This window comes from Candoia aspera, chromosome 5 (assembly GCF_035149785.1).
Source record: "Candoia aspera isolate rCanAsp1 chromosome 5, rCanAsp1.hap2, whole genome shotgun sequence".
Taxonomy (NCBI): domain Eukaryota; kingdom Metazoa; phylum Chordata; class Lepidosauria; order Squamata; family Boidae; genus Candoia; species Candoia aspera.
Window position 1 is genome coordinate 67635490 of NC_086157.1, and position 144179 is coordinate 67779668.

The following is a 144179-nucleotide window of genomic DNA, read 5'->3' on the forward strand; positions in this document are numbered from 1 at the left end:
GATAGAAGTCAATCAGAGAGGGATGTTTCTCTGCAAGAAGGGTAAGGGGCAGGAAAACAGCCAATAGGATTTGTGGACTCATCCAGACTCATCACCAGCATGGCCATTACAATCTGGCTTGAAATTTCTGAAGTTGGCTTGAAAAAGAAACAGGCAGCTTAGTGTCCAATTGTCTTTTGAAACTTTTGGAAAGGAAAGATATTTAACTGAGAAAACAACAGAAATAAAATGAAAAGTTTTCAACGATGTTTCAACAGTCAGTTAGTGGTCTTTAGGTATTTAAATTGTTTTAGCTTTGTTGTACACTCCCCAGAGTTGCTTGCTTTGTGAGATGGGCAGCTATATAATTAGAAAAATAAATAAATAAATCAACAAACTTCACACAACTTGGAAATTACATCAGTGTGCACATAAATCAAAGCCAAAGAAAAATATTTGTTTAAATTATCTTCCTTTTGGCATATTTACTTAGCTAAGCAAAAAACCTAGCAGTACGTGTTTGATATTTAGGTTAATCAGATTTAAGATACTTATCTTCCTATAGCAGAAAGTCAATTAACACACAGAATAGATATATATTGTGTATGTGTGTGTGTATGTGTGTGTGTATATATATATATATATATATATATATATTACAATTAAGAGTTAATTTGTTTAAGTAATTGGACAAAGAGAATCTGTCTGATGTGAGTACAGCTCTGTTGAGCATTTGCTTTTAAAATCACAGCAACAATATATTATTATAGAACAACTGAAGTGCAAAAGAGTATTCTGAATGTTGTATATTCTTCAGGCAAGAATGAAATGATATTACGTTTTTGATCAACAACGATCTGCCAAACATATTATTTTTTCTTTATTTCCAGGAAATGTTTGGAATGTTTGTCATTTCCTCCTTCAGATTTCTGGTGATTTTGAATACATTTTGTTGGAAATCATCTTAACTTGTGGTTCTGGAGATGCATTTTGCTTCTACACATGGAAAAACATGAAGCAACACAAAGTAACTGCTCAAACTTTAATAAGTTACCATCAGAGTAGAGTTGCCATTATATTTTTTCTCTTCTGTTGTTAAATAATTGTTTACACTAATCTTTATCATGTTTTATAGTCAGTACCATTAATAAAGTACACAATATGATACTTTATAGAGTGATTATGATATATGATATATACTTTAGATACAGTACATATAGTACATATAGATATACATGTATAGATGTACACACTGAAGCTTCAGATGGGGCAGATAATTTGTAGAAACATTTCATCAGGTTATATATTTGCCCATGTATCTTCTCTAAAGCTCATCTTTGGGAATTTGGTGAGTGAATGCAGAATATTCTAGGTTATAAAACAGATTCAAAATCCTCCTTAGGGCTGTACCTCAGATAGCCTGAGAGCAAACTGCATTGAGAAAAGAAATGTACTATATTTTCATTTACACTTTCATTGCTTCTTGTAATGGTTTGGCAGAGAGATCATGGAGCAACACAAAGTAACTGCTCAAACTTTAATAAGTTACCATCAGAGTAGAGACTAACATTAGATCCAGAGACTGACAAGTCTGTCCTCTAATCAGAGTCATCCTGCAATTGCAGCACTTTGGATATGTGAGGAGATCATGGGGTAAAATAATAGAGAGACGTGTGTTCATTTAGTACTACAATCATACCTCCATGTTACCAAGATCTTTTTGTGCAGCTGTATGGTAGTATTCTCTCCTGCAAGCAAGCAACCTATTTATTTTTCCCCATCATCCCCATTTTCATCTTCAGTTAGTTCATTTTCCCAAGTTTCACTTTTCCTCTGATGTCCCTCATTTCCTTTCACAGTATATTCTAATTTTTAATTTTATTTTGTTCTTCAATTATACAGCTTTCTTTTAGTTATTCCTCTTTCCTCCTATAAATTGTTCATTCATAATAACACCTCCAATGTCATTACAGGTACTGAGGATGGGGACAGTCTCCATTATACTGTCCGAAAAATGACTACTTGGATTGCTGAAGAAGTGTTCTGACAAGTAGTTGTTATAATCTAAAGCAGTGTTTCTCAACCTTGGCAGCTTTAAAATGTGTGGCCTTCAACTCCCAGAATTCCTCAGCCAACACTGGTCTGAAGAGTGTTAACTTCAATGTCTCTGCATTAATTTCTGTGAAATTTGCCGTGCCTACTGATGCTTCAAATGGGTCAAAATATCCATTCTGAATATACACCTACATGGACACATAGAAATAATATCAGATAATAATGCAAAAAAGTAATAGAAGTATAAATAAAAATAGAACTTTATGAATATTCCTTTCAGAGATTTAATTTGAAGGAGGTTTGATCCTTGGACACTAATACTTATAGGTCAAGTTTATGAATCAAAATGACAATTCAATTTGAATCATAACATTGAATCAGGCAGTTCCAAATGATTGGATTTGATCTGAACAAAATCTTTGTTCAGTCATGTACACTTGCACTTCTAGTTTCCAAATTGGCTTGAATATAACAATCAGTATGATATTGGTAGTTCAGTTTTGCTGTCTGAATCAAATTAAATTGTTTCTCCAAGACAAATCGGATCAGTGTAATGCTCTGGATCAAACTGAGAATTTAAAATGGAGAAGATCAGACCTAATTCATGCAGGCTGAATAATGACACTATTAAAAAAAAAAGCCTTCAGAAACATGTTCCATGTACATGTAGGCTACATTTGAGAAACAAGACACTACTTTTCATATAATTATTAGAGCAATAAAGTTGCTGTATTACAGTGTTTGAGAAGAATGCAAAAACATACTATTTTCAGCTTGTTCCCTGGAATAATGTCCACCAGGAAAGTTTTAGTATCCCATTCTGCTCTTTTTAAAGAAGTAAGCAGGAAATATCTTATGAGTTTGACCTTGGCAACTGATATGATACACTTTATTTTCACTGCTACACAGAATAAACTGTTTTGTGATATACTGCCCAGAAAAGTTATTCTGAATCCATTTGAGGCTCCAATTTATGATGTTTATACGCATGGCCTGCCCATATCTAAAGTTTCAGCCATTGCTATGGTTTCAGCCAACCACAGCAGGCCTACCTTAAAACATTTACTTGATCTGGAGAGGATTTTAGGACAGGAAGATGATAACTGCAGGGCACACGGTCCCACTTGCATGAAGGATACAAGCTGTAGCAGCAAAGGTTCTGCACACTATAATACACATGACACTAAGCCAGAGAGTGCCTATGTATACTTTACATCTGATGGTGACTCTTTTTCTTCTGTTGCTTTGCTTTTTCATCATCTAAGAATGGCTGCCAAATTGGAAAATGAAATTCCATTAGAATTTTAGCCACTGGCAAATCAAACCTGCCCATTCTTGTTACCAGTACCATGCTTTGCAAAGTGAATTTACAGAAAAATGCTAATTTGAACTCTGGCAATCAGTTATGCTTTGGCAAGAAATACTGGCATTTAGAACTGCTAAGCTATCTATTACTTCTACATTGAAGTGGTGATTGTATAATGAGGCATTAACAGTCTAACTTTTCTACTTGTGAAACTGATTTGTTTTGACAATAAAGTCTCTGTTTTAAAATAAAACAAAGTAAAATATGCAATTTATGAATGACTAGAAAAAATGATAATATGCAACATTCTTTCAGTAAGAAATGCTTTTTGAACTTTTAAATTTGTATATTAGCATTGTTTAGAGATGATAATCATAATAAACCATTTCACATATTATATGTGTTCATTTAGGAGTTGTGACAGCCTAATAGTGCGCTATGTTTACAGGGCTCTAATTTTGTTTCCAGAATGTTCCTCTTCCATTGTCAAAGGTAACAGATGTCATGGATGGACATCTTGCCCCTTTCTGGTCTCAGTATAAACACTGTGGATGTTTTCTGGAATGAAAAATGGAATCAATAATATTTCCTAATAATATAAGTATTGCATGTATGGAATAAGATGACCCATGCTGCCATGCATTTTTCTTCTCAGTTGTAATTTGCCAAGTGAAGTTCATGTGCTCAGTGTCACTATGTCCATTAACATATCTCCATTCAAATATAAAAACTGTCCATGACAGGTCTAGAAGAATTCAGATATATCCATTAAATTCTGATTAGCAGTGTGATAGATTCAGGCTTCTCTTCTTCAATAGCTAAACAATTTCTCTAAACAAGGGACATGTGCAGACATACCTAGACTGCATGGGTTGGTCTCATCCTTTCTATTGAAATTACCTTACCTTACCTTTCCTTACCTTCCCTTCCCTTCCCTTTTTTACTTTCTTAGTTCCTCCACCATTTGCATGTATATACAATCTCATATAGTTCAAACTTCAGATAAAAGGTAATAAAAAACAAGATAAAAATCTGTTGCTGTAAGTTGTTTTTAAAATAATTGGGGAGGTAATTACATTGCAAGAAAGTGTCTTAGATACAAGTTTTTTTTTTTTTTCTATTGACCAAACTCTCAGAAGATTCAAGCTTTCAGCACTCATTTTCACCTTTAGACCCTGAGAACTTTGCTGAGAACCAGGAACAAAAAAGGTCAAACAGTCACAGCCCACTTTCTTCCCCAGCTCCACAGAACAGAAAATAAATTGGAAGCATTTACTCATCCACACACTTTCTACATGTTGTATCCATAAGAATCAGAGCAGTTGTGCTGTAAACCTGTCAAAGCCACCATTTCCTGTGATGGAATTTCTAGGCTGGCCAAAGATGCTTGGGTATTTTTTTCAGTGGAGAAGTGGCTCTGTCATAACTTGTGCAGATTCATGGTAATTTAACACACTGCAAGAAAAAAAAAAAGCAGTTTCACTGCAGTTTCAGATATATTCCAGCTAAGCTAGAAATAAATCACTTATCTCTCCACCCTGCTGCTGTGAGATCAGAGAAACAGAACTGTTTTCAAAGTGGTAGAGAATCCTCTGGTGGAGAGGCCCTAAGAGAAATTATATGCTGTTTCTCTCTGAATGAATTCAACAAGACAGCTAAATCTACTCAAGACTCTAAGATCAGATTTTTTTTTTTTTTCAGATATGGTCATCCTTATTTTATTTCTCTGTGTTAATCTTCCATGGGCAGTGTAAACATTAGCATGGTGATGATGTTCCGATGTTTTCTTACTTTCTTTGACACAGAAAAAGTAGAAGGGAGAAACAACTAATAAGCATTCAACTACAATCTAAGTCCTCCTCCTCTTCCTTCTTTCTTAAGATTGGAAACAGTCTCAGGAAGAACAAATGCATTATTCTGGTAAGAGCAATGTTCATTTTGGAATGAATATTGATGACCTTTTAGTTCTGAAAGTATTAGCTCTTAAAAAAAAGATCAGATCAAATTACAGGACTGAAGATACTGTTTTGGAAATTCCAGAGAATGACTTGCTATCCAATCAAACATATCTTTAGAACAGGTAGTCTTTGCTTAATGACTGTTCATCTAGCAACCATTCAGAGTTACAATGGCACTGAAAAAGATGACTTATGACCATTGCAGCATCCCTACAGTGATTGTGATTTGGGCACTTGGCAACTATCACTCATTTACGATGGTTGCAGTGTTCTGTGGTCACATGATTGCCATTTTCAACCTTCCCAGCTGGCTTCCAATAAGCAAAATCAGTAGGGAACCAATGGATTCATTTAACAACAATGTGCTTAATGACCATGTGATTTGCTTGTGGCCACCAAAAAAATGGTCATAAAATTGGGTCCAGATTCACTTAATGACTGCATCACTTGGCAACCTGAATTCCAGTCACAATTGTCGCTGTTAAGCAAGGACTACCTGCATATGAACAGTTGAGAAAACGGTAATATGAGGAAAACATGAAAGAAATATGTTAAGTGCAAACAAAAATGAATCTATCTGTTGCAATAAATATAATACAAATATATACTTATTAACAGAAGACTTTTCATCATGTCACTTCATTTGGCAGAGGAAAGTTGAATACGGAATATAAGAATATCCTTAGATTATAACCAAGCATTCACTGGAATGAATGGAGGCCTTCAAATTGAAAAACCAAGAAGTAGATAGCCCCCTATACTCCATGTCCTTCATATATTCAAATGGAGATTTGAAGTTCTACCAGAATTGCTTGAATTCTCTGCACAATCCAGGTGCTTAAGAAAACTTACTAGGTGGAAGTAAAGAAAAAGAAACATTCTCTACATTGTTTAAAGCCTTTTTGTGTTCAGCTACAAATGGGAAAGGATTGAAAAAGAAATAATTTTGATCCAATTGTTTATTATAAAGAATTTAGAGAGGAAGGATACAAGTGATGAGAGGTGGGGAATGTGAGACAGGCTGTATTTTGATGGTATCATGGTGATTCTTTGGGAAAATATCAGCATACAAGAAAAGAAGTGAAAGAAACTAGTGTAACTAGAGAACAACTGAAGGAAGAGAAACATGAAACATAACATGAAAAAGTATTAGAAGAAGAATATTACTCCAACAGAACAAATGGGAAGTTGACATAATTAAAGATGATATGGAAGCTGCTTGGAATAGAATGAAAAGAGATTTGTTACAGAGCACCAGAGAAAAGTGAAGAATTGCACTAGATAATATGAAAGGTAGTGGTAAATAAAACAGTGATAAAAAGAAAATAATACATACTATGAGAACATTGGAAAATAATAAGCTTACATGTATAAGTTATGTGACTTAACAAATATTAACATATGGATAGGTTTGTTTCTGGAATGGGTATGTGACTTTACACGTCTGTGAAGATTGAATCATGCCTGATGATTAGAACAATGTCCTGATTTGTTTCTGTTAGACAAATGGAAAGGGAATAAGAATGAATGCAAAGGTTACAGGGAAATTAATTTGTTAAGTTTGTCAGGGAAGTTATTTTGTGCAATTTGAACTGAAAGAGTTTAAGAGGTACAGTAACAGTATGTAAAATCTGGGAAGTTATGGCTTCATTTCAGGGACACTTTTGTTTCTCATTGACAATGGTAAACTGCCCAGAGTCGCCCTTTGGGGGAGATGGGTGGTGACAGAAATTTGAAATATAAATCAATCCATCAATCGATCAATCAATCAATCAACATCTCCTTCTGAATGGAAGGAGATGTTGTATGCTTGGTGATTTAGAGAAAACTCAAGAAAAGCAAATAGACTTCAAATACAGAATTTTTGTATTTAGGGTTTTGAAGATTGATTGCTGAATGCAATTAAAATGGTATCTGATGAAAATAAAACCTGAAAGAGTAAACAGAAAATTTAATGAATGATTCCACAGAAGGGTAAGCAAGTTAAAGATGGTTATGTCTCCTTGAGTTTCATATTTAATATATCAATAAATGTAAATATATTAATAAATGTATATTGACCTCTTGAGGATGTTAGAAGTGTATTCATTGACCTTGTGAGTATCTGCACACTTTTGTATGCAGGCAATATCATATTATTGGTTGAAAACACAAATGTTTTGCAGAGAATGCTAGAAAGATTGTAATTGATAAATTAGAGATGTGCAATAAGAAGTATGAAACTGAAAAATCAATGACTAAATATTTTTGTATGGTAGGGAAAATGAAGTGAAATATTGTAATTTGCACATAAATGGCAAAAACTAGAGCAAGTGGATGAATTTCTGTACCTTAGCAGAATATTCACTAAAATTCAGAAAACGAATATATAGATTTTAAGAAGTACAGATGCTGCTGTAAACATAGAGGGCTGTATATGGTCTGTAACAATAAATTAATGTTTGTTGAAATAAATTAAAATAATTATGTTATCATATTATTACATGGGAGTGTGAATTGAATATGTTAGTAGAAACATAAAGGTACAAAGAATTAAGTGTGCGTTACATAAGAAGCATGTATTACAAAACCAGGTCAGATAGGATCAAGAACGAAAGGGTGCTGAATGGATGGGGACTGAATAAAAATACAAATGTGACTACTGTTGAAGAAGTGTATTAAATTGGTTTGTCATGCATAGCAAATAAATGAATATCAATGTTCAAAATAAATGCATGAAGGAAGAGTGAGCGAAATGGAAAGGAAGGGAAAAGTTAAGAACAGCATAGTTTGATAGAGATTGTGACATTCTGGAAAAGTGTTTAAGGAACAAAAGGCTATATACTGTGTGAGTCAATATAGGGACACAGTGGAAGTAAGAATGGTATAATAGAATAGAAAAATATGGTGAAGCATAATCGCTGATTTGGTATAAATTAAATTTAGCTTTATTTCATTTTGTTGTTCACAAAAGATAGCCTAATTCCTTCAGCTCACTTTTTTATTATTATCCTTCACTGTGTTTTGCACAATAATTACCCTAAAAGAGAGAAGCATGATTGGTATGTGGGCATTTATGTATGCAGCCTTCAGTGACATGTAAGGTTAAAGTTTAATCTCCTTCATGGCAAAAGGGATCACAAAATTGTGTTGATCATGAAACAAAGGTAGTGCTTCAGTTGAATTAACTTATACAGTAAGAGTAATCTTACAAAGTAATAATATCCATCCAAAGAATAATATAAAAGTTGCTTACAGTAAAAAATCACTGTACACCAGTATACACCAAAGGAAAAAAAAAACTAGAATGAGAGGGAATATTTCAAAATATAGCAGTAAGCTTTAGGGAGCTTTGCATTTTTATTTCTTCAAGTCATTGTACTATGCTCAAGTTCTGTTTGGCCTCATTTCCTAATCAGGTGATATATTTGGTGGGGAAAAATCTGCTTAAATATTTCGATGTGCTTTTATGAGCCTGTCTCCCATTATATGCATCTTTCTATTCATTTTCTTCGTGTGTGCATTTCCAAGCAGTTTCTCCATAATATATTTTTATGCATATTTTGCAGTAATATATGGATTCTGCACACATATTTGTCTAATATATGTCCTTTTGCTTATAGTTTGAACTGGAAATTTCTTCACAAAATTCTCTTTGTGTCTGTGCATATATATATATATTTGCACCCCTATACATTTAAGGCTTTCTTGTATATTCAGGGAATCTGAAATTAGCATATTCTGACGATGCATTTCTAATTATTTTCCCCCCATGCTGTCTGAAAGCACTAGGACATGAAACCAATAGACAGCAAGAGTTAGTAGTTAGACTAAGCTACTGTGGCCTCTCTTCTGCCTTATACGAAGAGATGAATAGGTTCTGGAAAAATGCAGCTCACAGAAATGTGAGTTTTCAGCTGATACAAGAGATTCAATAGTTTTGGTAGGGATGCTTCTATTTCTATTCCAGTTTTCTATTAGCCACCTTTCTAGATGAAATGTAATGATTGTTGTGTAATTTACAAAATGAAGAAAGGAGTGCTTTTAAGTGGAAATATAATGATAACACGGCTTCAAACTTGGGTGCATTGAGTTGAGGTAAAAAAAAAATTCAGTGTTCCAGCTCAGAAAAAGAATAAACATACTTCTTCAAAAATATTGAGGCATCTAGGAGAAAAAGAAGTTTTAAAAGAATAAGACAGGAATTGGTGTTGTTTTTGCCACATATTTTCCAAGGTGTCTGAAAAAACCTGACTCCATTTAATAACTCCATTTCCCTATCTGAAGATATACTAATATTTCCTTCCTTCCTTCCTTCCTTCCTTCCTTCCTTCCTTCCTTCCTTCCTTCCTTCCTTCCTTTTGCCATGTTACTGAAAAACTTTGATATAGCAATGTTGCCATACAAACAGAATGGTAGTCATAAGTAATATGCAATAATTAAATAAATAAGACTGCTGATGAGGATATGTCCCTTATTTAAATGTTTAAAACAAAGCAGTTTGTAAATTACACATAACTGACAGAAGAGTTGTTAATAAATACTTGAAAAAAAGAAAAGAAAAGAAAAGAAAAGAGAAAAGTGCTGTCTAAATTTTGAACAGGTCACAGTGATCTTTTCTGGAATGCCTTTAGCTGCACCACAGCAATTTTACTCTGCCAGGGCTAGGCAGCAATTTTCTGCAGTTTATGTCTCACAAGTCTAATGGAAGCATTTAGAGAGCAACAAAGGCCTTGATCTCCCAGTACACTGAATGTCTTCTGTGCCCTCCGCAATAGTTGAGAATTGAAAATCTCAGGAGTGTCTTGCAAGAGATCTTCAGTAGCTACTGAGCCTGTGCCTTAAATGTATAAACTATTTTGGGAAAAAGAAATGAGTTTTGTAAAAACATACCTATTTCAATAAAAGGAGTTTTTACTACCATTTGCAAGATACTTAAGCAACCATAAAACTGTAAGTGTAACCTGGTACCATAGAAATCTGCAGCAATTATATTACTGAAAGGACTTTCAGCATAATTTTAATTCTGCAAAAGGGAAATATGACAAATTCAAGATTTCCAACCTGTTGTGTCATTTTGTAGCATGCAAAAAAAAAAAAAAAAGCAAAGCCACTCACTGTCAAAGCTGTCAGTAAAAAACAGTGAAAGATTTTTAAAAAGGCCAAGAGTTGCTGTTACAGAAATAAAAGATAGCTTTCTGCATCTACAAACTAGGAACAGTTTTGGATTCAAGGTTAAGGACAGTGTGCCAGTCAAACATTAAGGGTGTCAGTTCTGGATCCACATTTCCATCTGGAACTGACTTGCAATGTAATAAGTAACCTCTCAATGCAGAAGAAGGAGAAGAAGGAGAAGAGGAGGAGGAGGAGGAGGAGGAATCTATTGTGATATAAAGATTTATACTTAAATGTATGTATTGGATTAAGCTTCTAGTATCTACTACATAAATTCTATGTAGGTTTCCCTGTCATAAGAATCCTAATAGTATATTCAGTTAAATGAAATCACAGAAACCATTTCGTATGTTCAGGCTGTGCATGTGAACATCTTTTAGGAATCCAGGCATGGCTCTTTCATCCATTCTCATGTTCTCCAGTTTAGTTTTCTATATCCTTAGGCAGCCAAATACCCCCATAAGAATTCACAACTTACTGAATTTATTGGCAGTTATTTAATTACTTGCCTATTTATTCATTTATTAACATTATGTGTTTTGATATCTTTAAATATGAAACTCAGACATCATGCTGAGATCATCTCCTTTCTACTTTGTCAGATTAATAGGGCATCTAATTTAGCATTCTTTTTGAACACTTGCAACAATTATCCAAAATTTGAGGCAAGGGTTTTTTCCAGTGTTACTTCAGGTTGCCAAACATTAAACCTAGAATCACCTTTGAACAAAACATGGCCTTAATCACTGAGCTACTTCCCTTTGAATTGTACAGCCTCTTCTTCCTATTCATGTTGGTACACCCAAGAGTCAAGGTGAGCTCTAACACTTTAATTATACTGTTAATTCATTTTCTGCATGAATCTATGTATCCTTTCTTAAATCAGCACATATTTAATAGTTTTCAATACCATATGCCTTGTTATATATTGATATGTTATATTTGTTTTGTATTCACATTGTCTTGTAATCAGTTTTATGTTCAGATAGAGAAACATAATAGAATAAAAATACTAGATTAAAACATGTTTTTAAAGCACATACAGAGAACATATTATGATATTAAGAAACATTGGGTGGTATTTATATTATGTCATATCTGATGTTTATTTCTATTATGTCATATCTGTGATGTTTATGATGTTTGTATCTGTGATGTTTTTGTGAAATGGAACCTACCCTTAAAAAACCCCTCAGAGACTTCTAATAAGTGAGTATCTCTGAATATGCATTAAAATTAACCAGATCATTACATTAGTGCTAAAGTGTCTGCAATGCCTTCTTACAGTGGGGTTTATTTTATTTTATTGGAATTATACGTCTGGCCTTAACATATATGTCTTTAAAAAGCTGGTACGTAGAATATTTAACACTATGTTAATCCCATAACCGCTGCCCTCTCCCAAGAATACTATTTCAACTACCTCTTTGCAAATAGTTTATGGGAAAATAGATAAATACAGTATAAATTATCCTGAAATTTTGGTGACAATGAAGCAGAGAAAGAATTCACCTACTTAACCTACTTCAGAAGCATTAAAATACTTCATTTTTAGAATAGTTAAATTTGATCTAAATAACAATGATTATCAGAATACCCTTGAACATTTGACAAATCCTTATTATTTTGTTTGTTTATTGTCTGTTATTTTATTGTTCCTTTGAGAACTCTTTTTCTTTGATGAGTCCATTTTTCTTTCTCTCCTAATCTCTTTCCATCATTCTCTTCTATCAAAAATACACAGACTCTTTTCAACAGTTAATTGTTTGGTGTTCTGCTTTGGTCTTTGCCAAAGTATTGAGCTAATGTGATTATCTGTGTTCTTGATTATTTGTTTTATTGACTTATCTATATTCTTGTTTAGATATTATGGAAGCTATCATGCTGTTCTGCAGAAGAATAACAGTATAGATCACTTTCTACATTCTTCCACATATGAGAAGTAAGAACTGGATTTTGCCTTAAAACAAATTGGGCAGGTTTTCCAATCAATATGAAAAAAAATATTGTCTATTTTCCAAATAACTGAGCCAAGTCTGATTGAGAGGGTCAGTACAAATACCAATCAAAGTGAATATTTGTAGCTCAGGGTTGAACTGTGGAGTCCTTGGTGTTCTCTAAGCCTTGTTGTTTTCTTGAAGATGTTTCATTGCCAGACTAGGCAATATCTTCAGTTGGCACTGAAGATGTTGCCTAGTCTGGCAATGAAACACCTGCAAGAAAACAAGGCTCAGCCAATACAAATAGCCATGTATCTATTCCAACTTAGTGACAATGGTATCCAATTATAAGTCAATTCTATCCAATTTCTGTATTACTCTGCAAACGAAAAATGTATCATAATTTTTGTTTCTCTGTAAATACAACTCTTCTTACCATTCAAATGGTACATTTTGAATAATTTTTCCATGTTTTTTCCATTTAAATTTAAAAAAAACAACCTGCTTTTCTACATTCAGAATAACTTTATATATGATTTTTTTAATTAATTGTCCCTGAATGTGTCAAGAACATTTTTGTATTTAACTATTGAGCTGAGAATGCCATCACAAATCTGGGTAACTTATACATATAAAGAATAAGAATACCCTAATTAAAATTTTAAATTAATTTAGTTTACTTTAAAAAGTAGAACAAAAACCTTCAACATCACAAGTCTGTGCATACCTCTAAAGAAATGTGCCATTAAGAACTATAAAACTATGAAAGGCTTAGAGGATATAATTTTATTTTATTCATCTTTATATCTTAGGCATCCTTTATCCAATAAGCCTTATATGTTGCGCATCTGAAAAATTAGATTAGTAAACATTTCACACCTACTGGACGGAGGCTGTAAAGCAAAAGAAGATATGCTGGATCCTTGTTGTAACCAATTTTAAAACAAAAGAAATAAGAAACCAAAAATGAATGAATCAGTAATAAAGGAGAAATGAAAACAAACAAAATAATTATAAATGGAAATGAAACTGTTAGAAATGAAGTGTAAAATAAAATATGTTTTTCTTTATTGGAAGAGAAAGAAGAGCCCATACAAATGTAATAAATAACTATGGCTGTATTTGCATCTTTCATTACAGAGAGAAGAAGCAACCTCAGAAATACTGTGGTGAATTCACTCTGTCAGACTGTGTATACATCTGTCCAGGTTACTGCCTACTATGTATAACAGCAGATTATATGCAAAACATCTTCATCAAAATCTCACTTATTACCTTAATCAATAAAATAGCTTAGCTGAAGAACAAGTTGGGTTTAGACCAGACTTTTTCAATAATAGAGAATATACCACCCACCACCTATATGTGAAATATGCTAGACTGCCCAGTCTCTCCCCTGCCCCCACCGTTTTTCTATTTTTCTCTGTTTCTCTCTCTCTCTTCCACCTTTGAGAATTTGAAGGCAGTATCAGATTCAAGAAATTATGGCAAAAATTTTCAGCCTCTTTCATTGCTTATTATTTTCCACAACTAAAAATGAGGGTACACAGTAACCCCACAATGGAGATTAGATGTACTAAATGCTGAGAACTGCTTATACAGAATCCCAAATCCCAGAGTCAAATAGTGATGGACATTGGTCCTCTTACTGTTTCTTTTCTATATTAATGATATTGTACAAATCATTACCAAAGCTGGATTTCACCTTCAGTTTCTGGCTCATAATCCAATTTCCATATAGTGAAAATGTCACTGTATTTTTCTGTATCTCATGTGGGGCTGAAACAAAGCTGACATGTGCTAACACTAGTCTGTCAGACTGCAGTGTTGGAAACCAACCATGCAAAAACTAAGGTGATTGTATTTACTAGTTTGTATGCCAATCACCATAATATCTGGAAAATTAACAATATGTAAATTGGGCAGGTAAAGGCATTCTAATATCTAAGTTATCTACTTCTTGGAAATGTCAAACTTCAAATCTCACACTGTGGGCAAAAAAATCTTGTAATTCAATACCAGCCTCACAAACTATGAAGGGTTAACTATATCCCTGCAGCAATTGAACTCTTCAAAGTTAAAGCACTAAGTCTTTTTCTATATGGCACACAGTGTTGTCCATATAACAAGTCCCACCTTGGGCATGAAAGCCGGCTGGGTGACCTTGGGCCAGTCACTCTCTCTCAGCTCAACTCACCTCACAGGGTTGTTGTTGTGAGGAAAATAGGAGGAAAAAGGAGTAATAGGGATGTTCTCCGCCTTGAGTTATTTATAAAAATAATAAAGGTGTGATAGAAAATAAATAAATAAACAAACAAATTTCATGGGCTAGAAGCAGTTCAGTCTAAATTCCTGAGATCCATACTTCAAGGTCCTCTTTCAGTCGTAAATACTGTACATTTTTCCAGTTAGACCTTGGATGTCTCTCTGTTGAGGCCTATTGGAGGCTCTGCCAGTTAAAATAGTGGCTTGTACAAATATATGAGGGCAAGACTTTAGTCCAGCTTGTATTGATACACAGATATATTTCTCTGTGGCTGACCCCCTCTCCCCAATTTTTGTCTACACTGGGCCTAGGTAAACTCAGTGAACTCAAGAAGAAAATTTCAGATCCTGATTTACAAATGGAACAGTTAATACCTCATGCCACTATTATAATGAACTTATGTAACTGATTTCTACCATCTTCAATGACACATATTACAACAAATATACAACTTTATGTAACTAAATGTTTGCTTGTTCCTGCCCCAATCATAATTGGTGGTCTTTGTTGTGCTCATAGATTCTTGCTTATGAACAGAAGCAGAAATGTGTTTTAGGTAGGGAGACAAAGTACTGTAGTAAAAGTGCATTAAAATAATATGCATAGTAGGAGACTGCATAACAAAATGTGAATATATTTTCATATAGACTGCTTTTTGTTGAAACTACAAAAGAGGTCAAAATGAATTTAAGGAAAATAGAAACTAAGCAAAACCAACCGGGTAGGTTTACCCATACATTACTGTCATATTTTTGAAGCTGAAAAGCAATTTGTCATTTTATTAGGACATTGTGATTTGACAATTAACACTATGATAGTTCTGGTTTTTGATAATCTACTGTACATCAACACTTTCTTCCCTTGGGATAAACAAACCATTAAAACTGTACTGTTAAAGCAGAGATTCTGAACTCTGCTACAACTATTTTATAAATATTCTACCTTCTAATTCACAAGGACACATCCAGCTGATGCATGCAGAAGGGACAGCTATGCAAAATGGTTTTCTCTGAATCATATCTGAGCTACAAAGAGCATCCTCAATGAGTACAAAGTGATACATATCCCTTGAAACTGGTAGATATCATCATTTGGATTTCTTCAGTGCAAGATTTCTTTCATCTATATTTTAAAAAATTCTGCTCTTAGAAGTGTAAATATTTGTTTTTGTTTTCATCCTGGAATGCAGATGTATTGATTTCCTTGCACCTGAAATTTCTTTGTGAAGACCATAACAAATTCAGAGATATCCTGTAGTTACATCTGAAGAGAAATTCATCTTGGAAGTGATAGTGGAGATGTTCCTGGTGCTTCATTATATGGAGCCAAGGCAGAAATGTGAATGTTTTCCCCTCAGGGCTATATGACTTGTCAGATGTACTAAAACAGCAAACTAAAATTTCATTTGGTAACTAAACATTTTGTGTTAATCTCTGGAGGATTAAAAAAAATCCAAAATCTGACATTTTGGCAGTTTATCTTTTCAGCTGTCTCTTTTGTTCTGGAAAAAGTCTGAATTCTGTCAATATTTGCAAGTCTTTTCTATTGCATTCATATTTTTATATTGCCACATTGTGCTTTTCTTTCCTATGTCAGTCTTCCATGTTAGATACATACTTCTAAAGTAACCTACAGCATCTTTTTTTTTTTTTTTTCACTTAGACTTGCTCATTATCCCTCAAGAAAGAGCAGCAACAGGATTCACAGGCAGCTTTGGGACCAATTTAATTCTGAGGAGCTAAGCTCATATTACTTGTGAGTTAAATTTATTTTTCTTCCCAAATTTAATCAACAGTGCCACCAGGTGGTTAGATCAAACCCAGCTACTTCAAATGCTTTAATGGATTAATTTTGAGATGTTGCTATTATACAGGAACAAATGTAATGTTTACTCACTAATGTGGGAGCCACATTTCCCAAATTATTCTGACACTGAGGTAAGGGATGGAAATGTGGGAAAAGGACTTATACTTATACTTATACTCAGTCCTTGCTTCTGTTATTGCCAGCCATGGTATGTTTTAGAACGCATTTGAGAGGAAATTTTCTAAGGAACGAATTGTGGAACTGATGTGGCATGTAGGTTCCACTCAACCTTATTAAAATAAATATAAGCATGCTGACATGAAACATATTTTAAACATAGCACCAATAGATTTATTTTATTTCTCACCCCTAAAGATCCAATCAACATAAGAAGAATCAAGCTTTGTTAAAACCATGGCTAGTGAGTGAAGGAACGTATTTTCCTAACCTTTGGAATCACACACCACCAGTGTGTCTTAATGTGGGCAAATACACATGAATACAAAGTGTCTGGTGTTAATCCCTGCTTATCTGGGTGTTGGCTGTTGGAGGGGTTGTGTTCTGGTCTTTTCGTTTCCTTCTTAGCTTTTGTTGTCTCTTTTGAATAGTCGGTAAATATGGTTTATTTCTATGTGTCTATTGATGGCTGATTTGTCTGAATGGCAAGCTTCCAAGGATTCCCTAACATTTTTTTTAATTATTATTATTATTATTTGGCTTGGTCTAGAATGCTAACAGTTTCCCAGCTGAAATTGTGGTTGAGTGGACTACACCCAGATAAGCAGGGATTAACACCAGAGAAACAGTCAAGCAGAAAACAATGCCCTAATCAAGGAACTACCAAGGATAAAACCACACCCCCACCAATACCGGCAGGGTAAGCTACTGTATATAAACAGGGAGCAAACCCCACCCTCACTAACTCTGATGATGTTATCTAGTTGGGTAATGAAATGTCTGTAAGCAAACAACCAAGCTCAGAGAGTACCAAGGACTCCACCATTCAACCCTGAGCTACCTACATTCTCTTCTACTGGAATTCATGTTTGGTGTGCAGAAGATGGAATAGAGTTATTCTTTGCTGCCCCAAAGTACAGCCAATTTTAGGAAAGAACTTTTGCTGATATTTAAAAGCAGACAGTAAAAGAGCTATATGGCAGTGGAACACCCTAGAAAGTTAGTGGGCTTTTAGGCTAAGCCTTGCTTCTGTTATTGCCAACCATGGAGAGGTGTCTGTTGAAGAGGATGGGACTTCGATTAGATGATCTCCAGAATCCATTCCAACCATATGATTTTGCTAAAATGAAAACCAGAAGAGCTTAGTCCAGTTTCCCTGCCAGAGCTGTAAATTATGACTAAGTGAAAGAGAAAATCTTATAGAGTTATAACGTAACTAAATACAGTACATATATCAGCAGAGGTTTAGGAAATATTTATATGCAGCTCAGGAAGGAGTAAAAAATTTGGACTAGCTGATTTAGGAAGTAAATGGCTATAGCCATAGAAAAAGAGTACAGAAGACATAGTAGAACAAGTGTTAGTACAGTGGCAGATTGGAACATGTTTAACCTTTGAGTTTTTCAAATTTTGTGTGCACATAATAGTATGAGTTAAGAACATTCCATGGAAAACAAATGTGAATAGGACAAAGGGACTTGATATTTACTTATATGTAGGGATGCCATCAAAAATAGATTGATTTATTCATCCCTTATGTTACTATAATTTTTTTTTTTTTAAAGTGTGGCATCATTTGATAATAAGACTGAATGAAAATGTGTAAGGATTGCAATATGAACATCAGTAGAAGTAATAATAGCAAAAAGTTGAGATGGTTTTCCAGGTTTGAATCATTATCAGAAGCAACTATATATGAAATCATGTATTTATGTGTCATATCTGATGGCTGCAATGTGCATTAATGACTGCTTTGTTTCTAAGAAACATAATATAATTTCAAATAATAATGTCAATAGAGCCATTAAGATATTGGCATCTATATACGGTAGGGAGCATCTCTGTCCTATAGCCAGTTAAATTATGCATTTTGATCGGCTATGCTAATAAAATATAGTGCACCATATTACCTCCAAATTCTTTTTCTTACTCAGTACAGTGTATAATATTTCCAGGGAAAAAGATACATGTTCAATAGTCTCTCTCTCTCTCTCTTTATAAGTATAACTGTAGCAGTCACCCAGTTACCTTGGGGATAAATGCTGAAGTAATGGTAAGTGTATAAATGTAACACAGAACCAGCAGTTTGACCTATGCTGAGATAATGAATTAGAACTAGTATATAAACAGGTAGATTTAAAAAAAACACCTATCCTCCACTTCTGGTGGGCACATGGTGGACTGAACAGCTGTGCCCACAGGCTCAGCTAGCAGAACTGACAGCACAGCAGTATTTTTAGGCTTTTCCTGAATCCCAGGAGTATTTTTCCAGAAAAAGAAAAACACCTGGAATCACCCTATCTGTGTTCCGGATGGCTGCTTGCAGCCAGAAGATCTCAAATGGTGTTCAGATTCGACTGGTAAGAACTAGCCAGGAGGATGGGACATCACCATTTCCAAGCCATGCTGTGGCCTTAAAGGGACACTAAGACCTTTAAATATTTCTTTTAAGTATGCGTACCATAAGAAAGGTTTTCTACAGCAAGGAGAAGTGGATTCTCTTGGTGCTTATTGTTATTTTTGGGATCAGTTTTTAATTTTTTTAAAAAGTTTTGGACTATGTTTTCCCTCCAATTATTAAGGAGGATCGAGAGTAAATAATTGTCTCCCTGTTATTCTTTTTGTACTAAATTTGAAGATAGTAGCATTTTCCTACACATTGAATTGGCTGTTTTGAACTTTCAGTTTTCTGCTTCTACTTTCCCTGGGGAACTTTCTTCATATCTCACTTTCACTTATGTAAACATATTTTGGAATTCTTTCGTATCTTTGACTTTCACTGGTTAAGTTCTTAGTGGGTGCCATAAACTACTGCATGAGACATGGAAGATTTTAAACAGATTTTCTCTGACTTCCACCAAGATTTTAAACAGATTCTTTCTGATTACTGCCAAGTTCTTATGCAAGGCATTCAGGACATTGTGGAAAATATGAGGTCTAAAATGGGTCATCCGGTTGGGAATGTCGTGAATGAAACTGAGGAATCTAACAGCAAAAGTCTCTTCCAGGAGTGAGATTGGGACTTCTGTTGAAATGCTGGACAAAGATCAGATAGTCAAGTTGGAAAAATTAAAGGGAGAGATCGAGTTGCCAGCCACAAGTGAAGTTGATCTTCTGATGGAAGGCCATGGAAAGGAAGGGGTTATTGTGCATGGGAGGTCTCCTAAAGAGGTCAGACTTTTTGAGGGGGGTAGTTGGGCTGTTTGATTTTTTTAAGAAAAAAGCTCTGTGCGCATTTTGGGGATGTAAACGCTCTGGTTTATTTTGAAGTGGGATAAGGGGTTAAGAATATTTATCTGTATTGCTTTTAGGGTTTGGCTGATTTCATTTATCTTTAACAATTTGGATTAAGATTATTAATAAATAATAAATGTCTATCTGGATGGTTTGGGGTTTAATATAAGATCATCAAAATTGTTATATTATCAAATACAATGGCAGACAATTTATATGTTTTTAGATTGATCTTTATTATACTGGACAGGAATGTATAGAATAGTAGTAGGAAGGAAATAATTAAATAAATGTTATATTTAGGGGGGAAGTTGATTAGGAGGTTTATATTTTTTCTTCTAATATAAGGGGAGGGAGCAACTGTATTTAGTGATTTTTATAATGTGCCAATGGAATGATTGATAGAAATAATGTGATTTTGGTTTAATATAGAGTAAGGGATTGACTATGTATATACATATACATATACATTTATATATCCTTGCTGTTAAAAGCCAAAAGTCACCACTTTTTGTAATTTTGAAAAAAAAAAAAATTATCTTGTGTTTCTACACTTCTTTAGTTTTTTCTCTTTTTTCTTTGTAGGTTTTTTTTTGTTTTTCTGTAGCTTTTATCTTTGCTTGAAACTTAATAAAATTCTTATATAAAAAAACCTTATCCTTCCAAACTAAATAGATGTATAAAGCAAACACACATTACAGAAACAGATTAATACAATATTTTCATTGTGAAAAGGCTGGAATCCTTTCCCCACTCCTTCCCTGTCCCCCACCCCCCACCCCATTCCCTTCACTTCCCAGTGATACTGGGACAATTCTCCTGTCTAAGGACTGAAAATGAATTTGGGAGAAAGGTAATTAAAAAAAAAAAAACCCTACTGAAACAGAAGTGAGTATTTGACTGTTGCATGAAAACTCTTATCTTCAGCTGTCAGTCTCCAAAATACATTTCCCTTCCGTTCTAATTAGCCATTGATATGGCATGCTTCCCTTCATGTGGCTTGTTGGTTATACCAATTTATATGAATTCAGGTTTACCAAGGCTATGTTAAAACCATTATATACTTTGTACTGAACTCTACAGTTTCCAGAATGTTGTGACCTTGTTTCTCTCTTTTTTTAAAAAAATGTTCATAGAAACATTTGCATAAATTCATACGTACAATATGGGAAGGTATAGATAAAAATGCAATTATCGTATGAAAAATTAGTAGCATAGAATGCATTCACTAGAAAAGTAGGCACAAAAATACAGTATGTACTGTATATTAGAAATACATATACAGCACTTGTAATGTACAGTACAGACATACTGGGAAAAAGGAGAAACTAAGCAGAAGCAGTTCATAGATTCATGCATTCCTCCCTAGTGGGGTATGGTGCAGCAGTGATAGTGGAGGGTTGGGGCAGGAAGAAGTAGGATTTTCTTCTCCTCATTCACCTGAATGTGCTATTCCACTTGGTGTACAACCTGGGTTGGCATGGGATATTTAGTTATCCTGAAAGATACTGTAACCATTTCATATATTTCAGGTTTTTATTAAAAACAACTCTGCACACATCCACATCTCTGTATTTCTAAATTGGATCATAAGCAGTTAATTAATATCATAGTACAGATTGTTTATCATATGCATTTGCTCGTGTGATAACCATACAGTGAGTACTTTAAAATAACCTTTGCAGTGAATTCCAGCAATATGGCTTTGTTGTTGTTTATCATCATCATTTGTTAATGTACCCCCCACCTTTCTGTTTATATAAACACTGAAGGCAGTTTACAACAATAAAACAAAATATAAGGAACAACAATATTTATTTGTTATATTTCTGTTCTACTTTTTTCTCCAAGACTTCAAGGTGACATAAATAGTATTTCCTCTTTTATTAACTTCTCATAACAACAGCCAAGGTAGGTTTTGTTGAGGGGGAAGAACTGGTCCAAAGTCACCCATGAATTTTCATCACTGTGGTGGACATGAACCTATATGTCCCCAAATCCTAGCTCAGCATCTTAATCACTATCTACTACTCCACAAATATAAATCATTTAAAATGAAAGTAAAGACAAAATTAGTCATGGTTACTTTTTACTAATTTGGGAACTTTTTGCTTTGTTTTTTACTCTGAATGAAAGTTCTCACAGTAGTTTACTTTAAAGGGTTATTGCAACTATTAAACTCAACCAAATAAAAACAGACAAAACAAAACTACAACTAGAACAGCAGGCTTAAAATCCAGAAAACCCAAACAGTGTGGTAAAATATTTTTTTTCAGTGACATTAGTGAAAGGAGCATGAGTTAGCATCCACTCGTATTGCCACATGTTATATTTTGAACAGCCAGAGAAGTCAGAGAACACTGCTGGTAGATGACCTTCATATATGGAAAGATACAGGAGCTACTAGAGAGTTCAGAACTAGCAAGTTATAATCTTTGCAAATTGTTCAATCAAAAGTATGAAAAGTCTTTCTGCCAGAGCTGTAGTTATGAACATCTTCAAGACCACCTACACAGAGAGAGAGAGATATACATAAATGAATTAAGTAGTGTTGGAATTTAAGAGAATGTGGAAATTTTACCAAATTATTAAAACCAAGCTCAACTCCTGGTAACTTACTTGATATGTCCATGTTGCTTTCCTGACAGAACTGCTGCAGTTAAAAAAATAAAATATAAAACATAATTCCAGGGGAGTTTATAGCCCTTGAATTTCCGTGTGTGTGTGTGTGTGTGTGTGTGCACGCGCATGTGCACCTTTGAGTCAGTCTTGACTCCTGGCAAATGCCTGAACCAATCCCTGCAGATTTCTTGGCAAGAATTTCAGAAGTTGTTTGCCTTTGCCTTCTCCTTAGGTCTGAGAGAGTGACTGGCCTAAAGATACCGAGCTGGCTTTGTGCCTAAGATGGGTTAAGAGCCTAGTGCCTCAACCATTACACCAAACTGGCTCTCCAAATTTCGTAGTGCTATCCAAGTACTTTGAAGACCAGCCTTGATTACCTTTTTGGAGATCAGCCAAGTTCAGCTGTGATATCCATGTTATTACTACTGTATATTGTTGAATGCACTCATACTGGCAATTGCATCATTCAGGTGATAACTTTGGTGAATGAAGCATGTACAGTAGTTTCCATCAAGTACTGACAGGATCACATATCCATAAACACACCATATGCACATATTCAGCTCTAAGTTTTCAAACAATCATGAATCATAGCTAGGACAGATTTCACAATCAACATTGAGAGCTTTAAGTTCTCAGTTCAGCTACCTCTATTACTTTAGCTATTATAACAACTTGTCAAAATAAGCCTACCTAGAGAATAGCCTTGATCTATAGTCAGAATCTATTTCATAATTCTCTGTCCTGCTGAGCAGAGTGCACCAACTGGAACAATCCCATTAAGAAAGAGAAGAATAACTATAAAACAGTGCACTCCCAACTCTCAGAGGCAGTCAGAAAGATATTGGATACTGCTGCCAAAGGTCATCCCTTGCAAAGAGTAAGGAAGATGCCCTTGACAGAGCTATGCAATCTCCATTACCAAAGTGACAAAGAGTGAAACATATCTTAAGTCTACAACAGACAGAAAATATGTGGAAAAGGCTTATACAGACAACCTCCCTAATTCACCGGAGTATAAGAAGGGGGAGGACAAACCACACAAAGAGCCATGCAAGATTCTGTTATTATAGCCACTTTAAATAAAAAGTAGTTTTAGTCTTCCTGTGGAGTTACTTTCACCCTTAGCCAGCCTCCTGTCATGTCCCTGGAGGTTTTCTCTGACCAGAAAGGGCAGGGATCTAAACTGGGAATGCTGATATCACAAAAAACATCATCAGTTGCTCAAGAGCAGCAAGCTCAAACTCATCCCAGATAATGTCACAAAACAGTCTCAGTAATCTTCATACAAATCAGCCCAAATGGCATTTGACTCAGAGTGGATCCAAGAGATTTCATCTACCACATGCTCTAAAAATACTTCAGAATGGCCCAACAAATATTCTTCCAGCTGATTTGTCCTTAAACACATGCATGTCACTTTAAAATGAGCCCCTGGATGGCATTCTGAAGATATAATAACAGAAGATAAATATTGGGGCTTTGCTGCCTTTTCACCATGGTGTGGCTAAGACATGAGCTCTTAACACGTATTCAGTCAGATTTGTTCTTTGTCTTACCCCACTGAGACTCAAAGTCTCTTATGCTGCTTCATTTCCCAGAACTCAGTAAACCAAGGAACTCCTCTAGATCAGCAAGCAAGGAGATGAGCAAGGAATTGGTATAATCCAATTCAAGGCAGCTGCTGCCTGTATGTTCCAAAAAGCAACCAGGACCTTGGTGGAACTGCCTATCAATCCCTGGGAAATAAGCAGTTATTTTCCTCATGTACGTTATCAGTGTCCAAATTCTAATAAAGTAGCTAGATAAAATAGTCAGAAAGTAACTATGAAATAAGCATATAGCACAAATATAGTTTTGTTTATTTTTTTTTTATTTCATGTAGATGATATGAGTACTTTTTTTTTACTTTCTTGAAATATGTGGTCATTTGGCTGAATGACCACCCATCAGCTTGGATGGAAGTATCAAGGGAAATGCTGCACAGCTCTTTCCTGGTCAACATTTTTTTCAATGCCTTCAATGGCAAAGTTGAGGGGATCCCTGTGAAGTTTGCAGAGGACACAAAGCTGGAAACAGTGGCTAATACAATAAAAAAGAAAGAAAAAAGTTTAAAAGATAGAAGAAGGCTTAAGCAGTAAATTGAAATTCATAGGATAGAATCTAAGAGGAGTACTATGTCCAGTTCTGAGCATCACAGTTCAAAAAAGGACAGTGACATATTGAAGAGAGTTTAATGGAGGGCTATGAAGATGATAAAGGCCTTAGGAGAAATTGTTAAAAGATTTGAGTAGAGTTAGCCTACAAAAAACAACAACAACTAAGGGGAGATATGGCAGCAATCTTCAAATATTTGAAGGATTGTCACATAGAAAGGAGAGTGGACTTACTCTCTGTTGTTCCTGAGAACAGTATCAGAATCAATAATTTAAACATATAAGAAAAGAGGTTCAGACTAAATATCAGGAAGAACTCCCTGACTATATGAATTTCCATTTACCAATAAAACAGGCTGACACATAAAGTTATGAGTTCCCCTTCACTAAATCTATTCAAAGAGAGACTAGAATGATCTGCTTTAGTAGATCCTGCAGCTAGTATGTATTTAAAAAAGAGGAAACTAGATGTTGCATACTTAGAACACTAAAAGAACATGGTAATTTTATCATTCAGAAGAAGATGGAGAAGGAGGGGTGGAGAAGGAGGGGTGGTGGTGATGTTACTGTAACTTAACCACATGTTATGTAAAGACCTGCCATTTGTTTTTGTCCTGAGCCCCTCACATTTAAAATCAGTTAATGATCTGAGTGCAAATATTGTGATAGAGAAAGCAAAACCTATATTTCTTCAAATTTTTCATGCCATGTACAGTTTTATATGTATATGTATTACTATTATTGTTGGTCTCTCAGTCAGCCAGATGTTTAGATTGGTTTTGGCCTTTTTATCCACCTTCTGAAGGACCTGGGATAGGCAGATGTTGTTGTTTGATGGTGTTAAAGACATTACTGTTCCAAGTAAAGTTGCCTTTTGCAATTGACTGATGGTGACTTTGTCAATGCCGATGGTGTTCAAGTGATGCTCCAGCTGTTTTGCAATCATACCCAAGGTGCCTATTACTATTGGTACTATCTTTGCTTTCTTTTCCACAGTCCCTCTATTTGCAGGTTTTTCTATTTTGTCATACATCTGTGAGATCTTCTTGCAGCTGCTGCTGCTATCATCATCATCATCATCATCATCATCATCATCATCATCATCATCATCATCATCATCTTATCCCACCTTTTTATATGTAACTCAAAGTGGCAAACATACCTAATATCCTTGCCTCCTATTTTTCCCACAACAGTAACTCTATTAGGTGGGTTGGGCTGAGAGACAGTGACTGGCCCAAAGTCACCAGCTGGCTTTCATGCCTAAGGGAGGCTTAGAACTCACAGCCTCTTAGTTTCTAAGCCAGCACCTTAACCACTACACCCTATCTTTTCTTTTATATTCCCATAGCCACCATTTTCCCAAGCAAAAATGTCCAATATAGCAAATATTTGTTGGGGAGTTCTTCTGAGCCTCTAATCATTTTATGCTGCTTATTCTGCACCTTTTCCTGGTGTTCTAAGAGCAGTTGCACTATAGATTTCTGTAAAGACATTACTATATTGGTAGTTTTATCTTCAGTTCCAGTCCTAATGACTCTTAGCATTCTTGTTTATAGCAGCCCATTAGTGTGTATGTGAAGTCTGGGTAAGTTTCATACTTTATGTATCACTTTGTATTTGCTTAGATTTTATTGGTGTTTTTTAAATTCTTCTGGCAGAGTTTAGAAAAGTCCTTCACACCAAATTTAATTACTCTCTTTAATGTTTTATACTAAGCAAACTTGGTTATCTCAGTATTCACACATATAAGTGACCAGGCTATTTATGAGCACATTGAAAAGCACTGGTCCCAATAAAGATGCTGTATACAATATGTGGAAAACTGCTTTGCACATTTTCCTTATGAAAATGAACTCTTTATTGCTACTTTTGCTTCCTGTTTTTAAAATAGTTACCAATTCATGATAACATTTGTCTTTGGAGAAAGACTTTAAAATATTGTTTTGTTATTTTAAATCTTGATATATAATACTTTTATTTACATGCTCATACTGTAGACTTCAAAAAGTAAGACAAGATTACTCTTGCAGAGCCTTATTAGTTCTTCAGCACAACTTCTACATCTTTCTTTTCCTCAGTACTACATTCTACAAATTAATATGAAATAGATATGAAATTAACTGGTCTATGTTTCCTATATCTATGTATCTCTCAATCTCTCTTTAAAGCTTTAGTTCAGAACTCAGTGAGGACAATGTTCTAGTCTGAAAATACATTCAGAGTGTCACTAAAGCTTTGTAGGTTTGTGTGACATGATCCAACTCATTGGGTATCAACTTGCTTAGGTACAGTGTGTTATGATTTCTTTCTTTATGCTATGCTTTATATGCTTTTGTATGATCTGCCTAAACTGTGTTTCTTTGTGAACTGTATTTCTGTTTAAATCTGTTTGCTTAAGTTGATTATAAAGCTTAAAGTTTATTTATCCACTGGCATACTTTGTCTCTGGATCTAAAAGAACCAATTGCCTGAGCACCTGATCACTGCTTGGACACTTGGAAGACCCCTCCATGCTAAAGACTTCTTCTCAGGCACGTTGGTGAATTAAACATGAGCTGGGAAGGAATGGTAGGCAGTCTTGCTAATTAAAACACAAAAGAAGCATACCTTCAAGTTGGGAATGAAGTGACAGGGGAAATACAGCAGGTTTTAAAAGGGTACTTAGAAAGTAGGATTTCTGACAGTGGGCCAGACTGCTTTGCAGCCGGAGTTGTGTGATGTAGAGTAGGCTATAATCCTTGGGTATAAAAGCTTTATGTACAGTTACCTTGTTTCTAAATATCATCCTCTGGATACTTGATAGAGACACCATGGAACTGCAGGCTGTTATTTATCTTGTCTGAATCTCATGCTCTTCTGTTAGTGAACAAGAGATATTTTTTATAAAAAGCATAGTGATAAATTAAATTATTCTCAACAAAATGCCTTGCTGTTAGCCTGACCAAAAAAAGAAAGAAAGAAAGAAAGAAATAAAGAAAGAAAGAAGAAGAAGAAGAAGAAGAAGCTAGGCATACAAATCTTGTTTTCTCATATCATGTAATTTATTATTACTGTGAAACTATCCTGGATTTTGAAAATATATGGAATACAACTGGCTTCATCATTAGTTCTATACAAAAATAAAAGTCCCTTCCTTCCTTCCTTCCTTCCTTCCTTGATTCCTTCCTTCCTTCCTTCCTTCCTTCCTTCCTTCCTTCCTTCCTTCCTTCCTTCCTTCCTTCCTTCCTTCCTTTCTTCCATCCTTCCTTGTTTTTCTTACTGTCTCTGTAATATAAATCACCCCATCTTACTAAAATACTAAGGAAAACATAGCAAAATATATTGGTGCCAGGTTTCCTATATGAATAGTAATATGATATATACTGTAGGCATAGAGAAATTTAGCTAGATTAACACTTAGATATTCTGGACATGGAAACTCCAGATATTAGCCATCATAATTAATACTTATTTATAGGCCTGCATATCTTTTATTAATTTCTCTAATGCCTTTTAAGTCATGTTAGCAAGAGATGGTCAGTAAACATCAAGAATACTTTTATTTTAGGTAAAAACATAGTACCTTTTGCTGATTCTGAGTTATGAAGGGGAAATAGTTACAAAGGGGAAATTGTCATATCTCCATTCTCCCCAATGGACTTATATAATGAAAACAACAAACAAAACCCTTCACATTCTTCTACCTGAGTCAACTTTCCCCCTTAAATAATGACTTATACCTTCAAATTTACCATATATAAGTTAAAGGATTGCATACTGAAAAAATATGGACTCAAATGAAATATATTTTTAAAAAATGAAATCAAATGAAATAATGGGTACTTTCCTTACTCCCCAGAGGGAAAACATGCTGAATAGTGGATTTTTAAACATAGCTCCACTTCTACTGCACATTAAGAATTAAGTTCCACTGAACATGGAAGTATATACTGTATTTCTAAGAAAATGATGAGATCTTGAAGGTAGAGAAAGCGACTTGCCCTCATTCTAAAATTAGCATTGTTTATTTATTGTGGCATTGTTACAGAGCCAAATGTCATTTGTTACATGGCAGTTTCTCTATTTCAGGTATGACACAACCAGTTTTGAATTAAGAAAAGGTGCCAGTGCAGCAGTGAATAGGGGAGTGAATGCAGCAAAAACTGATTTGGAAGAGTGAAAACTTTCAGTAATCTGAAAGTACCAGAATACTACTATTAAACAATAGTAAAGGTTGCATTTACAACTATTTTTAGAAGATCATGATAGTGGAGAGTCATGATAGGAGAATGTATGTGAGAGCTTTTTTTTTTTGTCCATTCAGTTGTGTCCAATTCTCAGAGACTATCTGGACAAGTCCCTGCATTTTTCTAGGCAAGGTTTTTCAAAAGTGGTTTGCCATTGCCTCATTTCTAGGGCTGAAAGAAACTGACTGGCCCAAGGTCACCCAGCTGGCTTTGTGCCTAAGGCATGACTAGAACTCACAGTCTCCCAGTTTCCAGCCTGGTGCCTTAACCACTATACCAAACTGGCTCTCGTGAGGGCTTTTACATGCACTATTTTTGAACACTGTCAATGACAGTAGATGCACATATTCTGTATTTTCCAGCAGGTTCTATGACCTCATTACTGCAAACCCTCAAACAGACCTTAAATATATATGTTGTTCTGAGTTTTATTTCACTACAATTAATTGATTGGTGCTGACTTATACATTTTAATGATAATGCTCTGGGTTGTTGGTATTGTATTGCTGCTTTCTTGCTAATTTGTCCTTTGTGTTGTTCTATTGTTTGTTGTTCCATGATGGATTTATTTTTCTTCTGTTTCTACATTTATGTGATGGAAACTGTCTTGTGAGAGTTTGGCCCTAAAGGGTTGTTTAATGTTCTTTTTTTATAAAATAGATCCAACTGCCATGGAATCCTTCTCTCTGTTTACACTTACATTCAATCTGTTACTCTGGTTTGTGATTAGCATACCACACCATTCAGTTCTGTATTTTACATTACTGCTCTTTATGCTTCAAGCCCATGTGTTGCCTTTGATTGAACTTTATACAACTTTAATTTTGAATGTTAATGATGCTTAAATTATTGGTGCAAAGCATGTATTCTGAATGAATTACCACTAGAACATAAATAGAGACAGAGAGGGGGAAAAAAAACTTCCTGAATAGAGCACTGGTGTCCATTTGAAGGTGAATCTTCTAAGAACAGAAACTATTTTATTTCCTGATCTGCAGTTTTATCAGAATGAGTTAGAACAGACATAGGGTTAACCATTTTTATTTTGTCAAATAATGTATTTGTAACTTGTTTTTTTCCTTTGTAGCCATTTAGTTCCATCTTAGATTTTTAATCATTTACAAAGTTTCATTTTATGGCATGTTGTTGTGATCATAAATTTAAGAAAACCCATCCTTTCTTTCAAACAATACAGTATTATCTGTTTAATTCTAGCCCTGGCCTCTTTCCAAGTAAATCTGGTGGTGTGATTTTCAATCTGTTCAGTTCTGTACTTTGAGATTTGTAAGGACAGAGATGGAAATTAAAAATGCATTGCTTGACATAGCAATGATTTCATCTTCCTACCTCTTTTCAATTCATCAAAGCAAAGTTTTATCATGGGAATATTTCCAGCATTGTTGCTAGTCTGCATGTAGACTACAGTACATGCAAGTGTAGATATATTTGTTTCCTGTAGCAATGATACTATTCCCAGCCATGCTATTATTCCCAGCCTTCTTAGCAGAGGGACTTTTTCTGTCCCTTTCCTTAAAAGGAGGATGCGGGGATCATAGGGACAGCCAAGTGAATTGGCTAGATGAAGGGTGGAGATGACTGCCTTAAAAGCAGCCCAAACAACTTCTTTGGGGACAAGTTTTCTTCTCTAGCTAATGGCTTGGGGTTTAGCCAGTCCTTTATAGAATGGAGATAGATACTCTTCTTGGTTTTGAGGTTGTTATTATTCTTATCTTACTCTTTCCTGTTTGATACTCAAACTATGAAACAGGAAGGAGTAACCTGTTTTGTTGGCTTTGTTTGATTTGGCCATGATTTGGCCAGTGGTATGGATGATCAGTTAACTTATTGCATTTATTTATTTATTTATTTGTTTGTTTGTTATTAAATTTCTCTGCCACCCATCTCATACAGAATAACTCTGAGTGGCTTACAAAGAATAAAAATATTATAAAAAGCATGCTAAAAGTCATGGTGGATGCAACAAAACTTACCCATACTTACTTTTATTGTGAGCTGGTTTGAGAGGATTCAAAGGGTTGTGAAGGAGCTGTTTATACTAAAGCTCTTTTAGATCCTCATGTGGTGGTGGGTGGCGCAAACATTGACCCTCAGTTTACTTGCATGGTGAACAGACTAGGAAAATCCCAGGTGTACAGTCATGACTAAGGGCCTCAAAAAAAGGCCTTTTCCCATTATGTTGGGAAAGAAAATAGTCTACCCTGACCATACAATGGCTGCATGCGAAGGTATCTGTCGCAGGGGTACTTTTGTCACAATATAACATGAAAATATGTAAGAAGTGAAGATTGCATTGTGATACCATGACTCCTATTTTGTGATTTTGGTAAAATCTTGATTTGCTGTAGATGCTTCTAAGTTCATGCATTTTGTTTGTAGTTGCACATTGAAGTTATTTACAGTATATTTGATAAAGTTATGACTCTTACAACTATTATCAGTGGTCTCATGTTTTCCATAGTGAGATAAAGTGCAAACATGTTTACAGGAATATGCAATTATAATCCTATCCATTTTTATTCTGAATTAGATGGATGTATACTTGTAGATGTTTAAGATAATCCACTTACTTTTTTCCTCCAAACCTTTTCCTTGGCTAAAATTGCATGTTAAAGGATGCTATAGGACAAATTATTTCAAGGCCTGAATTCCAAAATATGTTATTATTACTCCGTCTATGTCTGTATTATCAAATCCAATTCTAAAGGCTGCAACATCTATTTTCCAGGTTATTTATTTATTTATTGTATGGCAGCACATCATATAAATACATTATATTAAAAAAATGGGAATATAAAAAGGTATATAGAAAATATACATTGGTCATAGGGCTATTATAACTAAAAACAAACATTAAGATTACAAATATAGTCTTTTGCAGCAGCAGTTGCCATCAGGAAATCAGCAAAGTTCCCGTCGTAGGCTCTTGTCTTACATTCTTGTATTATGTGTTTAACAGTTTGCCTGTCAGCTCCTCAGTTGTACCAATAGGAGGAGGTGGAAGTATTTGGTATGATTGCTGCCTTGCATTATTTATAAAGAAAAATAAAGGTGATGTAGAAAATAAATAAATACATACATACTTATATACAACTATGGACAGTAATGTGAAGAGGGAGGGAGAGACTCACCACAATTGCTCTTGTGCTGCTAGTCAAGTTTGAAACTCCCAGCAGATGTCTCAGCTGCCTTTTGGAAAACATGGTCTGTCTTTGGAAATGTTTGTTGGAGTTCTTTGGGAGCAGGCAGGAAGTCCAGTTTTGTACATGTACATGTGGGAAGACAAATGACTTGAGTGATGGTCAGAGAAAGGCAGCCAGCCACCACCTGCATAGACCATTGCAAATGCTGGTGATGACAAACACTGGTGAATACAGGCAGTAAGAGGGGAAGTGCACCATCAAGGAAGAAGCAGAGGGAATGGGTAATTGTGCATTCAAGACCAGTGCATTTGAGAGTTTTCCCCCCCTTAGTCCCTTGTGGAACCCATTCAAATTCTCGCAGAGTCCTAGGATTCCATGGAAACCATCCTGAAAAACCACTGTCTAAACAGTGGAAGACCATGAGTAAATGATAACTTATGTGACCTATTTAAACAGTTAACAGGAGTATGTCACTTTATACATGCTACAATATATTCATATACTTTACACTTAATTATTTCTGTAATTAGTTTTTGCTTTGCTATGGCACCTGTTTTGTCATAGCCCCTCTACTTTTAAAATGCTCCCCCATGTGCCAATGAAATCTAAATCTAGCCTGGAAATGTGTTCATTCCTACTCCAACATTTCCTTTTCGTCCTAATGCTCTGTTGTGTTCAAATCTTAATTTGACATGAATTTGAATCAAAGTGATTCAGTGTTATTTTTTAAAATATATTTTATTTAAATATCACAAAACAAGTTTGAAGATTGCTGAGAGAAAGAGTTGGGTGATATAATGAATGCTGAAGGAGAGAAAATCCTTGAAAAAGGGACCAGAGATCATTAGTTAGTAGAGAAAAGGGAGAAATAACAGCACAGAGGGAAAACAAAACAGACCTACGGAATATCTTACCTGCTGTGCAGGTACAGACCAATCTGCTCACTAAGGAGAATGTTAAATGATGGTGTGCTGAAAGACAGTATGGATGGTGGTAGATGAGAAGCTTTGCTGGTAGTTCTTATATCCGATATAAGCAAAAGATTTATGACATGATTCAGGTAGCTCTTCATTTTGAAAGAATTCTGAAAAGTAGTTGACTTTTAGGCATGAAATAAACATGTATAAGACCTGGAATGGTATAATGTCAGGGAAAAGTTGCAGATTTAAGTTAGGGGGAAAAAAAAACTTGATGAAGTTCACCCAAGAACAATTCTACCAAAGGCTTTTTTTCCCCCCTTAAACCTGCAAACTTGCATCTTGTAGTAGTTTGAATTGTAGCTAGCTGCACCAGCTAGATTATCATGTCTTTTGTAAGTAGCTCTCAAAATCCTCTTCAATCATCTGGTATTCGCTATTGCAGAATGCAAGGAACTTTCTCTGTTCCCTGATTTCTCGAAAACAAAACAACAACAACAACAACAACAACATGGGATTAGGGGTCAGAAAGCTTCCATTGATCTTGTTACCCTGTTCCTTTGATACAGATAAATAGGATCAATTCATTTTGGCTTCCTAGATTTAAGATCAAAAGACTTTAAGACAGACAGGAAAAAATTCCATAGACTGCCCCCCCCACACACACAAAAAGAAGCTTCATTTTGACTTCGCATGTTGTGTTTTTCTTAACCATCATTTATTTTTTGATATAGCATATGCACCCATATGTTGTGTGAAATTATTTTCTTTCTTTTCTGCCTCTTCTCCTACAAAGGCTACACTTGCTTAAAATCTGCTTTTAAAATTCTTACAGATTTGTAGAGTTTCTCTCCTTCAAATTCAGTTTATTCAGTAAGATCCTTATAATGAATTGATTTCAGCTTCCATGGCTTGGTGATACTCTCAGCTGTCCTATCTATTGATTGGTGAAGATACCAATTCCCATTTATTCATTTCGTAGTTTTGAAGTGACCTCAATCTGCAGACCTTGAGCAGTGTACAACACAGTAAAAATACAGAATAAAAACAAAAAGAAAGACATAATTTATAGAAATTCCCTAGATGGCCACCAGAAATATTAAATCCTAGTTAAAACTTGATGGAATTATATTGTTTTAACAGCTTTTTGAAATGCTATCTCTGGGAGCAAGGAGTTCATAGTACAAGAGCCATAGCACGTAAGGTCTGACACCTTTGAATGTGGTTTCATCTCTGTGTTTACTTTGCCTTCACCACATATACCCGTATCCCAAGGAACATGTAAATTTAGGCATTGTGATTTTTTTTTTTTTGATAAATCTGAATATCAGATATGACAGAAAGCAGAATTTAATTCTGGTCCTGGTCATATGAATTATTGCCTATTATTCAGTGTCATTTGAGAGGTCACTTGAAATGTTATCAATGCACCAAAGAAATAACAGTTGAAAACATTTTACTAGGGGAAAAATATTAAATTCATTAATAATGATGAACATCCCCACTCCCAATCCCACAATCCCCCCTTTATGTTGGTATATTTAGCAAGGAAAGAAAGTGACAGTATTTGATAAAGCAATGGTATGGTAAAGTGACACTAATGAAATTTAACTTTTGAAAGCATAGCATTAATTATACTAATTTTAACTTCTGAAATTTGAGGCATGTAAAATAAGAATCTGAAAGACACTTATTTTAAATGAGGGTGTACATGCATGGATTTGTATTACAATCAGGAAGGAAACTATACATAATATATATTTAATAGTACTTTAAAAAGAAAGTACTGTCAGTACTTGAGAAAGTACTGTCTGTCAGTAATTCAAGTTGTATTATGGACTGTCGCTAGACTATGGAGCACTAAATAAAACATTATTAGAATTTTGCTTTTAGTTAACATATCAGTTTGGATTTATTTATATATGTGTGATACCTGAAATATTATCCTCATTCATAAAATAATTTGTGGTTATGTGGTCTGATAGTACTGCAGTTTAGTGTACCTTTCCTATAATATTGACATACAATAGTACTGATGCATAGTTTTATGGAATGATAATGGGGTAGATGATAGGGAAAAAAAAAAGACCCTTTAGATATGGATCTAACCTATAATTGAAAGCAACCAGTTAACACAATGAAATCAATGATACTTAGCTCGTTTCTCACCAGACCACTATTTTGTCTCTTAACAAACATTTTCTATCGCTTGTCATAAATGGCCAATGAAATGGTGTTGCTGAAGACAGTGAGAATTTCTGTTTTGATTTTAGTGGAAAACTTGTCCATGTTGTCGATAAAGATACTTAAGATATGAATATAAAGAAAGAGGATGTAGGAGCTGCTTGGAACAGAGTGAAAAATATTATGTGACAGAGTGTCACAGAACTATGTGCAGTTACACTAATGGGAAGGTTGAAAAATAATGCTTTTTGGATTGAAGTAAAAGACAGAGTGGATAAGAAAAAATCCACATACAGGAAGAATAGACAACAGTGATGAATCTGAAAGATCCAGCTAAGAAGAATCCAGAGAGTCGGCTCAAGGGACAACAGCAGAGAGACAGTGGAAGCAGAGAAGCAGCAGCACTCTCCCTGCAAGCAAGCTAGCTGGGCACAGTGCAAGGAAGAAGAAAGGAGACATGCTGTCAAAGCAAGGATAAAAATTAAGCCACCGCTCTAAAGGTCTTTCTCACACAGGAGAAAGAAAAAAAGTAAACAAAGCTCCTAGTTAGACACTAATTGGGAGAGAATAAAGAAGTGGGAATGGGTGGGAGGTAGGAATGACACAAGACAGCTAAAAGCAATAACAACTTTAACTAAAACATGTAAATATCAAAAAACTGCAACTTTAACTGTAACTATTACTAAAAACACAAGATCAGTTTGGGAAATAAAATATATAATCACTGTAAAAAGAATCTATTATATCAGTCAAGGACTATCATTTATTTTGTAAGGAGTCTTTTGTGATCTAATTATTTTCCATACAAAAATGGACTTTACATTGCCTATGGATGCAGTTCCACACCAAAGAACCCTGCAACAGGGTAGTGCTTTATTTTGCAGTCTGTAATTTTCTTTTTTATTTCTGTTTAATTTAATAATAATAATAATAATAATAATAATAATAATAATAATAATAATACCTAGGCAGGAATCCTGAAGGATACCAAGGGATGTGTCTGCAGGCATATTAATGCCAATAAGGACCCAATTGCTTATTTCTCCCTTAGTCTAGCAATCTAACTTCATGTTATGTTAAATATGTAGCAGGCAACTCTCTCTCTCTCTCTCTCTCTCTCTCTCTCTCTCTCTTATCTCTCTTCAAGTATGTGCATAGAGCCAGTATGAAGATAGGAGATTTAAACCTCTCTCATCCACTCATCCTTATCTGGAAGAGAATAAAAGATATCTATTAGGACTAGTAATGGCTTTTAAAAGCATTATATGGGTCAGTTTATATATCTGGACTGAAATAATTTTTCGGTAAAAATGGATTTTGGCCTTCTTTATGAATTAGTGCTTTATTTGCACATATTCAAAATGGAATTTATCATTTTTTGGAAAGGTTGGAAACTCATCTTCAAAATATTTGTAATAAGAGGTCAGTAATCCATCTAGTCCAGGAGCTTTCCCTATTTTAGTCTTTTTATAGCCTCACAGACTTCCCTTATTGTTATAGGTCCATTCACCAACTTTTGTTTGTCCATTATTTTTGGTAAATTTTGGTTCTTTAAATATTCATCTACTTTTACTGTGGAAATGTTTTCTCTCTTGTAGAATTGTGTATGGTACTGATGAAATATTCTTTACATGTTTCAATTATCTATTGTCTTAAAAATTCCCATTTTATAATTTTAATAACATTTTCTTCTCACTTTTCAGTTTTCATAGTTTTCTCACTTTTCATAGTTTATATGATAGCCATTTCCCAGGCGTATTTGCTAACTCAAAATTCTTCTGTTTAGCGAAATACATTTTTGTTTCCATTTCTTTAATCATTAGTACAGAGAGCTTTATTGTGAAAGTTTAATTTGCTCTGAGATATTTTTCCTTCCTGGTGATCTTTTTAATTCATCTTTTATTTTTATCTTCATTAGAATTGTTTGCATCTTTTCTTCTTTTCAGTTTGCCATTCTGTTGTATAAATTGTCCTCTCATAAAGGTTTTACTTGCATCCTATACTGTCCATATGTCTGTATCTTTATTTAAATTAATCTTGAAAATTCTTTCAACTTCTTTTTACAGTCCTCAATCATTGAGTCCTTTTGTAACATGGCCTCATTTAGACTCCACCTTTCTTCCATATGTCAAAATAACTCAGATTATGATCTGAGAGAGTTTTTGGTAATATCTCTACTTTGTTAATACATGTGGCTAGTTTATTATACATCCAAAACATATCTATTCTTGAAAAAGGATAGGTAGGTAAATTACTTTTACCTGTAGGTAAATTACATCTTGTTTTAGTTTTTTCAGATAATGAAATACCCTTTTTTTCTCTTTTGAGGGAGTTACCTCATACATCCATGATCACGTGATCTTTTGCAACTTCCTGTTTCCATTCTCAGCTTATCTCTTCGTTTAACAAAGTCAGCCAATTGTCTTCCTTTGCAAATCTTTTTTGCCATGGTGGTAAGTTTTATTTAATTATTTATTTCAAAAGTATGTTGTTAATACAGCAATGTTCCAAATTAAACTGCCCCCTTAGTCTGTTTTTAACTTTCACAGTCCAAATTCCTGGCAAGCTTTTGGTTTTAAATCCTTAAGATTATTTTTCTTTCTCTTTACTATAATCCTTCCCACAGGTTGAAGTTATGCTCACGATGTGGCTTTTGGTTCTCTGTTGTATTGAAGGTCTCTTTTCACTTTAAATTCCTTTTCCCCAAATGTGCATTAGAAAGTGGATTGGGTAAACCCAGTGTCCTTTAAGCAGGCTTTGCCTGAGGCTTTGAGTTTGCTATATCCTTCCATGGCTCCAGGTGCTCTACTCGGAAGTCACTGACAGGTTCGCTCTGGATCCTGCAGGTTACCCCCTGAGGAGCCACCCTCCAGAGCTTGAGTGGTCAATTTCACATCTTCTTCCTTGTCCAGGGAAACTTCATTAGTTTGGGCACAATGCCAGACTGCCAGTATTTGCCTCAGTGTCATTCTGTTTTCTTAGCGGCTGCATCACATTACTCAGTCATGTTCAACTAGTGATCCACTAGTATTTCTAGAGCCTTCTCTCATGCCCTTTCTCCAAGCCAATTCTTCCCAATCCTATATTTATGCATTTGATTTATCTTATGCAGATGAGGAGGTTTTCCTTATCAGAGCTGAATTTCATTCTGTTAGATTTGGTTCAGTACGCAAGATTTATCAATATAATTTAAAGTTGTGATTTTGTACTTAACGATACTTACTAACTTATCTATGTTAGTGTCATCTGAAAATGTGTGTCTTCCATTCATATTGGCAAATGTTTCACTCAGGTATGGAAGATGGAAGAATTCTGTAACATACTGTACTGAAACCTGTCTAGCAAGAAACCTGTCTACTTGTTTCTCAAAAGTCACTTCTCTTTGTGAAAGAAATTCCTGTTTTCCTAGCTCAAGGCCAGCATACTTGTTTGTTGTTGTTGTTTAATTTATTTTGATTATGTTTTTAGTTTAGTTTACCATTGGTGATAGTAAAGAAGTTATTGCTGGTATTGTTTTCCAATAAAAATTTCCCTACCATTTTGCAACCTCCATAATTGACCACACATCTAAATATGAAAAATATAATGAGAGGAGTCCCCTCACAATGTCCTCCTCTAGGACTTAATGGAGGCATGAGACAATGCAGACCACAGCAGAGAGGATTGTCCAATGAAAGTCACAGTATTTACATACAGTGCTTGACTCTTTTGTAACTAAATAACTGACACTAAACCTATAACTAAATAAGTGAAAAATATCATCTGCTCATTTAATAATTTTTTCTAATGCAATAATTTTAAATCAATTTATATTTTATCAAATAGATTAAAAGTATGATTTTCTGCACTAATAACGTGTTCATATAAAAATCACATACATCTGAAAACAGCCATAATGAATAAGGATTAATTTAAACAATCTGAAACAAAGTCAGGAATAAAGTTAGTTTCTGGAAGAACTTTGTCAAGCTAGGGTATATTTGGCCAATGTGATCTCAATTTGCTGAAACAATAAATGTATATTTGATTTATTGGGGTTAAGCTATGCTAGCCATGTTTGTACTCAGATCATTTATACTGCAAATAGTCTAAAAATGCCAAAGTAATTTACAATTTACAATCAGTGGATCTGTGTTTAATCTCAACAACTGTACACTATGTCAACACCTAAGGAAAATAGCAGTCTTTGTGCAGTACTTGTCTGTCCCAATAAATGTGTTCATTTGAAACTGTCATTGGTAGATGTCATGATTTATTACAGCTTGTGCTTCCCAAAAATAGCATTTCTACAACTCTACAACTGAACACTTAGACAAAGGCAATGACACTTTCTCTGGCATATTTGTCAGAGATCTGCGCCCCCCACCATCTCCCCCAGAATAAGTCATCACTTAGTGGTAATAGGAATGTATTTGTAATCACACCATGCTTAATTCCCTGATCTTCTGTATTTCCTTAATGTAGTCAACATGATTGTACAATGAACAACAAAAGGAAAAAGAAATGGGGTAATGCTTGTCTGGTTTGCTTCCTTTCCCCAGTGCTTTTGTTATATATTGTTTTGCACTGAAGAAAATATGTATGTATTGTCTGTGTGACAGTGTATGTGTATATGTCAAGTTAATTTGTTAATATTATTTGTTATTAAAACAAAACCAAAACACAATTTGCTTTCAAATCCATTTTATTGCTACTTTTAGACACATGATCCAGATAAAGAAAGGAAGAAATGGAATAAAGTGATGTATAAGAACAGGAAAAAAATAGCAGAAAATTAAGAAAATAAGATTCTCAGAAATCAGAAAAGGATTATGCTGACTATTGTAACTCTAATGAACTGCTGGTATCAATTGGCGCTAAATGGAGATTATATAAGAATAATAATGATTGATCTGTATATTTGGTGTGCGTGTGTGTATGTAGCTGTGTGTATGTATGTGTGTGTGTATATGTGTATGTGTGTGTGTATGTGTGTATGTGTTTGTGTGTGTGTGTGTGTGTGTGTGTGTGTGTGTATAACATTTAGTCTGGCCCAGTCAAGAAGGAATCTGGAAAAGGTACAATAAAGTTATACATGAAAAAAAATAAAATAAAACATCTACTTTAAAACAAAACCCCATAAACAAGCAATTGCTTAATAGATGCCCAATAGCATAAAATACCCTATGTGATAAATGTTTACTAAAACAGCACAGCTTTAATTTACAAAACTCCTGTGCCTCCAGAGGAAGAGTAAATAATAGAATGGAGGATGCCTGCCTGAATCATACCCTATCTAACTATCTTGGAGAGGAGAACCCTCACAACAGTCCCTGTCTTGATGACTGGACTAGGCAGGCGGATTTAATTCTGGCAAGTTGTTGCCTGGTATATCATAAAATGCACCATAAAAGCTTAAAGGTAATAACCAGCAGTTGGACTTGGGCCTGGAAGCCTACTGGCAAGCAAAACAGCAACTTCAGGATTGGTGTTACTCTAAACAGATGGGTTTGTCCATTCAAGAGTTGGACTGCTGCATTTTTCCAGCTATTTTGTCTGGGTTATCTCAGAAGATCAAGATGCAGTTGATCACCAAACATCTTGATCTAGGTAGGGTCTTAAGTAGGGTACAAGCTAATCTGGCAAGGACTTCTACCTGGTCTTTAAGCAGAAACTCAGAGTCTAAAAAAGTAAAAACATCAATGTTTTGAGATTGTCCTCATGTCTATTGAAACTAGCAGTTCCATCTCAGAAGATTTAATCTGAGCTTGTTTTCCCCTGTTCATATCATCAGAATCTTCAGGTACCAGTTCAGGACTCTGATAGCATCCCCACCTTAGATCAAAGTGTTGATGTTTCACTGAATGTCATGAATATATTGGTAACACCTTACCCCATATGACCTTCCCCAGTAGTTTTATTTAGATATTAGATATAAAATAGAGAACTTAATCTATTTCCAGCCAAACACTGTGATTCCTTATAGCCAAAAACCATTACAATCACATAAAATAAAAAGCCACAGATTAAGACAGTAAAACAGCCTTATATAATCTAGACCTGTGTAAAATAATGAAGGTTGACTTTGACAAATCTAATCAGGTCATGAAGGAAATATTCATATTGCTGAAGTGAAGTAAACACTCTTTTCACCTCAGTGAAGCAAACTGTACAGCCTCAAACCTCTTTGGGCCATTACTGTGGGAGATTACTCTTCTTAGCCTTCTCACCATGGACTGGCTGCAAAGCTTTCCAGATGGGCAGCTTCAGTATTGCTGCTAGTGTTCATTACTGGAAGACTTTAATGGGTACAGAGAAAACTGTGGGTTGACTTTCTCCAGTATGCACTGAGAATTACCCACAGAGTTCAATAGAGTCCTTTTATTGAGTATTACAAAATGACAAGTGATTGCAAGTAGGTTAGCAGTGATTCTGAAGTGCTGGCCAAAGCTTTTGTTCTGAGCTTACCCAAATCAATAGAGGAGTAAGGAGAAAATTTATTTCCTGCAGCAACATGAATAGACTGATATTGGTTTTACACAAAAAAGAAAAATGTGTACATGCTTAAACTATTCTATCTTCATTAGCATAAATTAACTATATTTCTTAGAAGTAAAAAGTAAAAAAAATATTAACCCAACATTTTCAAACTAGAATTCAAAAAGTTGAAATAGCAGTGATAATAAACAATTAAGAATATTTTTATGCTGGTGAGATCTCATACTAACAGTGGACACATGTATGACAGAATTGCTATTGTACTCTATAACAGAATTTGAAGAGTTGCTGCTCAGAAGCTTCTGTTAAGAAAACTGTTTTAATTCTTGACCCATGTCACTTATAATTTCATGGTGGATTGATTTAGGGAACTTTATCATCTCATTTAACTTATTCTCACATTGGCTGATACTTTCTGTGACTGTCTGAATATTGTTACAATATATTTCCAGATATCTCTATGAAATAAGTGGTTTTATTCCAGTGTCAACAAATATGGTATAATCTAATTATTTCTTGTTTGTTTGTTTGTTTACAGAAAACTGCTTCCAAGTTTGCACTACAGCAGTTAATGAAGTCTCTGAATGAATGAATAAACTCATTCTGATAGTGTGATATTTTAAAAGAGCATTTAAAGGACTTAAGACTTCTTCATTAAATATTGTCATAAATATATGTGGGAAAGACTGGAATTTGGTCAACTAATACTGAAAGTAATATGGGAGTCAAAGGTCTCTAGTCGCTGAAAGCAAGATAGATAGATAGAAAGATAAAGATGATAGATAGATGATAGATATACAGTAGATAGTTATATAGATATGGATGATATAGATATAGATATTTATATCCCTTTAATAATCCCCAAATGATAAAAAGCATCAATCCATTTGCCTGAAAAGGATTTGAATTGGAGTCATCACTCACTTGGTGCTGCAATGGCTGATACTTTTCAATGGCATTGCAATGTAAGATCAAAAAAATCAGAACAGACTTTTTTTCTGATATACCTAGTCATATGAGAGAGAGAGAGAGACAGACAGACAGACAGACAGAGAGGGGAGGGGAGAGAGAGAGTTCTACACATATAGCTGTCTTATCCAGTGTTTTTGCAATATGGCATAATTGGAATAAAGCAGTAAACGTAGTTTGGTTCAACCAGTTACTTTTTTGAAGCTACAGGAACTGTGTCAAGACTAATTTGGCTTACTGCTTTTTTAGGAGTTAAGTTCAAGTAATTAGGGATACAGTTCTATAACATTAGGCTCAGAAAAAAAGCCTAACTAAGCATATAGTTTTTGCTCTTTCTTAAAACATTTTTGGAATTAATGTGTTTCAATATATAAACATATGAATTTCAAAACAATTTAAGAATTCATGCATTTCTGAATCTTATAGCAAACATGAATAGCAATATTGGAATTATACCAGTGCTCCCAGTTCATGGTAATGTGATTATCAAAGGCCAAATAAGACAATTTGACCATTGCACACAACATGTACAGGGATCTACTGTATACCACCATACTATAAGAAGATGCTGTGATGTTTGCCAACATGGTTGGCCACCAGTCTGAATGGCTTTAAAATGTATTAGGCAAATGTATGAAAGATAAGTTATGCTGGTTCGATATTTAATCCATTATTAGGAGGAATATGCTTACTGATACTGGAAAACACTTGTGCTGCTAGGAGAGTCTTCAAAAACAAAACAAGATTGTTAAGATCCCAATTATTTGACAATGGTACCTAGCAGACTTTGCAGCTATACTAACATAACTGACAGTTTTATTTCATACATTTGAATTTATTATGTATAAAAATAAATAATCTTTTCTAAGCTTGAAGATAATGACACTACAGTTCTGCATAGATGTGATGTAACAAAGTCAAGGCATCTTACAGAGTACAGTTTGTGATTTGTATAGCATTTTCTAAGAATCAGTAGCTACAATGGATAATAGATATATCAAAAATACTTTCCTTTTGCTGCAGTAGTCAAGTGACCACTACTCTGTATTATGGCAATTCAAATATTCTTATATTCTTATATCTCTAACAAGCAACCTTATAGGAATTGCCTGTCTAATATCTTTGCTGTTGTGGTGATTAATTGGATCTTAGGTGTGTGTGCGTGTGTGTGTGTGTGTGCATACATGTGTGTATGTGTGTCTATGAAGTTATTTTTAGCATATATACACTGTATGTGTGTGTGTGTGTGTGTGTGTGTGCATGTATGTGTACACACACACACACACACACATGCTAAAAATTCCACATACAGTATATGGAATTGGTGTATATACTACATAAGCAAAATGACTATTGTTTCTTTGTTATTAATAACTTTGGACAGCAAGGAAAAAATAATACAGTAGTTTTTGGTTGTTTTCTCTAAAGTCTGGCTGAAAAATGCAATGAAACATTAATCACATAGTTTAAAATGTTGTTCTAAGTACCTTTTGAATCTGAAAGCTACCCCCTACCAGAAGGCATGTGCCAGACTATTACTTAGAAATAATGGATAGGTTCATACATCACATTAAGCTGTAATTTGGGCTTCTTTTTTCTAGCTTTCTGTATTGTATTACCTCAGCAATTGTATAAGCCATGGTTAATGGCTTAGTATTATGTATGAGTTAGGGCAATTTTGGTATATGTAAGAAACACTAGCCAAACCAAATCTGCAATAGATGCATATATATGTGTTTGTATGAGTGTACATAAATGATTTGTCTTTCTTTAAATTTTGACAAACATATACCAACCTATTCAGACCAGCAAACACATTTTTTAGGGAATATTCCAATAAGGATAAAAAGTTCTGAATAAATGAAAGAAACTTGATCCAAGTCTATATTCAACAAAGGAAATAGAAGCTAAATTATGATGATAAACCATGTGATAATAATACATTTTCTTTGAAATGTACAAATAGGACCTTTGTTACTTGGTTTTTAATGCTGCCATTTTTGTTTGCTAGAAATATGTGAGGGTAATAATGCATACGTTCAACAGAGAGACATTTGAAAAGTGACATGCTCTTTATGTTAAAGGTAAGTTTCATTTATAGAAATAAATCATAGGTAAGGCCAGATAAATGACTATAATTCATGGTATATCCAGAATTTAAAAAAAAATAAAAATGAACAGGGCCAATGTGATGCTTTCCCCTTCAAGAAAGAAAGAAAGTTAGTTTTCTGAGTCACCTTACTCTTGAAATCAAACCATTTCAAAAGGAATCAATCAAAGACTCACATTTCCAACCTTCTGGGATCCATCCCCCCTTCCTCCACACAAGATGTTACACTTATGAGTAATTTAGCACTTTCCTACTCTGCTCAAGTTTCTCCATGCAATGTTTAAATGCTAAACTTTACATATTTTTCACATTAAAATTTTATAAATCAAATATGGGGAGCATCAGCATGAATATTAGTGGTAACCCCTGAAATGCAGTATTATTTATTACAGTCCTCTCTATTAAAGCTGAACAATAGTTGCAAGCATTTTTGCTCAGTCTCATGCCGTATGCTGCATTTTATAACAGTTTTAATTAGTTTAATGAATCATGTTGGGCTTTATTGTGGAACTGTTATCCTTCCCTTGGTGAAAGCAAGCTTGGGAAATAAGTCTCCTTGTCCTTAATTGGAAGAGAAACCTTGCTAAGTACAGGTGAGGTGTGCAGTCAGCCCCATTATTTTCAACAAGAGATGCATTTTTCCTTATAGTCACATTCTGTCTACACATCTTACATGTCCCTCATGATTAAGTTACCATATAAATCATGAAACTTCCTCAATGTTCATTCTGATATATCTATATCTATGTCAGCTTTGTCGGATATTCAGAGGAAACTCTACCAAAGAATAAGGAAGAACCTTGAAAGGAAATCAGTAGAATATATTAGATCGGGGTTTTTCAACTAGGGTTCTGCAGGAGGTCACCAGGGGTTCCCTGGGAGATCATGGTTTATTTTAAAAAAATATTTCAAATTCGGGCAACTTCACATTAAAGAGGTAAGCTTCATTCTTTACTTTTAGCTTAAGAACACTGTTAGTGCATATATACAGGCCTACACATGGCATGAATATAATCATTTTGTAACTTATGGCCCATATTTGAGCCTGAATGTGCAGGGGTTCCTCAAGGCCTGAAAAATATTTCAAGGGTTCCTTCAGGTCAAAAGATTGAGAAAGGCTGTATTAGATAGAGCCTTTACAGTATATATGAGCATCTTCAACTACTATTAGCAAAGATATAGCTGAAACCCTCTGAACACTATGATTCAAGTGATACCCCACTTTAAGAAAGTATAATCATTGTGAACAGTTGACAAATTGCATCAGCGTGCTTCAACATGCCATAACCATTTCCTCATTTACTTCTTTAGCACTTTTCTCTCATTAGATTTAACTTACTGCTGAGAATGTAATGATACTGCAGTGGCATATGGCAAGCAATAGATGTAGATTCTCTTCTGCTTTCCCATGCCTGTGGGAATGACATGTGCACTGCAATTCATTTGCTTAGGTCCAAGCCCCTCTTTCCCTTAATATTAGGGCACGTGACCTGTTTTGTGACAATTCATTGCTGCTGCTGCTTCTCCAAAGTAACAAGTAACACAGATTTTTTTTTCCTTTTTCTTTTTAATAGTCTGCTTTATTGTAAGGCTCATACAAACAAGCCATATTGCTTATAAGCACAAAGGTTCAGGAAATCTATCTGCATTCATACACTGCAGGGAATTCAGTTCACCAAGTTTTAGAAATGAGTAAGAAACACAATAAAGTAGAAAATGCTTATCATGGTAAGTTATAAACTCTTGAATTCCTTTGAACACAAATTGAAACATTCTAAAGAGGGAAGCAGAGTAACTATTACTTTCTTCAGAGATCTTGCTTTGAAAAGCCATTTCCCAAACAAGAGCTCAATATGATGCTTATGATATATAACTTTAAATATTATTTGAGTGATATGGAAAGTAGCGCAATGGCTCAAACCACTTAACCATTCAAGAAATAAACAAAGTGATCCATGTAGCAGTTTGTTAAAAAGAGATAAACCCTGTTCAGTTGAGAAGTTCCTATGTACTATCAAATTTCAATGCATGTGGAAGACTTTACATATAAATCTGAGGGTCCCATGCTTTTATGCATAGTACCATTTTTTGTTCCTTTATTCTATGCTTAAAAGCATTATTGAGTACTATGTATTTATTGTTGCTTTGCTCTAAAGAAGGAAAATGTAGAATTTGAACATTGATTTAGGCTTTAGTTAAGACATACTGTAGATTTGTACACCACAGCTGTGTAACTTGTTTACTTATCTAGCTTGTGGGATAATTCAATTTATTCAAATAAAGAAGGTGTGGTATAACATCCTTGTGCAGTTAATAGCATGATTTAAATCAACCAAATGTAGAAGCTGGGTCTAAAGCAACTTCAATATCTGAATCTAGCACATGGTATAGAGGAAATGAACCAGACTGATAAGGATGAGGAATAGCATTGTGACCCTCTTGGATTCAGAACCAAGGGATCATCAGCATGGACAAGGAGCAGCCATGGAAAATTCCAAGATACCCACAAGTGGGCTGAAGAGAATTGACAGTCACCAAGCTTGATCTTGAATGATGGGTTGTGTAACTTAGCCATCAGACCAATCAAAACCACCAAAGTCCTGAAGAAGTATTAAAAAACCACCCATGATGCAGTTAAAAACTCAGAAGGACCACTACCACCAGCAAACTATAGAACCCAGATTTCTCCTTCCTCATTGCTTTATCTATTTATGCAATCTTCAAGTGTGATTATTTATTTATACAATTTAAAGACCAGCCAACTCCACATGACTTTAGGTGGCTTACAGTATTAAAAGCAGGAAAGAATAAAATAGGAGAACAGTCCATATTCATCTAGAAGGAAAACACATATGGGCTTGGCAACCTACTTATCCCAAGACCTGGGAGAATAGCCAAGTTTTCAATGACTTTTAGAACATTATCAGGGTGGGAGCCAAATGAATCTCTACGGGAATATTATTCTAGACAGCAGTCACTGCAACAGAGAGGGCACACTTTGTAGGTACCAATATATAACATTGTTTAATTGAGAGGGCCAGGAGCACACCCAGATCTTATGGGATGGGCAGAAACTATCAGAGACAGGCATTTCTTCAAATAACCAGGTCTCAGGCTGTGAAGGGCTTTATATGTGATAACCAGAATCTTGAATTGCATCTGGAAGACAAGTGGCAGCCAGTGCAGCTTGAAGAACAGTGGTTTCTCATGGACATGCTGTAGCATGCTCATTATTGCTCACACCACCATCAGTAATGGTCATGGACCAGCTGTAGTTGCTGAATGGTGTTCAAGGGCAGCACCATGTAGAGCACATTGCAATTGTGACCAGGGTTTGACTGTCTGAAGGACCTACTGATCTAGGAATAGATGCAAAGGCCATCTTTCCACCTTCTCTTTAAGCAGAGCTGCAAGTCCAAGTAGACCCCTAGATTGTACACTAGTCTTGAATGGGGAAGTACTACCCTCAACTAAGACTAGAGCTGAAGTGTTCCCACAACCAGGGGGCCCAAATATCCACAGCCACTCAGTCTTATCAAGATTGATCCAGAATCTACTCTTTCAGTGAGCATGTTTCTCACTGAAATAAAGATATTGGAAATTATTTTGGGTTTTGAATTCTTTCCTTCTGCAGAACATCAAACGCTAAAAAGAATGGGCCAAGAGAAGCAGCTGCAAAATTAGGGAAGTATCAACAATGTTTTCCCCTGTAAGACTGTCACTTAGCATATTTTTGTAGACTGAAAGAAAAACTCTAGCTTTGCATAAAAGCATTCCATATAAGTTCTATGATCAAGAGCAAGGGATTTCCATTTCTAGGGAAAGGTATAATTCTCATGATGCTTTTATTCAGCATGATTCAGTCCTTTGAATAAGATACAGTTCTGGTTGCAAAGTGTCATATGTCAGCTTGCACATCCTAAATTACCAAATCCAGGAATGATGGCTGAAAGCCAAACGTATTTGCAAATACATACCTATTTGCCAGGCCTCCCATTAAAAATGACACTTTAAAAAGATATAGCAGACTTACCTTCAACACAAAGCAGAAAAATGTTCTGACTAGAGTTTGATCAATTTCTATTCTGGTTCCATTCTTTCACAATTTAAGAGATCCATCTGACTCCTCAGAAAGTTGAACTATAGCAATGGGACTGCCAACAAAAGGAAGTGGTGATCAATGCATCCACATGGAGAGTCTGGCAGAGAAGCTTTTGAAGCAGCTGTATGAGCCTTACAGAGAACCCTTCAAAAAGATGTGCTACATTTACCTGAAACTTTCTTGAACTGAGAAGTTTCATCCTTCCTGCTGGCTACTCTTTAGCTTTGGTATTCTTTGGGAATTGTTTCAGCAGTAGTTTTATATAAAGAGACAATATAAATCTAATTTATAATATAATATAATAATATAATATATAATATAACAGTAAGACTTTTGTAGAGCTTTCTACATTATTTCCATCCTCAGAGTATTATGACCCCTCTCTTTACTCAGAGAACAAAACTTTGATTCATTGCTGGCTTCCAATCCACAGCCTGGGAGTTCAGAAGAAATTCATATAAATTTCCTAGATCTCCTCCTGACTGTTCTGCCTTTCTTCTCCAGTGGTTTAAATTACTGTCTTTCCCTCACAACTGATACTTGTTTCTAACCTTATGTCTCTTTCTTACCCCTTTCCAGCATCCTTGGCTGTCTATGTACCTGAGGTTTTTCATTAGCCTCGTGATGTATCTTATCCCACCCTGATCTCCACTTGTGCTTAATTCTTCACAATTGTCTGGATTATTATTCTCTCACTCTGATTCATTATACCTGCTTAATTAAGAGGTTCAGTAAAACTGAAAAAGTAATCTGAAAGGTTACTGTGATCAGCAAATTTCAAAGAATTTAACTGTGGATTGTTCAACATCTAAATGAAGGCACTGAATGAGGTCATCCATCAGTATGGGGTCAAGTATAATCTGTGTGCTAATAATACCCAGTTATACATCTCTGCCTTGATGACCAGTGTGGTGGTAAAAGTTACCCCTCCATACACATGTCAGCTGCATTCACTATCAACCCTATAAAATGCCTTCCCCCCAATACATGTGAACTGCTTAAATAAAACATTCACAGAAAGCTGAATTAATCCTGAGTGGCAAGAGAAATCAGAGAGGAACCAGTGGCCCAAGAAACCACATTGTTTATATTCACTGGCCATATCTCAAAGATAGTATAGATAGTATGCTGACCTAGTAGGAAGGGATAAATAATGAGAAGGTCACCCAGATGGGTTTATCAAAAACATCCTAATGTCATGCTGTAATTTACACTGTGTCTGCCTTTGTCTTGTCTGTGAATTGCAGTATAGATATACTAAAGGTATATGAGCTGTGGTTCTGCTTTTGCTGAGGATTGCTCAGCAAGCTGCCATACTTTGTTGGGAGCTCGGTGTACACTCTAGTTGTTTGCATGCTTAATAAATTTATGTTTTATCTTTAAAGTGATTTGGTTGTTTTAGGTGAACCAGATTTTGGCCACAACACCAGTAAGACTGTCTCACTTCTATCCCAGTGCCTGGAGTCTATGGGAGTCTGGAAGGATAAGGTTTCAATTCAACTCTAGCAAACTGAGTGGCTGTGGATTTTTGGTCCTCTGGCATTTGTCTGGAGGTTTTCAACTCCTGACTTGGATGGGATTGCACTTCCTCACTTACAGCTGGTACACAATTTAAGGATCCTCCTGGACTCACAATTCCTGCTTGACGAGCAGATGACAGCTATGGCTAGGAGGTCATTGTACAACTTTTTGTCATGTGCTAATTGTGCCTGTTTCTGGACTGGGAAACCCTGTTTACAATTGTTCATGCCTTAGTCACCACTTGATTGGATTTCTTCAATTCACTCTAAATGGGGCTGCCTTTGAACACCACCTGGAAGCTGCAGTTGGTGCAGAATGCAGCAGTTCAGGAGTAATGGGTGCTTCTTGGCATACACATGTAATTTACAAGCTACACTGGCTCCCAGTAGGCTTTCAGGTACAGTTCAAGGAGCTGGTTCTCACCTATAAAGCTCTACAAGACTGGGCTTCTTGCAATATTACCTCATTCCGGTTGTTTCTATCAATTCCATAAGGTCACAGAGGACTGGAATTGTCTAGGTCCCTTTGCTGAAGCAATGTCACCTAATGGAGCCTAGGAATAGCCTTCTCTGTTGCTATATCTGTCCTTTGGAATGAGCTGCTCCCTGAGTTTCAAATGGCATTGAACCCATTGGACTTCCATGCGGCCATAAGGATCTGGCTTTTCTCCCACATTCTGTACTGGGATGATACATAAATGTTGTGTGCTGACAGTATGTTATTCCCAGCCTTGATTTTGTCTTGATTATATGTTGTTTCTACCTGCTTTGTATAGTATTTAATTTATTTTTTCAATTTTGATTTTCTTTTCTGATTTTTATTGTTGTGTGCCACCCAGAGTAATAAACTCAGAGGCATGACTTTAAAACCTCCCCCCCCCCAAAAAAAAAGTGCCCTTGAGCTTGACACCAACTGTGGGCATGGATATATCAAAGCAGTTTACTTGCCAACATTATTTATCTGTTTGCCTGTTAATTTTTTTTTTAATCTGATTTTTTTCTAGTGATTTGTTATTGGCTTCTTCCAGGATATTTTTTTCAGCTTCCTGGAATTTGCACTTTCTATATCTCCTGTTTATTGGATGCTGTGATTCTGAATGACAAACCTTTTTAAAAAACCCTCTTTTTTTAGTCAAGTATATATCTTCCTGTACAATATAGACTACTTATCATGTATTAGTGTTATGTTGCTTGGAGTTATCAATCTTATTCAAATTCTTATAAATCAAGATGGTGACCAAAAGACCCTTGTTAATGGGGGCTCAGTATGACTGTGATTTTTTTTTGTTTGGTTGGTTCATTGATTGGTGTGCTTTTTGTTTTTTGTTTATTTTGATTTGGTTTTGGCTTTTTTGTCAGGTGGGAACCCCACAACCACCATGGTTGGGTTAATTACCCCTCTGACGTTGGAAGGGGGGGGGACATTTAGGATTGCTTCTGTGTACCTCCCTTCCTGCTGCCTAGTGGCATCCCAGCCTGAGCTGCTGGATTCTTTCACAGGGCTGGCCGTAGAGTCCTCAAGGCTATTAGTGCTGGGGATTTCAATTTGATGTCTAGTGGCATTCAGTGTGACTCAAGAGTTTGTGGCCTCCATGGCAACTATGGATCTCTCCCAAGTCATTGATGACTTGACACATACTGGTGGCCAGATAATTATATCTGGGTTATTTTTTGTATTGGGACTGTTGAGATGTGATCTGGTACTGGAGGACGTTACCATTAGTCTATTACCATGGATAGATACTTTTTGCTTGCCTTTCAGCTTGATGTGGTTACACACTGCTGGAAGAAAGGACCCATTTGATCAGCCTGATCTAGGCAACTGATGGACCCAGTGGAATTCCAGAGGAAGCTTGGTCCTCCCCCCCCACCCCCGAGGATCTGATAGATAGCTTTAGACATTGCCTGGAATGGGTGGGTGGCAGGAGCCTTGGACTCTATTGTTCTATGAGGCCTCTCCCTGTGCATCAGTTCTGGGATTCACCTTGGTTCATTCAGGAACTTCAGGAAATGAAATGCCAGAAGAGACACCTGGAATGTCACTGGAGGAAGACCCAGAGTGAGCCTGACTGAACATGGGTAAGTGCCCATATTTGGAATTAATTCATGGCAATAAGGGCAGTGAGCATCAGTATTTTTCTGTCCATCACATCTACTGATAGCCATCCAGTGTCCCTTTATATGGTAACCCAGTACCTGGTGGCCACCATGAGGAATATTCAGTCTATTTGGTGGATAAAGTGGCTCAGATCCATTCCAAATAGGACCCAACTAGACAGATCCAGCTGAGGTACCTGGAGTTCAGTCTTATTGTGTGATCTGGGATGAGCTTGAGTCAGTGACACTTGAGGAAGTTCTCTGCTGTGTTAGTTCAGTGACCTATTTATTGAATTCAGATTCCACTTGGGTTGTTGAAGTGGTTGCGACCTGTAGTTGGTCCATGGTATGGGGTCAGCCTCATTGAGAGAAGGGTTGCCTTTGGTCTTGAAGGAGGCAGTTGTATGCTCCCTGCTTAAGAGGTCTGCCTTGGACTCAATGATTTTTGACAAATACCATCCTGTCTCCAACCTCCCATTTTGGGGAGAAGGTTATTCAGAAAGTGATTGGCCTGTGGTTGCCGTAAACCCTAAAGAAATCAGATTATCTAGATGTGTTTCACTCAGGTTTCATGTGGCAATTCAGTACTGAGACCACCTTGATTGCACTTATTGATAACCTGTGGCAGAGCTGGGATGGAGGTGGTGTGTAGATCCTAGTGCTCCTTGATCTCTCATTGGCCTTCAATACTGTCAATCATGCTATCCTTCTGAAATGGCTGTAGGGGTTGGAAATTGGGGGTACCATTCTATGGTGGTTCTCTTCCTACGTTCATGGCCAGTTGCAGTTTGTGTTGGTGGGAAGTGGGGAGTGGAGATGGGGAGAGGTCATCCCCCAGGCACCTAATGTAGGGTGCCAGAAGGTTTCCCTCTTACTTAATATCTACATGAAGTTTTTTGGGGGGAATATGTGTTGGTTTGAGCTGATGATCATCACTATGCTGATGATACCCAATTATATCTTTCAACCCCAGGCTGACCAAGTGAGGCTGTCAAGGTACTGTCCCAGTGTCTGGAGGCTCTGCAGACTGGGATGGGGAAGAGCCAATTCTGACATAATTCTAACAATTGGTTGTGGATATTAGGGCCCCCTGGATCTGAAGATTTTTGATCCATACTCTTGGTCAGGGTAGCACTTCCCCACTCAAAAGTTGTGCACAATCTGGGGAGTCCTCTTGGACTCACAGCTGCTACTGAAAGAGCCTTTGCTCAGCTTCATCTGGTGCACCAGTTGTGCCCTTTCCTATATTGGTAAGCCCTTCAGATGGTCGCTCATGCCCTAGTCACATAAAGGCTTGACTACTGCAATGCACTCTACATGCATCTGCCCTTGAAAAGCACCCAGAAGCTTCATCTGGTTCAGAATGCAGTGGTGTGGGCAGTGATGGCCATGCCTCAGTATGCCAACATGACACTTCTGCTCTGTGATCTGCACTGGTTGCCAATCTGCTTCTGTGTGCAATTCAAGGTGCTGGTTATTACTTATAAAGCCCTACATGACATAGGGTCAAGTAATTTGAGTGACCACCTATCTCCCATGTTTTCTGCCTAGCTAATACATGCCAGCAGGGTTTGTATGCTCCAGGTCCCTTCAACTGAACATCATCTTTCAGGAACCAGGAAGTGTGCCTTCTCTGTTGTGTCTCCTGCCCTTTGGAATGAGATCCCACCTGAAATCCATGTGAATCTCATCCTGTTTGCATTCTGTAAAACCTTGAAAACCTTGTTGTTCTCCCAGGCCTTGGGGTGAGATGAATGGGGCTCCAGTTGGGTGTGTCTGTTATTTTTGTTTTCATCTCTATATTGTGCCCAGATCCTATCTTGCTTTTGGATTGTATTGCTTTGTTTGTTATTGTTTGTGAACTGCCCAGAGTCAGTAAGTGTAGGACATTGTCTAAACTGTAATACATTAATTAATTAAATAAGCAAACTTTTATCATGTGGCTAACCCATCCTAAAATTTCAAATTATTTTAATTAATATAAGGCACAAATAAGAACATATATTTATCATGAACTATAGCACATTTTTATTTGATAGAGTGTATGAAATGTTTGCCTGACCAAGTAAAACAAGTACAAAACGAGCTCTGAGTTCAGTTGAGTAATTAACTTTTGTTTTCAAACTGACTCACTGGATTGGTTTAGGTAAAATTCTGTTATCAGTGAAACCCACCTTTAGATATACTATTTATTCAATAAAAGAACATTTCAAATGGCTGTCCTTCAGGAAAAAAAATGCTATTTTACTAAAATTAATAATACAGATTTTTTAAGGAATGTATTTAGTCCTATCCCCGATACAAAATGCTATTCCACTCCAGCATGTTTCGTTTTATTTGCTTTTAATAAGAGCCATGGTTTGAATACTGAAGGCATAAGTGCAAAACTGAACAGACAAAAATGTGTCTAAAGAATCCTAGCTCAGTGTTCAAGTAGTTGAATAACAAATGTTGCTAAAAGCTCCCTGCTGCAGCATGAGTTTCTGCCAACTTTGCTCCTAGAGCTTTCCATTTAACTTTCATCATTTGCACATAAACATGTTGCCTGTGATAAAACCAGAGAATATTAAAGAAGAATCTTTATATATGCAATAGCATGGGCAGACATTTGCTTTCACATAAGGCCGAAGGCAAGGAGAATGTCTTTCTTACAGAATACTGCTGTATATAATAGGCTGGCAGGCTGGCTCACTAGCTTTTTCCTTTTTTATTCATCTTTTAAAATATGTTACTGGCCAAATTATAATATTGTGTTTTAAGCCTCTTGATATTTCTTTAAGTCCAATTATAGAACTACATACAAAATCCCTGTTTTCTGGGATCTGGTGCAAGCTGAAAATGTTGTCAAGCTAAATTGCAATATATAAGACATAAGTTAGAATCAGGGTTGGGTTGCCCTTGTTGTCAGCATCCTAGCATCCAGTTATATTTTAAATGTATCTCTAAAAGTCAGGTGGTGGGATGGGATAGAATGGAGAAGGAAGGAATGAAGAGAAAAAACTTGAGTTGGTATAAAACACAGAATAACCTGAAAGTTTTGAAAAGGTTTGGGTTTGGCAAGGCAGGATGGTAGAAGAAAAGAAAGGAATTGGAGCAAGTAAGGGCTTACTGACCTCCCCACCCCTGCTCCCACCCTACAGCGAAAAGACTGAGCAGAACAAGTGGAACAGTTCAGCTTAGCAGAGATTTCCACCCTACAGTGACTGAAAAAAGGGGGAAAGAGAAGCAATGATGCCAGGTACATAATCTTTTATTATGGAGGAAGATTACACATAGCTATCCAGTGCAGAGGTGGACTGGAGAAGATCTGCAGAGAAAGAGAGGGGTGGGGGCTTTATTTTGGTCAATGACCTGAATATATTATGATACCAGATAGTAAAATACAACATAGCATCTGTACACATCTGAATAAAGTGAAGAAAATATAACATAAAATAATGAAGTTTAAATCTACCTAATCTATAAATTAATGTAAACAAGTCAACTTATAAAACTTATTAACCCATAAAAGTAAACAAACTAACTGAAATAGAATCAGTTATATTGGGAGATTTACAATGATGGACAACTTTGAACCAATCTTGGAGGCTGGCAAGAAGAGTGGAGGAATGGAGAAGCAGGAAGAGGGAGAGAGAATCTGAGAGAAGAAACTAGGAAAGAACATGTCCTCAGAAGGATGGGAGAAAGCCATGTGAACAAGAGGAAGCTGAAATCAGGAAATAACTTTGGGAAAGGGAGGGTTTTCTCAGACGTTTGCTGACTTTTCCTATGTGCACTTTTCCCTTTATCACAACATTTAGAATTTGAGTGAAGGAGATGCAACTGATTGTTGATATGTTTTGTCTTATTGATGTGGACTATTATATGTGTGTTGGGGGGAAATTAGTTTATTTACACTGCTTTAAGAAATATGTTTAGTCTGCCCAGAATTATTTACAGTTATTTGCACTGTGCAATACTGCCTGTATATCTGTATAGTTGATTTTCTGTAGCAAGCAGTAAATTTATCCTTGTCTGTTCAAAATTAGAGGTTGTATGTTTTTCTTATTAGACAGCCCCGCCGCCCCCAAGGAGGTAGGGATAACTCTACTTAAAGCTCGCTGCTGAATGGAAGATTGGAATGAACTTTCTTGAAATAAATTGCAAAGGAGTTGAAGGATGGGGGGCATCTTTACTTGAATCTCTGTGAGGGAAGCAATTCCTCAAACTCAGGCCAGATTTGGTGTTATAGTGGTTACTACATATATGCCAGGTGAGCTCTCCAATAAAATTATGCAGCATGGAATTTTATGTTTCAGGGTGTTACCAAACTACTTATGTGTTCTTGTTGAATATATTTCATGCCTTACACCTAGTATTCTAAATCCACCATACCTGCTTAATCTTCACTGAACTTTCTAAAATTCCCCTCTTTAAAAATATTGTTTGAACTTTTTTTGTTTCCCTAAAGTTGTTGATACATTCTTTCTATGTGTAAATGGTAAGATTCTTGCATAAATAAGATAATATTAGTTTGAAATAAGTGTCTTGGTTCCATGACACCTTCCAATGAAAAGATGATTCCTCTACACACAGAGGGACATCTACATACACACATGTCCCATAATAAAATAATGCACCTACAGTATTTCATGGTTGTAGATATTTTATAGAAATTACCTTCAAGCAATAAATAAGAAATACAGTATAGTAATATGATAGCCCAGTTATTATCCAGTATACCTTAATGGTTATAGTGTATAGATCAGTGAATTTGGACTAGTCATTCTCAGCCTAACTTAATCACAGGGTTCTTTAGGGATAATGGAGATCCCACGTAAACTGCCTTAAGCTCAGGGAAACAAGGTGCAATATAATTGAGAGAGAGAGAGGGAGAGAGAGATTGCAGCAAGTTATCTTCCAAAGTCCTACCATAACCTTTTGGTTATTTTATCCATTGTAACTGAGTTTCAACATCCCATTTCTGTTCTGCTTTCTATTCAGTTCTACAGAATGGAATGTCTAATGCTTATTCTGGAACAGATAGTAAGACATACACAGCAGTTGGGTACTTTTTTGTTGGAATATGTATAACTCAGAGCATTCTGTTCATATACCAAGCATACTAGGCATTACTGAATCGGTTAAAGTTATCTTGCCCTGTTACAACTCAGTTATAAATAAATTTGACTTCATAACTTCAGGAAAATACATATTTGTTTAAGATAAAAACAAAGGATCACCACTATGACAAGACCGTCATTGCAATTACAGATGCTAAAAGAACCCAATATTTATAATAGGATTCTTAAATCATCAGTTTTATTGCCAGTCTATCAAAGTCAATGATCCATTTCTTGACAAATTAAGTCTGAATGTCTAAAATCATATTTCTATGACTGAGGGTTTTTTTTTTTTTTTTAATAAAATACAATTGTTGATTTCTTCTAACAAGTTGGTCAGTCAGAAATGGAATGAGTTTGCCTTTCTAATGTGGAATTATATTCCTTTAATTTTCTTAAAACTCTTTTCTTTACACTAAGGATAATTACAAGTTTAATTTGAGCAAAGTCTCACTGAGGATTATAAGAACAGCCTGTTTTCAATTCATAGGCAGAACTGAATCATCTAAAGTAATATATAATAATAAACAAGAATGTAATTGTCACAACCAACTCTTAGTCTTGAGTAGAAAACAAAGCTTATGAAAGTATGATTGTATTCCCAGATTAAGTCAATGAACTAGAGAACAAAAACAGACAGTTGTGAGAAACAAATAAAATAAGAATGGGTAGCTCACACCATAATAGAAACAAGAACTGAATCAAACTGTTTCTGAATTAAGAGCTGAAATAAAACAGTAAGAGCCAATGTTTAGGAGTGTTGAAATGTATATTGTTTTAACCTCTTTAATGGTTACGTAAGTCTGTAAGCCACTCAGAGCAGGCTACAATCAAAGTATCGTATTAGTCCAGTAAAATAATAATAATAATATTGCACGAACTGATTATATACAATGACATAACACAATCACCAAAATGATTCACTGGAACATCTGTAAAACTTATCATGTGCTAGTAATGAAAAATTGGTGGGAACATATAGTTGAAAAAGTAGACTAAAATGAGCAGGTTAAAATATTTTGTGATTTCTGAATACAAACTGATAAAGTCTTGGTGCACAACACACCAGATTTAACTGTAGTTGAAAAGGAGAAAGTGTAGATAATTTATGTGGCAATACCAGGGGATAATAAAATACAAGACAAAAAATTGCAGAAAATCACAAAGGAACGATATCTGAAAATCAAAGCTGAAAGATTATGGAATAAACCCGCTATGGTGGTCCCCGTGGTTATTGGCACACTGGGTGCCATACCAAAAAGTCTTGGATGGCACTTAGAAAATCTGTGCATTGATGAAATTTCCCTCTGTCAATTACAAAAGGCCACACTGCTTGGATCCGTACACATACTATGCTGATACATTATGACATCCCAGGTTCTTTGGGAGAACTCAGTGTGAATGAAGGCCAACACCAGCTACAGAACTGTCAGCTATGATTTCACATTGTTGTATACATAATAATAAAGTTAACAGAATATTATATTTCTTCCATCCAAAGGAACCGTATACCATCATGGTGTAGGGACCTGTGTGATCTAGTGATGCTAAGGGCTATGCTGAACAGATGTAACTATATCAGACAGATCTTAGCTGAAGAGTTGGACTAAATGTGTTCCAAAAAGCCCATCAATATGACAAGAATATGCAGTTCAAATTTCATACTAGATCAACTGTTGCCTGGATTAACAGAGTCATGTTGGATGCTATGGCTCCTGGGCATTCATCAAAAAATGTGCTACAGAGCTCAGCTCCCTCTGCTAGGAAACCAGGGCATGGAGCTGAAAGGCTACTGGAAGGCAATCAAAAGCAAAGAATTTGGTCAAAGGTAAAAAACTATTCAATTATGGAATGTTTCTACCAATTAGAACCATTGAAATGCAGTTTACAAAAGCAAACATACCAGCTTTGGAAAGAAAGACATCCAGATTTAGAGGTTAATGAGCCAAGACTTATGGACCAAAGGCACACAAGTTCTTTACCAATGCTGAATTGGGAGCAACTGAAAAACAAGCAGCTCGAAATCTACATGCATTTCATGTACATGGGTCATTTTTATGCTTTATAAGTCTTATTTTTTTTTTTAAAAAAGATAATTTTGGGGTTCAAATAACATGGTGAAAATGTACAATTCTTATTACTGTATAGGACCCACCAAAATATTCATGGGTTAAATCCTATTTTGAATACTTATATGGGGATTACATGAGAAATGGAATAAACCTTCATTGTTATAGTTCTTCTGAATTTTCAGCCTTACTCTACCTAATTTTATTTGCAGAAATTCATTAATTTTTTCGATATGAGGTGAAACACTTCTTTAAAAATGGACTTTTGAAAATTAAGGATGGTTTCTTTTCTCACTTGGTATATATTTGCATAAATGTTTTAAATAGTTTTTATCTTTTGGCATTTTATGTCCTTTTCAGCATTGATCCAGTTAGGAACATTCAGTCAGGCCCTATAATGGGGATCAGAGTGTGCAACACTGAGTAACTGCATCTGGAATTAGGTGAATGGTTTTCAAAGCTGAACAAATTAAACATGCAGCCATGATAAGAAATTGGGGGTTCAAGGAACAATGCAGTCATGGAGAAGGACAGCTTGTTGTGTTTTGTTGCCCAAGAATGAAACAAAATGTGAATGATGTGAATAAAGTGGTTTTGAGAGGGCTGAAAGTAATCTCCATGCAGATGTCTGTACTTGTTAATTCTAACAACCTTTGAACACAAGATGCTACGTGAACAGACATTAGAATGACTTTCTCCAATAGGAAGAATTGAACTGCATATTTATTTGCTGTATGCTTTTCACTCTTAGTAAAACTCAAATATACTAGTAGAAGTGCAATAAAAATATACTATTACCAAGTGTTATCATATCTGGTTGGTGCCATGGATATATTAATTCTAGTCCAAGGATTGAACCTGATAGGTGCAAAACTATCAATGTCCTAGGTTGGACCTTGTTGAAATTCCTCTGATGGATCCAAAACTTTCCTATGTTTGCTTATATTGTTATAAAGAATGAGGGGAAAACATGTGTGAGAGATCCATCACCGTTTTTAAAAAAAAAAAAATAAATAAACTTTCAGGCATATCTGCTTTTCTTCCTGGTGAGATGGGCACAATGGTAAACAAAATACTGAGCTTCAGCCACTTATCTTTATTCTTATCTTCTTTGATAACACACTGCTTGATACTGCAGAAAAGCCTAGCAGCGTATGCTATTAAATAGCTAATAAGTTTTAATCAGAAAATTGAAAGTGACACACAATTACACTAAATTAAAAGCTCCAAAGTTACACTGTTTAATTATTGTTGCTTTTATTCTGCTATAGGCCTACTGAAAGTGCAAGGTGCAAGAGATGATAATTAATATAAACATAAGGCAAATGATAATTTAAAATAGAAATCACAACTCTGAAGCAATGATAAGTATATTACTATCAGATGCCATTTTTCTTCTACAGTGAAAAGGTTTTGTTTAACCTATTGCTAACATAGCAAAATGTGCTACATTCTATGTTGTTCAGATAAAACTACTGGTGGATAATGAGCTTAATGTTTAGATTTTGAATAAGTGTGTTTAAGCCACCAGATATGCAGTAGAAACTTTTAACCAATGTCTTCAATAGTAAGAGTATTTTATCAACTGGCTTCTACTATATATTCTCTACAGAAAGGATACTAGATACTATAGCAAAAATCAATCAGGGTGCATCGTGGCATGAAGCACTGTAATAGCACCTGTTTCTGGTGGTGCTAGGCTACTTGAAGGTAGAAGCTAGTGTCTGAATGATCAGCCACAGTATCAAATAATTGACTTAAAAAAAAGCTAACTAAAAGTTTTCCTCAAAGGAATTTAAGAAGCTAATGTGAATATACACACTGTACATGAAAATATTTGTATTTAACATGAAGACAGACAGACACATTCACGTGACAGCATCTGGCTGACCTTTTCTGGACTCAGAAGCTGAGCAGGATGGGTTTCATTAGTACCTCAATAGCTACTTATTGCTAAAGACTATGGCTGAAGCTAGACTGAAAAGTCTAAAAACAACCTGGAAGACAACAATGGCATATCACTTCCATATTTTTGCCAATAAAACTGCATGGATGTGTCTGTGGATAACCAAGAATTGAGATCAATATAAGTTAAGTTTTACCACTGGTAATTAGCAATGCACACAGGAATTCTTTCCCACAAGAGCTTTTAAATTAGTGCTGAACCAATAACCAGGCTCATACCCAGAAAGAGGGTAGAGCTTTACTAGTCCTGGAGGTTGCATAGCCCATGTTTGTCTCTATTAGCATAAATGGAGGATATCTTAGTGTGTGGGGGGAGACTCTGGGAGTGGTTCTTCTGGGACATATGCTCCATTGACTTCAATGAAACTCATTACCAAGTGTGAATACTTAGGAGTTGAAACTTTCTTTTCATCTGCATTTCTTTTTGTCTTCCATGTAGTCAAGCAACTACATCATATTTAAGGATTTTTCACTTGCTTGTCTTCAGGCTACATAAACATTTCACTAGCCTATTTGTCATGAGTAAGGATGGCAAGCAGGGGGCTCCCATCCAGACTGTCAAGCACATGCATAGCACTGAGGAATTGGTCAGCCATTCAAAGAGACACAGATCGGAACCACCTTAACCTTTGGGGTTTATATGTCTGGGTTTTCCCACGCTTCTTCAGTTTGTTAGGATTCCTGTTAAGTACTAGCAATAAATATTAGAGACCAGTTCCTTGTCTCAGCGTGTTTCCTGGCTGTTAGGACACTATTTGAGTCATGGATAGTGAGGTTGGGTCATGCAGTATTTGAACACAGAGGTCTACTAAAAGGTAGACTGCTGTTTTATTCTTATGGCTTTGTTAAAATCAAATAAGAAAAGATACTGTGAGATTAGAATTTGCAAGAACAACAAAGCATGATTCTCAAGGTGAATGTTGATATATAATGATTTACAACTTAAATTTGCTGATGGCTATGCATTTAAAGAAGCAGGCTTCTGTATTTATACATGGAAATTAGCACAGTTCCTTAACAATAGATTGGCTCATTCCAGAAATGGGTTGGGAATAACAATTTTATCACAAAGTAATAGATTTAAATTATTTGCATGCTTATGATTCTAACTGTACTCCCGAAGGCAAATTACTTCTTTTTTTTTTTATCTTTTTGTTTCACAGTAACACTTGCCCTTCAAAAATACATTTGATCAACTGTACAGTGATTGGTGAACTATACCAGAGTTAAAAGAGAATAAATGGTATATTGATACACACAGATTAAGAAATCATGGATTTCCATTTGCAAACACTTTAGGGTTTTTCCAGTAAGAACAGGTTGGAGTAAAAGAAAATAAATTGCATTATGCTTTAACAATACAATTGGCTGATTAATTATATATCATAAAGTTGTTGTTACTCTTTTTTAAAAAAAGAAATATTTTTTTTATTAAAAAGTTTTTACATATATAATAAATACACTCAAAAATATATTAAGAGAAAGCAAAAAGGAATATAAAGGAAAAGAAGAGACAAAGAAAAAAAGAGATAGAAAAAAAGAAAAAGAACAGAAAAGAACACATGAAATATATACTGCATACACACACACACACTATATATATTCTAAAGAAACTCCAGTTCTCACCTTTCACTTTCACATCCCTTTCTACTCCCATTCCTCTTCCCTGCAATAAGTCTGCACATGCTACTTAGTTATTACTTGCATATATTTGCCAATTCTCCATCAGCCCTAGGAAGAAGGCAACAGCAATCCATTTCTGAAAATGTTGTCAGAAAAACATGTCTATTTTGTGAACGCACAAAATAAATAGATAGCAACAAAATAGAAATTAACATTTATTTTCCTTGCCGTATTTGCAAATTCCTAGAAACCCTTAAAAATGCTGGTCTAGCATTCTGCTGAATGGAGTTGGTGGTGGCACAAATGGGCTGAGAGGGAAAAGCAAGATCAGGGAAAGAGGGCAACTAATCCTCTTGTACTCCTTCCTGAAGATGCTTTCAAACAATTTTCTATTATATGTTTTTCCCTTAGATATCCTTTTAACTACAGTCTGCCCCACTAAAGATTTTCTCTTGAAGATTGAGAGAGATTTGGAGAATCTCTGTTGGTTGACAAATAGAAAAGTGAAAAACTCACTTTCTGGGCACATATTTGGATCCAGCCTCACATTCAACTGAAGTAGAATTTACTTTACTTTTCATTCCTTCCTTTTCTTCTGTTTTATCATTCTCTTTCCTCATTGTTTAAAGTATGAATGCAAAGGAATCTAATGTTATTTTTCTTTTCCAGCTGTTAGCAAAAAAGAGAAAGGTAAATCTTTAAGATGCCACAAGAATTTTTGTTATTTTACCTTTGTTATATGGAATAACCTAAAATAATGCTATGTAAGCCTTAGTATTTAAAATTTCAAAATATTAAACTTTATTACTCAAACACTCAATTCTTGTAAAGATAAGTGAACCTACCACATCAAATAATTTCCTAACACCTGACATGCTCTTTTAAAGAGCATAACAGGGCATTTTCTTTAGACTTCACACACAGTATTTGAAATTGTCAGATGGATCAATATTTTTCATTCAAGGCATCAAAACTATTTAGTTAAGAGTTTTTTTCAGTATTTCAAGTTTCCCCACACCTCCCCTAATTACTGAGCTATTGACTTGAATAGAAAAATAAAATGGAGAAAAATACTTGCACTGTAAAAGGGTCCCGTAAGAAGAGAGTGTGTATCAAGGAATATTCAGTGAACATTATGCCCTTGGACTTTTCAAGGAGGTAGATGATGTTTCCTTATAAATATAAAGTTTGTTTATATATATATATATATAGGCTTTAAGTATTTTAGTAATATTACTTTGTAACAAAATGAGGAGGTAGAATTAATTGGAATACCTCTAATTCAAAACTTGACTTACTTTTTATTTCATAAACATAGACTCACCACTGAAACTCCTGCACTGAATAGAACAACATTGACAAAATATAAATTTTAAAGCTTAATAAATATTTTGTTTGAAAGGAAAGGTATGGACTCTTAGAACACTGATAAAATGAAAAAAAAAATAAATAAACTGAAAGATACTAGAAAGCTCATACTTTAGGGTTAATCAAGCTGGTACTGATAAATCTTTCAAACTGTAAGTTAAAAATACAAGAACTTAATTATTCAACTTCCATTAAAATCAGTAAAAACTTAGTAGAAATTTAGCAGTTTAATTTCTGTTATAGTTTAGATCTGCTAATTACACTTGGGATATCCTGTATCCTATAAGAAAATAAAATAACTTGTATATATTAATTGTAATGAGTGTTCTCTTTCTCCTTGCCAATCTCTCCATTTTGAATGAAGCTGGCTAAATCTTTGCATCAGAATTTAATCTCTGAAATTTTGATCCATTTCTGCTATAAGATAGAACAGTTTTATTTTCTAAAGTAGAATGATTAGCTGGACCTCTGCAATGAACTTTATCCTGAGTCAGAGTAAGCTCTTAATCAGATCTTAAAAACTACAATATATTAAAATTCACATTCAAAACCTACCTGCTTATGGGGTGGCATTGCTCAGTTGTCCATTTTCATGGCCATCAATGAGACCCTCGTAGGCTGAGAAGGCTGACAAAAGTGGATTTAAGCAAGTGGATGCAATATGCTATCTGTCTTTTGTATTTTGCAATTGTTGATAAATTCACACATCTATTTTCAGTTTCTAAAAACTTTTAGTTATTTTGCTAAAGTGAAGACCTCTTGCCTGAGTTGTTGAGAGAAGTTCTCTTCTTTAGCCAGATAACCTGCTCCAATGTGCCCAGGCAGCATATTTTAGACTTGATAGAATGTCTGCCATGTCCAAATGTTTTTTTTTTTTTGTAATATTGTGATGAAATTTTTAATTATCCTGCTATCATAAAGAGTGCAGGACAGAATCTTCATGGTCATATTAAGCATATTTATAACTTACTCCATGAATCTGCCATTTCTGATGAGTGATAACTGAGTATAGGAGTTGTGGGTTAAGCAGTACACTCTTTATTGCTGTAAATATTTAATCTTTACAGAGTTACTGTAGGAGAAAAGCTATTAGTATTTGCTGAGCAGCTCTAGGTTGTGCTTTAAACAAAAAATGTTATAAATAGCCTTTAAAAAAAACATAGTATGTTCTAATGATGTTAAACAAATTATGTATGAACTGAATTAAATAGTAAAGCCTATAAATGTGGAGAAAGTAATTAAGTGCCATACAGATATTTTGGCTTAGCTTCCCTCAGACTCACACAGCATGACTAAAGATGAAGGATTATAGGAATCGTGGTCCAAAATAGATAGCAGACATTAGGTTTCTTATCTGTGCTGTGATTATAAACATTGCTCGTTTCTTGCTCAGCTATTATCCTTTTTTTTAAGTAGATAGGTGCTTGTATTCAAAAGGACAATCAAAGCAGTACTGTCTACTTGTAGGGTGACTGTGCTTGTAGAGTCTCTGTAAGCATTCCTTATTGAGATCAATCCTTTGCAACCTGCCTTTAAAACAATGTGAGAAGGGCCTCAAGCCTATTTGTGTAGTCCCTATAATCCACTTTCAATCTCATTCTAGTATGTAAACCAGAAGGTACAAAATGTATACACATACCTATCATGTAGAAAGCTTTTTCAAGCTAATGCTGAACAACTATTAGTGATAATATTGATAAGGCACCATCATAACAACAACCTGGTGAGGTGGGTTGGGCTGAGAGAGTGACTGGCCCATGGTCACCCAGCCAGCTTTCATGCCTAAGGTGGATATTTATATTACAAATGTAATGCAAATGAGTATTTATTGAATAGCTGTTACTCTGTCATATGGTTCACTTTACTCCAATACCTTTATTCCATATGAATCATTGAACATGTGTAGAATCCTGCTCCTATAAACCTTTGTACACAACAGTTTGGCTAGTTCATTGGATTTTGTCAAGGTCATTTATGAATCATTAAAAGGTGAGCTCCAAGTCTCAACACATACCCTTGAAGCTCTACTTTGTACATCCCTCCATTGATAAAAGGGTCCAGTTTTTCTGTTTTATGCTTTCTGTTTTTTAACCAGGTATCAATCCCTAAAAGGAAAAGTATTTTATCTCAAGTCTGCTAAGTTTAAGTAGGACTTTTCAGCTGAAGCCTTTTTGAAATCCTAATCCAAGTAGACCTTGCCAACAGTGCTACCTCCAACTATTTCTCTTGACACTCTCAATATTGGTGAAGCAATATTTGCAAATTTTCCTTCAGCAAGCTTTTATTTTGTAAAACCACTTTTTAAAAAATATTTCTATTGCCATTTCTACCAATTTGTTCAGAACAGACTATAAACTATGCAGTTTATAATTTCCCAAGTTTTCCCAGGTTCCTTTTAAAAAGATGTTACTTTGGCTACTTTCCAGTCCCGGGCAACTGAGCCTAATTCTACATATTTTTGCAAAGAGATAAGCAATTTCACATTTGAGTTCTTTAAGAACTCATGGGGAAAAGACATCAGGACATAATTATTTGCTGTGGTTTAATCTCTCAAGAGGTCTTTCTGTTGCTACCTCAATTTACTTTACTTGTTTTGATTTCCTCTCTCGTAAATTCAATACAAGTTCATTCTATATCTCTTTTGAAAAGACAGATGCAAAGAATTCAGTCCATTTCTCTGCAATCTTCACATCCTCACTGAGGATCCTTTTTATTACTTTATTACCTAATGGTCCAACAGCTTCCCTGGTTAGTTTTCTGCTTCAAATATATCTAAGTAATATATTTATTTTATTATAAATATATTTTATTATAACTGTTTTATGAGATTTTAATGTTTATATTTGCGCTTGATTTTACTGTAAACCTCCCAGAGTCCGTCTTTTGGGGGAGATGGGCAGTGGCTATATTTGATCAATAAATAAATAAAATAAAATAAATATATATATATATTTTCATATATAGATGGATTATGGATTACAGTCCTACAGAATTGGGTAAAATGTTTTAACCACTAGGCCTTATTTAGACATAATGTTATCAGGTCATTGCTAGCAAGTGATTGGGGAAGTAACACATATCTATCTGGATACATTCCTCTCTAGTCCAAGGCAGATCTGAAATACAACCTATGGTAGCAGGTATCTTGTTTTGTTCACTGAGCTTTAATAGTTTCCTGTAATATGGAACATAAAATCTTTAACTTATTTTCCAATTTAATGAATTTTTGAGGCATAACTGGATATCTGAATTATATTCTGATATTAAACAGAGGATGCACACACACACACAGAGACACACAAGCATGGGAGACAGGTAGCTTTCACACTACATTATAGATGCTAATTTCTTTAAAGCTAAAGGGCAGCTTTTTAGCCATGTAGGGAATAGTTTCAGAAATGGGGAAATGTCTACTAAAGACATTGAGTTCATTTTCAGCTATTTGAATTGGGGCCATGCCCTTTATATAATATGGATGGGAGAGCTGTAACATTAATTTTCATGCTTAATAAAAATGATATTGCAGGGGCAACCTGTACTGACCCATTCCTGGAATGAGCAATCAAAATCACATGTGGTAAGTGGCTTGTAGAATGTGATCCTAACCACTTTCTTTATACTTGATGAACATACAAAATGCAAGTGAAACTCTTTGTGCAAGTGGTGACTCAAAACAACCCATAAATTCAGCTCAACTTTTTGTTCCTTTGGAGCCATTAACTACAAAATGTTGTATATTAGCATCTGTTATATAAGTATGAATAATGATATGTGCATTCTATTAAAGGTTTACTTGATACCTAATAAGAAACAAACTGTGAATATGAAATATTTTAGTAGATCATTTTTTACAATTACTGTCATTTTATTAATGGTATAAAATAATTATTATTACTAATTATAGTAACGGTAAAACAGCATAAAGCTGTTTTAAATCCTGAAAATAATGAACATAAGCCTACAGTACTTGTAATATAGCGCTTATAAATAACAAATAGTTTCTTGTATCCTGAGTGGCTTTTCATAACTAGGAAGCATGACCATTCACAGAGTATTGGATATATGATTTGCCATTATTTTTAATCTCCCTATCCAAAATATTTTAATAAGCATGTGGATTCAAGAGGCATTCATAGAAAATAGCAGTGAAAGATAGAAAGATAGGAAAGCCATTCTGTTTTAAAGTATGTTCAAACAGTACTGTAGGGAGTGAGTGTCAGGGCTACAGGAGAGAAAGCCATAAGAACAGTGTGCTGTGTTTGCTTCTGTTTGGTGTGTGGCTTTGTCTGGGTACAGTATTATGCTTTCAGAGTGAAGAAAATTGTCCCTGTATTACCTGTATTATTTTTATGCATGAGCATACATGATATATACTGCCTGGGGTTTTGTTTTGTCTTGTTTTTGGTGGAAGAATTGTACTCATTTTCTATTCTTCAGCAAAGGATCGTTACCTTGTCGTGGTGCTGGAGCTTGAGCACCTCAATGATGCCATGAGCTAAACCGTGAAGGGCCACCCAAGACGGGAAGGTCATGACAGAGAGGTCAGACTAAATGCAATCCCTGGGGAAGGTAATGGCAACCCACCCCAGTATTCTTGCTGTGAAAACTAAATGGATCAGTACAACCAGAGATATGTTGGTATACCATCGGAAGATGAGACCCCCAGGTCGGAAGATGGTCAAAATGCTACTGGGGAGGAACAGAGGATGAGTTCAACTAGCCCCAGACGTGATGACGCAGCTAGCTAAAAGCCGAAAGGATGGCTAGCAGCTGAAGGCGCTGGTGGTGAATGGCTAATCCGATGTTCTAAGGATCAACACACCATTGGAACCTGGAATGTAAGATCTATGAGCCAGGGCAAATTGGATGTGGTTATTGGTGAGATGTCAAGATTAAAGATAGACATTCTGGGTGTCACTGAACTGAAATGGACTGGAATGGGCCACTTCACATCAAATGACCACCAGATCTACTACTGTGGACAAGAGGACCACAGAAGAAATGGAGTAGCCTTCATAATTAATAGTAAAGTGGTGAAAGCAGTGCTTGGATACAATCCAAAAAACAACAGAATGATCTCAATTCGAATTCAGGGCAAGCCATCTAACATCACAGTGATCCAAATATACGCCCCAACCACAAATGCTGAAGAAGCTGAAGTAGAGCAGTTCTATGAGGATCTGCAGCACCTACTGGATGACAAGCCTAAAAGAGATGTTATTTTCATCACAGGAGACTGGAATGCTAAGGTGGGCAGTCAAATGACACCTGGAATTACAGGTAAGTATGGCCCGGGAGAACAAAACGAAACAGGACATAGGCTGATAGAATTTTGCCAAGACAATTTACTCTGCATAACAAACAATCTCTTCCAACAACCTAAGAGACGGCTTTATACATGGACTTCACCAGATGGACAACACCAAAATCAGATTGACTACATTCTTTGCAGCCAAAGGTGGCGGACATCTGTACAGTCGGTAAAAACAAGACCTGGAGCTGACTGTAGTTCCGATCACAAACTTCTTCTTGCACAATTTAGGATCAGACTAAAGAGATTAGGGAAGACCCACAGATCAGCTAGATATGAGCTCACTAATATTCCTAAGGAATATGCAGTGGAGGTGAAGAATACATTTAAGGGACTGGAATTAGTAGATAGGGTCCCGGAAGAACTCTGGACAGAATTTGGCAGCATTGTTCAGGAGGCGGCAACAAAATACATCCCAAAGAAAGAGAAAACCAAGAAGGCAAAATGGCTGTCTCCTGAGACACTAGAAGTAGCCCAAGAAAGAAGGAAAGCAAAAGGCAACAGTGATAGGGGGAGATATGCCCAATTAAATGCAAAATTCCAGAGGTTAGACAGAAGAGATAAGGGATTATTTTTAAACAAGCAATGTGCGGAAGTGGAAGAAGACAATAGAATAGGAAGGACAAGAGACCTCTTCCAGAAAATTAGAAACATCGGAGGTAAATTCCAGGCAAAAATGGGTATGATCAAAAACAAAGATGGCAAGGACCTAACAGAAGAAGAACACATCAAGAAAAGGTGGCAAGAATATACAGAAGACCTGTATAGGAAGGATAACAATATCGGGGATAGCTTTGATGGTGTGGTCAGTGAGCTAGAGCCAGACATCCTGAAGAGTGAGGTTGAGTGGGCCTTAAGAAGCATTGCTAATAACAAGGCAGCAGGACACGATGGCATCCCAGCTGAACTGTTCAAAATCTTACAAGATGATGCTGTCAAGGTAATGCATGCTATATGCCAGCAAATTTGGAAAACACAAGAATGGCCATCAGATTGGAAAAAATCAACGTATATCCCCATACCAAAAAAGGGGAACACTAAAGAATGTTCAAACTATCGAACAGTGGCACTCATTTCACATGCCAGTAAGGTAATGTTCAAGATCCTGCAAGGTAGACTTCAGCAGTTCGTGGAGCGAGAATTGCCAGATGTACAAGCTGGGTTTAGAAAAGGCAGAGGAACTAGAGACCAAATTGCCAATATCCGCTGGATAATGGAAAAAGCCAGGGAGTTTCAGAAAAACATCTATTTCTGTTTTATTGACTATTCTAAAGCTTTTGACTGTGTGGACCATAACAAATTGTGGCAAGTTCTTAGTGGTATGGGGATACCAAGTCATCTTGTCTGCCTCCTGAAGAATCTGTATAACGACCAAGCAGCAACAGTAAGAACACACCACGGAACAACGGACTGGTTTAAGATTGGGAAAGGAGTACGGCAGGGCTGTATACTCTCACCCTACCTATTCAACTTGTATGCAGAACACATCATGCGACATGCTGGGCTTGAGGAATCCAAGGCTGGAGTTAAAATCTCTGGAAGAAACATTAACAATCTCAGATATGCAGATGATACCACTTTGATGGCTGAAAGCGAAGAGGAACTGAGGAGCCTTATGATGAAGGTGAAAGAAGAAAGTGCAAAAGCTGGCTTGCAGCTAAACCTCAAAAAAACCAAGATTATGGCAACCAGCTTGATTGATAACTGGCAAATAGAGGGAGAAAATGTAGAAGCAGTTAAAAACTTTGTATTCCTAGGTGCAAAGATTACTGCAGATGCTGACTGCAGTCAGGAAATCAGAAGACGCTTAATCCTTGGGAGAAGAGCAATGACAAATCTCGATAAAATAGTTAAGAGCAGAGACATCACACTGACAACAAAGGCCCGCATAGTTAAAGCAATGGTGTTCCCTGTAGTAACATATGGCTGCGAGAGCTGGACCATAAGGAAGGTTGAGAGAAGGAAGATCGATGCTTTTGAACTGTGGTGTTGGAGGAAAATTCTGAGAGTGCCTTGGACTGCCAGAAGATCAAACCAGTCCATCCTCCAGGAAATTAAGCCAGACTGCTCACTTGAGGGAACGATATTAAAGGCCAAACTGAAATACTTTGGCCACATAATGAGAAGACAGGACACCCTGGAGAAGATGCTGATGCTAGGGAGAGTGGAAGGCAAAAGGAAGAGGGGCCGACCAAGGGCAAGGTGGATGGATGATATTCTAGAGGTGATGGACTTGTCCCTGGGTGAGCTGGGGGTGTTGACAACCGACAGGAAGCTCTGGCGTGGGCTGGTCCATGAAGTCACGAAGAGTCGGAAGCGACTAAACGAATAAGCAACAACAACAACTCATTTTCTATTAGTATAGTTGTTTATGGTATGTGTAGGGGTGTGCACATGTGCACTCACATGGGTGTATTTCCTAAGCATCAACTTTTTATTTCCTGTGAAGGAGCCATTTTTTTTAAAAAAAAAATGGGTGTTGGTTGTTTTGAAGTTCAGATATTCTTGATTTCTTAATATTTTGTTTCTAAAATGAGTTCCCAGAAAACTAAGACTGATCTCTGTGCCAACAAATTATTTCTCATCAAAATGTTTTCTTTCTATTTCAGTTATTCTGCAACATTCCTTGATGACCATACTTCACATACTGAAATTGTCCAATGGGAAGAGTTCCCTTAGTAGATGGACAGGGAGCTAAGACAGAAAAGAGGATTGTACAGTGAAAGGCAGATTTTCATGTATAACTTAATCCAAGTTTTAACTAAATAAGTACATCTGATAATGTGCACTTCATTCCATCCATGAGAATTTCACTGAAAAAAAACTTTAAAATAAACTTGCTTATTTATTAACACTTCTCAACTGTTCAGATGTCAAGAAAGCAAGAAATTTCAAAAGTAAACTCTTTGCATTAAATTGAATGTGAACTAAAAAAATGCATATCAGTATAAAATATGAATGAAACATGTTTATCCATAAATCCCAGTCATCTTCATTTTCTTCTGTATATCTTGCAACTGAGATATAAATATAAGCCCTTTTGATTCTTGATATTATCTTTGGATGGAGAAAAATTCTACCAGCTAATCCTTCTCCATTTTTTCTATCCTTTCTATCCACTCTACCTTTCCAAATATCTTTTAAAGGTCTCTATTACATAGGTAATACATTATTACATAGGAAATAGAAAGCCAGTTTGGTATAATGTTTAAGGCATCAGGCTAGGAGACTCTGGGTTGTGGACTTACCTTAGGCCCAAAGCCAGCTGGGTGACCTTGGACCAGTCACTTTCTCTCAGCCCTAGGAAGCAGGCAATGGCAAACTAGTTCCAAAAATGTTGCCAAGTAAACTGCAGGGAGTTGTCCAGGCAATCACCAGGAGACAAGACTGACTCAAAGGACTAACAACAACAACAACAGATTGCTGCAACAATCTGACTGTTTGTACTTTTACCCATATCTATCCTTAACTTATGAAAAACCTTAGACTCAGATTTTACCACATATTTACAGAACACCATATACTAATAATATTGCATGGTTACTTTCTATGTTGCAAACCAGTTGTTAAATATTACCAATGAAGTTAATGTTTTTTTCCTTCTTTTTCTCCTCAATGAGAACAAATGAAACACATAAAAATTCAGCTGAAATAGAGCTGATAAGCTGTGAAAAGTAGTGCCCTGAAATTTTGGCACATCATAATATAATTTTCCGCAACTACTTTACAAGTGATATATCTATTGTATAGTTACAGTTATTTTATTTATAGATTTAATAGAGTTTATTAAAGCTGGATTTTAGGGTCATAATACTTGTTAATTTTCAGTGCTGCAGTCTATATGTAACTGAATACATAGAATTATCCAGTTCTTATGAAATATTCATATCAACATAAATCCATTTTGAAATATTTTACAATGAAATATGTCAATTTGTACAATATACAAAAATACACTTCCATAAGTTTTGTTTTATTTTAATTTACAACAGTTGAAATGATACATGTTCAAAAATATGCTCACATTTCTTTTAAATAATGATTTCCATTCTCATTATAAGAACATTCTTGTCTTGGTTTTCTACAAAAATATTGAAAAAGTTGTTTTTGACAAATAATCTCTCTGAGTACTTGTATCAGGCTATTCTTAGACTTTTACTGAATATATATAAGGAGAATTGCCCTTTTAATCAATATTATAATTTACATATATTGCAAGTCATTTTAATTTTGTGTGTTTGTCATTTTTGTTTGTACAGTGTCCTTGAAAAAAAAGAACATTTTATAAAATGCATTGGGCCACATAAATACTTTTTTAACTTGGCACTTGGGATTGCTCCATATTCCCACATTTATTTCAGTGCCTTTTTTCCTCCTTCATAACAAAAATCATAATAAATAGAGAGGTTTATGGTAAATTAATCAAAATAACAACATTGTCATATGAATCAGTAGTATAAAATATTTATTCTAAGGCAAACTAATATAGTCTTTGTTGAATTTAGATCCACCAACCTGGAAACAATATCTTTAATATGCAGAACAGGATTCTACAAATAAGCAATAAGTCCACATTGGGTTTTAATATACTCTATGTGTCAATTTACAGTATGCAAATGCTAGAGCACAGTATTCCCTTTTTTGTATAGGATTCTTTATTAGAATTTGCATTACAAGCTTCCTTAATGTTCCTCTAATGTATTATTTGACCAGGACAGGACCCAAATAAACTCAAGATAATTCCATGAGTTTGGGAAGAATCAGGAGATAGCAAAGATGCCCAATAACAGAACAACAGTTTATTTATTAGATTTGTTTATTTATTACAGTGGTATCCTGCCTTTTTTGTCTTCAGTAGCTCAAGGCAGCATATGTAGCATTCCCTCCTCCTATATTCCACCCATAAAAACAATCTCAGGAGGTAAAATGGGCTGAGAGAGAGTGACCAGCCCAAAGGTACCAAATGGGTTTCCATAGGAGTGGGTAGACTGAGTCTCCTCAGCCCTAGTTCAGCACCTTCACCATAATAACACAGTGGCTTTAATTTAGTATTCAATACAATTGTATGCAAAAGACTAGGCAGACTTGGTCAAACTGAATATTTCAATGAATCCCTAAGCAAACCAAAGCTGACATAATCCCTGCATAGAACAGAATTAAACACAATTTAATTGTGTTAGTATGCATTCACACCTGGACAATCTGCAGGTGTGAGTGCATACTATCTACTTATCCATGTGCAGTTGTTTACAGATTCAGAATAAACCAGTCAATATGGTAGATGCAGAAGTTTGGACACCTTTCAATCAGTGTTTTATAACACCAGTGATGTAATCTAATATGATACTGAGCAGACATAAGCTGCATTCCAAATTATATTACTTTGAGTCACTACTACCATTTCATAATGTACATTCCATTAGTACTAATGATGGGTTGCAATAACATAAACCAAGTGGTGATTTCCTATACTACAGTAAATAATTATTTCCAAAACTATGGAGTTTTGCAAATACATATATTTTACTAAGCATCTTTTGTCATTATGATAAAATTATTTTTTATTAGATTTCAAAAATGGTAATTACACATAAACTATTCCATAAGTATCTAAAGATGGGTTGCAATAATAGATTTTGATTGTATGATCCATGCATTGCTAAGCATCTATTAGCCTAGTAATGTTAATTTTTATCAGATTGCAAAAAATGCTAATTACACAGAAAGTTAGCACTGAAGTTAATATATTTGGCCTCTCACACACACATGTGTAAGATTGTTACTATTATATAACTTTATTGTATCTGGCCTTATTAGGCTGTAATAAATATGTTGTTGTTGCCTCATAAAAACTAGATGGCAGGAAAAAAAACCTATCGATTTCAAACTTCATAAATTAAGTTTATCTGCCAAGTTATATTTTCAGTTATTAGATTCAAAATAGCTAGTCTTTTTGATTTACAGTGAGTATCTGCAGGACTGAAAATCTAACCAAAGATCACCAGACCATGCTGACGTATTAAATAAATAAATAAAGGGATGAAAAAACATACCAAAATGGTATGTTCACAAGACCAATCTTTATAGAGAAGCATTGTTTACAGAAAACAAATAAAATAAAGTTAACAAAGATAATAGAGCAGTCTCTGAAGTAGATGTCAACTGAAAAATACAGTAAATAAAATAAAAAAAACTAGTCTGAATTACCTTACTTAGTGTTGGATGTGTCATCCCCATCCATCATTTTTTTTTCTTTAATGGTGGAAAACAGAAGAGTATCACTTGTGTCCTAGATTCATCCTATGCTGCTGCTAGGTATATCAAAGGAATAACCAAGGCCAGTTCCTTTGGAACTATGTACAGTACACTATTATCCAAAATATTATTTCCAGTGGCTCTCGAAAGTTTTATGCCTTTTTATACATAGCATATGTATACATACATCTAGAAATATAGATATTGTGAATTCTTGCCAATGTTTCAAATCTTTCTTCCTGCATTTGGCTTTTTTTCCAGTTAACATTTTAAAATCTTTGCTGATGTTTAATAAATGCACACACACATACAGACCACACTGTGTGTGTGTGTGTGTGTGTGTGTGTGTACTGTTGAGTCAGTTTTTTGACTCCTGGCAACTGCCTGGACAAATCCCTGCAGTTTTCTTGGCAAGATTTCAGAAGTGGTTTGCCATTGCCTGCTTTCTACGGCTAGGAGGGAGAGACTGGCCAATGTCTCCCAGCTGACTTTGTGCATAAGGCAAGACTACAACTCACAAACACCCAGTTTCTAGCCTGGTGCCTTTAACCACTACACCAATCTAAATCTAAATCTAAATCTAAATCTAAATCTAAATCTAAATCTAAATCTAAATCTAAATCTAAATCTAAATCTAAATCTAAATCTAAATCTAAATCTAAATCTAAATCTAAATCTAAATCTAAATCTAAATCTAAATCTAAATCATCTCAATATGCCTGTGTGCTTGCTCTTTGGCCAGTGTGCTTGCTCTGATATGGACATACAGATTGAGTGTGAGTGTGCCAGCAGAAAACTAAACTAGAAATAACCTGCAGTAATTGTCAAATGTTTGTATATAAAATTAACTATTGAAAGGTAGTTGTAATACCGTGACTAAATCATAGATTGCCAATGAAAAATCTTCCTAGTCTTACATTTATCATTTAAAAGCACCAACACGTCAGTCAGTGCTTAATATATGGGGGAGGGGGACATGAATCAATTTTATGTGCTGCTGTTTTTGTTAGGATCTAACATTTCAGACTGGGTGTGACAGATTGTTGGTTTCAGGGTTATTCCTTCAAAAGCAAATAATGTGTCTTAAGATTGTCATATCTGATTTAGCTAAGCAAATAGCAGACTCAATTATTCAGTGTATTCAAATCAAAGTAAACTAAAGAATCATAGAAACTCTATTAAACTCAAAGAATGAGAAAATATGAGCATGTAGCATCACATAAAATCAAAGTAAAGCTCATGTTTATTAAATAAAGTAACTGATAAAGTTAAAACTGAAGAATACTTAGGGAAGCATAAAATTTAATTTGGGAAACAGAATTAGTACCTTTGATGGCTTCTTGGAAACTAATACACAACTTGGCCTTGATAATATGAAACAAAGTGCATTTTTTAATATTGTCAGAATGTTCTGAAAAATGAAACAGGCTATTTTATTCTTATGAAATATAACTACTCCCAGCAGATGCAAATCGTTATCATTTGAAAAACCTATAAAATACAAAATTATTATGTCTGGCCTCTTGAAAATTTCAATTCATTTCTGTTTGTTGTTGTTTGTTTGTTTGTTTTTAATACTGCTGAAGTTGCTATTATTTCCTATTCCGTGGGTCTTGGTGCACTTCTAATCTGATGACAAGTAAATGCTGTGTTATGCTGACTTATTATTGCCTCACATGAAAGTAAAAGAAATACATGTAATAAAGTTAGTAAAATAATAAGTTTTGAAATAAGATTTCAGTGTTCACAATCCCATGGCTGGGTCTCCATAATATTCTAGACAGGACTGAAATGGATGTTATGGAAATCTAGATATTTTCTTTGCAGGTTAGGGTGATATACTGTACATTTTTGGGCAAATACAAAAAATGTATAGGATTTAGGATTTAACATGAGAAATTAGCAGATGAGATACTGTTTGTATCATCTGAAATCCAACATGACCAGATAAATGTTGTGTCTGCCTGTTACCTAATTTAAAAGAGTTATGTTGAAAGACATTCTTTAACAAAATCCTGCAGGTCAGAAGATGAACATTATTCTGGAGCAATTCATATTGATGAACAAGGAAGCCTTATGTAGGCTTCTTTTAGAGATCAGTGTTAATGGACTTCTAAATACTAAAATACCAGCTGGTTAGAAGATAATCAATGCCTGGGAACAGAGGAATGAATGTTGACCATTACAGTATATTCTGCCATATTCATTCTTCCCTCTCAATGGATTTTCCACAAGGAATATCTGGGCAAAAGCAATGTGGTTGCTTCTTCCCACCTTCAAAATTCTAGAGGTTCCTGAAAATAATTCACTAATTCTAAGAAGTTGATCCTAATAAAGAACTAACCAGTTTTATTATATGTGCTACCAAAGTTTACACCCAATAAACCAGTCATTCAACAAATATTTCAGAGCTACCTTTGAAATAAGTGTTGTTATTTTTTGCTCAAAAATCTATAATCCCTTATTGGTATAGTATTATATTAATTTGATTTCATGACTTTAAAACCATATGTATGTGTATGTGTGTATAGGTATAGGTATAGGTATATATATAGAGAGAGAGAGAGAGAGAAAGAGAGAAGAAAATGACACATTGCAGCTATATTTTATCTTTGCTTTAATAGTTTGCTTATACTATGCAATATTGCAAAGGTCAGTTGCAAATGCAAGTAAGTGAACTAGAATTTTGAGTAAATGAACTAGAATCCACTAGTAAGTGTGAAAGTTTGTTTTAATGCCAAGTACAGTGTCTGACAACATATCAAACTAATGAAATTACTGTATGTTTGTAAAATAACTGGAATTTGGAGATAAACATATTTCTGTTTGAAGTTAAGTGATAATGGTAAACCTACTTCATTAATTAAGAATCCATATGCTATGACTTTTTAGAAAAACTGCAAAAGCTGACACTTCTTTTGGTTTATCAAGGGATAAATATTTTCATAATGTTTAACTTTGCAGGCATCTATAGATGTGTCTTGCTGTTGCAGCCAATCAGTATTTGAGAAGTGTAGTTTGTACTCTATGGTTTGGCAATGCCTTTTTCAATGGAAATATTTGCTTCTTCAGAAGCTGTTTATCACCAGCAGTTTTTACTGGATGGCTCACTGGGTAAACCCTGCAATGTCAGGACTCCCTCCTTGTCTTGAGCTGTATCTCATCAGCTGAGTAATCAAGCATATGGGCTGCCCCTGAGTTGGCATGGCCCTTAAGAATCCATACTTCAGGATCCCTTGTGGTACTACAAGGAAAGATTGAGGGAACTGGATACCCTTTAGCCATGAGCAGAATATAAATCTTAAAATACCTGAGGTGATTTTGCAATAAAGAAAGGCCATGTTCTGTTCTCTCTGTTTCTTAAAGTGTCAGAGAAGTATAAGCCTAAAGTTACAGGATAGCAGATTCTGGATGGGAAAAAACCCACTACTAATAAAATCACTTTGACAATGGAACCAAGTCACTAGTTCAGATCTTTTTAAAAGTGAGAAAAGGGCTATCTATGAGCATTGCTTTAATTTGGTTTCCTGCACTAAGTTGAATTTGATGGCCCAAATGACTCCTTGAAACATGCTGAAGTAGAGGACAACAATATTATTCCCCCTTAAATGGAACTAGCTTATTTAGGACAAGATAAAATATGCATGTTATATGGCAAAACAACAGCAACAAACAGGAGAAAACATATCTGGGTGGCCAAATTGGGTTAAAGCAAGTTTCTCATTTTTGCAAGTTTGATTCAATATAGCATTTTAAAAATATGCTAAAATGCATATTATTTTGGCAAACTGTTTTTCCCAAAATATATAAATTCTGAATGCAATTTTCACTATTCTGATCTTGATATAATATTTCCTGCTTTGTTTTTATGAAATATTAATTTTCACATACAGTAGATCAATATATAGATAGAAAAGATATTGCATTAGAGTTCCACAATCTGATGACTAAAATTTCAGTTCATGTAGTGGTTTAAAAAGTAAAATTAGATAGCTTATTATTCATATGTGAACTAAATTAATCCTTCCCTCATGCCTACTATGAAGTTGAAAATCCACCCAGTAGAAAATAGATCAATAAATAAAATAGACCAATAAATAAAATTATTTCTCAGACTATGAAATAGCAGGTTCTCTATAGCCCCTATTTGTAATATGGCAACCAAGAGCAAACACTGGATGCTTTAGATTAACAGCTTTTTGGTGTCTGATCCCCCACCCCCCCACCCCGTTCTGGTCCCCCCGCACCAACCTTGGATGGACTGGGGGGTGTAGAACCCCCGGAGTGGAGCGGATGGGAGCGGTAGCAGTGGACTGGGTGGTTAGGTGTGGTGAGCTCGGTTGGGCCCTAACAAAAAGGCGGGCCCCAAAGGACTGTGCCGGTGGCATGTCAGCAGACCAAGCCGGCACTGTGATGGGAAGGGTGGTAGCGGACTGGGCCAGTGGCGCGGCAGCAGACCAGGCCGGCAGCATGGCAGTGGACCGGGCTGGGCAGCAGCAGACTGGGCCAGCGATGCGGCAGAAGACTGGGCTGGCACTGCAACGCTGCAGCAGTGGACTGGGCCGGTGGCGGAGTGGCAGACTGGGTCAGCGATGCAGTGGCAGACCAGGCCAGCAGCGAACTGGGCCAATGGTGCAGTAGTGGGTTCTGGGCTGCACCAGAGAAGAAGTGACTGGTTGTTGGCCTTGGGGTAGCAGACCGTGTGGGTAAGGAGTGGGGAGTTTAAAAAAAAAAAAAGTTACCCATCCCCCCCAACCACCCCTGAGGCAGCTGGAAGCTGTGAGGGCCCTCCAGAGTGAATGAGAGACTCTCCCCCAGGGTGAGAGACGAGAGGGGGAGTCTGGGAGTGTGTTTGTGTGAAAGGCCAATCACCCCCTGAGTGAGAGATGGGGGGGGTGAAGAATGAATGAGTGCCCCCTGTTGAGCAGTGAGAGAATTCAAGGGGGGTCATAGTGAATGGAGGGGTGAGGGTTGGGCTCTGACGGCACCGAAAGCGGAAGCTGTTGTGCTGGAGGACCTACCATCACCCTGTGGGAGATTGATTGTAAATAATGATGTATGAATGGATGGATGGAAGGAGCCCTACTTAGAGCCAGAGACTCCCGAGGTCCAGGAATGGGGGCTAATGGATCAGGAGTCCCTGGGGGCTACATGGTGGGGCTCATTATTGAGGTGGTGACGGGTAGGAGATGTTATGGTGGGAGCTGGAGGGTGGATCATCTTAGGGGAAGACGCCCCCGGTGTTGTTACCGGTGGCGTGTTCTGGCCCTCTGCGCTCAGACCCAGGCCCTGGCCAGCAGATCATAGGGGCCCTGGTTTCTGGCTGTTTCTTCTTAATGCCAGGTCAGTTAATAACAAGACCCCCCTCATATGTGACTTCATCACTGAGGAGGGGGCAGACCTGGCATGTATTACCGAGACCTGGCTGGGCGTGGAAGGGGGGGTGCCCCTTTCGGAAATGTGCCCAGCTGGGTTTACGGTATGGCACTAGCCAAGATCCCAGGACAGGGGAGGAGGGGTGGCTGTTGTCATCCGAGAGTCTCTTGTGGCCTTCAGGGGCCCTGCTCCACAACTGGCTGGTTGTGAGACCCTGTTCTTCAAGTTGGGTTCCCGAGAACAGTTGGGAATGTTGCTGCTGTACCAACCTCCCTGCTGCATGGCAACCTCCCTGCCTGAGCTCCTTGAGGCCATCTTGGGGCTGGCGGTGGAGTTCCCCAGGCTTATGATTCTGGGGGACTTCAACCTGCCACCCCTGGGGCTTGCCTCAGAGGCAGCTCGGGAGTTCATGGCTACCATGGCAGCCACGGGCCTGTCCCAGATAATTCGGAACCCAACTCGAGACAGTGGTCACCAGCCCCAGACTTGGTTTTCTTGTCAGAGCAGTGACAATGTGATCTGAGGGGAGAGATAGATCTGTCCCCATTGTCACGGTCAGACCATACCCTGGTGGCCCTGAGATTCTCTTATGCCACCCCCCTCTGCAGGGAGGTAGGACCCATTCGATTGGTCTGCCCCCAGCGACTGATGGACCTGGTAGGGTTTCAGAGGGCGCTGGGGGTTATACCTGGTGATCTGCTGCATGGTCCAGCGGAGGCCCTAGCTGCAGCCTGGAATAGGGAGGCGGCCAGGGCCTTGGGCAGGATTGTGCCTGTGCGGCCTCTCTTGTCTCATCAAACCTGGCACTCCCCGTGGTTTATGGAGGAGCTGAGGGTGATGAAGAGGGTTAAGAGATGCCTAGACCACCGCCGGAGGAAGACAAAGACTGAATTTGACCGAACACAGGTAAAAGCCTCCATTAAGGCCTACCTTGTGGCGATAAAAGCAGTGAAACGTCAATATTTCTACGCTCTTATTGCGTCTGCAGAATGCTGCCTGACGGCCCTCTTTAAGATCACTTGATCCCTTTTGGGAAGGTGGGTTCAGCAACCCACCTACAGGGCCGTGCAGTGGAATTTGCTGAGCATCTGCAGGACAAAATCGCTTGGATGCACTCCAAGTTGGACTCCAGGCATGAGGCGTGGTCTGGAGAGATACCAGGGGAACAGGCTTACTCAGTTATCTGGGAGCAGTTTGATCCTGTTGGACCTGAGGAAGTGGACAGGATCCTACAGACAGTAAATGCCACCACATGCCATCTAGACCTGTGTCCCTCCTGGCTAGTAAAAGCAGGCCAGGAGGTCACATGTGGTTGGGTCCATGTGATGGTTAATACATCCTTGGGAGAGGGGGTGTTTCCGGCAGCCTTTAAAGAGGCATTGGTACACCCCCTCCTCAAGAAGCCATCGCTGGACCCTACTGTTCTGGACAATTTTCATCCAGTCTCCCACCTCCCCTTTCTGGGGAAGATGGTTGAGAAAGTGGTGGCTTTGCAGCTCCAGAGGGTCCTGGAGGAAACGGATTATCTAGACCCCTTTCAGTCAGGTTTCAGGCCCGGTTATGGGATGGAAATGGCATTGGTCACACTTATGGATGATCTCTGGCGGGAGCGGGATGGAGGCAGTGCATCCATCCTCGCTCTCCTTGATCTCTCAGCGGCTTTCGATACCATTGATCATGGTATCCTTTTGGGGTGGCTCAGGGAGTTGGGGTGGGTGGCGTAGTCTTACACTGGTTCACCTCCTTCCTCCAGGGCCAATCCCAGTCGGTGTTGATAGGGGAGGAGAGATTGGCCCTGCGGTCCCTTCTTTGTGGGGTGCCACAGGGATCAGTACTCTCCCCTCTCCTTTTTAACATCTACATGAAACCGCTGGGTGAGATCATCCATCACCATGGGATGAGGTATCATCAGTATGCTGATGATACTCAATTGTATATCTCCATCCCGGGTGAAGTAAGTGATGCCGTGACCACCCTCTCTGAGTGTCTGGGGGCTGTGGGGGCCTGGACTGGGAACAACAGGCTTCAACTGAACCCTGGTAAGACCAAGTGGCTGTGGGTTAATGGTTCTTCTATCTGGGACATTAACATCTCTGGTTCTGGATGGGGTTGCACTGCCCCAGACAGTCCTGGTGAGTAACTTGGGGGTCCTCCTGGACTCCTGGGTCCTGCTTGAAGAGCAGGTGGCAGCCATGGCCAGGAGAGCCTTTGTGCAGCTACATGCTGTGTACCAGTTACCCCCCTTCCTGGACCAGGAGGCACTTCAAACAGTCACTCATGCCCTTGTTATCTCTCAGATAGACTATTGAAATGCGCTGTACATGGGGCTACCCTTAAAAAGTATCTGGAAGCTTCAGCTGGTCCAGGATGCAGCTGTGCAAGCTGTCTTTCATGCCCCCAGAAGGGCACATGTAACACCACTGCTGTGCAAGCTGCATTGGGTACCAGTTTGCTTCTGGGCCCAATTCAAGGTGTTGGTTATCACCTTTAAAGCCCTACATGGCATGGGACCAGGTTATCTGAGGGACCGCCTCTTCCCCATTACATCAACCCGTCCCACCCGATCATGCAGAGAGGGCATGCTATGGACCCCGTCTGTAAAAGAATTTCATCTGACGGGGCCCAGGAAGTGAGCCTTCTCCACAGTAGCTCCCACCCTGTGGAACATGCTGCTACCAGAGGTGAGATTGGCCCCATCGCTCCTGGCCTTTCAGCGGAGTCTGAAGACCTGATTCTGCCGCCTCGCTTGGGGTGGAGAGGGGAATAGAGTTACATGGGGATGGTTGTTATACACTTGGACTGTTTTAGATGTTTCATCACTTGGATTTTTTATTCTTTATTCTTTATTTCTATTTATAGTGTTTTTACTGTATTTTATTTTTTGTATTATTCTGATGGTTTTAATCACTTGTTGTATATTTTTGCCACCTTTTCTTGATCTCTTCTTCTTCTGTTAGGTCCTTGATATCTTTGTTTTTGATCATACCCATTTTTGCCTGGACTCAGCACTGCACCCAGATTAATTATAGCTCTACCCAGCCTCACCTAATTGGTTACCATTTGCAATATTTTACGAATTAAATCCTGTAGGAAAAAGTTTGTTTTTAAAACATAAACTTTGTGTTTATGTTTTTATAGTATTCAAATGCAAGACATTTTTTTTTCCTTTTTGGTTTTCCTAAATATTTTTTTTCTCCATGAAAATGTTAATTGTTCTAGCAGTCATTGGTTTCTCCAAAATACTGATACCTTCTTGATCCCTCTTCAGTAGCCTCATATGTCTACACAGCTATCAAAACTCTGCAGTTCAATTACACATACATACAGATACCCACAAATGAATAATACTGTGAGATAATTACAAAAACAGAAGCATCAAGGGGAATGTACCCATACTCTTGAAAAGACTGAGAGCTGAATGAGAATTAACTTCAGATTCTGGGGCATGAATGAATCCTTGGAAGAATCTACAGTTTGACTTGGCCTTAAAGAATGATTCCTCAGAGTTGGTGTTATCTGTTAAAATACCTTAAGAACTCTAATATTTATCAACACAAAATTATATTTTGCAGACTAGTGAACCTGCCATGACATTTGCTACATTTGCCACCACCATCCCATCCCCTGACTTTATTTTATTGGGTTAGAAAGGTTTATGATACCATTACTATTTATATTTCTTGACTTTATAGACCAAAACTCCATAATTATTTTATGTCAGAATTAATGACTGAGATGTTTCCCTTTTGATTTTGTAATTTCCTCCCTGCTACTTTCCTCAGTTAAGGGTCTGTCACTCTAAGTGCTCATATGCCAGCTATTTCTTATAACACCTATTTTTTATTGCCAGATGGAGGTGATGATGCATAACAAGAGAAGGCCATCTGATAAAATAATATATTTGAGTTATTATTAATCAATCCTCCTTCACATGAAGTGGTATACATCCAGATCAGTGACCAATCTGCCGGCTACCATAAGGGTATAACTTGGCCCAAAATGGCTCTTTCTGGTATTGCAGTTCATATTTGTCTGAGAGCTGAGTGAAAGATTTTACTTCAAATGCCCTCTTTTCCCAAGAAAGGGATAACTGAATCATGCATTCTTCAGATTTAAATTCTAAATCCATTGTACCCTTTTTTAATTTATATACAATCTCTATACTATTTTGTCACCATTAAAATACAAAGCTGTAGTATTAAATGCTAAATGCTATATCAGTATAAATTACAAACTGCAGCGGTTGGGTTCACACATCCCATTATGTCACATGATTGCTTAGCATGTTGTATGGATACAGCCACTGCTTTTCCATGTAACCTTGTATACAGAATTTTTAAAAATATTAAATATTTGGCCAAGTTACTTAAATCTACCAGTGATTTCATTTACTGTTTGATTCAGTAAATATGGGTTGTAGATTTCAAGGAGCTCAAGGTGAGACTATTTGAACTTTCAATTTAATAGCATTTTTTTTGTTGTTTTATCAGATGTCATGGTGTACTACATTAGCTAGACTGCATCAATTCATTCTTAATCTTACGTACCATGTGCAAATATATTCTCCTGTATGTTTTTTTAGGAAAATAAAATATTATGGATTGCAGTTTAGTCCTGCCACATGTTTGTCCTTTAGCTATGGATTCATTGTCAGCAAATCAGAAACCATTCAGCAACATTTAACTTACTACAGTGCCCTGAAATGGCTGGGGTAGCACAATTTCAGAATACTACAGAGCTAGTCACTGTTGCTAGTGAAACCTGTTGCCAAAGGAAAAAGCATATGGATGGCTATTCTTAAGGTACTTTACCAATGACTCCTCTAACCAAATGCCCTGAGAAAGATATTATGATGATAAAGATGATGAAAGATGATGATATGGAGGAGAAAGTTATGTGTACATTTGTGTGTTTGTGTGACTGAGAGACAGAGACCAAGAGATGGATCTGCCAATTCAGGATACTGATAAAGTAGTCTGCCACAGTAAATTTCTTCTCTTTGTGGCATTTTAAGATATATATTTTTTCTATTACAATGTTTTTTGATATGAACTCATGTTTCAGGATTAGTTCAACAATAAATCAACATACTTGGCTGGGAAACATCTCTATTCAATCTATCTTCTGTGATCAATGAGTAAAGCTCAACAAGAAAATAGGCATAGTTGGATGACTGGACTTTTTAGGCTGCTGCTAACAGACTCTCTTTTCTCTGCAATCCCTGTTCTGCTTGCTGGAGGGTATTTTAGTTATACAAAGCCAATAAACTATTATTATTTGCCAATAAATAATTTCTTCACATCATGAACAATTGTATACACCTTTATGATACATTTCTTTTTGCTTTTCTTGTTTTGTTGTAGTGCAGCCCTATAATTAGATTGTTCTAAATGCCAGATACAAAAGTTGATCTCTAAAGATATCCAAGCTTTGCTGATTAAAAAAAAACTATGTTTATTATCCAAAAAGTTTTAAAGAAATCAACAGGAAACTTTGTTCAGACTAATTTATGATGCATGTAGATAGATTAAGAAAACTATTTAAGTGATTAAAACACAGGCTGTTTTAAAATAGAGTGAAATAAAGTAGTGTGCTTCTCAGGGGGGAAAATGCTATTAAAGTCATCCATAAATTTATGGAATTATGAAAAATACAGAGAGAGATTAAGGTTATGTACGACATCAAATCATTCAGAATGTTAAAAACCCAAGTAGACCTACAGTAGTTAAGATTATACAGTATACTATAGATGGCCAGGCAAGAGACTATAAATGGTCAGACTTATTACTCCAAATCATATCTTTATTATGGTCAAAGACCAGCATAAGGAGTATGGGGTACGGTCAGTTGAAAGCATAGAAAATACATTTAAATCTAAAGAATAATATAAATTCTGATATATAGATATAGAAGATATAAATATAGATAGATAGATATACATAGAGATAGATAGAGATAGAGATAGATCACAAAAGTCTAAAAGAAAAGAAAAAAACACCTAAAAGGACAGGTAGGAACATTATATGAATGTAGGGGAGCATAAAGGTTAGTATGTCTATTAGTATAGAACACTCTAGTGTGATGAATTAGATATTCATTAAAACTAACACTGTTAGCTTCAGTCTTCATCCAATCTACACTTTGAGAATGCTGGGTGCAATGTGAGGAGGGAGACAAAGAGTTTGGTGCAGTAGTTAAGGCATAAGACTAGAAACTGTAAGACTGTGAGTTCTAGTCCTACTTTAGGCACAAACCCAGATGGCCAATCATGCTCTCTCAGTCCTAGAAAGAAGGCAATGGAAAATCACTTCCAAAAACCTTGCCAAGGAAACTGCAGGGACTTTTCCAGGATTTAATATATCCAGTGCTATTTTACGATTGTATGGTTAAGATTACATGAGGTTGCATGTAATGAAATATAGCCATGGCTTGAACATCTACTCACCACTCAAACACAGTCACAGAAGAGTTTAATATCTTGCCTGATAACCCATTCTGGAGGATTCAAAAATTGTACACTTATAAGATGGAGCAACAATTATAATACTACATGTTTACAAATGGAACTAGTCTACATGTAACTCCCACTTCATTTTTTCTATGTTGGTCAATCTAAGGGTAAAAAGAGCTGAACCAGGCAGGGCTACTTGGGAGTAACCTGCTGAAAAAACTAAGCCCAGTCAAGCCAGTTTTACTCAAGCCAGGTTTCTAGTATTTAGAAAGCAATGGGGGCATGTCAGAGGCTGTACAGTGAAGGTCAGCCTTGAGTTCCAGTTCAACTGGATCCTTTCTAAAAGAAATTCTTAGCAATTGACTTCTGCTCATCTCTTTATGTCTCTGTTCATTATTTCTTCAGTTCTATATGGGCTTCTTTTGAATTTTTAACTTCCATTGGATTTACAAGATTAACTTTGTTGATTTATTATAGCAATAACCCTGTCTTTATGAGGCCAGAGCAGTTATATCTCTGCAGGTTCTACATTTTATTAAGAATCAAGTTGTTTTCTGGTTTAATGTTTTTTTTTTTTTTACTTTTTTCCCTTTTACTTGTAATTCTATCAAGAAATATGCTCTTCCTGACAATAACTAGAATCTCAACTTTTGGTTATCTTTTTCAAAAACATTTTTTTAAGGGGCAGGTCTGAATAATAATATTTGTCCTATGCTACCAAGATTCATTTCTCATGTTCAGGTCATAACTCCTCTTCTCTTCTCTTCTCTTCTCAAGAGAGATAGGGATAGAGATAGAGATAGAGATAGAGATAGAGATGATAGAGATGATAGAGATGATAGAGATGATAGATATGATAGAAATAGAGTATTACAGTTCTCAGAACCAATTGCCAGTACATTGTGATTTGTAACATTCATTATGTATCAAGAACTACATTGCAGAGCAAGTGCTTATCATGGCTAACAGAATGGATAATATCCCCAAACAACAGAACGTCAAAATTAGAAAGAGCCAGTCTAACTATTGGGCTTCATAGCTACTTATGGTACAGGGATATGAAAAAGGACAAAAAAATTGAAAGGACATATTATAAGACAAAGCTTTGCAAAACTATGGAATATTATGAGAAAAATAATAAGTCTAACAATCTCACTGCTAGCCTCTACTTTAATGCTTTCATGCTGGAGATAATTATAGTGAGATAAGTACAATTACATATTCAGATATGGTCCATTCATATCCCATGGATAAACCAAAGTCACATTAGGAACTACTTGGCAAAGGCTGGAACATATTATGGTTGATACACTTACAAATCGCTGGAGAATAAAAAACTAATAAAAAATTAGGAAGAACTTCTATGACAAATGAGAATTTGAAATGCTGATACAGAATCAAGACCATCTACTAGGACATCTATATAAATGGAGACAGAACATTTTTTTAAAAAATGTATGATGAAATGAATGCAAAACTTTAAAGAAACAGTCACAACAGAACAATGGGAAGAATTATGAAACAAATCTAGAGGTGGTATAGCTCTTCCAAACTTTAAATTGTATCGTAAAGCAAGTTGCTTGTCATGGATATCAGAGTGGATGAAATTCCTGAATAGCAGAACGTCAATACGGGAAGGAGCCAGTTTAGCCAATGGAATTCATAGATATTTATCGTTCAGAAACACAAAGGGTTTAAAATTTAAAAATGTAAAAGAACATATTGTTAGACAAAGCAAATTTAATAAAGATCAAAATATCGAGAGAGAGAGACAGACAGACACTATTCAGTTTCTGACTTTCCCTTTTTTTGCTTCAGGTAATTCACACTTTTTATAAACATTTGGGCCTTTTTAGAAGTGAAAGTGTAAATGTTTATATTTGCCATGCTGCATGATGAATTGTGTGTATGGGAACCAATCGTGCTAAAGTTTGGTTCAGCTTCTATTGTGAATATATGCTGTCAATTTTGCCATTGCTGCATGTTTTACTTCCCAATCAGATATTGTTGGGATGTATCTTCCAGTATTGGACAAAATGTATTTTCACTGCTGTGAGCATGTGTCTCATTAAATTATGATGTTACTTGAAGATTTTTTTTTTTCCTGAACTTATACCTAGTAGGAAAAATTGTGGTTGTGGAATTGTTAAATTCCAACATTTTCTGCATTACATGTATATGTATATGTATATTTTTCCAGTACTTTTGAGGTTTTTTTACATGCACACCTCATATGGTAAAACATTCTTCTCTTTCATGGCTTTTATAGCATTAACTGCTATATGATATGTTTATCTTGGAAATTATTTATGGAGTTGTATACCATCTATAAAACCAGTTTTTACGCCAGTTTTATACCAGTTTTCTCTTAAGTTATAGCTTGGTGTGAATTTAATAGATTTAGTACATAATTCTTCCCATTGTTGTATTGTGATTGTTTCTTTAAAGTTTTGCATCCATTTTACATTCGGTTTTTTTGTTTGTTCTGTTTCTGTGTTATATCTGAGTGAGAGTTAATATATGCACCCTAACAAATGGTGTGGGTTTTATATTAGCATTTCTGATTTTATCCTTCTAGTAATTTGTAAGTACATAAACCATGGTATATTCCAGCCTTCACTGAGTAATTCTTGCTGTGTCTTTAATCTGTTTGAAGAGTCTGAATGAATCATGTCTGGATACATAATTACGTTTTTCGTACTGAAATTGTGTCCAATATGGAAAGCATCTGAAAGAGAAGCTAGAGGTGAAATTGTTGGGCTTAATATTTCTTTTGTAGAATTCCATAGTTTTATATTCAATTCTAGATGAAAAAGCCAAATATTCTTATGCTTATTAACACTGACATTTTAAACCATAATTTTGTTGTTTATTCGTTCAGTCGCTTCTGACTCTTCAGGACTTCATGGACCAGCCCACGCCAGAGCTTCCTGTTGGATGTCAACAACCCCAGCTCCCCCAGGGACAAGTCCGTCACCTTTTTTTGTTTCCTTTTTTGGTGTTTCCCTTTTTTGGTATGGGGATATAAGTTGATTTTTTCCAATCTGATGGCCATTCTTGTGTTTTCCAAATTTGCTGGCATATAGCATGCATTACCTTGACAGCATCATCTCACAAGGTTTTGAACAGTTCAGCTAGGATGACGTCATCTCCTGCCTTGTTATTAGCAATGCTTCTTAAGGCCCATTCAACCTCACTCTTCAGGATGTCTGACTCTAGCTCACTGACCACACCGTCAAAGCTATCCCCGATATTGTTATCCTTCCTATACAGGTCTTCCGTATATTCTTGCCACCTTTTCTTGATCCATTCTTCTTCTGTTAGGTCCTTGCCATCTTTGTTTTTGATCATACCCATTTTGGCCTGGAATTTACCTCCAATGTTTCTAATTTTCCGGAAGAGGTCTCTTGTCCTTCCTATTCTATTGTCTTCTTCCACTTCCGTGCATTGCTTGTTTAAAAATAATTCCTTATCTCTTCTGGCTAACCTCTGGAATTTCACATTTAATTGGGCATATCTCCCTCTATCACTGTTGCCTTTTGCTTTCCTTCTTTCTTGGGCTACTTCTAGTGTCTCAGCAGACAGCCATGTTGCCTTCTTGGTTTTCTCTTTCTTTGGGATGTATTTTTTTGCCGCCTCCTGAACAATGTTGCGAACTTCTTTCCATAGTTCTTCTGGGACCTATCTACTAATTCCAGTCCCTTAAATGTATTCTTCACCTCCACTGCATATTCCTTAGGAATATTAGTGAGCTCGGAAGGAGTATGGCGGCAGCACAAGCGATGTGAGAGCTCGAGAATATTCTCATCTACAACACAGGATGAAGGTGGCTTTGTGGAGTTGGAGAGACAGGCAAATCATGGAGGCAGCACTGGAAGAAGAGCTCTGCCAACAAAGAGCTTCAGCAGCTTTGGAGCAGTAGGCAAAAGCTTTAACTTTCTTCTTGTCACTTTCACTTTCGCTGTAAAAGAGCAGCTGGGAAGCCAGGAAGCAAGAACTGTAGAGCCTGCATGAGTAGCCTAGCTTTCTAGGCAATTCTGCTGCCCCCTTCACTTCAATAAAAGGAACAATAGTTAATGACTAAATAAAGAAAAAAGAAGAAACTTCCAAAGTAGGGAAGAAAAAAAAACTTTACGATTGGGGGGAAAAATCTTTATTATAAGTCCTTGCTGCGATAAGGGAAAACTGATTTATTTAATTAATTCATCACACCATATTGTAATATACTATAGCTTTATATAAATACTTAAGCATATTTTGTACTGTATAAGTAGAAATAGATATTGTATATTGTAACATATAAATGAACAGTGTATTAGGATTAATAGTTAAGATAAGCTAAAAAATTAAGAAGGATATTTACAAAACAAAATGAATACAAGAAGACAGATTAGGAGAGGCTCAGAAGCGGGGGAAGGTGAATGGTTGAAAGCCATGTTTGAAGACTTTACACAGAAAACAATTCAAAACATCACTCAAAATTTAACTCATTTATTGGAAGAAAATATTGATGGCTTTGAGAAAAGATTAGACCATAAGTTAGAGACAATGGACAAAATAATAAAAGCAGCTATCCAAGAAGTAAGAGAAAGAGTGGAGAAATTATAATGGGAAAAGGACACTGAATTAGACCGTTTAACTGTGTTAGAGTTAAAAGAAAAAGAATATTGTATTAGGCTTAGAGGAGTACCAGAAAAAAAAGCCAGAAATTAGACAAATAGTGATTCAAATGCTTGCCAATTTAATTGACCGGGATGAAGAAAAATTAGAAGAAAATATAGAAAAAATATAGAGAGTTAACTCAAAATATGCAAAGGTTCATAGGAAACTAAGACATAATAATTGAATTTGCAAGAAAGAGGACAAAAGAATTTATAATACAGGCCTCTTATGGTAAAAAAAATTAACATTGAAGGAGAGGAAATCATGATACTGAAGGACATACCACTGAAAATACTTAAAAAGAGAAAAGAATACTTTTCTCTTACTGATGTCTTAAAAAGAAATAAAATTCCCTTCAGATGGGAAATTCTGGAGGGAGTTAATGTGATGTTTAAACAACGAAGATACAAATTGAATACTATCTCAAAAGCGCAGGAATTTCTTAAAAAACATAAGAAAGATCTGGAAACAGATGCAGAGGGGAGTGACAGATTTAAAAGTAAAGAAAGTAAAGGAAAGTGTCTAGATTCTGAAGACCCCAGTGTAGAAGAATTAGCTTCTAGCTCTAAAGTGTTTACAATGCTTCTCTCAAATTAATGAACTAAAATGCCTCTCCTTGAACATAAATGGAGTCAACTCCCCAGTTAAAAGGAAAAAAGGTTTTTCATTATTTATATAAATTGAAACAAGATATTATATGTCTTCAGGAAATGCACATTGCTAAAAAAGATGATAAATATTTGATAAACAAGAAATTAGGAAATGAATTTATAGCAGCAAGTGAAAAAAACAAAAACAAATGGAATTGTAATATATGCAAAGTCTCATTTAAACTCTAAATTGATAAGTGCTGACAAAAATGGAAGATATATAATAATAGAAGTGGAACTGCCAAGACTTAAAATATTAGTGGTTGGAGTATATGTCCCGAATGATAATCACAAAAAAAATTATCAAAATTTGCTTAATGTACTTTCTGGACTATAATAATTGGATTATGATGGGATATTGGAATGGGGTTACTTTACCTATCATTGATAGAAAGTCTGAACAACAAATTTTAAAAAATCAAGGAAAATTACCTTAGTCTTTTTTTGATATGACAATATTAGAAAGGAAAATCAGATTGAGGGAATAAAGGTAAAACAAGAAATATATAAATGAAGAGCGTTCGCAGATGATTTAGTTATTACCCTACAAAATCCACTAACATCTCTTGACTATTTATTAAAAACGCTACAAGAATATGGAGAATTAGCTGGTTTCAAAATAAATAAACAAAAAATGAAAATGATAAACTTAAATACGTCACAAAATATTCAGAATATATTAGAAAATAAATCAGGATTCTTTAGTGTTAAAAAAGTCAGATATTTAGGGATAGAGATTACAGCTAAAGCTAATGATCTATACCAAAACAACTATGCAAAAATATGGAAGGAAATTCAACAAGACTTAGGGAAGTGGGAAAAACTAAATGTATCACTTATGGGCCGAATCTCTGTAATCAAAATGAATATCTTGCCAAGGATGTTATTTTTATTTCAAAATATTCCAATATTATTAACTGACAAAACTTTTAAATTATGGCAAAAAGACCTATCAAAGTTAATTTGGCAAAGGAAAAGACGAAGGATTAGACTTAAATCAATGTAGGATGCTAAAGAATGAGGAGGCTGGGGTCTTCCAGATTTTAAATTATATTATGAAGCATGTGGATTATTATGGGTAAAAGAGTGGAATACTTTACAAAATTATAGATTATTAAATCTAGAAGACCACGACCTGAAATTTGGTTGGCATGGATCCCTATGGTATAACAAATTGAAAGTAAATAAAGTATTTAATAATCATTGTATTAGAAAGTCCCTTCTTAGAATTTGGGAAAAATATAAATCTACTCTAACACCCACTCTACCATTATGGATTTCCTCGCAAGAAGCGTATAGTAGGAGAGAAAAAACAGGAATTTGCAAATGGCTAAGATATTTGGACCTAATAAAATTTGAAGGGGCTATATATAAAATGAAAAGAAGAGATGAATTGGAAAATGAAGGACATCCATGCCAATGGTTTTTGTATTTTCAATTAAAGGAACAATTTAAAATTGATGCCCAAGTTACAAATTCACAAAAGAGTTAACCTGATGGGATAATTTAGTTTATGCTAACAATGACCAGATGATTTCCAAAATATATAAAATGTTATTACAAATAAGAGTGGCAAATGTACAAATTAAACAATGTATGATTAAATGGGAGAGGAATCTTGGACCTCACAGTGACTATGATGTTTGGGAAAGAATGTGGACCAAAGGGCTGAAATTTACTTTAAATTATAATTTAAAAGAATTTTTTTACAAAATGATGTACATGTGGTACATTACTCTGGACAAAATATCCACAATGTTTCAGAATACTTCAAATGTCTGCTGGAAGTGTAAAAAAGAAACAGGAACATTTTATCATATGTGGTGGACTTGTAAGAAGGTGAAAAAAATTTGGACATCTATACACAATATAATTTGTAAAATGTTGACTAAAGAAATTAATAGAACACCGGAACTCTATTTATTGGGCATCATGGACAAGAACATGGACATGGAAAACTTTTAAGATATTTGATCACCGCAGCTAGAATTACGTATGCATCAAAGTGGAAGGAAGAACTGACTCCCTCAATGGAAGAATGGACATTTAAATCCCTGGATCTGGCGCAGATGGCAAAACTTACAGACCAGCTAAATGATAAAAATGTGGAAGATTTTCAAAATGACTGGATCCCCTTCTTCAACTATGTAGAATCGACGCAAAAATTAATGTAAATGTGTAAAACATATGAATATAATACAAGATGTAAATATTATGTATTTGACTTATATAATCTCAATAGAACTGTAGAATTATTGTAACCAAATTAGTGAATTGTGAAAAGAAATTATTTAGTTAAGGTATAAAATTGTATTACTTAGGGACTTGGAAATCCATTTCCTTTCTTTTAAACCTCTTCTTCTCTTTCTTCTTTCTTCTTTCTCCTTTCCTTTTTCCTTTCTCTTGTTTTTGCATTTTATGTTTATTGTTGATTTGTCATTTTATGTTTGTATTATTTGTGTAAATAATTTAATAAAGACTATTTTAAAAAAAAGGAATATTAGTGAGCTTATATCTAGCTGATCTGTGGGTCTTCCCTAAGCTCTTTAGTCTGATCCTAAATTGTGCAATAAGAAGTTTGTGATCTGAACTACAGTCAGCTCCAGGTCTTGTTTTTACTGACTGTATAGATGTCCACCACCTTTGGCTGCAAAGGATGTAGTCAATCTGATTTTGGTGTTGTCCATCTGAGGAAGTCCATGTATAAAGCTTTCTCTTAGGTTGTTGGAAGAGAGTGTTTGTTATGCAGAGTGAGTTGTCTTGGCAAAATTCTATTAGCCTATGTCCTGTTTAATTTTGTTCTCCCAGGCCATGCTTACCTGTAATTCCAGGTGTCATTTGACTGCCCACCTTAGCATTCCAGTCTCCTGTGATGAAAATAATGTCTCTTTTAGGTATGTTGTCCAGTAGGTTCTGCAGATCCTCATAGAACTGCTCTACTTCAGCTTCTTCAGCATCTGTGGTTGGGGAATATATTTGGATCACTGTGATGTTAGATGGCTTGCCCTGAATTCGAATTGAGATCATTCTATCATTTTTTGGATTGTATCCAAGCACTGCTTTAGCCACTTTACTATTAATTATGAAGGCTACTCCATTTCGTCTGTGGCCCTCTTGTCCACAGTAGTAGATCTGGTGGTCATTTGATGTGAAGTGGCCCATTCCAGTCCATTTCAGTTCACTGACGCTGAAAATGTCTATCTTTAATATTGACATCTCACCAATAACCACATTCAGTTTGCCCTGGCTCATAGATCTTACATTCCAGGTTCCAATGGTGTGTTGATCCTTAGAACATCAGATTCGCCGTTCTCCAGCAGCACCGTCGGCCACTAGCCATCCTTTCTGCATTGAGCTAGCTGCGTCATCACATCTGGGGCTAGTTGAACTCATCCTCTGTTCCTCCCCAGTAGCATTTTGACCCTCTTCCGACCTGGGGGTCTCATCTTCCAATGGTATACCGACATATCTCTGGTTGTACTGATCCATTTAGTTTTCACAGCAAGAATACTGGGGTGGGTTGCCATTAACTTCCCCAAGGATCACATTTAGTCTGACCTCTCTGTCAGAACCTCCTGTCTTGGGTGGCCCTTCACGCTTTAGCTCATGGCATCATTGAGGTACTCAAGCTCCAGCACCACAACAAGGTAATGATCCTTTGCTGAATAAACCATAATTAATAATGATAATATCTTCAATGGTTTAAAATATTTAAACATAAGAGTGTTAATAATTTTAATCAACATTATATAAATATCATTGTATCAGAATAATATAATATATTATGTAAGTTTCATAACTGCATAAAAATAAATAAATAAATAAATAAATATTGGTTTTTAGGAAAGAAATGTTAAAGTGTTACCATTGTAGGCAGACCTTCCTTTTGTATAGCGAAGCGTTTATCATGGCTCCATTTCATCCTTGAAAACAGGAAATTTATAACTGTGCTAACCAAATAATAGTATATGGCCACTAATGACATTAGCAACACCATATTATCATGTAGAATTTTAGTGACTTTGGGCTAACGACTTGACTGTGAATTAATTGATTAGAGACAGCAATCTTAATTGTGTGATTTGTTTTTGCCTATTATCACTTTAAATGTTAATAAGCTATTGGTGCTCAGACACATTGGTTATAAAGTATGGCAGTAAAAAGTGCTGACACTGTCAGAGTAAAAGAATTAATGGATTTTAAAAGTGCTAATTTTCTTCCAAAGTCAAAATCCTCCACCAAAAGTATTAGACTGCCTCAGCTATATTTTACTTCTCAGTACAATATTACAGGAATAGAATTGCAGTAAGAATTCTTTTATGCTACTTAGTAGTATATTTTGCTATAAATTTGTTTCTGGTTCAGGAGGATACCTGGTATTTGATGACCTAAATAAATAATCAAGAATACTATCAAGATGAAGCAAAGTTTTGAGAAGGAAAAGAAGGTGAGAATGAAAACTTATGAAACATATTAGCACCAGGAATCTGAAAGACTTGTGACTTTGCAGAAGGAAAAAAAGCAGTATGAAGTGGTTGAATTGTGAGCTATTTTCCTTTTAAATAATATTTTCATTTTTTTTCCGCCACATGTTGTAATACTCTGATTATTCCTCCTGCTCCTGCTCCTCCTCCTCCTCCTCCTCCTCCTCCTCCTCCTTTCTGCTTAAAACCATGTTTATCTCCATGTAACGTGTTATATTACTTTTTGGAATTGTATGGTTGCAAATACACTGACAATTGTATTAGTGCACTACACTAATCTGTGTTTGCCAACCAATTATTTTTACCATCCTGTACATAACTGTAGATATATTTCAATTGATAAGGATGTGTGTTAGGTTCCTCAATAAGGATAAACTGTTGGGTTATTTCTGGAAGAGCTACAGGTGTTCAGTTTACAATGAGACTGTTGCTATGAGGTTGTATAAGTAACAAGAGTAAGAAAACATAATGCAGATAGGGGAAAAATTCTGTGGAAACATTTTAGCATCTTGACCTGCAAGATGTTCCCTCTGGAATCTGATTATCTCAACTGAAAGCATGTGGAGAAAGAAGCATAAGCAAAGGATAGCTGTACACTGTAGGCCTTATCATATCTTTAGAAATCCAGATATTTGAAGATTTAAGTAAGGTAGCATGACACTAACTTTCCTGCATGGGCAACAACTACACTACAGACAACCAATGTGTCATTATGCAGTGGTAAATTCTTCATCGGCACCTACAGTCCAATTGACTGCAGCAAACTAAATAATAAAAGAAAAACAATGTTAATGCTAAAACAGAAAGATATCATCCAACATTTTGATTGTCCAAAGTCTGACTTGACACTGGGCAAAATATCAGAAACATAACCATATTTTTTACTTGTGAGCCTATCTAAGAGCTTCACAAACATTAACTACTAGCTTTGTCCTTAAGAAATGTTATCTTCTAGAGCTGCCATGTGATCCCCCCAAAATATACAGCTGCTTGAAACAGTTGGAGGTAAGTGCTACATTTACTCCCCTATGTGTTTAAAAGCACTACTTTTTCCTAAGTGAATCTGTGCATCACATAGCCCACTAAACTACCCAGTGGCAGCACCTATTTACAAGTAACCTGGCAGAGTGCAAAAGAACTCATGACTGTAATTAAAGTGATTGCTGAAATAAAAAATAAATGAGCCCGTTAAATAAAAATTTCAATATTATGTATTTGAACCATCAAGATTAAAATTATGAATGCTAGAAACAAGTTCTTCAGCAAAGGATCGTTACCTTGTCGTGGTGCTGGAGCTTGACCACCTCAATGGTGCCATGAGCTAAACCGTGAAGGGCCACCCAAGACGGGAAGGTCATGACAGAGAGGTCAGACTAAATGCGATCCCTGGAGAAGGTAATGGCAACCCACCCCAGTATTCTTGCTGTGAAAACTAAATGGATCAGTACAACCAGAGATATGTCGGTATACCATCGGAAGATGAGACCCCCAGGTCGGAAGATGGTCAAAATGCTACTGGGGAGGAACAGAGGATGAGCTCAACTAGCCCCAGACGTGATGACGCAGCTAGCTCAAAGTCGAAAGGATGGCTAGCGGCCGACGGTGCTGGTGGTGAACGGCGAATCCGATGTTCTAAGGATCAACACGCCATTGGAACCTGGAATGTAAGATCTATGAGCCAGGGCAAATTGGATGTGGTTATTGGTGAGATGTCAAGATTAAAGATAGACATTTTGGGCATCAGTGAACTGAAATGGACTGGAATGGGCCACTTCACATCAAATGACCACCAGATCTACTACTGTGGACAAGAGGACCACAGAAGAAATGGAGTAGCCTTCATAATTAATAGTAAAGTGGCTAAAGGAGTGCTTGGATACAACCCGAAAAATTACAGAATGATCTCAATTCAAATTCAGGGCAAGCCATCTAACATCACAGTGATCCAAATATATTCCCCAACCACAAATGCTGAAGAAGCTGAAGTAGAACAGTTCTATGAGGATCTGCAGCACCTACTGGACAACACGCCTAAAAGAGATGTTATTTTCATCACAGGAGACTGGAATGCTAAGGTGGGCAGTCAAATGACACCTCGAATTACAGGTAAGTATGGCCTGGGAGAACAAAATGAAGCAGGACATAGGCTAATAGAATTTTGCCAAGACAATTCACTCTGCATAACAAACACTCTCTTCCAACAACATAAGAGACGGCTTTATACATGGACTTCACCAGATGGACAACACCAAAATCAGATTGACTACATCCTTTGCAGCCAAAGGTGGCGGACATCTGTACAGTCGGTAAAAACAAGGCCTGGAGCTGACTGTAGTTCAGATCACGAACTTCTTCTTGCACAATTTAGGATCAGACTAAAGAGATTAGGGAAGACCCACAGATCAGCTAGATATGAGCTCACTAATATTCCTAAGGAATATGCAGTGGAGGTGAACAATAGATTTAAGGGACTGGACTTAGTAGATAGGGTCCCGGAAGAACTCTGGACAGAAGTTGGCAGCATTGTTCAGGAGGCGGCAACAAAATACATCCCAAAGAAAGAGAAAACCAAGAAGGCAAAACGGCTGTCTGCTGAGACACTAGAAGTAGCCCAAGAAAGAAGGAAAGCAAAAGGCAACAGTGATGGGGGAGATATGCCCAATTAAATGCAAAATTCCAGAGGTTAGCCAGAAGAGATAAGGAATTATTTTTAAACAAGCAATGTGCGGAAGTGGAAGAAGACAATAGAATAGGAATGACAAGAGACCTCTTCCAGAAAATTAGAAACCTCGGAGGTAAATTCCAGGCCGAAATGGGTATGATCAAAAACAAAGATGGCAAGGACCTAACAGAAGAAGAAGAGATCAAGAAAAGGTGGCAAGAATATACAGAAGATCTGTATAGGAAGGATAACAATATCGGGGATAGCTTTGACGGTGTGGTCAGTGAGCTAGAGCCAGACATCCTGAAGAGTGAGGTTGAGTGGGCCTTAAGAAGCATTGCTAATAACAAGGCAGCAGGAGATGACGGCATGCCAGCTGAACTGTTCAAAATCTTGCAAGATGATGCTGTCAAGGTAATGCATGCTAAAGGTAAAGGTAAAGGTTTCGCTTGACGTAAAGTCCAGTCGAATCCGACTCTAGGAGGCGGTGCTCATCTCCGTTTCTAAGCCTTAGAGCCGGCGTTGTCATAGACACTTCCAGGTCATGTGGCCAGCATGACGACTCGAAACGCCGTTACCTTCCCGCCGAAGCGGTACCTATTGATCTACTCACATTTGCATGTTTTCGAACTGCTAGGTGAGCAGGAGCTGGGATTAACAATGGGAGCTCACCCCGCCGCGCGGTTTCGAACCGCCGACCTTCCGATCGACAGCTCAGTGGTTTAACCCGCAGTGCCACCGCGTCCCTGCATGCTATATGCCAGCAAATTTGGAAAACACAAGAATGGCCATCAGATTGGAAAAAATCAACTTATATCCCCATACCAAAAAAGGGAAACACTAAAGAATGTTCAAACTATCGAACAGTGGCACTCATTTCACATGCCAGTAAGGTAATGCTCAAGATCCTGCAAGGTAGACTTCAGCAGTTCATGGAGCGAGAATTGCCAGATGTACAAGCTGGGTTTAGAAAAGGCAGAGGAACTAGGGACCAAATTGCCAATATCTGCTGGATAATGGAAAAAGCCAGGGAGTTTCAGAAAAACATCTATTTCTGTTTTATTGACTATTCTAAAGCCTTTGACTGTGTGGACCATAACAAATTGTGGCAAGTTATTAGTGGTATGGGGATACCAAGTCATCTTGTCTGCCTCCTGAAGAATCTGTATAACGACCAAGTAGCAACAGTAAGAACAGACCATGGAACAACGGACTGGTTTAAGATTGGGAAAGGAGTACGGCAGGTTTGTATACTCTCACCCTACCTATTCAACTTGTATGCAGAACACATCATGCGACAAGCTGGCCTTGAGGAATCCAAGGCTGGAGTTAAAATTGCTGGAAGAAACATTAACAATCTCAGATATGCAGATGATACCACTTTGATGGCTGAAAGTGAAGAGGAACTGAGGAGCCTTATGATGAAGGTGAAAGAAGAAAGTGCAAAAGCTGGCTTGCAGCTAAACCTCAAAAAAACCAAGATTATGGCAACCAGCTTGATTGATAACTGGCAAATAGAGGGAAAAAATGTAGAAGCAGTGAAAGACTTTGTATTCCTAGGTGCAAAGATTACTGCAGATGCTGACTGCAGTCAGGAAATCAGAAGACGCTTAATCCTTGGGAGAAGAGCAATGACAAATCTCGATAAAATAGTTAAGAGCAGAGACATCAAACTGACAACAAAGGCCCGCATAGTTAAAGCAATGGTGTTCCCCGTAGTAACATATGGCTGCGAGAGCTGAACCATAAGGAAGGCTGAGAGAAGGAAGATCGATGCTTTTGAACTGTGGTGTTGGAGGAAAATTCTGAGAGTGCCTTGGACTGCCAGAAGATCAAACCAGTCCATCCTCCAGGAAATAAAGCCAGAGTGCTCACTTGAGGGAATGGTATTAAAGGCAAAACTGAAATACTTTGGCCACATAATGAGAGGACAGGACACCCTGGAGAAGATGCTGATGCTAGGGAGAGTGGAAGGCAAAAGGAAGAAGGGCTGACCAAGGGCAAGGTGGATGGATGATATTCTAGAGGTGATGGACTCATCCCTGGGGGAGCTGGAGGTGTTGACGACTGACAGGAAGCTCTGGCGTGGGCTGGTCCATGAAGTCACGAAGAGTCAGAAGCGACTAAACGAATAAACAACAAAGAAACAAGTTCCTCTCTCCTTCAACCAGCTATATAAGCAATTAAAAGAAGCAAGATGCAAGAAGATATCTCTCCTTTTCGGGAGAGATGGGCAGTGATAGAATTTTGAAAAATAAATAAATAAAATTATACACACACACAGAGAGACACACATACGCACATATACACACACATATATAAATTTTCTCTTGTGATTATCAGTCAATCTTTTTGGAATGTGTGTGTACACACACACACATACACACACAAATACACTAAAAGGATTCTGACTGATAATCACAAGAGAAAAAAAATTATCGAGGTTTTACGCAAATGTAATAAAGTTATTTATTGTTTCTTTACCTTAAACAACATTCTACATTTAAAATTCTAGTTAAAATGCTTTCCTAAATCATATTCATGGTCTCAGCTAAACCTTGAAGGCTTGTATTTAATTGAAATGCTATAACATCTTTCAGGTTGGTCCCGATGCAAATAGCCAGTAGGGATGAAGAACATAGTGTTGGCTCTGTTTCATCTTCTCGTAACATATGGTTGCTGCTTTTATAAGATTGGAAAAGGCAGAGTAAAAGGCAATACATTTTTTTTTTAATTTCCTTCTACTTTGTCCCACAAGAATCTCTATTCATTTAAAGTTTTGAATGTAAGAATCTGTAAATTATTGGAATTGGATCATTTAATCACATTGACCATATATTCAACTGAATACATTATGTTGACAACTGTACCTTTCAAAAGCCCATAAGAGGCAGTTGGCTTAAGACCCAGAGATGAAGTGTTTCATAGTCAATGGGGCAATTTTCCCAGCCTCTCCCCAAAGGAAATTCTATTTGCAATGAGCAGATAGATCATTATTATTCACTAAAGACAGGAAAGCTAATTTATTAAAATATAGTAACAGTAAGGACCCCCACAGTTGAGCTTGTCATCTCTTTGGTAGCACTATAGATCTGTTATTTCAATATTTCAGGGTTTCCCACATACTTCTGACTACTGACTTCAGTTATCAAAAAAAAAAAAAGTAGAAAAATTGATATAGGAGAGGAAAGGTGGGAAAATACTCAGATGAGCTTTTTTCCTACTTCTTTCAGAGCCTTAAAAACATACAAATGGTATGCGCTAGTACAGCTTTTGCCATAGCTTTCAGGAGACAGTTCTGGAACAAATGAAGATAGCTTTATAGGCTCTCCTACAGACAACTCATACATTATGGAGAAGCACAGAAAGAAGTTACAAATGTGTCTCATGCTTCATTTCTTAGTTCTACTGCATTGCATGAAGTGGGCTTTGCAGATCTAATCCATAGTCATTTATGAAGCTGGGACACTTTCTGGATTGCAGCCAATGTGTAATAAATTCCCCACAAAAGTTAATCAAAAAAGGCAAACAAGAAAATATTTTGTAGGACAATAAACTGCAAACGTTATAAAGTTGTAACCTGAGTATTTAGAATCCATCATGTGGAACTTTAATTAAATAACAAAGATTTATTTTACTAATTCTACCCAATAAGGTAACAGCATAAATACATTTTTAGTGTTAAAAAAGTATGTTGGTTATCTACTGACATGGCAGAAATGCATTATGCGTTATATTTTTATTAACTTTCACTTTGTGATATTAATGGTCTTCACTTCTGTATTCCCTGAAGCACTGTGGGGTCTTGAATTGTGCATTCTGCATTCATCCCTGTAATTGTTTCTGTTCTTATAACGATAGCTTCTCTAATTAAGAATAAATTCCTGCCCAAAAGTCATTACTTAGGTAAGGTTTTACTATTCTGAAAAAATAATAGATGGTGCTTTATTAACATGATCATTTGAATTCTAATATCCATAATACTAACTAAAGCATTAATTTATGTCAGCAAATATGTTTTGCAAACCTTTAATATGCCACGTATTAATGTAGGGCATGAGAAATAATTCTACAAATCAATTTAGTAGTAAACAAATAAGACCAGGAATAAAGGTTATTTCATTTATTTATTTTTTCTGTATCCCATTTTGCATTTTTTTTTTCTGGAAACAGATACTTCCAATAAGAGAGGACTGGGAACTTGCTGAACATTTGGAATTTAGAATAATTGCTGCCTTATCAAAGGGAATCCATCTCATAGAAAAACGAATTATGTTTTGCTTGAAGAAGGAGAAAAACCTTTCCACAGTAATAAACTGATTTGATGTGCATGAGTTAATAGGAGCATGTGAATATGTGAAATATATGTTGCATTTAAGCTGCTTTAATTACATTGCCTGAAGGGTTGATATATGATAACATAAAATATTCCTATTGGTTGCTTTCATTCATTATATATTCACTGCCACATACCAGCAACTGCATATTTGGATGAGTGGTTAATTGCTTCCCACTAAACTTTATATGAGGCCATGAAAATATCAAAAATATTTGACTATGGTCTATATTTAATATTAAAAGTTTTGGGAACTTTGTTTTCATTTATATATTCCATGTCAATGTTTCATTTTACTCCCATAAACTGCCAGTCTCTATTTCAGATTTCCATTTGCCCTGTACTAGAAATCTTATGTATGAAGTCAGGATATTCAGATAATCCTTCTCATGAATTCAAGAATGAATTAAAGATGCAGGTAGGTGACACCTATCATCTCCTTTTATTTTCATGTCCTCATTAATTAAACTTGCCAGCATGAAAGGGCTGTATAGAGAATGCAGAGTGTACAATGACATTTTCAACTATGAAGGAGCTGTCATACTGTACATGCTACATTAATACCTATAGGCACATAATGTCACTTCACTTAACTGCTTTAACTGCTTTACATATATCTCTTGGTAAGCATGACCAGAGTTTACAATGGTGATCATCAGAACCAGCCCAAGATATTTTGTTTCTTGACTGAAGGACAAAATAGGGCCATCTCAGAATCCTTGTCACTGAGTTGCTCTTCAGCATTTTTCTCAGAACCTTGAGGCAGTGTGCTAATTGAAGAGATACAGTACAGTTTGCACAGCATATTTCTCATCTTGTTATTGGCAAATAACAAAATCTTGTTATTGGCTCTTAGAAACTGTCCCCTGAGACAGCTCAGCCGGTTCATCTGCACAGTTTATTTGAAACAGGTAACTTCCTCTGCATTTTAAAAAAGAGGAAGCTCCATGTTAATGTCCTTTTACAGGGAGTTAATAATAAAAAAGGCTTTCTGTGCAAGACGTTAGCAGTTGAGTGTTGAGATAGCATGCTGTTCCTACTTAGTGTTTCTTTAAGATAGCCTCAATCCCTCTGTGCTAGTTATGAAGGATAGAAAAGATTCTGTGTTTTCTTCAGAAGACTCAGAACAGAACATTTAAAATAAGGAATCAGATTTCATACAGATAATTTATTTACCTATCTTAACCAATTAATCCAAAGATTAGAACTTTATAAATTAAATATTTTTTCAGTTATCTGCATATCTAGCTTTCAATTTGTTCATAACTTGATAGAAACACTTCTGTCCTGACAGGCAGGAACCACGCCAAGACGATGAATAGGTCTCTTGTGTTTTATTACTGCTACAGTAGACAGAAAATCCTAACAAACTGAAGAAGTGCGGGAAAAAACCAGACAGATAAAGCCCAAAAGTCAAGGCGGGTCTGTTCTGTGTCTCTTTGAATGACAGCTCAAATCCTTGCTAGTACGCATGCGTTTCGCCCCCTGCATAGGGGCCCCCTCCTGCTCACCAGCAGTGCTCATGACAATTTCAGTGGTATTGCTATTATCCAGTACTATTCTAACATTATATTTCCCTCTTTCTCCTTTCTCCTCATAATTTATCATATTTTTATATAATTAAGATATAGACAATAGCCACATTTTTATTTATTTATTTACATATATACACAATTTTAGTGTCAGGTGTCCATTTTTGGCCATATAAAAAAACTCAAACAGAAGATACAATACATAACTATATTACCAGTCCTTAACAGCAAAGTAAGGATGTACAGATCACTTCAAGTCTCATCTGAACTATTGATTTGCAATGTCAATATAGTCCATTTAGATGATTTGAATAAAATTGGAAAATCAAACATCAAAATTAGATTTGATTCAGTTTTCTGAATCTATGTTGTGCATCATCAATTCAATTCATAAAATGGTTTGACTCATAAAATGGTTTGAATATTGTATCATTGATCACCTTCAAATTCAATGAGATTTTTTGCAGCTCCCTACTTTATTTTCACTATCCTGCAAATAACAACATCCATTAAAATTATTTGTGAATTCCCAAATAAGGTCTATTCAATCATCCTAATTGCTATTTTTTTCTCTCTTTAAAAGAAAACAAATGCATTGAAACCCTCTTTGATCCATTAATTGGTACTTGTGATTCAGTTAAGAAATCATAAGGTGTTTTTGTTTTTGTTTTTTTTCCTCCCAAACAACTATCTTAAAAGTCAATTTTGCAGATTTAACTAAACTCCTGCATTTTTTTTCTGCTGACATCTGAAGACCGGACACTATTACAAGTTAGGACTGTGATGGTCATACATTGTCACCTAATATCTATGTTCACTAGACATTAGACATTAAAATAATATTGTAAATTGTAACCAATGAAGCCAACATATCATGAGGTGTTGTCTTCATACCCTTGAAATAAAGTAATCTCCAAAGTATGCCGAGCACATTTCCTACAGCCCTGGCACTCTTCGCTTGAATGTTTTATATCTCATACATAGCACAGAAGTAAGTTTAAATCATGTATGAATATTGTTCTTCTGCACAGACTACTGCCATCATTATACTATATTTTTGGACAGTTCTGAGTATTTCTAAAATTGTTCAAAGCATTTATGCTTTTCAATGTTATAATTATAATGGTTTCAAAGAAAAATCTTGATTTTTTTGCAAATAATAAGGAAACAAGGGCAAAACAAGTATAAGCATTTTTTTTCATATTGTTCATATCTACTTCTGCCCTATATTCTTGGTATCATGCAGAAAAAAAAACTGTTTTCTGCTACATTTTTTTCTCTCTCTAGTGAACTGCTGTAAAATATTGAGATATGTGAGGTTTGAGACTGCTTCTGACTCCAAAAATGAAACTTATCCAGAGTCAGAAGGGGAAAACAAAACTTATCAGGAAGGACTTGGAGAATTTAAACTGAGAAGTGACTCAGCAGAGCAGGACAAATTGCAGACGCTGATTGGACAAACTCTGGAGGGAGATTTGAAGCCAATCAGTGCTCAAGAGAGGAGAGCAGAGAAATTCAGGAAAGAAAAAGAAGCCCAATTGGCTGCTAAAGGAAAATGGCATGAAAAGGAACAAATAAAAAGGCAAGAGTGCCAAGAGCAAGCTGCTGGAGACAACCAATTCTTCGAGCTCACAGCACCTGCAGAAGAGTCCTTACCAGTGTCAGAAGCCTTGCCTGTAGCCAGTGTGGAACCAGAGCCAATGCCTTCTGCCATCGTGGACCTGCTTTCTGCACAAGTCACTCCAGTCGAGCCTCTTCTTGCCATTCCTGCTGAGCACAGCCTCATGCCCAGCTCCAAGCCTCACTGCATCATTCCAGTGTGATCTGTGTGTGCCTCTAGATCTCAGTCTTGCCTAGACACTTCAGTCCAGACCAGCCTTGTCTCCAGAGCTGAGCCTTGCCAAGAAGTTCCAGCCCAGTCCAGTCTTGTGTCCAGATCCAAGTCTTGCCCAGATACTCCAGCCCAGCCTTGTCTAGCCTCTGTGTACCAGCTTGGTCCAACCTGCAAGCCAGGGCACAAATCTGAGTGTCCAGCCTCTCCTTTGCCACTCTCTCTAGCTCCTTCAAGTCTTGCAGTTTCAATTAGAGGATTGGCCAAGTTCTTCCTCACTGGCTTACCATGGTCTGACCCTGCAGGCTTGCCTGAGTGTCCTTTGCAAACTGGGTGGACTTGATTGATTTATATGGTCTAATCTATTGCAAAGACTTTTGCTATTGTAAATAGTTAATTCAATAAAGAATTTTATTAGTAATTCTGCCTGGCCGTCTCATAGTCTGAACAGAACAAGATAGCTGGTGGTAATATAAAAAAGAAAATAATGTCCTAATTATTTTATTCAAAATATTTTTTAATAATCTCTGCTTAACATTTTTATTTCATGAGATATAAATCTGGACTCTCACATTAGACAGAATTAAACCCATATCGTTCCAGCATTTTCTAGAATAATTTTATTGTTTTAGAGCAAGGACATGCAAAATGGATCGACTGATAGAATAGTAGAAATGCAAATGAGGAATCTTTTCAATGCAGGGTAGATGCTGGTTAGACAGAAAAGAGATGGTGAAATGATAGCAGAGCATAATGGACGATGACATAAAATAAACTATAGCTTAGCTGGCAACAATTGTGGATGTCTGTCTATCATACCTAAATAATGGAGATACTGTAATGGCTGGTATTAGAGAGCACCCTGGGAACCCCAAATCTTAGTGAGTTGTAAGAGGAGTTCTGATGTGAAACGTCTGTGAAATGGGTAGCTACAGATATAGGCCTGGGGCACAGGATGACTGGAGAGCCCCCTTTTTTGTTTTGCTTTGTTTCAATTTAGTTCAATCTGTTTTGGTTTGTTTTTGTATTTTGCCTTACTGGTCTGTTGTATTTGTTTCATATGTTGTTGTGGATTTTAGCTGTACACTACCTAGAGTCCTTTAGGAGTCAGGCAGCCTAAATAAATAAAAATAAAGAGAACAATTTAGGCAAGGCAGGATAGATTAAAGGATCTGACTTAATATGCAGACCAGCTCTGGGCACTGCTCTGGGCATATTACTGCAAGGCTTACAGTATTCTCAGATAAAGAGAACATACAATTGCAACTTCTGAATTAAGGGATGGTATATTTTATAGCATGGACCATTTTCTTTTTCTATTTCTACTTCGGGATTAAGATGACAGTTGTTGGGAGTCTCACGTATGCTTAATTATCAGTTCAAGAATATTATTCTAACATATAGCTCTCACTCATATATAGCACTGTCCTTGTTTGTATCTATATTTTCACTACATATCATATAAACACATTTTTAGTAGAGTGCTGCACATTTTAAAAAATGGGGAAAAATGCTTTGAATCGTGTGTAAGTGTGAGCAAAGCACCTTTCTGCTATTTATTAAAGCAGTCCCTCTTTCTTCAGGCAACAAACACACAAAAAATAGTACTGCACTTGATCTTAGCCAAACGGCCAAGAATCAATAAACACACAAAAAATGGTGAAGCTGCTCTGGTGAGTCAATTCATTAACATTAATGTGACCATTAAAGCAGCTGCACCTTTTTTTCAGATTCATTTGATACTTTGGACAAGTCACATCAGAAGCAAATATAATTTGGCTATATACCAGATAATAGTCCACAGCTGTCATTCATTCTTTGAAGCTAATATTAAAAGTAATATTAGGGCTCTGGGCTGAACAGACCTTGATAATCAGTATCTCGTCCTAAGGAAAAGACATTGCTGGTTTCCATGGTAGCTACAAGACCACAATGCTGATACCTCTAGCATCAGTATTCACCTCATTTTATTCCCCTTTCCAAAAACAACCTTTGCCATATCAGTGAAACTGTTAATATTTATAAATCCTCTTAGCAATTTTGAGAAAGGAATTACTTAAAATTTAATACAAAATATTAAAAATATTGGAGCCAGTCACAAGTTCTACTTATGCTTATAGAAATCACTCATTGAACACCCACTGAGAATGGTGTGTGTGTGTTTGTGTGTACCTGTGTTTTAATCTATTTTGACAGGCTCAGCTGTTCAGAGAATTATTTATCTTTCCTAGTAAACATTGATTCTGATGGGTCTTCTCACTCTACCTTAAAACAAAAAATGTAAAGAACCAATGTGTCTCTTCTTGTCTGACTAAGATGAAATATATTCCACAGAGTGGAAATGGCTACTGACCTTCCACTTGAATCCTATTATTTGAAGAATTTCTCCATTAAAGCTGCTAATAGAAAGGAGCTATTGATGTAAGCTGAAAGGTTACATGCAGGACCTAATCCTGCACAGTGTCAGAAACTGACAATTGATAGGGGGCTTAAATTTCAGCTCACCCAGGACTACTTGCCACTTCTCTATGGAGTATATACCTATATTTCTTATAAAGCCAATATTATGGCTTTACTCTCTTGGGTCATGCCCCTTCTTAATGGTTTTATTTGTTGCATTTAACAATAATAGAGCAATCAGTGGAAGTTTTGGTTCAGTGGTGTCAGCAGAATCTTACTCCTTTTGGCAGTAGTGATGAAACCAGCATTGCATTGGAGTAGGAAACAATAATATTATGCATGTAGAAAAGGGATGGGACTTGCATTGCAATGGCACAATGCTGCTTTCATGATTCCCCCAAGCATGCTGCTGTTTTAGTCACTTATAGTTCAATCTTCTTAAATAGGATATTGGCCTCTGAAAAAACAAACAAGTTTGAGTAACTCTGGGGGAAACTCAATGCGATAATAAATATCATTTTATGCTTTGGATGTTTTTTTTTCTTCTTTTATTAAACTCAGAACAACTGTGAGGATTACAAAGGCTTCCAGTGTAGATTTAAATCAATATCTTAGGATCTTGCACTCTATCTATCTATCTATCTATCTATCTATCTATCTATCTATCTATCTATCTGCTATTCATCTTCTGCATAACCTATAAAAAATATGCAAGTCCCAAGTTTTTGTTTTTCTTTTCCCAATGGACCAACAACCAATTTTCATCTCTAGGCTGACAATCCGCCATCATTCTCATTGTACCCAACTAAAAAAATAAACTACTGTCATATGACTATTGTATGCATTTGATGGGCATTTTACATGTGCACACACACACACACACACACAGTTGTTATAGATAAAGTTCCTGACTTAGAAATGCCTTTCCTTCTCCTTCTATTAAAAAGCTTCTACCAGCTATGATACTGGAAAGATAGTATGGTGGCATTTTTGCACCAGGTACTTTTCACAGTAGCTTTACATATGGTTGTATGTTGCAACATATAGTCTCCATGAGTATGGATGAATCAGAGACCTGGGAGAAAAATAGGTAAATGGATGGTGTGTGCTGACCATGCAAGCAGAGAACATCAAACTGGACAGTTATGATTTTGAATTTTGTTTTGCTTAACTGGGAAACTGACTAGAAACTGCCTTACATTTGTAAAGACACTTGTGCTTCCAAATGATGCTATGAGCTCTACTGTTGGGAATGTTCACTACCAGAAAGTTCACTCAAGATTTACAGGTCACAGATGAGAGATCAGAATGAATACAATCCATGGATAAAGACTGGCAATCTATTCTGATATTCTGCCAAGAAAACCATCTGGACATTCACAATTAGGACAATGTCTACATGGTATTTGGAGAACAGTCCCCCAAGCTGGAGGATATCCAAGAGTGACTGCTAAGAAAGAGGCAAATATGAGTAGCGTTGGTTCTTATGATGTTGCTAGAATAAAACTGAAAAGATGTCCAGCTGTTTATTTGGCCAGGGGCAAAAACAAATGGGTTGTCCCTTTTATCCTAGGATCTCTGCAGGGCAGGGCCTGTTAGAAGAATTTACCCAAGTTACCTGATGTATCTCAAGGGTTTCCAGAGGTTGTTTGGTGAATTTCCAAATGACCTGACAAGCAGGTTCAGGAATAGAAGGTGACCTGGACTGTCAAGAAAATTGTCTGTGAGTGTCCTGTTTCTGTGTAGTAATCCCAGGGTGTGACTTGCTTTAGTGAAGGGCTCCAGGAAATGAAACATCAAACTGAACTTGATTCAACATTGATACAAGCTAAATTTTGAGGCTACATCTTGACAATAAGGAAAGCAAAATGTCATTATTTCCTTATTATATTGGCAGGCTTTCAGCTGGAGTCCTGATTTAGTGTATTAAATTCCTTCTTGTGGAAGAATGAGCAAGATCACCTACCTGACCACTGTGACTATTTAGTCAACAAATTTGATCTGATTGGCTAACGCCTAAACTCCTTTTGGCCAGTGTGGTCCAAGAAAATTGACAGAATAATTTTTGGATGATTCCTGTCAGTTGGAAGCTTGATCCATGTCCTTCCTGGTTTTTGTGTACAGCCTAGAAATGTGACAAGCTAGATCCAGGAACTTATTCATGCCTTTCACTGGAAAGGACTAGTGCAAGCAATAGTCTTTATGAAGCCCTGTCTAAATCCAGGCATAGCTATTGCCCAGCCTTCAATCTTCTCTATTTAGGGAAGTTTGTTGGTTTTGTGATGATGCTTAATCTGCAGATTAAGGAAGGAACATCATCTGGTCCTTTTCAGTCAGTGGACAGAAGACAGAGTTAGTTGCTCCAGTGCATGGCCTTGGTTGGGACTTCAGTGGGAATAATGAACTACTCCCCTGGGTCCTATTAGAACATTCAGCATTCTGAAGTGCACTGACTTCTGACCTCTCCCACCAGGAGTTAGTTCTCCCTCCTTGCTTTTTTTAACATCCATAGGAAGGTGCTGGAAGAGGTCATGGCTTTGTACCAGGTATGGCAAAGCATTTTCAGGCAGACACTAGAAGATTAGGTAAGTAGGTTTATTGCAGAGAATTATGAAGCCATACATGAAATAACCTTTCTACCTAATGGCACCCTAGAAGCCTCACATCTATATAAATTAATCTTCAGGTTTAAATCCTAGGCCTCTTCCTCTTGCTTTTTTGCATCAGTGTCCATGTGTTCATGATTATTTTGGGGAGTGTAAGGTTTTTTACCATCTGTTTACCAAATGTCTTTCTCTGACATAAGAAGCAGAGATTACTACCTCACTAGCTTCACCCTTACAGTTATAATTTTGTAACTTTGATAGCACAAAGGCCCAGCTGAGCCATCCAAAATTTCTCACTTCTGGAATTCTCTATCTTTATGCAATTCAGTGTGGTGGCTATTTATTTTAGAATGACTAACCAGTTGCCAGTTAATGTACTGATTTCTTTCAATGCCAACTTTTTAGTCAAGGAGCTGTTTGATAGTGAAAGATAACTTATATTGAGCAAATATACTAACTGCATTCCAGTGAAGAAAAATAATGAATGTTTTAGGACAGATCAAAGGAAATATTTCTTCCTTCTTTACTACCACAAAATGTAATGATAGCTACCAACTTTAAAAGGTGATTAGACAACCAAGTAATAGTCATCATGCAGAGGCATAAGTACTGCAGTAGAAGGTCACAACATGAGCTAAGGATGGTAAACTACCAAAGAATTTCCAACAATAACTCATGATATTTAATCCAAGAGAGAATTCATCAATTATTTTCAATTCCTGCATAAAAAAGTAACAATCACAACACTTAAAAGCACCAAATGATTAATAATAAAAAGTGTGTCTAATTAACTGTGTTGGCACTGAATATTTCTAGACACAATACTCAATTTTTGACAAGGATAGTATACGCAGCCATCCCAGAAGCTAACATCCATTCTCTTGGAAAAATAAAGTGAAAAGTGTGGACTGGGAAAAAGCAGAGGAAAACGTGATGTGAGTAATACAGTAGCGCTTCTGGATAGATTGAACCAAGTGTTCCATGTGCATTGAGATTCTTAAACCACAAGGCACATTTGCATTATCTGTTATCCAGCAGTGAATCAAAGCCACCTTGTAATGAAAGGGTTAGAAGGACATATCTCATTTCTGAGGAGGAAAACAGGGTGCTTTACTGCATGTGAAAAGGGAGCCTAAATTAATCCTCTTTTGTGGACTGATTGTGAAACTGCCAGAAGATATAAGCCAAGTCTTTGAATCTTTAGCACTTTTAACATGTGACATAGTTCATCTCTTCCCCCTTTTTTTCTTTTTAGCACAGTGAATCAATGAAAAAAGCCATGTTCATTCAGTCTTCCTGTAGATCAAGGCATCTACTGTATGTCAAACTGTTTGAAGACTTGTATGGATTTATCAAAAGACTTCAGAATGTATATTCATGTAATATGAAAAATTGTCTGAATGCTTTGAAAGCAATATTTAAAACAAAAACAAAAATAGAGTGTTCATCATTCACCTCTAGTGAGTATATTTGTGGTAAGCATCTAAAAACATATATAATGGAAAGACTGGAATTCACTTTAAATCTGGCGACTCAGATGAGTAGTTATAAGAATATTTTATTTAAGAAATATAGTGCTATACTGTACATGCAATACAGAGTACTGTACACGAGAATGGTAACTGGTTTCATAAATTAAATATATATATTTTCCCTTGGGTTAACAAACATTTGCTTTAATTTAATCAGTTTAACTAAATGAGATAGTATTATAATACACTCAGGGAGAGTGCTGCATTTAAGAACATTCCTTTAGAAATATTCAAAATCTAAGGGGGCTTTTTTCTTGAGGTGTGAAGTTATTGAAATATATACAGGAGTTGTGCTCTTTTACATTAAGGAGCTTATCCAGAGTTTAGATCGATATCTGAATGAATGCATATGTTCAGAAAGATCATTAATTATGTAAAAATAATTTAATTTTGACGCTTAATAGATTATCTAAAAATATTTAAAAACATGCAGTCAGGAACAATGAGTTCACATGAGTGATGCCTTGATAAAATTAATTTGTTTTATAACGGAAACTTAATATGCTTTATTACAAAAATTATAGAAAAATAAATGCAGAAATGTTTCTCATATATGTTGCATTACTCCACTATTCAAGCGTTATTGTTTAGAGCAGAATAATGGAATTTATTTTAATAAAAGTAACAACTGGGAATAAACAGGTTTTGCATTTAAAATAATTGCTAAATATAGTTATATCCTATAATTAATGTTCCAATTAAAAGTTTTATTTACTTCTGGCATTCTCAAAAAAAAATATTATTATTTACCAGAATATTTATTATTTACCAGAAAGTGTTTCTCCTTTGACATTGTCATATGACAATGCCTGGTAATGTTATACCAGCTTCATTTATTCATATGTATGTACCTTTTCAAATCTAGCAATTATGGAATCTTTTCACTTTTAAAATCACAACTTGTGAAGTAGATTTGTTTAATATATGGCTTCTGGGTGAAGTCTGTTCACTGCATTTGTATATATAGTGCTATGTGTATTAATCTGTACTTATATTCTCTCCCTAAGTGCCTTTCCTGAAATGTGACAAGCATACATGAAATATGAACAAGAATATACGTGGGCAGCAAAACAGGGTTATACTTATATTAGGCCTGCTGGTCACAAGGTGTTTTTTTTTAGATTTTTTTTTTTTTATCCTGCCTTTATTATTTTTATAAATACCTCAAGGCAGGGAACATACCTAATACTACTCCACCCACCCCCCATTTTCCCCACAACAACACCCTGTGAGGTGGGCTGGGCTGAATGAGAGTGACTGGCCCAAGGTCACCCAGCCAGCTTTCATGCCTATGATGGGACTAGAACTCACAGACTCCTGGTTCCTAACCTGATACCTTAATCACTAGACCAAACTGGCCCTAACAAACTAGGCCAAACTCTAATCAAACTAGAACAAAGTTACTCATTCCTGCCATAAAACATCTGCATAAAATATTTATTCTACATTTTAGCTTTCGGAATAATACATAGTTGGGAGTTCAGTGGCCAATAAATATAAATGTATGTGTGTATGTATGTACGTACATACATACACACATACTGGGCAGCCCTCTTGGATGTTGCTAGCCTTTCTGCAAGTATGGATTCAATCATTTATTTTATATCATTTGCATGATTTCTTTTTAACGTAAATATTCGTCTTTTCTGGAAAAGAAATTTTCACACTAGAAGAAACTTTCCAAGTTATGCTAATTAACATAAATGCATCTCATATCACATTTTAATTTTCATTGATCTTTAATTATATTTCAGTGGTTTCACTGACAAAACAGATTTTGCCTAATTTATTTTTCCATTTCATTCAAGATAAAAATATGTATTTTTATTTTTTACCATTTATTAATGAATAACAATATTCACCAAATCAGAATAATTTATTAATATTAACAGAATGTTAATAACCAAATGATGCAGCTCTGTTTAATCTGATAACAATTAAAAACAATAATCGCAAATTATTATTATACCAGATACAGCTGCAATCTATGAGAAAGGCCAGTGGATACTTGAGAATATTTCTTAGCATATTGTGGCTGTATTCCTAATACTTTGTGGACATCATTGTAAATTTATTTATACTTTTGTATACAATTTTGTGAATAATGCAGATTATAAAATGAATCAAGACAGGATTCTGTCCCATCAAAACCATTGGATTAAATTACTCATGATTGCAGCATTTTGGATCTAGAGTAAAGTAATTGGATTTAGACCTATTTGAAATTAATGGAATTTAAGTAAAATCATGAGAAATTATTTCTTATTTCAATGGGTCTTAAATCCCATTAATTTATTCAAATTCCAACACAATGGGGGGAAATCACTGTTAGTCTGACGCATTTCTTTGAATGCAAAATAATATTATTAGAAACATAATAGAAATATGCAACTATTTATTATTTCTTCCAGGTTTACCCAACCTGAATCTCTCCAGACGTGTGGCCAATATTCTTGCTGGCTGTCAGTTCTAAGAGTTCTAACACATTTGGATGGTGCCAGGCTAAGAAAAGATGGACTAGTTTAATTGTAAGTTTTAGGGTTATCTCCAACAAGAACATAAGAACTAGCACATTTTCATCCTTGTGAATTACAGGCTGTAGATCAGAAATAGAAGAGCTTCTCAAATGGAAGTTCCTTTCCCCATTTATTTAATAATGCATGTAGTTGCAGTTTATAAGGTTTGTTAGAGTTTAATTTACCAAACTAAAACAATAAATGAATTTGTGCACCCACCTATGAATAATACTAAAACTGAGTAAAATAAGTAAAACTGTTGTGATTGGCAGATGGTTTTGACCAATGGATAGACTCACCAGTTTAGCAATCACTCAAAACTTGCTATGGACTTAGGTCCCATTGCAGGCTGGTCCAGAAAATGCAAGAGTGACTTTTGATAGCACTCCAACTTTCCTTGGGAAAGCCTGATACATTTTTTGTAAAAAACATTTCTCACATACAAACACACACACACACACAAGACCCATAGTTTGAGAACCTCTGTTCTAGCAAATAGGAAGGCTGTACATTAGGCTGGAAGTTGAAAAAAAAAAAAAAACATGCCAGAAAAGTTAATGGAAAACCATTTCCATATTATTGCCAAGAAAACTACATGGACATGTCCATGAATCACCAGGAACTGAGCTTGACTGAAGGCAACTTTCCTTTTTAATGGTTCAAGAGAACCAAATTCTCTTACCCACAGTCCATCAATTCAATGCATCAATAATTTAAGAGTTGATGCCACTATATAATAATATACTAGTGGCATTTTTCTAACCCATCAGATGGAGAATAACTGTTTAACCCTACTTTTTATTCTAGTACTTTACTTGTGATTTAAAAGAGCTTAGTCAACTGTGCATAAAATGGAATGGTAGTCATATTTTACTGCATTGTCTGCCTTTTGCTTGATCAGTTTGTTAAAAAATATACTGTTCAGTACTGTTATTTACTCCTATCTCAAAAACTAGATCTATAGCTATGTCATAAAGCATGGTCCTAAGCCATCCTGATATGTTAAATTGCTAACCTCATGAGAACAGTGAAAAAGGAAAAACAGGTAGGCCACATGTGCTGAGTGGTTTTAGATGCTTATCCTAATGTCTGATTAAACCAACAAATGAATCATGTTTCACACTCTCATATTACATAAAATTTATAGATACTATTCTTGGTCTACCAGGGATGTGTTATAAAATAGTAACTATTTCTCAATGTTCAGCTACAAGCCTATTATTAAATCACAGCTGATCATTGTAATATTATATGTATACAAGAACAGTGGCAAACATTTTGGGATTGGACATGCCTGTCATTACCTATATTGAAAAAAAAATAAATCTATAAACTGCATATAATTTGTTCAGCTGAAGAAACAATTGTGGCTTCTAATGGGCTTATTGCTGTGCTGTCATTCATGTTGCTATGTAGAAATTCAGTTAGAAAAGTTATTTGGAAACATTTCATAAGATTTTGCAGCTTGAACAATTGAGCTGGCACAGAACATTAATTTGCAATTGCTGTAAGAACTTAGTGCTTTTACTGAAGAATTATTTAAGATAACTTTTTTTTCTTGTATTTGCATCTGGAATTGTTATTTCTTGTTTTCTTGTGATGATTCTGAATGCCTTACTCATTATTGATTTGGACATTACAATATATTCATGTCATCCAGAGGGTCAAGAGGTGGACCAAAAAGTTCTTCTAAGAAGGACTAAGACCCCCATCTGCTATCATTGAAAGTTTCTGCTCAAAGTGGACGGTTCTAGAACTGTTTCTGGAGAAGAAGAAGGATTCAAGATTCCTATCTTGAATAGCCCAGCTTATACTAAGGCAGCTGCATACATGGGACAAGGTGATCCAATCCGAAATGGCTTGGAACTTAATTTGCTACTGCCTTCATTATGTGGCCAACAGCAATTTCTACAATACTTATTCCTGTAACAAATGCATTGCTGCTGCCTATATCCATGATTCCTTAGTTAATATCAGAACATGAGAAGAGTATTTAATAACTAAATCCCCAACAAAGCAAATTATCAGGACTTAAAGGAAAACCCTTTCCTCTGGTGTTATTTATTCATATGATTATATGGCCACTCAACTCACAAAATGCAATTCTAAACTGCTAACATAGGATTAAAAAGAAAATAAGATACATTCCAAATCAAGTGCTCAAAGGGAAAAAAAAAGTTTTTAAAGCCTTACAGAAGGCCAACAAAGATTGGAGTAGGCAGGCACCACAACAGAGAAGGCATACCTCTTGGATCTCATTAGATGGCATTGTTCCATGGAGGGGACCTGAAGCATGCCCATTCTGTTGGATCTTGAGGAATGGTCAAAGATCAATGAAGATATGTAGTTCTGCAAATAATCCAGGTCTCCCTGTGCTATGAAAGACTTTAGAGGTGATAAATTGAATTGAATTGAACATAGAAGCCTACAGAAAGCTAGTGCAGCATGCAAAGTAGGAGTATAACATGAGCAAAGCATGGTACACCCATAACTACCTCCCTTCTGGACCAGTTGAAGGTTTTGGAAGGTCTTCAAAGGCAATCCTCTGTAGAGAACATTGTAACAGTTCAAGAGGGAGGTGACCAAGGCATGAGTGACTGTGAGCAGGACCTCCTGTCCCAGGAACAATACAATAGGTGCACAAAGTAGAGATGTGTGAAGCGGCCATGACTGCTACCTATTATTGAAGCAAGAGCCATGAGTCCAAGAGGATCTCCAAATTGCACACCAGTTCTTTCTGTGGTTGTACAACTCCATCCACAACTAAAGAGGGAAAATTTTCAGATCCAGAGGACCGTAGAATCCATGATCACTGTCATGAGTGAGGATGGCGAGCAGGGGCTTCCCATCCAGGCTGTAAAGCGCATGCGTAGTACTGAGGAATTAGGTGGCCATTCAAAGAGACACAGATCGGGCCCGCCTTAGTCTTTGGGGTTTATATGTCTGGTTTTTTCCCACGCTTCTTCAGTTTGTTAGGATTCTCTGTTATGTAGCAGTAATAAAACACTAGAGACCTATTCCTTGTCTCAGGGTGGTCCCTGGCTGTTAGGACATCAATCCTAACAAACTCCTACTCCCATCGAAAGAGGGAGGAACAAAGAATTTAAAGGGGAGACATTTGGAAATGTCTTCAGAAAACCAAGAAATTCAGCTCGCCATCCAACAATTGGCAGCAGCCCTGCAACAACACCAACAACAGGTAGATCTACAGGTCAACACATTACGAGGTGCCATGCTACAGCAGTTACAACAACCAGCTCCGATTAACCCACAACCAGCGCCAGCAGCAGCAGCAGCAGCTCCACCAGTAGTCTTGAGATCCCAGGGCAGTCTATCAGAGAAGTTTGGAGGAGAAGCAGGACAGTTGAGAACCTTTCTCACACAGTGCATTATGTTTTTCAACAGCAGGCTGGCAGAGTTTCCCACAGAAAGAACCAGTCACCTTCATCCTAAGTCTGCTAAAGGGACCAGCAGCCAAATGGGCTATTCCTATGGTGGAGAACAACGACCCGATTCTCAACGACTACCGGAACTTTTTGGCAAGTTTCCGAGCACACTTCGACGACCCGATCAGAGAGGTCACTGCCAGCCAGGAAATTTGGAAGCTCAAGCAAGGTAACAAGAGGGTGGGAATCTACATTGCTGATTTCAAGTTCTTAGCAGGAGATCTGGACTGGAATGAGAGTGCATTAAAAGACCAATTCAAACAGGGGCTGGATGAAGAAATTAAGAATGAATTAGTGCGCCAGGGAACACCAGCTAACCTAGAAGCCTTATATCAGTTGTCTGTGGTCATAGATGCCAGGCTAGAAGAGCTCAGACAGATGCAGCCGGGGAGAAACAGGGCCCTCAGAGCACTTCCAGGATTTCCAGCTCTCTCCGTGGCATCCACTCATTCAGGACCAGAGGAGCTGATGTAGATTGGGACGAGCAGGAGGCTTATTTCTGAGGCTGAGAGGCAGAGGAGAGAGAGAGCCCTCTGTTTTTACTGCGGAGCCCAGGGGCACATGGTGAGAGCTTGCCCAGCGAGAAGCCAAGAAACTTCAGTAAGACCCCCAGGGCAAGCAGCTGAAACAAGAGCCATCTCCGCCTCTGCTTCCAACCAGGGAAACTCCGTCGGTCTCCCTCCACAGAGCTCAGCAGGGAGACCATCAATCAATTAAGGAGGGCTCATTCCGAGGATTCCAGGCAATCCTTTTACTACTTACCAGTAATAATGCACATCAACCCAGAGCACCAGGTCAAGCTAGAGGTCCTCATGGATTCCGGAGCATCAACCAATTTTATTGATGTGCAGACCGTACAAGACTTCAACATCCCGACCATAGAATTGCCATGTCCCATAGAAGTGGAGACCATTGACGGCCAGCCCCTCAAGGCAGGTCTGATTAGAAAGTTCACAGAACTGGTGCAACTGACAACGGGAGACCACACTGAGTGGATCCAGCTTTATGTTACTGCATCGCTTAATGTGCCTGTAATCCTAGGCATGCCTTGGCTGAGGATCCACAACCCATTGCTAAACTAGACTATGGGAGCAATCTCCTTCCCAGCTAAGGAATGCCAGCACCACAAGATTCAAGCCGCTCTCCGCTCTCCAGCAACCAATGCAGTCACGGAAGCAGGGGGGGTCCAGTTGCCAGCCAAGTATGCAGATTTCGCAGAAATTTTCAGCGAACAAGAGGCCACAGCACTACCCTCCCCCCATGGGGACTGTGATTGCACCATTGAGTTGATACCAGGAGCCAAGATTCCAGCAAGGAAACAATATCCCATGTCCCCCAAGGAACTAGCCACCTTAAAGGATTACTTGGATTCTAATCTCCAAAAGGGGTTCATCCGAACATCTACTTCCCCAGCGTCTGCTCCTACCTTCTTCGTACCAAAGAAGCCTGACCTGTTGACACCTGCAACCCAGGAGACATCCATGAGAGTGGTCCACGATTTCAGTTTTTTAAATAAACTCACAAAGAAAGAAACTTATCCATTGCCTTTAATCTCTGATCTGCTGGATTGCTTACAGAAAGCACACATTTTTACCAGGTTGGATCTCAGGAATGTGTACAATCTGATCCGGATGAAAGAGCGGCATAAATATCTAACTGCCTTCGACACCAGGTTTGGTAAATTTGAGTACTTTGTTTTGTCCTTTGGCTTGTCTAATGCAGGAGCCATATTTTCCAGATTTATGAATCACATTTTCTCTGATTTACTAAATAAGTATCTGGTCATTTATCTAGATGACATATTAATTTTCTCTGAGGATGCTACAACTCATGTAACCCATGTACGTAATGTCTTACAAAGACTGAGAGAGAACAAGCTATTCACCAAGCTAGAGAAGTGTGCCTTTGATTTAACTGAATTACATTTCCTGGGCTATAAAGTATCAACAGAAGGCATATCCATGGATCCTTCTAAGGTCCAGGCAATTCTCTCTTGGCCACCTCCCCAAAATGTTAAAGAAGTACAAAGATATCTAGGATTTTGCCATTTCTACAGGCAGTTCATAAAAAACTTTAGTGACAGGGCTAGACCCCTCAAACAGCTTTTGAAGAAAGGATCAAAATTCATTTGGGGGGAGAGAAAGCAAGCAGCCTTCCAAGAATTTAAGCAACTCTTTGCATCCCAGCTGCTGTTAAGACGCCCTGATCCCACGAAGCAATTCATAATGCATTCAGATGCTTCCGATATTGCCATTGGGGCAGTGTTATTGCAATATACAAACAAAACCGAGAGTGCATTGCTTCCTTGTGCCTTTTTTTCATGCATGCTCTCACCAGCAGAGAGAAACTATGATGTTTTTAACAAGGAGTTGCTGGCAATTGAAGCAACATTCCAAGAGTGGAGGCACTGGCTAGAAGGTGCAGCCTTGCTGTGAAAGTTTGCACCGATCACAAGAATTTACAGCTTCTACAAAACACCAGATCCCTCACCCCATGCCAAATCAGATGGAGCCAGTTTTTCTCCCGTTTCAATTTTGTTATTTCTTATGTGCCCAGGGCGCAAAACTGCTTGCAGACGCCCTGTCTCGATCCTTTTAGGCAACCCCCGCCACGCACCAGGAGGTACAGGCTACTATATTACAACCTCACAACTTTGATCAGTCTATGAGGGGGAACCAAACAGTGATTTTAGCAGCAGGCAGGCAAGCAGAGGACCTATTTACAAGAGTCAGAACTCAGCAGCAACAGGACCCGTATGCCAGGGCCAGAATGGATTACCTCCAGAGGGGCCCGCAAGACACTGCCCCCCCCCATTCAATGTGGAGGCAGGAATCCTCTGGCATAGTGGGTGATTATATATTCTCCCCTCATTGAGGGAAGAAGTATTGAGACTTTGCCATGACCACCAAACGGCAGGCCACGGAGGTGTTTTCAAAACTCTCCATAGAGCTCTGAGAGACTACTGGTGGCCTAAGATGACTGCAGACATAAAGGGTTATGTTGCTTCTTGTCACACCTGAGCCAAGCCTCTCCAAGGGAAGCCCACAGGACTCTTGCAAGCCCTACCCGCCCCCAGTAGGCCTTGGGATACAATCTCCATGGATTTCATCACTGATTTACCCCTGGTCCAGGGGCTGACATCCATACTAGTGGTGGTGGACCTTTTCACAAAAATGGCACATTTTATTCCTTGCAAGGGCCTCCCATCTGCACCAGCCACAGCGCAGTTGTTCATGGACCATGTTTTTAGGTATAGAGGCATGGTGAATCACTTGGTGAGTGACAGAGGCCCACAGTTCACTTCCAGGTTCTGGAGGGCCCTTTTCCAGTCATTAGGGGTCCAGATCCACCTGTCATCATTGCATCATTCTGCTAGTAATGGGCAAGCCGAGAAAATTAACCAATGGTTACAGCAGTATCTCAGGTGTTACACCACTTATCAGCAAGGCAATTGGCCAGCCCTGCTCCCCATGGCAGAATTTACTTATAACAACTCTGTGCAATCCTCCACCAAGATGTCCCCTTTCCAGGCACTCTACGGGGTTAACCCTCGGGTGTTGCCCACTTCCTCCCAGCAGGGAGCTGTTCCAGCTGCGGCTGATTTTCTTAAAGAGCAACAAGCCGCACAGGAGTTGTTAAAGGAGCAGCTGAACAGGGCAAAGTGTGCTTACAAGAGAGCTGCAGATGCTCACAGACAAGAGGGGCCAGCAATTGTGGTAGGAGACAGAGTGTGGCTCTCTACCAAGTTTTTGAACTCTACCAGACCCTCCAAGAAATTGGACTCTAAGTTTGTGGCCCTTTCACTGTGGTACAGCAGATAAATCCAGTGGCTTATCGTTTACAGCTACCAGCATCCATGAAAGTCCATCCAGTGTTTCACAGATCATTGCTAGCCAAAGACCCTCCCCCAAGTGCCTTACGATCGCAACTGCCCCCCCCCACCTCCAGTAATTGTGGAGGGGGAGGAGGAATACAAAGTTGAGGAAATTCTGGAATCTAGGAGGAGGGGAAGGGGCATCCAATATTTCATACACTGGAAAGGGTACTCTGAGGAAGAGCGCACGTGGGAGAATGCCAGAGATGTACATGCTCCAGCACTGGTTCATCGATTCCATCAGCTTTTCCCTCACAAACCCAAGCCTCCCACTCTACCAGAGATTCCTCACTTGGATGAGCAGGCAGAGGAATTCATACGTTTGCACCTTCCACTCCTGCCTGAAGCCTTGACTCCAGTTACAAAGGAGGGGGGGGCGCAGCCCTCCACCTCGGGCATGCATTTCCCAGGGGGGAGGGGGGATGACTCTTCTAATTATCTAGCTATTTTCCAGCAGCGGCCACCTGGGCCAGACCCGTTATCAGACCTGGAGAGGAGCACTGATTCGTCCTTGGAGGAGTTTTCCTTTGAAGACTTTCCATTGTTGCCCAGTTCCCATGGGACCTTAGAAGGAGACGTCGAATCTTATCCACCCTCTGGAAGGGAGGGGGCTGAAATGGAATGTGAATCTGGAGGGGAGGGTGAGGATGGCGAGCAGGAGGTTCCCATCCAGGCTGTAAAGCGCATGCGTAGTACTGAGGAATTAGGTGGCCATTCAAAGAGACACAGATCAGGCCCGCCTTAGTCTTTGGGGTTTATATGTCTGGGTTTTTCCCACGCTTCTTCAGTTTGTTAGGATTCTCTGTTATGTAGCAGTAATAAAACACTAGATACCTATTCCTTGTCCCAGTGTGGTTCCTGGCTGTTAGGACAATCACTCATTCTTGGCTGGGTTGAATCAAAGCTGTTTATCCCTACATGCAGCCTGTTCTAACTGATCCAGGTCCCAACAGCTTCCAGACAATGGGAAAGAACCTTGATGGCATCACTTGGTCAGCCAGGATAAAGATGTAAAGCTGCATATCATCAGCATATTAATAATTCTTAAACCATCCCAACAGATTACCTCATCCAAGACTTCCTATCAATGTTAAATAGGAGTAGAGAGAGGGGAATGCTCTGAAGATCCTCCATCCCAAAACAGGGTTCTAGAGCTAGATCTTTCTACTGCACAAGCACTGACTAGCAGCCAAACTCAGAAGAAGGAGGAGAATGACCACAACATTGTAGCCTCCACTCCCAACTCCAAATGATGCTTTGAGTAATTGATATTCAATTCTACATATCTTGATAAATATTTATCAATAAGCATATCTTTATGAATGTATCTAGTTTTCTCTGAAATCCATCTCATAAGACTGGCCATTATCTAATGAAACCAGGAGACTGAGAGTTCTAGTCCTGCCTTATGCATGAAAGCCAGCTGGGTGGCCTTGGGCCAGTCACTCTTAGCCCAACTCACCTCACAGGGTTGTTGTGGGGAAAATTGGAGGAGGAAGGAGTATTAGGTATGTTTGCCACCTTGAGTTATTTATATAAAAAAAATAAAGGCAGGAGAGAAAATATATAAATACATAAATAAATAAATAAATAAATAAATAATAACCATGTTTTACGGTAGAATTTAAGTAATTTGTGAATTTCAGAAATTAGGGGGGGAGGGGGAGTCTTATTTGGTCTTCCTGCATCTACTGTCCATTGAATAGCAACTTTAGTCAGCAAGGGATGAAGGAGGCATCAATGAAAGATCTTTTTCGCTGTTTCTCCTGAATCTTTCAGTTTTTGTGCTAAAAAATAGAGGGTCATATAAGCTACCCTTACTGGTTTACTATCACCATTATGATTATGTTCTGCTGCTCATGCTGAAGTTGGATTCAGTTAGTGATCAGTAAAATGTCTGTATGGGAATGGAGCAAAGACTATATTTTCATCTGAGGCAGCAAAATATCCAGAGGTGGTCTTGTTATTGCCATTCACCCCTCTCTTAATTATCTCTTAATAGGATAATCAGGGTATCTGTAAACCTTTATTTTCTTCATTACATCACTTTTTGCTGCTTAGAGTAAGTCTGGATACTTTTAATTAGATAGATCATGGAGTAAATTGGTTTCTCTTAAAAGAGACATTTTAGACTGAACCAAAATAAAGCCAAAATTGTGCACTATCAACAGTTTGAGCAATAAAATGTTTATACTTCAGTGAGTTTTTTTTTTAATTGATTTTTCATTATAATTGCTAACTTTCTCTTTAGAACATAAAATGACAATCTATAAAATATCTGCTATTTGTATCTGTCTCTAGAGTTAGAGAACTTAGGAGTGAGAAATACAGAAAATGTAGTTATTGGTACAATATTTTACCTCACTGTAAAATTCTTCATAAATCTTCCCTTAAATATTATATATGATAAAGCATATACTGTTTTCATTTTCATAGTCAGAATAATATGCTTATCATTTATCAGAAATATGGTTCTCAAAGCTCTTTATCTGTTTTTCCATACTTTATATATTACCCACCTGAGGTATTTCATTGGATCTTTAATTTTGTTCAAGAGTCACATTTGCAATTTAGATTTACTTTTGAATGTTAACCAAAATCTGGTTTATTTTCAACAGTGTCCAAAAGTAGGGTTGTACAATTGTCCTGATCCTTAGAGGTTATAGATTGGGCAATGGTAACATATACCTTAGTTACATTCTATTGAGCTACTGTAATACAATTTTGAAATAATGTAATTGGGAACTTAAATGCTTCTCCTTTGTGAAAAAGTTTTGTGTCTCTAGAAGTTTCTATAGCTGAGGGACTAAGGCAATGACTCAATTATGATTTTTCTGTTTCTGCTTCTTCTGACCATTCCAAGAGCAGCAAGAATGAAGAATATTGTGGGTCAATTTTAAACTGTTTTGATCAGAAATGTCATTCCTTGCCTTGAATATAAATGTGACTGTGCTACATCTGCCCTACAGAAATCAGTTGCATGTAAATTTTGAACTGGAGCCAGTTTGGTGTTGTGGTTAAGGCATCAGTATAGAAACTGGAAGACCACGAGTTCTAATAATGCTTTAGGCACAAAGCCAGCTGGGTGACCTTGAGCCAGTCCCTCTCTCTCATCTCTAGTGAACTTAAAACTGATTTGAAGGGAAAAAAATTGAACAGGCTATGCAAGCTTTCAGACATGGATGCATCTATGAGAAGAGGTTGCTTTTGAAAATACAGATGAAAGACTATTGTGGTTTTTTCCATGTTTTATTGCTGAAGGGCTCCAATATGATTTTGGAACCAGGAACAACTTATTTCTTGTTTCTAGAGATACTGTAGTTGCGCTGTAAGAGTTTGGCATCTTTGAACTGGAATCATTCATTCAAATATATGGGCATGTATATGGAATGTTCAGCAAATACTGAACATTCAAGAAAGATATAATTTGATGGATTTCAACACACCTTTCCACTATTTAATTATCATTTCAATAGTATATATTATGGTCAGTTAATGGTGGGACATTACTAATCTATTACATATACATGTACTGATTTTGGAGACAATTTCAGAAAGCTGGTAGGACAGCTTGACCAAACAGAATTTTGTCTCTCAGACCTGAATTAGCAATTACATTTTTTTAATGTAAAAAAAATTACATCGTGTTTTGCAAAAAGTATCTAGTAAGTCTAGATACTTTTAATTAGATAGATCATGGAGTAAATACTTTTACATGACAATTAGTAATCTGTTAAATAATCTGCTAAAGAAACAAAGATTAGGCTGCTATATGTTTTCTGCTCAAACTGTTTCCTCATTTATCATTATCCTATAATTTTAATGATTGTTTTCATTAATTGTGTATATTATTTCCTTAAAACTTCATTGTCTGACCTGCCTGATCTGTTATAGTGATTCTCCCACTGTTCTTTAGACATTCTAGTCTAAAGGTTGGTCTTATCCTCACTTACATTGGAATTAATTTCCAAAACAATTGTGTATTTTTGAAATTAGGGCAGTCAGTAGTAAGTGCCAAAGGCCCCTTTCATGTTTATGTTTCTTCTGGAGGAATTATATTTCCTTTTCTTCATTAAGAAATAATTCTGAAATCACTTTGGGGAGTGAATTTCTTTCACTTTCCTTGCCAGGTTCCTAATCATATGGAATGTTGTTCTGCATTCTTCAGCAGACCAATGCTTATGTTGTTGAAGAGGTCTTGACTTACAACTATCATCCATTAAGTCCATTTTTAAATATATCTATATGTTAATATAACATCTGGAGAACATGAATCAGCATTAATCAGTTGGTGGTGAAAATCTACAAGGTATTTTGAATATAGAGTTTCAGTGACTCTCTTCTAAAGTAACACACAATTTCTTCCTTCCTTTTCTTCCTTTCTTTCCTTCCTTTCACTCAAAAGTTCCAGTTCACGTTAAAAAAATAACTGTATACTATTAGCTTCCTGCTAATTTTGAACCAGATATACAGTATTGATATAATGAAAAGAGATAGGTTACTATATTTTCCAGGGCTATCCACCAATCTGAACTGTCTCCAGATTCAACTTCTGGTTTAGCAAAATAGCCAGTCCTCCTAAAGTCAGCCCTTAGATTATGATTTTCCTGCTGGAACAGCCCACAGTATTACTTTATGGGATCCAACTTTCTTGCAAGCACAAAGTAGCATATGATTTTAATAAGCTTGAAAAACTCATATGAGTAATTTGAGCATTCCACCTTGTTATATTCCAAATTGGATAGATGAACCATCTAGAGCTACAAGCCTCAATTGTCATTCATTATGTAGGAGCTTCCTATTATTTGCAGAACCAGATGTAAGCATGTACTTGCTAACTCAGCACAAGTGTTGTCAGTACAGTACAGTATTATGGGATAGTAGGCTGACACCCCCCACCCCCCACCCCCAAAAGAGCAGAGCAGAGGAGATAGAAACTTTATTTTTTTTAAGGACATCAAATAAATTATGTCATGATTTTGGTTTTGAGTAGGATTCATGGGGGCAATAATGACCAATATTAAAGATTCCTTTCCCATTTGACTAGAATTCCTAGAATTTTGGAAAAATAATGTCAGTCAGCAATTACACAATGCCATTTGATAGATTAAGTCCCTGGGGATCTCTAAAATTTAATACAGGTACTTCATTACTTGGAACTGAGAAAACCTAGTTTTTTTCTATATCCAAATAAAATGTGCATTTCTTCCCTTCCCAATATTCTGATTTCTAGGATGACACTTAGTGTTAGGAATAAGTATGATTAAGAAGCTATTTGATACTTTAAATTTAGCCAGTGTGGTGTATTTCTCATATATCACAGGCAATTTATATGGGCCTCAAACACCTGTAGCAATAATTTACAACTAAGTCACCTATCTCATAAAAAAGTTAAATTAGTTTTCTAGTTTAAAGGTACTTAAATCATGCTACTTTCTCTGCTTATGGGGGGGAAAAAAAACTACCACTATGAAAATGTAATAATATGGCAATCTGTTAATTGTGGTATCTCTTTTTGCATGTTCTTTGTTGATAACATTGTTTCATTTGATCTTTTATTGTGGTTGCATTCATTTGAAGATTTTGGCTTTATTTCTTTCCAACTGTTTTCTGTATCAAAATTATGAAAAGTTACTTGGAGTTGTACAGTGTGTTGTGGATTTTTATACATTGTAATCCCAAATAGATAAATGATATTTTTATGCAGTCTAAAGGACATGTGTACTGTTTAAAGCATTTATTTTTATTTTTTTATTATTTATTTATTCAATTTCTATAGCCTCCCATCTCAGCAAGTGACTCTAGATGGCTTACAGTGATAAAAACCATAAAACAATTAAACAATTACAATTAAAACTGTTACAATACAAAATAAATATACATGGCTGCCAAGTAAACAATGTAAGATGTTAATACAACCAGAAAATGGGACCATTACCACACTCGGGGCCCCAGGCCTGGGCACATTACCCGGTCTTCATGGCCTTACGAAAGGGCAACAGGGTCAGGGACATCCTGATCTCTGAGGGGAGAATATTCCAGAGGGCAGGCACTATGGCTGAAAAGGCATGCCTTCTAGTCCCCGCCAATTGACATTCTTTGGCTGACAAGATCCATAGCATGTCCAATCTACCAGATTGAATTGGACGGATAGAAACAGCTGGGTTTCTTAGGTCCCTTAGGTAACTTGGTCTCAAGCCAAGCACTGGATACATTTGCTGTAGCAATATTTTCAGTTATTCATTTTGAGAATACATGTATTGAAATATTGTTATATTTCATAGTCACTTTCATTTATTACAAAAATGCTAATTACCATAAGCATCCACAGGGGGACGGGTTCAAAATCTGCAGTGACAAGGAGGCCAAACCCATGTTATATATGCATGCAATGTTACTGCATATATAAAAGGAGCAAGACTTCTATTTCATCATTGTATTTGCCATTGTGCAGATTTTCAACTGACACACTTAGGCACCAATGCTAACTACAACCAAACGTAAACAAAAGCTTTTGGATTGGACTAGGAATATGTTTTTGTTTACATACAGTCTTGTTAGGAATCAAAGCCATGTTGACTATCAGTATTATGTCTGCAAAAATTAATACTGATGAGCATACTCTCTACAATCTTCATGTTTCTCTTTAAAGGAAAGACAAGGGTTAAACATTACAAAGAGAAGGTAATGAGAGATTATATCTTATTTATTTATTTATCTGTCCTATTTCTTTCACCACCCATCTCTCCCACACAGGGGACCCTGGATGGTTCACAATAAAAACAATTTAAAATTCAATAAAATTATAAATAATACCAATACTCAATAAATATAAAATACAATAAAATCCAATTAAGGGCAGATCAAATTCAGCCCATAAAGGTGCAAGGCCAGTCCCTGCAAGGCTATATCATCTTTCAAGAGGACCCATTTATACCCAGCTGGTCTCCTCCACATCATCCTGGCAGCTGGGGCAACTAATTCAAAGAAGCATCATAAATGTGTGTGCTAATGAGCTGTATCTATGGAAAGGATCAAGAGAGCAACAGGTTTGCTTGCTTGCTTGTTTTACCCTTAAGGTCTGGGGTGAACTAAGCCACTGTTCTTGCTGGTGAAGGTCCATGGGTATTTAATTGACTGAATCTGAGTTTGAGTCTGATCATAATGCTTTAGCTCATCAAATGCTGGCAGCATCAGTGAGTACAGCAAACAGGGACCCTCACCAGACTTTTTTACAGACTTATAAACAAGGACCTCAAGCTGGGAGATTTCATCCAATAGTTAGAGAGTCTTCACTAGTCAAATAATGGATACCCACATCTTGCCTTATTGTTTGGTCATCACTTCATGCAAGTTTTTGATAAAGCTGTGACTCATTGCCCACAATAACAGTTCTGTCTTCCTTCGTGGGTTAGGCACGGTAGTGAGGTAATATTTCCAAATGGAAAATAATTTTCTGTCTTTGAAACACAAATTGAAAGTCATTCCATTAAAGAGATTCAGAGAAGACAAAAACATATATTTTCTTACAGAGCATAATGAATTTATATTATTCAATACCACATGCTATGTTAGTGACCTTTTTAGAAAGAACTTAGGAGAGTTCTTTTAGAGAGAACTTAGATCTGAGAATGCCAATTAGACAAGATAGATAAACAGAATAACATTGTTCAAAGGAATTATGTTTATGATTATGAGAGCTTGGGGGGCAAGGGGAAGAACAACAAAATGAAAGAATGTAATACATAAATGAGCATGTTTTTCCTGCTATACATTAATAGCCTTCCCAATCCATTTAGATTTGAAGAGACTGTTTCCCAGAGATTCCAACCAGCATAGCTGAAGCCACACTATCTGGAAATTTTAAATCTTGTAAGTCCATACAAAGCTGAATAGTTCCAGGTTGCTGAAGTCTGTTCTCAAGACATTATGTGTCCATTATTTGTAAATATCCATTGACTTGATAATTAAGCATTATGTGTCCATTATTTGTAAATATCCATTGACTTGATAATTAAGCATAAGATCAGAGTAAGCTCTCTATATATTGCAAGCCACAATACCTCTTCAAAATGAAGTAGTGCTTGTAAGGATTGCCTATTCTAAAACACCATCAGACTCATAAGCAGGATCACAAAGATATCTGATTTATTAAAGAATAGTATGCAGGATCACAAAGAAAGCTGAGAATGGAAAAAGCATGCCAAATGCAAACTAAAAACACTCGGTACAAACGAGATCCCTCCCCCCGTAGAATCTTCCCAAGCTCACAATCCCAGGTGCTCCTAACGGCTTCTGATGGTCTGCGGGAAAAGTCCTTGAACAGAGCACATAACCCAAACACATTCCATTGAAATGAACATAGATACAGAGCTTGGCACAAGGTTTCACAGGAGCTCCTTCCCAAACAGAAACGCACGTCAGTGTCACGGCATGTGAAACTTTACGATGTACAGTGCACATTGAAACAGTGAACATGTCAGTGCTCCTCTTATGGACTTTTTGTGTAAAAATGAAAAAAAAAGGAACTCGTGATTTATGGTTTTGATGATTAGACAGGATAGATTATAGAAAGAATATTATGATGTAATTTTGGGAAAGAGATTAAAATATAATTGTACTTACAACTGCTGTGAAGATTACTGGAAGCCACTGCTTTCTATCTTTTTTCTTTCCTTTCTATTTTTCTTTATTTTTTTTCTTTTCTTGCACTTTTTGCTTTATCTATGATTTTTTTCTTCTTTACTTTATATTAGTTTGTATTAGTTTTTATCTTCTTCTTAAAAAGGTTTAATAAAAAATGAAGTAATGCTCAGTAGCATCTCTAGTAATAGAACATTTTAGAACTGGAATAGCTAGAGCAGTGCTCTAGAATTGGTAAATACATCTCTTTTTTTTCAGAAAAACAGCCATTTGTGTGGATAAGAACTATTGTGAGATTAAACATTCAATTTCCCTTCTGTTTTGGCTTATTAAGATGTGATGGCCCTATAGTTTGATAAAGATATGCCCTTTGTTTGAGATACATTGACTGAAATGCTATTGGATATAGTAGAAGGGTTGATTTTTTCAATATAACTGATACCTTGCTTTCATAATAGTGATATATTGACACATTGAAGAAAAGTGAATTGAAATGCGAAGCACTGTTGTTAGGCAATTCACAGTTGGTCAATCTACTGCAAGAAAGATACAGAAATAGAATTAACATCTTGATGAAGGAGAGCTACTATCATAGAAATTCAGAGAAAGACTTCATCCCCTCTGTCTTAAGATAAACATTGAATTCCTTTTTAAAACAAGGGGAGAACTCAGAAGACAGAACTGAAAGAGGAATCTTAGGAAAAAGCTGAGTACCAAAGGTTGGCAAGAGACTGAGGTTCTCTCTATTTCCCCAGGACCTTCAGAATTAATCTACAAATTGGAATTCGAAGGAAGTCAAGGAATAATTGAGACTGAGGACCTGCCTGTTTCAGGAAACAGGAAATATAGGCAAAAATGCAAAAATAATATTTATTATTTCTCTGAATAAGGGGTCGTGTTGGCAAAGTGGTTAAGACACCAGGCTTGTCAACCAGAAGCTTGCATGTTCGGTGCTTGGAGACCAGAGTGCCATGTGGCAGAGTGAGTTTTTACACTCGCCACAGCACTTGCCAACCTAGCAATTTGAAAGCATGTAAATGTGAGTAGATAAATAGGTACCGCTTTGGCAGAAAGGTAACAGCGTTTCTGTGATTCTCATACTGTCCACATGATGCATAAGTGTCCTTAGACAACTCTGGGTCTTTGGCCATGTAAATGGAGATGAGCACCATCCCCTAGTGTGTCATTAGACATGACTAAATGGGAATCTTTACCTTTACCTTATTTCTCTGAATAAGATAGTGAATTACTGTATATTTCTGTAGACTTTTGTATTGTGAAGTAATAAATTTTGTTCTATTCAGTTACTTTAGAGATAGGGTTTGTTTTGTTTTACATTTTGTTATAGACCATCCCTATCTTCTGTCTTGTTCTTTTTCTCTTTAATTAGTGACCTTAATCAAGGCAAAGGGAACTACAACCTATTAACCCAAAGCAGGAGGTGGGGCCAGAATGTAAAAAGCTAAAGGGCTTCTGGGAAATGAGGTTTGAGTTCTCCCTTCTTCCACCCTAGAGGCTGAACCATTCTGCCACAAGCACTCTGGGATAGGAGCTCATGTATCATGTTAATCACAACCATGTCCCTGTTCATAGTGCTGGTTTCTGTTATGCCCAGTTCTGGGGCAAGGAAATAAGTTTACTGAATCAACAGAAAGAACACATTTAAAAAGAGACACATCCCTGTCAATGGCTTCATCTAATATGGCATTAATGTAATTATGGTCTGTAACATCTGACATAATTAAGACATAGCCAACAACCGTCAATATATAACCACCATATTGAAAGGCTCTTATATAACACACTAGATAGGAGTGTGTCTTTCTGGCAATCATATGCACTTAGTGAAAAACAGGTAATTCTGGTGATGGTAACTATCTCTATCTATCTATCTATCTATCTATCTATCTATCTATCTTACTTTGCACAGCTTTCACAAAGCAAATTTACATAAACTGGCTACAAGTCTTCCATTTTGGAATTTGAAATATACATGCTCAGTTGGGCAATGCATGCTTCAAAAATTATTCAGAAGTGCTTCAGACTCATCTGAGTGCAGCACCTCTTTATTTATTATTATTATTATTATTATTATTATTATTATTATTATTATTATTATTATTATTATTTTAAGTAGCCTTGCTCTTTTCAGGCTTCCACATGAGCTTGGGGGTTGGGGTAGTGGGGAAGCATCACTGCTTTAAGAAATGGATTCCTTAAAGGAGTGACTTTGTTCCCCTTAGGTCATGTGGATGCTGAAAAGAGTCAATAAAATTTAATAATAAATAGCAAAGAAGTCCTATACTTAAGGGAAGTCCAAAGCATTTTTTCCAACTCATTTTCATGGTTACATAGCCTAAATGCTCGGTGCTACTCCATCTTATAGGACAGATTTCAGGAATTCAGGGTTTCATGCTAGGATATGTCACCTATCTATGTCTTACCAAAACCTAACTACCAGTGTCACATGTCTGTTAAATTCTGTGTCTTCCCTGACAGGAATCATAACGATAAATTCTATGTCATTTTTTTCTTTGTAACACAGTTTAAATATCTTTGTCAGTGGGCTGTAAAACAAATAGGCCTCAGTTTCATTGAATTGTAAATATATTCCATGTGACTGTAGGTACATTTAATTTTTTTAAATAAAATTAGTATAAAAGGCTACATGACACTCTAAGCAGTTGAACAATAGCAACTACGTTTCACATTTGTTTTAATTTATTAGCTTCTTACTAAAATGTTGTTTAATGACACAATCACATGACTTGAAAAGGGTAATAACTTTCTTATGATGCATTTGAATATGGGAAAGTTAAGAAAATAAAATAAATCCCAAAATAGGTTATATATTTTAGGTGCAAACTATCTGAAAAGAAGGCCAATATTTATTTTCACATTTTGGTCAAATGTGAAATTGTTAGGCTTTGAGAACCACCACAGTCTAACTTTTCAAAGAGAGTTGATGTTTTGTCAGTATTGATTCAGCCATCTCAGTGTCAGTGGAGTAAAAACTAATAAACTTCAGTTGCTGGAGGGACATGAAGAAAATGTGTTTGATTGATTTTTCCATTATCCAATGACAGCTATTATAAAGCAGGGAATAAAAAAGGCAATTAGATTCTTATATTAATAGAGGAGGAGAAGAGAAAAGGAAGTATGATAATTTAACAAGATGAAAATGCAAAAGCATCTAAATATACAAAAGGAAAGCTGGAATGATCAGTTTACCAGGCATATGTTCAGAAATGCAAAAATAAAAAATAATTTTTAATTATTATTTTCACCAACAGCAGATAATTATATCTGTCACTTAGCAGCATTTAAAGGAGAATTATTCAAAAGGAGTATCCATACTGGAATGTGGTACAATGTGTATGAACTAATGCTGAAAAGAGAAGAAAAATACTGCATAAATGAATTTTATTCTTCTGTTTCATTTCTTAGGCTTAACAGTATTAGGAATAAAGGTCCCTTTTGTATATACTCTTAATTTGCTTTTCTTTGCTCATGGTTCATAGCACACAAATATCACCTCTCTTTAATTATTCTTATTTACAGAATGGTAGGATGGAAGAGCAGAGTAGTGAATCCATTATTGCATTTAAAGTCCTTTTACTCACACGAATCAAGGGTGAATAATAGAACTGCTGCTAGATCTGTTACTATGGCAGATCTAGTTAGTACAACCCATTCTGCAACAGGATAATTCAAAAAATTCTGCAAGCTATTATTATCAAAGGTGTTATCTTTCACCTATGGAGCTTTATGTCAATTAGTCGGTTAATTCGTCTTCAGTCTTTCTTTGAATCACCTGTTCAGCCATTCTGGTCTTCTCAGCAATCTTCTCTACCTGAACTTTTGCCTCAAGCAGAATAGGCAACTGGTTCTGTTCTAGCTCCTATGGATGTTCATCATTTCAATTTGGATTCCTTACCATTATTTCCATCTTTGGCCCCTATTATTTATGCTTATAGATTTCTTTGTCATTGTTTTAGCAGAAAGTTTCTGATTTTGGTTTTTTTCCACCAACAGTGTGGTTTTTGATTCAGATCCATGTGTCAAGTCACAGTGATATTTCTCTTTAGTCATCCATCTAAAACCAAATATGACAAAAAAGTCCTGCTTGTTTTTTCTTCTAACATGAAAGTTTATGACATATCTTTGTTCTAATATTGTCTATCATGATTCTTAATAACTTTTTAAGTAATGCATTACTGAGACTGCAAGTAGGATAAATAGGTTAGCAATGATAATTGCACATTTCTAAGGTAAAAAAGCTAATTAAAGGGAGTTCAATTATACTGAGCGTTCTATGAAAAAAACAAAGACAAGGTATAAAAAAGCCATTTGGGTAACACAATGGCGGAAAGAAAATTGTTACATTGTTACTAAAAAGAAAAAAAATAAAGATATAATCTTTGGAAACAACTAAAACTTACAACTTGTTTATATTATTTAAGTACTTTGTTCTGTATTGCAGAATTTGTTTCACCTAGAAAAAACAAGTATTTTTATGCATGAGTTATTCTTCCCCTGTGTTTTCTAGATGCCCAATATGTCCTGGAGTTTCAAGATGATCTCTAGATGTCATCGAATTTTACTGAGAGAGAATAAATAAATAAAAAAAATATGTTGCTTGAGCAAAATCTGCTTACAAAGCACTGTTTTTAATTTGCTCTACTGAGTCAGATAATTCACAGGAATTCAGAGAATGATTTCTGGAGGTCTTAAGATGAAATGAGAATTGAAATTGCCTGTATGGAGACACTTAACAAATGGACCTGCACACACACCCATTGTAGAATACTGCATTACAAAAAGCAAAATTTTGAAACGATTTAGAAAAATTACATATAATGCTCAGGAAGAAACTATTCCCATTTCAGTATGATTAGGCCTTGAAATCTATATGTAAGCCATCCACCTTATTCCTATTTCTATTCTGCTTTACATCTGTGATTCACAAACCTCTTTATTTCCCTGTAAGACCACTGATTATAATGAACTGATTATTATGAAGGAGTAGGAGGGGAAAGAACATGAAGATATATTTTGAATTCTATTAATTTAACTTACATATGCAATTGGCTGGCACTTTAGATTTCTTTCATTACAGAAGAACAAAGGGAATAGTTTTAATTTTCAGCTCTAGTGGACTTACATGTGAAGAATTCATATTCTCTGTTTCTAAGGTTACCATTGTCGGCCTGTGTATTAATCAACTGTATACTTCTGGAACGAAATAAGATAGAAGATTACTTGCATCTTCAAAGAAAGATAAAATGGACTGCAATAGTGCTAAATTGCATTATTTTGATGCCAAATGATAGCTTCATTGAAGGATACTTTCAATCATTTCTGTTTCAAGAGTTGATTAAATATAGAAACTAAGATAGTACCTTCTTTACAACATTGGCATTTTTTAATGTATATTCATTTTCAGAGGTTAGAGAAGGGGGGGACATATTCCAAGAAGTGTCAAGAGGATATTGCACTTATATATTCTTAAACATAACTTAGAAACCTCTGACTTTCTTTAGCATCAAACGGCATTTATTATCTAGGCAGAGGTAACAAGGTGAAAGCCTGTCAAAGAGTGTGAAAATTGCTTGACCTGTGCATAGCTTTCAACTCCAGTTACCTTATGGCATTTGACTGTGTGGTGGCATGATAGCAGCTGAAGAGAAAGCAACTAAAAGTTACAATTCAGTGAAAATTGAATACAGAAAGATCACAATCCTGAACTGATTTTTTAATGTAAATTCTTTTTCCTGTAAGGCACTTATATTTTATTATTTTAGGAGTAGCAAAGTGAGTTTTGATCAAGAATGCTAGGTATAAATACATTTCAAATATTGTTTGTTTACAGTTTTTCTGTTCCCAAAGGACAAGGTGAAAAACACTCCAAATTAAAATGTATATATTAAATCATAAGAAAATATAAAAGCTATTATAGTGCATCAGATCAGCTCTGTCTGAAGACCTATTGAAATGCAAAGAGGGTTGTTGTTGTTAGTTGCCGTTGAGTCATTAGCGACTCACGGTGACCCTATGTATAACAGAATGAAATGCTGTTTGGTCTTGCGTCATATGACTGACTTTTCCAATCTTTGCATCCATTGTTGCTGTAACTGTAACAATCCATCACATTGTAGGCCTTCCTCTTTTTCACTAGCCCTTGACTTTACCAAACATGATGTCCTTTTCAAGCGATCGGTCTTTCCTGAATATGTGCCCAAAATATGAGAGTCTAAGCCTAGTTATATTCACCTCTAGGGATCATTCTGGTTGTATTTCTTCTAAAACTGATCTGTTTTTTCTTGTGGCAGTCCATGGTATTTTCAATAAACTTTGCGAACACCACAATTCAAATGGATCAATTCTTCTTCTATCTTCCTTTCTTAATGTCCAACTTTCACAGGCATATGTGGCAATTAAGAAGACCATGGTGTGAGTCAGACGCACCTTTGTTTTTAAACTGACGTCTTACTTCTGAAAACTTTAGATAGGTCTTTGATGGCAGATTTTCCCAGCGTGATACATCGTTTGATTTCTTGATTACTACTTCTCTTGGTATTGATCTTTGATCCTAGTAGAATGAAATCGTTGATGACTTCAATTTCTTCTCCATTTATTGTGACATTGTTTATTGGTCCATTTGTGAGTATCTTCAACTACTTCACATTCAGGTGTAGTCCATATTGCTGACCACAATCTTTAATCTTCATCAGCAAGTACTTCAAGTCTTCTTCATTTCCAGCAAGCAAAGTTGTATCATCTGCATATCGCAGGTTGTTAATGAGTCTTCCACCAATTCTGATACCCCATTCTTCTTTGTACATTTCTGCTTCTTGAATTATTTGTTCAGTGTACATATTGAATAAGTAGGGTGAAAGTATACAACCTTGCTGCACACCTTTCCAGTTTTGAACTACTCGGTGTCACCGTTTTCTGTTCTAACAACTGCCTCTTGATCCGTGTACAGGTTCTGCATGAGTACAATTAAGTGCTCTGGAATTCCCATTCTTCGTAATATTAGCCATAACTTGTTATGGTTCACACAGTGAAACACCTTTGCATAATCAATGAAACAGAGGTAAACATCTTTCTGATATTCTTTACATTCAGCCAAGATCCATCTGGCACCAGCAATGATATATCTTGTACAGCATCCTTTTCTAAATCCAGCCTGGACTTCTGGTAGTTCTCTATCGATGTATGGATTACAAAGAGGGTAGGAGGCCCATATTCCTTTGATTGAATTGCAGAAAGTAGAGGCTATGAGTGAGAAGGCCTACCAGAAGGAGGAAGAAGGAGACAATACGCTACATGAAACTCATCCTTTGTTAAATTAAAATAAAATAAATCTCACATTTCCGGTGGGCATTATTATTGGATATTTGGTCATAGAGTCAGAAATGGCTAAGTATGCTCTATTCTTCTAATCTTTTAGAAAAATAGAGCATACTTAGATTAGAAGAATAGAGCACAACACTGAGGTAAAATAACCAAACATTTATTCAACAATCATTGAATTCCAACTTCACAAGAAAAAGGAACCCTGAAAAATGGGAAAGCAGAGATTTTTATAGAAATTGAGGACAGGGTAGGAAATCCTAGGAATCTGATTGGTTGCAACTTTTGGGGAAGCTAGGCAGGTCCCTGCCAGCGTACCTAGAGTTATATCTGATGTTAGGCAAAATTGCCCTTTCAGGATGGCAGCAGAACTGAAGTCTGTTGTTAAAGAAATGGAACATTGGTTACAGTTTTTCACTTAGTTATTATGTTTGTGTCTGCCCTTAGTCTGTACTCTCAGTCAGTGAGATTTCTATTATATGGTTTAGATAGGATTGCAGGAAGCTTTTTTGGGGATAGGGAAGGTCAATTCAGGTCTGATAGAATTAGGCAAAGATAGAAGCTGGTTTTGATCCAGGTCATATCCAAAAGACATGGAGGAAGGGAGTGCAGTTACATTTTGTTTGTTACATCTTTTTTCTCAACTACAATTGATTTATGATTATTGTATTATAATAATATTGAGTTATGTATGGGGATAAATAGCCTTTCCCCCATTCTCACATAATACAGGTGCACTTAACAACAGTAATTGTGACAAGAATTTCTGTCACTAAGTGACATGGTTGTAAAGTGCAATGTCACATGACCAAACTGCTTAACGATGAATTTTATGGCACTTCTGGTTGAAAATCACCATGGGTCATTAAGTGCGGATGTCACGTGGTTACCATTGCAACTTCCGGGCTTCCCCATTGACGTTGCTTGTAGAAAGCTAGCAAATAAAGTTGCAAATGGTGATCACATGACCACAGGATGCTGCGACATCATAACTATGAGGACAGATCATAAGTACCACTCATTCACTGCCGTGATAAGTCCAAACAGTCACTGAATGAATGGTCATTAAGCAAGGATCCCCTGTACCAGAATCTAGGGATATTCAAACTGATAGATAATTCTGAACAGAAAAAGGAAAATATGAAATAAATTAGGACATTTTTTTCCTTTTTTTTTTTTTTAATATACAAACAGAAGAGAAACATTAATAAAATAGAAGAAAATACAAAACATAAACAAAAATGTACAGGAAAAAAAGGAAAAATTTAAAAAAATGCATTTTGAAATAGATGAATAAGAAATGAAAACCTCAGTTCTTAAACAGCAAATTAAACTTTGACCACACAAAGAAATATTGATCAGACTTTCTGGAACCTCAATAAAAAGCCAGTTCATGTGTATGATTTGAATATGTATATTCCAACCAGGGTTCAGATAGGGATAGAAGCATCCTTCCAAGAGAGTTAAACAATCCTTTTAATAATAGACATGAACAATAATTTAAGATTCCTTTGTGTTTTGATAAATTCCAAACATTTGGTATGTAATTTTAACAACACATTCACAACCGTAACCTTTATTTATTCTTCCCAGTTGATAATCTGATGGAAATGAACCAAAATGGTGCAAGAGTAGAACAAGACCAAATGTACAGTTTTCAGAAACTGAAACTCAAGCCTTAGTACACATCCTCTGGAATTTCAACAAAAATGCAAAATAATATTTTGTTAAATGAATAATATCTAAAAATACAGGCTACAAATTAATATACTACCCATGTAATCTTCTGCAGACTATTAACAAAGAAGAAGAACCATCAAATATGTTTACATAAAGTACCCATGGATATTAATGTTCTTTATACCACAGTGAACATTTTTGTCAATGCTATTCTTTTCTAATCAGTTGTATCCATTCAAGAAATCCAATAACTTTTGCCTCTGAGATAATACATCAAGTTTAGCTGTATCAATAAAACTGACTGTTGTAGACTTGAAAATACTGTTAGAACTATGGGTTTTCACCCAGCACTTGAAATGTATAAAGTTACAACAGAAATCTTATTCAGGAAATCAATTATATTAGTTTTAATTAGCAATGTGTTCCATTTAAAATCCTAATAATAAATTGCTTATTCATGAGAATATATTTTTGAAAACTGCCCCCCCCCAAATCTCATTAACTTTCTAGTATCAAATCATCAGCTCTTATGTTTTCTTCTTTAACAAAAATTCTACTACTTTTTTGTGAAGTTGTGTTTGATGAATAACTAAAAAGAAAACTGTTGGTAAATCTAGTCCATAATTTCAGTGTGCTTAATTTGTGACACTTGTGTTGATCACATATTTTTCACTGGCAATTCTCCCTATCCATCCTTACTTATTACCTGGGGCTACTGTATATAATGGTCTAACTGGATAAATGGCATTTATTGACTAAGACTGGCCTACTTCAGGATCATTATTAAAAATGACTGAATCTCTATCTATTATAGTTTAAATGAGTAAGCTGTAAATTTAATAATTGTAATAGTTGTAGAATAGTTCAAAATTTAGAAAAGGGATTACTCAGATTGCACTTCATTCTTTATCTCAAATTACCTATGTTTTCTTTTGCTACTTTAGGCAAGAGTGTATCAGGAAAATGACATCCTGGATTAAATTATTTTAAAATGAAATGAGGGATACAATTAGACAGAAACCCCTGTTCTCAGCAAGACTCTATGGAACTAAAATATATATTTATAAGATATTGGACATAAGCACCTGAATAAACTACAAATATATTGAAAATGAAAAAAAAAAATCTGCCTGTGTTCACCAAATTAGAAATTGATGTTTGGGTATACAAGTTACCACTGAGTTTACAGTCAAACCCATGGAGTTTTCTAAGAAGAAGAAAAAAATGATGTTTGACATTTTTCTGAGAGTGACATATTCCAGCAGGGATCCTTTGTCAACACTGTGCTTTAGAACAAATCAACATGTGTACCTATGGCACTCAAAAACATCAGTAGGAAATTTCTATAAACAACACCACTCGAATTCTTTCCAAAAATGGTGAAAGAATGATTCTGCTAATGAACTTAGAAGGTGTGACTTATTAAATGGAAGATATCATGGCCTTTACACATTACTTTATATACCAATGACATGTTCTATACTTCAGGAAGAATTTTTAATGTGTCCTAATCACAACATCAAGTGTGACACATTATATAAGTAGTGTGGAATAGTGATGCTGCCAAATATTATTTAAGTAAAGTGGAAATAAGAGCTTGGCAGGTTCATAACACTCACTTTAGTACAAAATAAGTTTTAACCTCTCACCCACCCACCCACTCATCCCGCCCAAGCATTTGTGCTGAAAGAAACTGAATTTATCATTTTCTCACATAGACCCCTTACTAGCTTCATTTTCTTCCTTAATCCTGTTCCTAACCAAAAGATGTGTGTGTGTATATATACACACACATACATACATGCACACACACACACACACACACACATACTAAACTACCTTTAAGTCATACTGGTTGAATAAGTACATAAACACTTTCAAAATCTTAATGAAAAAGTTTGGAGCGTGACTCAAAATATTTCACTTTCTGAGCTTCCCAAAATAGGGTCCTTGGATATCTTCAATATAAAACAAAGTTCCAGCTCCAAAGCTTTATAGTGTTTAAAACTTATTTGTGGTTATTGTCT